Source organism: Semicossyphus pulcher, unplaced genomic scaffold (genome assembly GCF_022749685.1).
Source record: "Semicossyphus pulcher isolate SPU_LCO1_2020_fin unplaced genomic scaffold, fSemPul1.0.p SCAF_3, whole genome shotgun sequence".
Taxonomy (NCBI): Eukaryota; Metazoa; Chordata; class Actinopteri; order Labriformes; family Labridae; genus Semicossyphus; species Semicossyphus pulcher.
In genome coordinates, this window is record NW_027211704.1 from 19,018,801 (window position 1) to 19,133,979 (window position 115,179).

General features: G+C 42.6%; 4 protein-coding genes across 8 annotated transcripts; 1 reads left to right on the forward strand and 3 right to left on the reverse strand.

Annotated features, from left to right (window-relative positions):
* Positions 1–2,938: 2,938 nt before the first annotated feature.
* tfeb (transcription factor EB) lies at positions 2,939–13,800 on the reverse strand. The gene is made up of 9 exons (XM_069678345.1): positions 13,469–13,800; positions 11,982–12,080; positions 11,689–11,877; positions 10,905–10,994; positions 7,143–7,260; positions 6,937–6,987; positions 6,298–6,373; positions 6,035–6,182; positions 2,939–5,943 (listed from the first exon to the last, which is right to left on the reverse strand). Exons 1-9 carry the CDS (start codon positions 13,652–13,654, stop codon positions 5,386–5,388), a joined length of 1,515 nt encoding a protein of 504 aa, XP_069534446.1. The 5' UTR covers positions 13,655–13,800; the 3' UTR covers positions 2,939–5,385.
* A 29,052-nt stretch (positions 13,801–42,852) lies between these two features.
* tmem183a (transmembrane protein 183A) lies at positions 42,853–46,194 on the reverse strand. 2 transcript variants are annotated; one of them, XM_069679041.1, is made up of 8 exons: positions 46,007–46,194; positions 45,621–45,710; positions 45,371–45,541; positions 45,089–45,248; positions 44,573–44,753; positions 44,190–44,270; positions 43,949–44,101; positions 42,853–43,558 (listed from the first exon to the last, which is right to left on the reverse strand). In XM_069679041.1, exons 1-8 carry the CDS (start codon positions 46,068–46,070, stop codon positions 43,373–43,375), a joined length of 1,086 nt encoding a protein of 361 aa, XP_069535142.1. In that variant the 5' UTR covers positions 46,071–46,194; the 3' UTR covers positions 42,853–43,372. The 2 variants fall into 2 exon arrangements, with proteins under 2 accessions (XP_069535142.1, XP_069535141.1); XM_069679040.1 differs by having other exon boundaries at positions 43,949–44,104.
* A 3,574-nt stretch (positions 46,195–49,768) lies between these two features.
* Positions 49,769–109,103, forward strand: ppfia4 (PTPRF interacting protein alpha 4). Of its 4 annotated transcripts, none has more exons than XM_069679022.1 (31): positions 49,769–50,137; positions 50,331–50,628; positions 90,930–91,031; positions 91,170–91,334; positions 91,801–91,875; positions 92,329–92,400; positions 93,723–93,944; positions 94,758–94,892; positions 95,552–95,686; positions 95,844–95,927; positions 96,667–96,798; positions 96,946–97,008; positions 97,894–97,985; positions 98,282–98,408; positions 98,851–99,047; positions 99,613–99,841; positions 99,939–99,974; positions 100,069–100,190; positions 100,388–100,506; positions 100,609–100,690; positions 100,810–100,891; positions 101,086–101,286; positions 101,850–101,912; positions 102,279–102,305; positions 103,933–104,108; positions 104,330–104,427; positions 105,054–105,229; positions 106,632–106,700; positions 106,790–106,976; positions 107,138–107,235; positions 107,555–109,103. In XM_069679022.1, exons 2-30 carry the CDS (start codon positions 50,368–50,370, stop codon positions 107,194–107,196), a joined length of 3,588 nt encoding a protein of 1,195 aa, XP_069535123.1. In that variant the 5' UTR covers positions 49,769–50,137; positions 50,331–50,367; the 3' UTR covers positions 107,197–107,235; positions 107,555–109,103. The 4 variants fall into 4 exon arrangements, with proteins under 4 accessions (XP_069535123.1, XP_069535125.1, XP_069535124.1 ...); XM_069679024.1 differs by having other exon boundaries at positions 98,872–99,047; XM_069679023.1 differs by lacking the exon at positions 107,138–107,235.
* An 822-nt stretch (positions 109,104–109,925) lies between these two features.
* On the reverse strand, positions 109,926–112,347 carry myog (myogenin). Its single transcript, XM_069679026.1, has 3 exons — positions 111,652–112,347; positions 110,863–110,962; positions 109,926–110,768 (listed from the first exon to the last, which is right to left on the reverse strand). The coding sequence occupies exons 1-3, from the start codon at positions 112,183–112,185 to the stop codon at positions 110,650–110,652; spliced, it is 753 nt and encodes a 250-aa protein (XP_069535127.1). The 5' UTR covers positions 112,186–112,347; the 3' UTR covers positions 109,926–110,649.
* Positions 112,348–115,179: the final 2,832 nt, after the last annotated feature.

Sequence of the window (115,179 nt, forward strand, 5' to 3'; positions counted from 1 at the left end):
CAGCCAATTTGAGCTCCTTTTCTTTCAGGAGTATAGAGGCACGAGGGGTTGAAGGGGAGTCAGCGAAGAGTATTAAATATGTAGAGGAAGATGGACAATGGTGCGGCGGAATAAAGAGGGGCAGGGGAGGTGGGAATGAAGAGGGACAGGAGGTGTCGAGAGCCAGTTAGTTAGTGAGAGAATGTGAGGGAGGAAAGAAGGGAAGGAGCGCTCGCCTCGTCTGTTTGATGGTGTGCAGCTTTCAGTTTTAACCTTTACAGTTTGTGACGGCATTTAAAATATATAAATACCATTTTTAACACTTAAAAAACAAAAACAATCTTGTCAAAATAAAACGATTTCTGCGATATTTAAGGTGTCAGAGTTTCAGAGGTGTCTCAAAAACTTCACAAGAAACTTAAATCTGCAGTGCTGATGAGTTATGGAGCTAAAATCAATGTTGTGTCATCGTGCCATCTTCATTAGAGGCTTTTGATCGAGGGCCATCCTCTCCTGCAGGAGTACCTATGCCTGCAGAAGCCATAAAAAGTGTCTCCAATCTCCATCCGTGTGGTAAAAGCCGGTATTTTTGGTGTGACTTCCACTCCGCCTGTCAGGGAGGATGTTCTGCGAAGTGGCCCGGGATAGACGAGATCATAAAGCAGCCTGTGATTGACGGCATCTTAATGGAGGAGGACGGATCAATAAGTAATATCAGCAGGTTTTAATTCAAGGCAACACACATAAACCTTTAGCAACTTCACAATGTCACTCAGTGTTCATAAAAGTTTCCTGCACATCCCCTCGGACGAAAAGAGATAAATCCATCAAAAAGTCGTCTCAGTTTTATGGCCCACCCCTCCTCGCTCTCTTCCTTCCCTCCTTTCATCCCCCTCCTCATCTCCATTTTGATGTCTGTCTATTAGCAGAGGGTGAGGCCTTTCCTGCTCTCACATCCAGGGGCTAAATTAGCTCAATCAGCCCCCTTTCACCTCTCTTCCTTGGGCTTCAAGCTGAGTGACACACTGCTCCCCTGAGAGGGAGGGAGGAGTCACACACACACACATGCACACCGAGCCCAGCGGCCAGAAGAAGACTGCGGAGGGAGGGAGGGAGGGCAGGTAGAGAGAGAAGTTGTGGTTAGGAGGAGGAAGGGTGAAAATAGAGGATCCATCCTCAGCTCTGAATGGAGCTCCTTGTTCGCTGCCAGTTGAACAGAAAGAGAAACCTCTGTGATTATTTTACTTCTCCCTCTTCCTCACCCCTCTGGAGGTCTGAGTACAGCTCCAGGTGGAGCGCCAAACCCCTTTCAAGAGGCCCAACCATCAGAAAAAGAGGTGATGAGTGTTTCTCAGCGTGTCTCCCCTTAGTACACCCCCACCACTCAATGCCAGAGCTGAACTCCACGTCCAGGAGCCAACATCTCTTAAATTGCACATTCATGTTTGATTTGTCTCAACCCCTTCGCCCTCGCCTCTTCCTCTTACTAAACAGCCACCCAAGTATCCGTGGAAGTGCAAGGCAGGCACTTCTGCTGCAGTAATAGCAGTGCGTGTTTAAGTGTGTTGGGGAAGAGATGGGCGAAAAGGTGGCGATCGGAGTGAGCCATAAGATCTCGTCTTTGCAGCTCTACAGGGATTTATTAGACCGGGGAGTACATTAGCATCATAAAGAGCCGGGAGAATGGGCCTGTGGATGGGCTGCAGACACCACCACTACACTTTAACATGCTCTGCGGCATCACTCGGCGCGTGTGTGTGAATGTGGGCAGATGAGGGATAAGATTACCCCGATTTAAACTTAAGAAAGGCTGTTAAATGGTTTATGGATCATCCTGAAGCAGTCCCCGGCTAATATATCAGGGGATGATTGAAGGAGCTGCAGAGGAGGAAAGAGGCCAAAAAAAAAGGCAGGTGAATTTGAAAATCAAAGTGGCACCAATAAATTTCATTTGACAAAAACGTGCAATTTAAGGTTTGTTGTGGGAAAGCTTTGCTGGGAGATTATGAAAATGTTTTTAATTCACCAGGGAAAAAAGGCAAGCAGTATCTTAACAGTTGCTGCCCTCTGCAAATAAATAATCAACTTTTCTTGTCATTTGTGAACAAGCATAAGCAAGATTTGGTTCTTCAGCTACATTTAAAAGTGCTTCATGCACAGCAGCTCAGTCTTTGAGTGACGGTAATGTCAGAGAGTTGAAGACGACACTCGCACCGTTTCTGACAACGTAGATCTCTGCTGCCCCCTGGTGGGGGTATAAGGCGACAATATTGAGCAGGTTTGTCTTATTTATCTTCTGCTTACACGTGCAAAAAATACGAGACACAGCTTGACACAAACACGAACATAATATTGAAAACACTGAAAAAAATATTCACTTATATCCACTGTTTAACACTTGATAAATGTACAGTAAATAACTTTTTAACTACACTGCCAGACTCTCTTTTAGAATATAACCTTACTGTATTTCTTAATTCTTTCTTTCATTTTTTTAATATTTGGTTTTATTTAAGTTAATAAGGGCTAATTTTATTCTATTTTTATAGATACATGTGCATTTCTTTCCCACATTTAAATGTGTTCAAATGTTTTTTGAGACTGTTTTTGTTGTGAGATTACACCAACATGTTTTTAACCTGAAATTAAAAGCATCAACATGAGGCAGAAATGTTTTCAGGATTATAAAAATACTATTAATTATTATTCGTGCCAGAAATGTATTGTATATGTATGTATTGACTATGGTGATATGTGTCTTGACGTGAATGTTTACCCCTTTGGATGAGTGTGAAAACAGCCACCCAATTTTAAATTGTGCACAGTGCGGACCAGATTCCTGTCCCAAATCAAAGTGTCAGTTTGAAACCACCCCCACCTTATATAATAATGTAAGTACACACACACACACACACGTTTCTCAGGTGATGTCAGTAAAGAACCACTATAAGTCGGTGAATGGATTCTGGTAAAACATTTTATATTCTCAGTAAAATCAGAACCACTTTTCCCTGTAGTTTGCTCTGCAGAGCGCCCTCTAGTGGAAGAGTAGAGGAGGCCTGAGCAGCTCTTTGGAGTGTCGGCTGGGTGACGGTACAACAACAGTCAAACTGTGGCTGATGGGAAAAAAGGCACAACACTGGCAGACAGAAAGACAGACAGAAACAGACGCAGAGTCAGTGCTACAACCTTTGGCAACCACAACTCCTCGGCTCAGAGTTAACGTGAAGTCAGTCGTCCCGCAGTCTCCATCGCAACAAAGTCAGGGAGGGGAAAGCTGTTTGGTTCTGCCTCAGTCTAACCAGATCCGCCCATAGAGCTTACATTCATACAATTTGGATTCAATCAAATTAAAGAATCAACTTTCATATATGTCTGGCTCCAAATTAAAAACAAAGAGGAAAATAAAATCCTAATCATATAAAAATGGCATCAAAAATGTACATGATCTCTTCATCTCTCTACAGTCAGGTGAAATCTGGAAGTTCATAACTGGCTCCGCCCTCCTTTCCTAATACAACATCAGTGACTGAATAGTGTGCTGGCAGAAAATGGCTCTGAGAAGAAGAAAAGGGTCGTTTTGGAATAAAAATTGAAACAGAACTAAAACAACAAATACAATTAAAATACATTTAAGTGGCTTAGTGGCATATAACATCTGAAATAAATCTTATTCCACATTTCTTCCATGTACAAAGTCAAAACAATAATATAGTTTCCAGTGCTTTGGGAGATAAAATAAACAACAAACTATATAGTAAAGAAAAAAAAACACTTCTTTTAATCAAAAAAAATTACCAACGTTTTTTTTTTTCCAACCTTTATCGACACTGATGATAAGCTATGTCAATTCAAAGCCGAGCCCCGGGCGACCACAGCATGGACGCAACTGTGGTCCGCCTCAGCCCGCCCCAAACTCCACTGTGACGCCTGCAGCCAATGAGACCACACGTTCCCTTTACTGCAGGCGAACAGCAGACCTGAGATCATACGACTATCTCACGAGCTGATTTGAAAATAGCCTCAAGGCTGCACTGTATGTATGGTACTGTAGGTATGGGAGCAATATAATGCCTATTTGTGTACAAGGTGAGCGTTTAACGATGCCTGTTTGTGAACGGAGTGACGGTGGGAGCTAAGAGTGTGCTTTAATAGTGAAGATTAAACCCTGTCACCTTCACCTGGGCCTCTAGTTCAAGCCTAAGAAGTGAGTTAGTGATGGAAAGAGGAGCGTTTTAAGTTATAGTAGAGACTGATGCATTTACAGGCAGAAGTTGAAGTTGATATTTAAGTCTAAAACCCTGGTCGTGACCGCTGACCTATAAAAACATGCCTCTGAAGAGCAGCAGCTGCACAAATGAAAAGGCACATTGATAGGGGTTGTGAGCCGGGCACAATCCAGGTTAACATCTGGCTCTGCTTAAAAATGATCCTGCTTATGTATTCTGTTACAGTACCTGAGTATTTTGACACCTTTGTTTTCTCTACTCCCTCGCCACAGTCAGCGCACTTTACAGCGTCTTCTCCGGGTAAAGGTCATGACAGTATCCAGTGTTACAGATAAAGGAGCTACGCAGAGTGTTTGCGAGAAGACAACAGTTAGAGCTAGAAGCTGGGTAGGTGCAATAAACGAAAGCTGGATTATCCGTCCGTCCGGGGAGATTTGAAATGTTTCCTAAACGTGGACACCTTCAGAAAACACTTGAGCTTAGCAGGCGAACACAGATCTGTGTCAAACAGCGAGCGCTGGAGGCAAAAGCAAACTGTGGAATAACAGATGGAGCAACAGAACAATGAGACCGGACTGCATCCCCTTAAGATGAATTATGCATGCAGGACCATGAAGCTATTTCCATTTTACTCACTATCGTTCATTCAATCATTTATGGTTGCTAAAAGAGGCTGATGTAAGGAGAAAATAACTTGTCCTCTACCGAGTGAGACAATGCACTCAGTTTGTCCTTGTATCTGATAACTTCAATCTAATTAACTGCTGGTTTTGTCCCTTGTTCAATTATGATTCAGAGGCACCTTTATGGAAACGAGGCCAAGTGTGCTCTATAACTCCTGACCTGGCAGTGTGAGTTCAGCCCTTGTAAATGCTCAGTCTGTTGGGCAAAGTGTCAAGTTTGTCTCACATGCACTTGTGTGTGTGTGTGTGCGTGCAAACGTTTGTACTATACAGATGATTTTAAACTGTGTGGGTGCTGTGTACCTTCTTTTGCTCGAGATAATTGTACCACAAATGAGTGTCATCTGTGAATGTGTGTGTGCCGCGCGGATGATGTCATGTCTGTTGGCTGATTCCTTTCTCTTGTGCTGTGATGGTGTGCTGATGTACCGCCGCTTTGTATGCAACCTCTGTGAAACCTCTGCATGTGCTCCTGTATGTAAATGTGTGTGTGTCTACAGTATGTCGCCATCCTCTATGCTGAAGCTGGATCTGCGGCTGGAGTCGACCGACGCCTCGGGGGACATCGCAGAGAGCAGCGGGTCTCCTCCGATGGGGGACAGGGGCTCGTCCATCATCAGGAAGCCCAGCTCGCCTCTCCTCCCCTGGACGTCCAGCCCGCCCAGGTCGCCGAGCCCCGACATGCCGTCTGAGAAGCCGGGGATCCCGTCACACAAGTCCAGCGACTGGGCAAAGTCAAAGGGCTGGGAGCTGCCCACAGACGGGTACTGGATGGGTAACTGGGGCTGCAGGTGTTGGGGGAGCGGCGGCAGCTGCCTGGGCTGAGGCTGAGCCTGGCCCTGGTGGTGGAGGTGGGTCTGCGGGAGGAAGTGGTGGTGCTGCTGGGGCTGGTTCTGGGGTAAGTGCTGGGCCTGGTGGTGGGCCTGTGGGTGAGAGAGGTTCTCCTCGGGGCTGGTCTCTTGTTTTATATAAGGAGCCATCATGTCGGTCGGGTTCAGGCCGGAGGGGGAGTTGCTGGGCAGGCCGTGCATATGAGCCTGCATCTCCAACTCCTGCAGACACCGGCGGAGGGAGGAAAACTCCATCAGTCTCTATACATTTTCTGTGACTGTGCTACTCCGTATGTGTGTTTTGGTGTGTTACCTGGATGCGTAGAATTAGCTGCTTGTTAGCCATCTCCATCCTTTTGAAGTTGTTCTCCACCTCTCTTGTCCTCTGTACATCCTTCTGCATGCGTTTGATGTAGTCCACAGACGCCCTCAGTATAGTGCCTTTGTTCCAGCGCACGTCACTATGCACACAGTAGAGTACAAAAGCCATTTCACCCAGATAAGTAACAGGCAGTAAGTGTTTTCAGTCAAATGTATCACCCTTATCGATATTACAGTGTAGCAAAAGCAACTCACAGGTCAGTGGTTTTGGGGATCATGGTGCCCAGTTCTTTGATACGATCGTTGATGTTGAATCTCCTCCTCCGTTCAACTATGGAAGAGGAAAGAAGAGAGAAAGCGGAGATGAAACAGGAGACAAAAGAGAAGACATGATGAGGATACTGAAAGGCATGAGAAAGCCACAAAAGAGAACTTTTGTCAGTCACATTGTGACCTTTTGAACTATAAAAGTTGATTGCATGTGTGTAAGAAAGTGACACGGACAGGGTTTAAATCTCTATTATGGTGCATATAAGAAAAGATCATTGCATAGTGGATAAATAAAGTAAAGGATTGGAAGGGAAAATGTTTAGGCACACACATACTCTCTCTCTCTCTCTCTCTCTCACACACACACACACACACACACACACACACACACACACACACACCAAAAGTCACAGGCAATTACACGCAAGTGCCAGAACAGCAGGAATTACCAGGTTAACCATCCACCAAGAAGTTGCACTATGTCAGCTAAATCAGTGCAAGGTTGTATAAAACTGTTTTTGCAAGAGGCAGATTATGGTGTGTGTGTGTGTGTTAAGTTTTGGTGTGTGCACATGTTTTAGAGCTATGATAAGAAAAAGAAGACATGCTGCGAGAAAGACTCACTCAGGTTGTGGTTATCTTTCTTCTGTCTCTCCTTGGCCAGCGCACGGGCTTCTGCATCTCAGCAAAAACACAAAAGTGATTAACAAACATCTGAGACTGAGCCGTGTCTTAAGTAGAGACAGTCTTTAAGTGGAGTCGACAAATGGCAAAAGAGTTCAGGCGGTTTTCTAGCTGTTAAAATGTGGCAAGACTTGACTTTTGCGCACCTGTCAGCTCTCGTTTGATGGTCAGGTTGGCAGGACAGGAGTTGCTGGTCATAGCTACGGCTGGTCCCTTCATCCCAGGACCCGTGTACACATCCAGGTGACTGCTAGACAGGGGGAGCTGGGGAGGGAGCACACACACACACACACACACACACACAGTCAGAGACTCACATGGAGTTGACATTATACTTTAGTTAGTTATAGATCTTTGTGAGGAGTCTATTTAATGACAGTTTCTGAGCCGAAAGAAGACTTTGTTGCTCATGAACAGAGTAGTGGTGAATCAAACTTCTTAAAAGCGCTCAGGTGTTCACAAGCAGTGCTAGAAAGTAAAAACATCTTGCAAAGAAAATAATCAACACAAAAGCCTCAATGCCTCTTAAGAAGTCTGCAAAAAAGTTAATTCAAACTCCGGTCGCTCTGCTGTTAATCTATATCATTCCTCTCGGTTTCCTAGACGACTCATTTACAGCCTCCAACACCTTTATAAGTACCTTCATAAAGTCAGCGTTCATGTTTAGTGTGCTGTAAAGAACAGATAGCAGGAGATAATGCAATAATATAGCACCTAAGAAGCGCCTGCCAAACACACACAATGATTGACTATCATCTATCTTTATTATCGCTCTTTACAGCTTCAATCTCTCCTCCTCCTCCAGCTCCTGAACGCACCTTCGTGCAGCGCTCTCCTAACTTTTGCACTTTAAACGTTGCATAAGAGCCGTAATTTGGTTTTGTACGCGCTCCTAAAAACACTTGATTTCCTTTTAATTGTACCGTATAGTTTGAGTCCTACGTGCACTCTTTATGCCTCGTTACCGATCGTGTGGTGCTCCCCGAAGGGAGAGCAAATGTGGCGCTGCTAATGAGGCCTGACAGATAAAGAACTTCAAGGAAGAGATACCTTATCTGCTGGCTACCGTGTGAGCTGTGAGATCAAACGCGTAAATACACACACAGAGGCTTCCACACAGTCACGTCTGTATGTAAATGACGATCAGAAGATCTGAAGAAAACGGAGATGAAGTTTGAATCTTCACAAGCGAGGAGGAAATTATATTGTTGTGTTTTGGTTGACAAACAGCAGCCTTGGTTCAAATACTGATGCACTGTACTATATCAGCTGCATGTTCATTGCACGTTAAGTAGTTTAGATGCGGAAAATGTAACATTAAGGTGATCTTAATCTGGTTTAACAACATAATATGACTGGAAATAAGAAATATCAGATGACATTTGTCCACCAGTTGAAGCAAAATCACCTTTTTAACTGCTTTTAACTGTAAGAACACAATTCTGCATACTTTTTAGAGACAAACTCTGAATAAAAACACATCATAACGCCCCACCCTGATATGATTGCTTTCTGCACATGATAAAAAACCTCAAATTGTTGAGTTTCAAAGTAATCTAATTTCCTGCTCCTGCACCGACCTCCCATGTCCCGGCCAGGCAGCCAGCTCCAACAAGAGCCCATCTAACTCAATTGTACAAGCAGGCATGACCGGGACTCAGTGTAACCATCCATACGCAGACACTCACACACTGTTCACTTGTGCCTGGTATTCACTGGTGCTTTTACTAAACTTTGAGATTCCATGAATTCCACAGAGTTTGCCGCTTTAATCCCCATCAGGATTAGCAGGTGAATTTTACTCACTGCTCTGTCAGTTTGGGAATAAAGCTCCCAGTTTCCAACACAGCAAACTCCAACATACAGAGATAACTTTACACAGCAACAGTTATATGTTCTGAACATGCTGCACTATTGATCATATTGATCAGAGTTTCTCTCTCTGGCTCTATACACAGTGATCATCCTGAGGGTCGATCAGTCGCCTAATCTAATCAATCAGTGTGATGTTTACAAGTACACACACATAGAAACACACACGAGCCGACACACTGATGAAACAATCAACCACAGAGGACATAGTATCTAACAGCTCCAGGAGGCTGCCTGGGTTTCCCTCTCTGAGCCAGACAGACGACCACACAATGAGCTGCACCAGTCCAGACCGGCTAATAACATTAATACAACAGTTTAATGTGAATGCAAACATCATCTCAAACAAAAGTGCAATCATTTTGAATCAATTCCTCCAGAACAAATCAAATGCACAAACTAAATAATCTGTATTGCAAACCCTCACCCGCCCCGCCGCCCTGCTGAGGCTCACTCTATAATCAGGGACCTGAGGTCGGGAGTTAGAGCCGTCACTGCTTCTGTCAAAACTGTGCTTCACTCAGAGCGAAAGCTAACGGCTATAACGCTAACTAAAAGTCACACTTAACAGTCTGACAAACATCAGCGCTTCAGTGTCTTACCAGCTGAATCTGTTCTCCTTCAATTACTTCCACAATGGCATACGTCTTATTCATCTCCTTCATCTTCTACTCCTGCCCTCACTAGGCCAGCGCTCTTTCTTCTTCTTCGCTCTCTCGCTCTGAGGCACCAGCAGCGCACACAGCTCCTCTCTCTGCCACTGCTGCCCCTGTCCTGTGAGACTGACCTGGGCTGCACCGATCCCGTCTTTCTTCTACCTCCGCTCACCACCAAACAAGAGTGAACTTTCCCCTAACTGGACTTTCAGCCTGTTTTCCTCTTGGCCAAATTGCCCTCATCCCCCTCTCCCTCCTCCCTTCTTTTCCTCCCCCCTCTCTCCTTCTCCACCTCCCTCTCTCTCTCTCTCTCTCCAAATGCTTGTAAACAAGTTGAACTCTAACTGCTGGCAGTTTAATTGTTAATTTTCTGAGTTGGTTCCCTTGAACACAAAGCACGGCACAGTCCTCGTCTGATATGTCTTCACTACAGTTTCTAACTGCATCCAGCACGTTTGAGGATGGAATGTTTACTGTTTAAGTCAATTATGCACTTTTGCATGTGCACATGTGAGTTTGTGTCTGTGTGTTTTTATATATGGTTGCATAAAGACACAACCGAGATGGCACATTCAAGGAAAGATCGCAAAGTCTTTGTTGTTTAACAACTGAAAAATCACCATCACCAGACTACAAGACAGTAAGAAACAACATTAACGATAAATCAGAGCGAGGACAAAGACAGACAAAGACTGAGCGTATACAGGAACAGTGATTACAGGAACTACTGAAAAGCCATACTGATGACACAGCGTATCCAGCTCTGACTCATTCAGGCCACACTGGACCCAAAGAGAGCTACACATTCAGAGAATAAACCAGAGACATCTAGTGCTGTATTTTACAGGTGATGCATTCAAGGTGTACGACCCCTGTGGACCAACGCATTGCAATTTGTTTATACCTCATATGTTATACTATCATACAAACAGCGCCAAAGGGAGAAAAGTCTATTTTAATGAGTCACTTTGTCGATTGCGATTACTCGCAGATATCCTCACCTGTCTGTTTTGATGTAGGGTGCACAAGTCGGATCAAGATTTGAATTGCAACAGACATTTAACAACCATTAACCTCGCTTCTTTTGCCTTTTTTAGAGAATTAGGCATTATGTACAACAAAGTACATATGAGTACATGTGCAGTCAAAGCAATATACACTTAAAACATTTACAACCAGTATATGATACACTTCAGCCTTAGTTAAAGGAGGTGTATATTCAAATCTCCAGTAAAATGTTTGAAAGCTTTTGTAATAATCTATCCTAACACATGTAAGTGAAATGGAAGTCTGTTGGATGCACGTCCAGTCATATGAAAGACATCACGTATGAAGGAGTCCTTTAAGTCGCACCCTGGTTGTTGGGCTGGCTCCACTTACTGTGTTTGGCATCTGGATAGGGTCAATGTATGCCTGAATATCATCGTAATTGGACTGCATGCTGATGATGTCATCAATTACCTCATCCATCTGGGGGGGAAAAAACAGGGGAAGAGTGTTGCTTTCATGATTATGACGATCTTGTAGACATATTATGTTTAATTTAAACACTCTATGTAACACCGCACAGAGCAGACCGAACACCTGAAACCTGTTGGCATGTATGCCTGCAGGTGAAGTCGCCTGCAGGTGCATGTCTCACTTAAGAGAGAAGACTTTAAAAGATGACTTCTGAATTATAGAGGCTAACTCGTAAGACTATTTTCCTCTAAGAGAGATTAAAAGAGGAGGTGGAGGAGGAGAGTTGGTCAAAGTCTGCCAGGTTCAAAGGGCCTTACATTCTGCTGTCTCTTGTTAAGCTGTAATGACTCTTGCAAGGCCATAATGGAGCATTTAAATTCCAATGATAGCCGGTGTCTGTCATTGTCAGTTAGCTAACACATCCCCTTTAACTACTGTAAACACAACACATTAACAAGAAACACTTACAAACGCTGCTAACAAACAGCAATGAAATCATTACGATGCTTTTATAAAATGTGGAGATAATGTCACTTTGGAGGTCATATTCAATCCTCATAATTTTATACAGCAGAGTAATAAAGTCATATTTTAGGGATATTTGTCAAGCTGGTTCTTGCTAATTGTGCTTTATAACAGAAGCAGGAATTAATGTGTATATGTTTATGTTCGTGCAGCAGTCGGCCCATGCTTGTGCGCCTACCTCTTTCTCATGGCTGGAGCCGATGTTGAGCATGGCCATGGGGCTGTTGGGGGCGCTGTTTCCAGACATGAGCTGCTCTGTGCGCATGTGTGGGGAGTGCAGGGGTGGGGGGGCAGACGCTGAACCGCCTGTATGCCCCATGTTTGGGGGAGGAGAGGGCGGCACCAGCGCTGCTGCTGCGTGGACCGTCTACAGAGGGAGGTGATCGTGTTATGGATGGAGCACTGACACAGATAAACATACAGCAGTGCTTGTAACATACAGTTCAGAGTAAAAGCTTCCAGATTATGTACCTGTTTGGTGGCATAGGTGGTGGACAGGTATTCTTTCACCTGTTGCTTCAGAGACTGACGGATGTGGTAGTCTGTAGGATTCTCCAGGTGGGTCTGCACCTGTATCAGGGACAGACAGTAAAGCCATGAGTCATTCAGCACATTGATCCAATTCTTCTGCGATCCCACGCATTAAGTGCAGGATTTAAAGTGGTAATTTGTGCTGTTAGAAGACACAACGTGTGATATACATGTAGACACAGTGACTGCTGCTGTTTCTCCCAAACTGACTGACAGTTTTTTTAAGTAAAAGGACAAATAATAAACATAAACCCAGAATTTATATATTAAAAAACTGCAAACAAACTCAGTAGAGAGCAGGCCCGGTCCTCGTTACTACAGAGAAACTCCTGCACCACCACCACGCCCCCACTTCTGTCTGTTTTATAACTCATGACAGGATTATATCAAACATTTAAATAAATATATGTTTTTACAGCTCAATCCTAAAGCGGCATATACAGTTTGTCGATAGTAATTCTTGTCAGTTTGGATAAATACACATGATTGGTTGTCAGCTTTAAACGTGTCAGGCTCTCATGAGCCACAGGAAGAAATACTCAGTGAAAACTATTGGGCCTCGCTCTGTCAGCACAGATGAAGTACACAGAAACAGATCAGGAGGCTTGACAGGCTCAGTGAGACGGATGGACAGGCATTTCATCTTGTCTGCGGCATGAAAGGAAAACACACCGACAACTCTAAGCACTCCCACGCACACGTGCAAGCACACAGAGTAAACTGTGTATACAGCTAATTGCTCCACCTTCAGTTACCAGTGCAGACAAACATATTGTACGTATTTCACAGTTCAACATACCATAAAGCAACACAAACACGCACATAATGGAGTGTTGCACACACCATCAAAGATAAGGACACACAAGCATCTTAGGAATCAGGCAAAATGTCACTTCAGCTTTATCTGTCCCTGTCTGACTCGGACTATCTACATCGCTCCTGTCTGTCCTATCGCACAACATGTCAAAGCTCTTCTTATCTCCCCGTCTCCCTCCCCCCTCTGTCCTCTACCTGCTTGCTGCTCCACCACATTTTTCTCTCTCTGCTGTTTTTTTTGTTCTGCCGGAGTGGCACTGCTGCTGGGTGAGAGGCCACAATGCACAGAGACGTCCTGACCTCCTCCGCTGCATCCTGCTGTCCTATCTATCTGTCCTATCCAGCATTATGTAAGGGGAGAAATGGAAGTGCCACAGCCCCTTATCTTTCTGAAACCCCGACTAACAAACATCAACACCCACTGCTACAGTAACTACAGTTAAATGTATTAACATAGAGACACGTTTTTTAAGCATTTTTCAGGACATTTATCCAACAAAGTTGCCAGGATTTGCTGGTTGCAGCTTCTCATAAGAGAGAATTTACTGCTTTTTTGTTTTTTTATTTCTTTTCTTTTCTTTTTTTTTCTTATTTGGCGCAGTCCCACTGACCTTGAGGACCTCCACAGGGACCTGCATGCTTTGGTAATGCTGCGGGGTGCTGATGGCCGGGGTGGGTGCAGGTGGCCCCGCCATGCGGTGCTGCATGTACTGCAGAGCTGCATTCTGCTGCTGCTGTTGGTGCTGTAGCTGCTGCTGCCGCTCACGCTGCTCCTCTTGTTGCAACTGGTCTCGCATCAGCTGGGGACATGGACACAAAAACACAGAGCATCACAGGAATGTATATTAAAGCATTCCGACTGTGATGGTGACGCTGCTTTTAGCTTAATGCGTTTTTGAGAGTGGATACAAAGAGCTGGCAGCTTGCTAGCAGACCATAAGTGGTGACACACACACCTATTAAATAAGCCTGTAAGAGAAGTATGCAAAATAAATGTTTATAAATACCCAAAGGCCAAATAGCATGACCAAATATATCAGTTGAAAAGTGGTTGCTGCTCATGGATGCCCCTCCAGAATATCTTCCTCTTCAGTATCCACTCCATCACTCAACACCACAACCACAGCTTCCTATATAAAGCTAATAAAAGGCTTGCATGTGCTGCATATGAGACACTTTGAGGGAGTTGTACCTGCATCCGCAGCCCGATGCGTGAGGCCATTGCTGGGGGGCGAGGGGGCAGGGGAGGGCGAGCCGACGTTAATGCACCGCAGTCCAGCCCGAGAGGTATAGGAAGCTGTGGAGGACAAAATAAGGGAGAATAAAAGTCAGAGTTGGGCATGACAAAGAAGAGGGGAAAGAGAGAGAAAGATGGTAGGGATGAAACTAATTTCACGTACAGTTAGATGTGATTGCAACAAAAAGTTATCTTTATATATCAACAGCATTTAACAGCAGTGATGCTGTGTAAACACCACAACTTACACTCTCTTTGTAGTGAAGCCTGATTCATGTGTAATTGATAATGACAGCATTTGTGAAACAAGAAGAGACATGAGAGGAAAAGGGGAAGTTGTGACACACTTTTAGATATTTACTGAGCTGTGTCTGGTGGTTGGCTGCACTTTGTTATGCTTGTTGCACCAAGCTAGGCTAAATACATCCTGGGCCTACCATTGCCTGAAACAGATTCTTACGCCGGGTTAGACTGCAAACATGCATGTTTTCAAAACTGTTTACAAAATCTCAGAGCATTTTTTAACAGCCGCCTGTCAGCTCTGAGGCCGTGGAGCTGCTCACTGGTGCCACTCCACTTACAGGTATGCCTGAAACCTTTATCTTGATGCACCACTGGGCTCGCTGGATCAATCACTTGTCTCCCACTCACGTGCGCTCTTTGTTCCTACTGAAGCAACAGCCACCAGTCAACTTTCTACCAGTGGCTTAAAGACAGGTTGTCAGACTCCTAATGCTATTTATCAAGTGTGTGTGCCCCAGAGCATTCACTGCTACAGTGTCTCTTTCTGTCTGTACGAGGCCTCTGGAATCAGGCTGTTTAAAGGTTGGGCAGTCTTACTCATGTGATGTTCGTCTCGTACATAAACACATTAAAAACAGACCATATGGCTCTTTATGTCTGAACATCACGTAATGCTTTTGAACAAACACTATTTTTAATCAGCAAACTAAGCTTAGTTTCAATATTGTCTTCATGAAAAATTAAGCACATTATATATAATATATAGTGTAGATTGTATTCAGGCTTAGGGAGTAACAGAATACAATTAACGGTGTTACGTAATTATGATGTTAAAAAGGCAACTGTATATAAAATACACTTTAAATGAAGACGATATAATACCAAAGATGCTCTATAACATCTGGCGTCTTATTCCTAAACCATCCGTCTGACCGTCTGTGATAATACCATATACTGCGTGCACACGTTTCGACACACAAGTCTCACAACACTGCTCCTCAAAGTTGCCATCAACAGTCTATGGTTGCCATGGCCTGTGTTTAAAAAAACGCTTTCACTGGGTGGAAATGTCGCCATCATTTTGTTTTCAAAAGGAGAAAATGGGAGCAACATTGAAAGTTCTGACTTCCGGCTGTGAAAGTGCTGCCATTATCCAAGGAGTCCACATCTAATTTAAACAAACATCTACAGGTAAGACCATGCGCTAACGTTAGCTGCACAGAATTCCAGTTAAAAATGTTAGCTAACCTGTCGTCTTCTACTACTACCACTGAAAAATAGTTTGTGACTCTGGTGATGGCTGCGGCTGGGATGGTGAGGGTAAAAACACAAGCTCCAGACTGGAATAAGTTTAAGGCAGTTTACTTGAAGTTTGAGTGTGAAGTAGTGTGTATTACAGCTTTTAACAGGTAATTAGTAACTGTATCGGAATACATTTTTAAACTAACCCTCCAAACCCTGCTTGCATTTGAGTTATATGTACATTACAGCAACTGGAGGATCCTTTAATTGTTTAAGGATTTGTAAGTTAAAGGTATTATCTCAAAGATTTTCAGTTAAACAAATGTCTGTTAAGTCACTATCACCAATAAACAAATGTAAATATTATTGATTTAACAAGTACATTTGTTTTATCACTGACATAACAAAGACTAAGAAAAGTGCAATATCTTATTAGAAGCTGGGAGTAGCAATTTTGGTGTGTTTTGCTTTGACCTCTAACGCTATGCTAATGTCTAGCTAGCAACCATGCTAACATGTGCTTACTATAAAACTTATTTTTGCAGTTATAAGTTATAAAACAAAGTATTTGACAGAACACAACTTTAAACTGATAATCTCAAAGATTTTCTTGTAAATAAATGTCTGTTAAGACACAATCTTTCTTTCTATCGCTGAATAATTTAACACAATGGTGATTGAGCTAAGGCCCACTGATTTACTGACACTGATACTGCCTTTGCATTTGCAGTATAAAGCATTATTAGAGAATGGGTGTCTGGTGCGAAAAACTCGAGTTAGTGACGCGTTTTCCATCACCCAGCAGTGGTTGGTCTGCCAGAGAGGGTAGGCTGAGCTAAGCGGCTGCTTTTCCAGCAGTGCTTTCTGCAAGTGTTATGAGTAAACAGTAATTTACTGTGTCTGAACATACAAAGAAAAGGTCGATGACTACAGACAAAACTTCAAATATAAGTGAAAAAGAAACAAATTGGACGCTCAGATGAAGGCAAACTGTCTAAAAAGGAAAGCGACCGTCAGCGAGGAAAATCAAAAGTTACAACCGTAACAAAGGGAGCCAACTGTAGACGTCTTAAATTGGGAAGTTGCTCCCGCAATTACCGTTCATCTCCATAGGTGCCGCCAAAGAGAACAAAACTGAAATCTTCAAGATTGAATCTTTAAATTTTGAGAGGAGAAAAATAAAAAAGCATGAAAGACGATAACATTCCGATGGTACTACATGAGTGGCCATGATAACTCACCCTGACAGACATACAGGATGTAACTTTGGTCTAAATTAGCACACTTAGTATAATTGAATGTGCAAATTATTGGACTGGGCCCTGCTGTGTGTGCAGAGCACACCAAAAACACACTGAGACACTCTGTGCAGGTCTGACTTCATCCACTAAGTGCTGTCATATCTATCCTCGTGGTTAAGAAGGACCCGACCTTGTCCCTACAAAAAAAAAAAACAGGGTGTATTGAGAGGTACTTTCTCCATAATGGTGGAGAGGTCATGTGGTAGTCATGTGGTCTTGTTGTTCTTGGGGGATCATGTGAGCGGGGACGAAGATGGGGAACACCCATAAACCCTTTAAAAACACCTCCTGCTCCTTTCCATCACACGCACAGAGCAAAGAGGGGAGTCCCAGAGCTGATAGTTCCCCTTCTGTAATGACTTGTGTTTATCCTCTGTATGACTAAACTCGTCTGAAACCACAAAGGTGTGATGAAACGTATCAAGAGCCAGATTTCTTTGGTATCTGCTGATGTTTCTGTGTTTCAGCGACAGGGACATCAGGGTCTAAAACGACCAATCAGCCTCTGCCTCCTCCAGTCTGTCATCAGAAACACTGTCTGTATATGGTCCTAAAGAGAGAACGACAGAGAGAAAGACAGAGAGAGAGAGAAAAGCTCATTGTGCGTGAGGTACAATAAGAAGGGCAGCTCCTATTGAGGACTGAAGCCGCCTGTTGTCCGAAGTGTACATTTCAGCACCCGAGGGGGCACACACTGCCCGCTTTGTGCCCAATGGATGGCCCGCATGAAAAACACACACCCATGCAGAGAAACACATTCAAACACACACATGTACCAGAACGTGGACTCAAAAGAGGCTGAGTCCACACCAGCAGCTCCAAACTGACTCAAATACTCTCATATTCATTAGAAAGTGGTGAAGCAGAGACGAACCAATCACAGAGGACGCTGTTGTGTCACACCTGCTGCTAACATGCGGAGCTTCAGAGGCCGGCCCTCTAGCGTTGGCAGCAACAGTTCTCTCTTTCAAGGTGCTACACTGACAAACACTGACAAACAAACAAGTGGGCCCGCACACGTACACACACACAGTGGAGGAATGTTGCACTGTGTATTTATAGGTTGTGACAAATGGAGCGATTACATCTCCGAGCTCAATGGGAAAGGTAGGAATGCTAAAAAGGAACTGTGCTCTGTGCTTTGGTGGTTTAACAATAGACCCGTCTGCTGCATGACCGCAGAGCTCTTTGAAGAACATTTGAGATTCTATTGTATAACGAACCTTATCTTAACTTCCACCAAACAGCGCATACATAGCCAAATGTATTATGCCCCACAGTACAGCTGTAATTAATCAATTCCTGTAGCTTTACAAGCTAAACAGGAAGCCATTTAGCCTATGTACATAGATATTTTAGGTCCTGAACTATTACATTCTACCTTAAAATTCAATTCAATTTCAACACTTGTTGAGCCTGACCTGACCAAAACCGATACTATACCGATTGTAGAAGGGAAATTCTCCAAGTATCGATATGGCGGCGGTTATAGTGAGTGCTTAGGTTGAAATGAAAATAGACCTTTTGCATGTGTATAAATATAACCAGTGGTGGACAAAGTACACAACTTCATTACTTGAGTAAAAGTATAGATACTCCTGGTCAAATATTACTCCAATACAAGTGAAAGTTGCTCAGTCAAATTATTGCTTGAGTTAGTACTGGAGTACTTGCTTTAAAAAATACTTATTATTCAAACTACTTTAATTGTATTGTATTTTCACAATGCATGAGTGCAATCAGAATACATTGGTGTACATTGTTCTATGCGATGTTTATTTAGGAAACATTATTTACATTTTTAAACTCACATGCTGCAGATTTCCAGATTTGCAGCTCCAAAATAATAGGAACAATACCAGGAACAACCAAAAATACCTGATGACCAGGGAAAATGTCAGCCCGGCTTCACACTGGGAGAACATATTATGGCCATGGGGGCTCAGGTGGAGAATCATCATCCTCCTCTGCTGTATCCATCGTTCCCACCACTAAATTAACTGTCTGATCTGAGTGACATTTGCTCTGCGTTTGCTCTACGTTCAACTATGGAGACGCGCTGGTACGGCAACACCACTTAGACAAACCACATGCAGAACTACACGAACACAGTTTGTGTTCAAAAGTATTACAAAGTAGTGGAGTAAAAGTAACAAGTTTCCCCCCAAAATACTACTCAAGTGAAGTTACCGTCCACCCCAGAATATAACTATATTGGCACATATTTAAAACATGTACGGCGACATCTTTATATCCTTGATAGGCACACATTAGGCAACAGCATCGGCTGACTGTTAAATCTGTCAGGCTCTAATCACTTAGAGAACAAACTTATCCATTGCAACTACTTCATAACACAACACCATGGAGTTTGATGTTTGCAGGTGCTGGTACAGTTTGGCCCTCAGGTATAAATCCCCTATGTATGAGTTTAAAGGTTAAGAATTCATCAGACTAGGTTGAGAATGTATGCTAGTAACGATTACAGGAAATGTATTTGTCAATACTAATCTGACAGCCACCTAAAACCCCTCATCTCTGCAAAATGAAACTACTTCTGACACCAGATGTAGTGTTTACATACCACTTGCTAACGTTCCAGCGCATGTGAAGTGTGTATCATATAGCCTGCAGTGACTAAGTCATGATATATAATATACACATGCTGTAACACATGCACACACTGAGAGGATAGCACTTCCTGATATCATATGGTGACACACTGCTACCAGGCAGCATGATCTCCCACATGGGCCCTTCCATTGCCTGGCATCCACCGGGGTAAGCAGGCATCCGTGACGCAGTGAGAGCACACAGCGGCCATTGTGTGTCCAACGCTGTGATGTCACAGTCCCTTCACTTCAAATACTGACAGCCAGTGGGAGGATGCAGAGCGGAGGAAGCCCGGGTCAGGGGTCACCTCTGGATTGTGCCACAGTTTAGTCACGAACATGTATGCCAGCAGTAAGCACACAATACACAGAGGTGTGCAAAGTAAAGATTAAACATGCTTTGCACACAGTGGAGACACCTTTAGATTCCTATACTTATGTGTGCAGGGCAACACGTACACAATCACAGACAGAAACACACAAGTGCACACACTTGGGGGCAGTGTGGGGCACCTCTGCTCAGAGTCATGGTGTTAATTTGTGGAGTGCGTATTTTTAGAGTTGAGTGTGCAACGCCAAGAAAGGCCTTTTTCACAGCCAACACACAGCGGATGAGTGTCGGGTGTGTAAGCACACACAGATGCTGTCTCACAATAAAGCACGTGTGCAACCGCATGCGATGAAGCTACAGCTGCTAAACAATTTAAAAAACTATTTACATACATGAGGGGCTATGGAACAAGTTCAGATGCAGTAACAAAAATATATTTAACTTCTGTATTAGGATTATATCAGTTTTAAAGCACAGACAGTCATTTTTTATACTATGTTCCAGGTTAATATAAACTTAGTCCAACTTCCTGTGCAAACCATCAAAGTTCCAAATGTGACGCTGCCCTGTGCACTTTACCAGCCTTTCCATCAGTGCACAAAACCATGCACACACACACACACACACACACACGCCCTTTCCGCATTAAGCTATCTGTCTGCCTGCTCTAATGACTAAAATAACCCCCTTCGCTCTCTGTTCTCCTTTTGAGGAACACCCTGTTCCCCTGAGCTGTGCTGTGCTTTTTTGTTTTGTGTGTGTGTATCTGCATGCATATGCGAGCGTGTGTTATTAGGCAGGTGGGGTTAAGGGGGGGGGGGTAGGCATATAAAGGTTAAGTGTGCACATGTTGTTCTTCTCTAAGGCGTCTGTCTGACTTTGAGTAGACTCCTTCCTAGAATGCTAGCAGACCGACAGTATGGATGTTCCTACGTTCCGACGCTCACACTCAATGAGAACGTTTGGTAGGATTATGTGACAGGGCTGGCATGGCAAGCATGGGGTCCTTGCCCCCTTCCTCTTTGGTCTCACACACACACGCAAACAGCTGTATCCCTAAGCGACAGAACACAGTGACTATACCGCATGGACATGCAGACAGACAGGCTGGCAGATGGACAGTCGGATAGATCACTTTCAAACACTATGGATCGGTATTCTGTCCGTCAATTGCTGCTTTAGGGATTAAAACCTCTCTGTTGCCACCTCACATCTGTGCCAACTACATGAAGGAGATACTAAGAATTTGGTTACAGCATACAGAGGTTAACAAGGTGGATGTGGTCACTTTAGGATAATAAGGATTCGTATATCTGTTATACTAATATTCATAGAAGCGCATTAATGGACACATAAAGGCATATGACATGTTTAATTACCTGTTAGAGTAGAAAAAGAGTTCACAAGGAGGAATAGGCTCTGCTTATGCTGCTCACTACATGTCTGGATGCTGGAGCAAGCGGATAGAAATCTGCAGGAGGAGGTCATGGGGCAGAGAGGTGAAGGCAGGTGACGAAGGTGTGAAAGAAAAAGAGAGACAAACAAACAATGACACAGAAAAACAAAGACAAAAATGATGGTTATAAAACGTGAAAATGGACAGATGGAATGAATAGCTGTAACATGAAATATGGTAATGTGTCTAGTGTGTGGAACAACAGGGGAGGCAGTGGAGTGTTGAAGGGGGCGCAGCAGCAGGTGTGCAACACACACTGAAGAACTTGCAGAGAGACGCATTTCCACGTCGGAAGCAGAGAGAGCAGCAGACCGTGGTAAGACAAAAACACACTGAAGGATGTAAAGAGAGGTTGACAATCGTTCCGAGGCTTAATACTTTATTTCTGATTTACTTTTTCAGCTGGTTCTTGGCCCTTATGGTGTAAAGTTTGCGATACGTTTTGGCACTCTCCTATGTTGTTTCCAGCTGTTGCAACACCTCCATTTCTTTTAAATAAACACAAGTTCAAGCATGTTGTTGTGCACTCCAAAACACTGCACCCCCGTCCTTTAGTTACACATTTTATTTTATGCATGCTAACTGCTGTATGACACTGTGTCTTTAGTCTGTGTCATGGACTGCCCAATGTGTCTAAAAACTCCTTTGACATGAATTACCATAAACTAGTGTAACAGTTCTGCCTGGTAACCAACTTCCTGAAGGTCATCTGAATGAATGAATCACGACAGCTCATCAACATTGTGCGTGAATCACAATGCCTGACACCTTCTAAACACCGTCTATATATAGCTGACCAAGAAAGACCCCCTGTCCACAGTGAACCTGCCCGCTCGGCCCTGCTTTCCTCGGCTCCCTCTGCTTCGCAGATCAGAGAGAAGAGAAACCAGCGAGGGTCGACAACAATAGTTTATTATCAGCACAGACACACTTTCAGTCATTTCTAATCAAAGCATGACACAATGACATACAGGAAAGACAATAGACCAACATCATCAATTATTACCACAATGCATCACTTCCCCTTTCCTTCCATCAGTTTTCACAACTCCTAGTTTTGTCAGCGGTGAAGCAACTTCCTCTGCAGGAAACCCAGGGAAAGAACAAGAGCTGTTTATCATGCCAAAGTCTCCAGGCTGAGCCGTGCCTTAATATTTGTTTTGTAACGCTCTGCTATCAGCCACCAACTAAAATTCGACAACTCAAAGGTAACTCCCTGTCTAATCAAACTGGTTAGACACATGCAACACCATGTGGCACACACACACACACAATGTGAATTCACCGAAACACATGCTCATAGAGGTATTAAGATGACATTCAGTCAACCTGCTGTGGCCCAGGTGTAGTCAGTAACTTAGATCTCACGCCACTCCAACATCAGTTTACCAGTTTTATTGCTTCAACTGATGCATTCTGGCTGCTGTATTTCATGTATTAGGTTTCATTGTCTCCCCACCAGGCCGCCACACAATCAGTACCATCTCTCTGGCATTCTGCGTCCACTTAGCTGCACATAACAAACAATCACTACATTGCTTTACGATACAGCGATGGTGCTGAATGCTATTTCTGCTTCTGAAAGGTCACAATGCAATATTTAACAGTCGACTGTTGACAATAATGTAGCCAGGCTGCTTCTCTTGCTGCTTCTGCATCTATTTGAGTTATATAAAAAAGTGCATTTTACTAACACACAAACTTTGTTCGGATATTTATTCTTGAATTAACAGCAAATCGGAAAGATAGGAGCTCAGATTAAACATGTAGGATCCAAAACAAACGTATGAACTTACTAGCAACTCTCCAACTATCCCAAAGACAACATAGTGTATCCAAGAGAAATCCACTCGTCCACGTGTTGCACCCACTGACAGCCAGCGACAGACTGCTGTTTGCTTGCCGGGCCTGACAAACGAGTGCCTTCATATGCCGGTTCACTGGCTGCAATGCCACTCCTCCTCCTCCTCCACCGGCTGAGTTACAGTAGGCTGAGAGACAGTCACTATTAGTCACCTTCCTCCCTCTCTCTAAGTACCAGCTCAGCTTCCTATTCCTTCCTCCTCCTCCCACTCTCCTCCTCTTCCCCTAAATTAGCCTGAATGTCGCGGTCTGGTGCAACAACAACGAGCGCCCTGTGTCCTGTAAACTCATCTCCCTGTCTCTTTCGCTCTAATGTGGAGCTCCTCCCTCGGTCCGGCCTCCTTCCCAAAGCAGTGAACGGCATTTACATACAGCAACACCTACATGTGCGTGCAGAAACACAGAAACTTTAGAGGCAATTCCTTATTTTGCTGCGAGGTCATTGTGTTTTTTTCTGAGGCATGTGGCAGTGAATCAGCATTTTTACCTCTTTGAATGCACTCCCACACACTGTCGCCCTGCTAAAACACACATTTACAGGCTAAGATGGCCATAAGACTGCACAGATATATACTGTCATGGATAACCCGGTGTCCATTCAGTATTAGTTATCACACAGCTATTTGTAACTAGCCTGTTTGTTATCATTTACTCAGTCAGGGTCAAGTCGAGTCATGTTCGCAGCATTCTTAAGAGATGATTAATTGGGCGTACATTTTTTTCCAAGAAAAAAAACAGAATGCATTCAGAAAATTAAACACAGGTGAAGCAACCGCAAAGCTTTGAATCATAGCAGATAAAAAATAACAGGCGCAAATGGATCTTTATATTTCAGAGACATGACAGAGTCAATGCTAAAGAAAGCATACCAAAGAACAAGCACTTACATACTGCACATAAAACTACGGATTCATACCTTTGCACATCCACACAGTTTGTGTGTTTACATTCTTTAATGATAACTGCTGACAAGTGTTCAAACTCTATTTGGCGTCTAAAGTGAAGCTCGAGGGCTATTAGTTTACTTTTCAGCGGTTGGCTGATCGGTTCAAGCCATGTGACAGTCAAGTGAGCGCATATCAAAATAAAACTTCCCCTGAAAAACTGCTGTAAGATTTGTTTACAAGAAGTCAAGAGGAAGAGGAAGAGAGGGTGTTTTCCCCTCCTCTGTGCGTGTGCATTCATTTTATGTATACACAGATACGTGTTCAATCAAGTAGATACGCGCAAGCACATGGCACAGACAACAGACACATAGGGCAAAGTTAGGAGGGCATCATTAAAGGAGACTCCTATCGGTGAGATCATGGACAATAGCAGAATGTTTTTACTTCAAATCATGTGAAATGCTTGACATGGACAGGGCCGTAAAGGAAGGATGTTTAGGGCTCTGACTTCTGCTGTTTTTTAGCACAAACGTTGAACCAATCACTAAAGTAAAACCTTTAAGCCCAACTATAAAAACAAGAAAATAGAGTGATGAGCTTTAAAATCAATCAGCAAATCAACCTTTATGTGCATCAGGCTGTCAGATATACGTATGTCCACACAAACATACTGTAAAGGCCCTTTTTAGCTGTACTATATGGTTATAAAACTCCATCTCTGGCCTTTCTTCCAACCCTGTAAACAACCTGACTACTGGAACTCTTTTCTACGCCTTCCCTTATCCTGTATCCCTGAATGCAGAAACACAAACACTGGTATCAAAGTGCCACTAAGCTAGTTGTGCCTATCACAACAGAGGAGAACACTGGCCAGCATGGTTCAGCAGCGCCCGGCTGACAAGCAGCCCTTGTTTGTACACAAAGCATCCAACAGTGGGGCAGCTCCAGTTCTCATAGTGCGCGCAGTGTATTTACTGGGCTATTTTGGTCTAGGGGCAGGACCCCCCCAGGAGCACAGCCTATTGGATAGGAAAGCTGCGTTCCTGTCAAGTCTAGCCAATCATAAGGCTTATGTGTAGGAGGGGAAATCATTGACCAAGACAGCCTTGTACTCTTTTGACAATAGCCTATGGAGGAGGCAGGACCCAAACACAGACATGCAAACACACAAACACGCAACCCAAGACCCTCTTCTTCTTCTTGTCCGCCAGGCAAGTCTGCCGTCGTACACTCCCCCAGTCACTATGGCTTGCAAAGAGGCAGCAAACAAACACATAACACCATCATTGTAGCTCTTTTGGAGGTGTTGAACGTCTGTGTTGATATTTGTAAGTGTAGTCTGACCCAGCTATGCTAACCTCAGGCCATCTCTCTGTTAAGTAGGACAAACAACGCTGTCAATATTCCCAGCTAGTTAAAGCCGGGGTTGCATGCAATGGGCCGAAAATGTAACCAGTTAAACATGGAAAGAAATCTAACAAAGATGCCTTATTACAGACTTTTCAACTGATTATCCTGTACAGTACATTGTTAGGTATTTAGTATCTGTCTCATCAAATAATGTTCTACAAGTTTTGTTTGTTTGTTTTTGGTGTGGTTTTTTTCTCCCATTTTTTCAGTTTTTCAGCCTTTTTTATTTATTTAAATCTTTATTTTCATTAATATTTCACTATTGATGTCATTAGTATTCTTATTTTTTGTCATAGGAGGAGAGTTTAAGAATGGAGGGGGAAAAACATGTATGTATGTGCAGGTTTATGATTTTCTGTGATATTTAATTTAACCTCCATTTTTGAAAATGACAACATTTGATCAAAAAATAAAAGTTCTTCAAGTTTGAACAACCTTTGGCAACAAAACATTAAGCTCGCAAGCAAGCTTGAGCGAAGCAATGTCAGTGATATACTGGCTAACGAGGGGAACTCTGGGTAATCTACTGTGATTTGTGTACATTGCTAATTGGCTTGTGGCACACATCCAAATTATGTCTGTTGGATCAGACCATTCTAAAAAGGTAATTTTGTTAGTTTAATGCTGTACTGATTCTCTGTTCTTTTGTTTGTTTCTTTTAATTTTTTACGTTATTTTATTTTATTTATTTGTGTTTCTGTTGTAATTTTCATGTCATTTATAAAAACCAATAAACATATTGTTTAAAAAAAAAGCAGCCGGTCCATCAGAGGTTAAAACCATCTGCATTTTACAGTATCCACTTGTCAAAAACCTGTTTCAACTGAAATAATTTATGCGTGAAAAGAAAAAGAAAACTTCCTCATTCTACAGATTTGACATCGTTTGGCCTGAGGTGATCGTAAGTGTTCAACCTGCTGTTGTGGTTCAATGATACACATCATGTGCTGCCCCTGATGACAGTAACCACATCAAACACCATGGATCTTTGGATTGTATATCCAGAGTTGGGCAAGCTTTGCACAAATTACTGATAATTGGTAAACAAACAGTAAATACACTAAGGTGGAGAGTTGATGCATGATATGGGCAATTACATCATAGTAAGCTTCTAGATGTTTATTTCCAAATAGGGAAAAGCACCCTTTTCCTACATGGAGCAAATAAATCAACCGTTATTAACACTGAGTAAACAAATGCGGCGATCCATGAGTGTGTGTTGTGTGTGATAGACAGGGAGTAGTGCATTAAGCAGCCAACCAGCCGCACAGCATTTCTTCTTGCATGGGTGAGAGTCTCCATGCAGAGTGAGATGGAATGGAAAGCATTTGGGAGATGAGTTGTGAGATAAGACACACACACATGCACACACACAAAATTATATCACTTTAGCCGCGATGACGCCAGAACTTTCCACTCCCTGACACTCTCATTCCAACCGTCCCTCTTTGTCTCACTCCTTTTCTACTACTTTAATTCTTAACGACTAGAAAGGCTGAAAGCTAATTACCATTAGCATAAAGAGTGCGGCTGCCCCTGAGCCCTTTAGACTTCTCAGAGGAACAGAGAGAAAAACGACAGGGAGCGAAGAATAGGTTAGACAGGAAGGACGGAAACAATTGTAAACTCGAAAAGAGTTCAAGGAGGGGTCAAGAGGATGATTTCCAATAAGATAAGTCTACAAGAGAAACGTGTGTGTTTCAGATGAGCATCCATTTCTCGTCGTCCGACCAAATATGGGATGCAGACAAAGGAATGCCATCGCTCTATACACACAACCTTATACAGTATATCACTAAATTTCCCCTACAGATGATTCTGCCATGGACTTTGGCTAACACTAACAGAGAGGAGGAAGAGATTATCCAGTAAAAATGTCAATAAACTCGGGCAGAGTACAGCGCCGGGGCTGAAATTACTGTGCTTTTCAGCGTTACTAATCCCAGCTGATAAGAGGCCTTCTGAAACGAGAAGAGCGCCTGCTATCGATTGAAGTGTGAGCACCCGTTCAGATGTCAATTTGAGATTTAACTCCCGATATAATAAGGATTGAACTGACTGAGCAAGTTGACTACTGACGCATCTGTATATTGTAATATTATATATATAATATTCACCCACCGAGCAGCCTACACAGTCATGCCACTTCTTAGGAGAGAAGTGTGAGTAAGAACAACATGTATGACTAACCTGTTGATTTTGAAAGTGCAAAAGGTTAAATTTCTCCTTCTTCCTCTTTTAATTAAACTGGTGTTTTCCTATAATTATTGCTGTTAAATTAACATAACAAAATGATAGCGTACATAAAAATTGTGCTTTGATTATGGATCATTATTTTCCCCCCGTGCAGACCTCAAAAAGGAAATTGTAAAAAGGCTGAAATGGAAAAGAGTAGCTTAGTGTAGTGAAAGCACAATAAAATGCATTTCAAAATGTATCTGCCTAAGTATGAATGATCTATAAGATAAGGGTTTTGTGGAAGGATTCACGGATGTGTGGATACAGTAATGGAGGCAGACTTGATGTTGACAGGAGAGGCTGTTCTACAGAAACGCCTCGTCCTCTTACCTTCAGCAAACAGCTTCGGGTAAAATGGATGAAACTTCTGTGATGCAGGACGTGTTAAAGACCCCCTGCAGTGAAAATCAAGTGTTTAACCTTGTAAACATCTCCATGTGGTGTTCTTCATGTGCTACAAGACATATCAGGGACAACATAAGCAGTCATCTCCATGGCTGGGCCAGTGTGCTTTTAAACTGCAGTGTACCAACGACAGGCAGACTGGCAGGTTTATGACGTCGCAGAACTAAGGAGCCAATCCTGTTAAAGGACGGGGTGACGCTATGCATGTCATTATGTGCAACCTATGGCAATCACTTCGGCGATGCACGAGCCATCTTTTGACTGGAGCTGGTCTTCAAGGATCAGAGCTGTTAAGTATCATAACAGTGGAAAGAACATTGTATACTGTTGAATCATCAAGAGGAAGCATGTAGAGTAATGTGACCTAAACGGAGCCCTGTGTGAGCCCAGAGGAGCAACTAAAACATTGTCCATTTTTTACTGACAGATTTGAGGGACTAGCCGCCAAATTCAAGGCCGACAAAACATCCATGATGAGCATATTAGCACACTCATGTAATGAGTCATCAGTGACATCATCCTGATCAGAGCTGATTTTGAAACAAGATCAAAAGGAATCAAATTTAGTTCAAAGAAACAGCCTTTGTGTTGTTATTGTCAGCAGTCTAAAGCCACTGGCAATGTAAAGAATACCAGGAATTACAAAGTGCAAAACCTGTTTTCAGGAGCCCAGAGGGCATATTATTAAGTGAGCTGACTGCTGTGTTTGTATCAGAGTTTTTACTGAGTAGAAGAAATATTTTTTTGAAATGAAAGATTTTGTTTTAAGCCTCGAATTCTTTATTTTCTTAACCCAAATCAAACTATTTCAGAATATTTGACAACTCTTACCAGACACAATCGAACAAGTGAAACTGCAAGGGAAACAAGCAACGTTGGTTTAAATGATTCATATGTTTTGCTTGTTTTGACAAAAAAAGCTTTTAAGTTAAGATTTGGTTTAGTGAACTTTATTTAACTATACCATCAAAATGTTAGTGTGGGAACAGGAAGTTAGTTAATATTGTTTAATAGCAAAGTTGAGATGACTCAACATCTTTCTCAGGACGTATAAATATACCTCCTTGAAGCTGTAGTGGGCCTCTGAGAGGGCTACAACTACAGCCCCCCGCAGTTCACACTAACAAGGACGTTGTCCAACCATACACAACGGGGCAGCTGCAGTGTGCACTCAAACATGCAGCTGAGCCGCCATTCTCTCAGAGAAAAGAGAGACTGTGTAAGAGCATCACTACTGTCTGTCAGTCAAAAGAGGATATGAAACAGCGGAGGGGAGATCAGATGAGGAAGTGGAGTCACACATTCAGCACATGCCCTGAACCGCCCCACCCACGCTCACCTCTGATGGATCATGGGTCATGTTGTCACACAGCACACGCCAAGGTGTCATTCCTGTGGTCTGAAAAGTCCGGCCTTCAGTGACAAACTTATACGGTAATTAGGTTGGTCTTTTTGTTTGTCTTTGGTTTTGTTTAAGGGAAACCAGAACCACCGTAAAGACAGTTCCTCATGTGTGCTATCCTTGTCTAGTCACGAAACTAAAAGAAAAACTGTTCAGGTCATGGGATACCTGTCCATATGGCACACGGAGGACGCTGTGTTTACACACACATGCTCTTTCACACTAGAGTACATCTATTGAGCCCCGTCAGTGCGCCTGTGTGTGTGTGTGTGTGTGTGTGTGTGTGTGTGTGTGTGTGTGTGTGTGTGTGTGTGTGTGTGTTTGCACCACAGTCTATGTTTACCTGGAGAAAATTAACTCCATCCCAAGCGGATGTGAGTCCAATGAGGCTGAAAACATGACCCAGGCACACACTTTTCCGAACACACAGCATCCAGGATGCAAGGCCAGGGCTAATTTGCACACATTCACAGCGAGATGAGCAGTGTCACATATTCAAACACACAGCAGAATAAAAATTAAGGCTCCAGTACAGCCAGTTTAGTATTAGTAGAGTTAGTAGAGTCCAATACAGATACCAGTATTGATACCAATAGTAGTATTAATATCGGCCTGCACCAATCTGATACTATAACCAATTATCCCCCTGAATACTTCAAGTAAATTACCGTGTATAAATAACAAACAACAGTTTAATGTTAGAGAGTTAATGTTAGTCAAAGCTAGCATAATGTCAGTAATCAGTGTTTTTGTACCAATATTGTGGGGTTTTTTTATCATATACCCCTTTCCCACCTAAATTTAGCGCGTTGAAGCGGGTTCTTCAGACTTGGGTAGACCTGCTTATAAATGCCGATTGTCTCTGTTCCCATTGTCTGATGTCACAAACGCCCCCGAAACAGGATGAGTAAACGGTGAGGATGTTACGGTGGTTAGGTCTTTATTGTATCTATTACTCATTCAGTCTGTTTATCAAATTTGGAACCATGTTCGAGCGCTGCTTGGATGGAGACGGGTTGAATTTGTAGCTGAGATGACAAGGAGTCACAGACGTTACCAACGGAGCATGGCATCGCACCGGAGAAAGGTAGGAGATTAGCGTGCTGACACGGGTTTTGTGTTCCCATCAATGCGGATCGGAGCCGAGGCAATAATTACCCGGGTCTACTGCAGAGTCATTTTACCCGGGTCTGAATGCCGACTGTAGCCTTTCCCATTAAGCAAAAAAGGCGGGTGTTAGCAGGTGTTAGTGGGGTTTTTTTTTACCAGTGGGAAAGCAGCTATAGGTACTCAGTATCGGCAAATACTCAAGTCTAGGTATTGGAATTGGTATTACGAAGGAAAAAATGTTATCTGAACATCTCTAGTTATTAGGATCATATTTAGAACAGTAAGCCAAAATGGTCGCCTCTCCTTTGAGGCTTGAAACTGGACTCTGTTTTCCTTTATGGGTCAATTGAGCAGGCTGCAGAGAGTGGGATCAGTCTGTCAGGCGTCACCGCTGCTCTACATACTGGCAGGTGACCTCTGACCTTGCTGACAGTGACCTCACGGCTCAGTATGTTAACTAACCCCTGACCCCTCACGCTGAGTGCACTCTGTGACCCCGCTGACTCCTCTGTGTGCATCTGTCCCATTCTCAACACTGTACACACACTTGTTTTTGGCAATGAGGGAAAGCAAGTGCAGTGCAGGTGAAGGTCTAAACAGCTACGCAGACACCTTGCTTTTATTTTGGTCTTTTGAAGTGGTTGTTACATCCAGGTTCTGTCTTTTCAGTTACTGTCTGATTGTATAGGCAGCGGATAGCTACAGTAAGCATTTGTGATCTCTTCGACAGGATCAGAGGCATTCTCTGGAAAATTATACAAAAATGTTGCAGGCCACATGATAAAGTACAAGACAATAATTCAATTAAATAAGTTAATTGATATGTGGTAGCGCTGAATTAGTGTGACAGTTCCAGCTTAACTTCGTGCCAGTGCTGCTGCACAGTACATTCATCTTTTAGATCTTGTTTCAGACAACGGAAATGTTTTAATTCATTCACAGATTCTCAGAAAGGAGAAGGGAGAGAGAGAGAAAAAACGGAGACAGAGGTAGATAACATAACTCGCATGCTACAAATCTTCATCAGTATATAATATTTACACCGGGCAGCACATTCACTGAATGTTTGTGTGTTCACATCCAGACCAGCTGCTGAACCTGCCCTCATGCATGTGAATGCCCATCTGTGTGTGTCTGTTGTTCTCAGTAACCGTGAACAACAAAGATCATGAGGTTCTCCTGTCCTCCACAAGCATATTTCCAGTGTGGTTGGCTGACCTCAGCGATCTTCCCTAACTTCCCTAAAATCATTTTAGGTGAAGAAACTGCAGGTACAACAAAAAGACTTCACCTTCCATATTTATACCGACAAATAGTCATTAAAAAGATTAATGACTGCTGATGGTTAAAATATCGCTCCTAAAAATCTGCCCCCAACAATCTACGTCACATCATATTGTTTATTGAGACAGCTGACATCTAGATTTTCTATTTCTGGTAACTACCTTCATGAGCTGTCATCACAGTGTTTCGTAACACAGCGTGATCAATGCAGAATTAAGGGTAATGTCCAAAGGGAAATTAAAACTGAAAGTAAACTAGTCATGATAATTATTAGACCTATTGAGACCTTTTTCTCTGACCTATGACCTTTATTGTGTTCCTGTTGAATGGTATGGATGATCACAGAGACCAGGTGGAGAGAGGTCAGGGTTCCGAGCTAATGTTAAATACTTGGTTGAAGTACGGCACACTGGCTCTGTCATTCTGAGGGGAGACATGCAGGTCGGCCTACACACTTCAGACAGAAGCTGTGGAGAGGATAATGTTAGGCCTTAACTGGCGTAGGAGTTAAGAAGACAGTCTGGTGAGTCCACAAGGCCCTCAGAGAAAGCTGTATAGCTGAAAATCCACACTGATCGTGGTAAATAATCTGGCAAAAGTATTCACAGCAATACAATATGTAAAGGTCTCCAGGTGTACTCAATTATCCCACCTTGTGCAGTATAAAATATGCTACAGTCAAACAGGCTAAAACGTAGCACATTCTCAAATTACAGTTAATTCTCCGATGTTATTATTGAAATGAGACTGACATTGCATTACTGGATAGCATAAAGAATAACAAACTGTCCCCTCCACTCAACACGTACCCACACTAATAATAAACATGGTATGTAAATAAAGCCCACTCTGCAGAGGGGGCAAAGGGGGGCATAAATGGCCAGTGGTGCCTTCATTATTTCTGTGTCTGCACCATGCAGGACTTTAAAGCGAAGTAATTGAATAAGCAGCAGTGTATTATGGTCTGTACAGTTTTACAGTCACAGCTTATACATAGCAGCATACCCCGGGGCTGAGGTGTTGTTACTGATACTGGCCTGGCTGCTGCTGCTTATAAATGGCAAGAGGGACAGCTCTCAGCAGAGACTCACAGTAAAAGGGGAAGAATGGTGCATCATGGTCCAACTCAGTGGGTCCCAAAGTGATGCTAGTGTCCCACTATATTCTTATTATATAATTAACCATTCCTCGTTGTTGGAAAGATCCACGCACTCTGTAAAAAAATAACCTTGAAATGGCATCTCACATTGTTTTGGTTGTCATACTACAGTGTAGCATGTGCTAACGCAAATCTCAATATTTATACAAATACTTTAAAAGGTTTAAAGTAGTAAAATTATCAGTAAGCGAAATGCAAAATCTTTGTATATGGTGCACTGTGATTTGTGATGCTGGCAGCCTGTATGTGAAGTTACAAAACAAAGTAAAGCTGTAACCATGCGGTTAAACGTACAGTCTTCAATGCAAAAACAGTTTAACGATTTTGCAATGATTTAGCAACATTTTCTGAAAAGTACAAGTGAGAGAACACATAATAAGTTGTAGTCAATATGTTTTGAACTCAAAAACTCTTCCTCATTAAATGTTATCTTTCGTGAAAAAGATTATTCATGAAAAGCGAGACATACGCACTTGAAATTAGCCTTTGCAGTGTTTCAAAGGGTTGTAGTGTTGTAGCAGAAGCTAACTTTAAGTAGCAGTGGTGAAATATCACTTACCCGAGCTGAAGGTCAGACAGACGAAGTAACCAGGTTTAGGAAAAGTGGGTGCCCACTTCGCTCTTGCGCTCTGTGGATACCAAACCTGCCACAACCGCACTATGAGGAGAAAAAGTCGCGTGTAAAAAAAACACTTGGTGTTTAGTTTCTGTATATTTCCAGACAGTAATAGCGTGTGCAACCTCGCACTTCGGAGGCTAATTTGTTTTCGTTTGCACCGTCGAGATGTTGTCACAACTCTGAGCGTCTACGGTCACCTGTGCCACCACCAATGGCACAGCGCACGCGGGTTTGTGGGAAATGTAGTTTCCTCATATACTTGACAGAGTCTGCGGTATTTTAAGGCGATGACGTGATGCCTGTTGACTCCAAGGGAGTTTTAAGAGGTCCTCTAACTTTAGCCAGAATATTTCCAAGACCAACACGACTGTCGTTTTTACTGTCTGCAATCGAGACACTTCTCTCACTTAACGTCTATATTGTGGCTATATATGACCCATTTAGTTTAGTCCCATTTCACTTTCAGTGTGTATCAGTGTCAGGATGCGGCGGTGGGTAACACTATTTTATTATTTTATTAAATTTCGTCACAAAATCCTTATGGGATATTGCTCTTAAGAGATATCCTGGTGTTTTTAAGGCCATTGTTTAAGATTTCACTTATAACCTAAATTCCTCATATTGTTCAAAACCTCTGTTGTCCAGTTTTAAGTCAAGAGTCTCTTGTTTGTCATTTTCACTGGTCACTGTAATGTTTAACTCAACAAATACAGTTACAGCATTAAAAAATACAGTCATACGTTCAGAGCAATAAGTAAAATCCTGACTATAAGAGCCAAAACATCAAGAAAACTAAGTGTGGCATTGATGTTATATTGTCCTGCATGGGTAGTACCCAATGTGACCACAAGAGGGAAGAAAAATCATATGTAGTTTATGGTCGGTCCGGGTATCATCGTATAATCCGTTCTGTGGTCAGATAACCCAAAACGAAACTGCTGAAAACGGATTGTTTTAGACCAAAAACGAGAAAACGGAAAAAACGGAGCCGTTTTCTCGTTTTGTCACCCAAAATTAAAAAACCACAAAACCAATTCAAGGGAAACGGTCCAATTTGTTTTTTTGTCCATTTATTATTTTGATTTTTATCGCAATGAATGAAGGAATACAGTTGGGCTGTCACGTGACACGGAAGTGATAGTTAAAATGTCAAAATAAAAGCCCCTAAACAGCGCAAGCTGGCTGGCTGGCTGGCTGGCAGGCAGATAGATAGAAAGACAGACAGATTTGAGATGGTTTGGATCGATATTGTGCATATTTCAAACTACACATTACATTTTCCCTTGACAAATATTGATCACTACCTCAACTACTACTACTACTACCACCAATATTAATTCTAGTAGACTACTACAAATACTGATAATAATGATAATAGTTTTGTAATTACAATTTAACTTAAATCTACATTCTAATATATTTTCATTATTTTTTATATCAAAGAGTCCAGAACATCTTTTGCAAGTTAACACCAAATGAACATTTAAAGGAGGACTAGGTAGTTTAAAAAAAATCTAATGTCTTTCAGTCAAATGTGGGCTAAATTTCAAATCTCTACATCACAGATTTTGGTGTACTTATTTCCAGTTTATCAATTTTCTTTTCACAGTTGAAGATTTTCTGTAATTTTTTATTATTAAGTGATATAATTTTCGGTTGTGTTTAGTTAACACAGTCCAGCCAAATAGAGCATCTTCAAAGTCACCAGCAGAGGTCCCCATCCTCCACCCTGAAGGTTATGAGCAGCAACATGGTTTAGGATAATCATGACAACAGCAAAATAATGATAACAATTATACAACATATTACAACTGAACTTATAAGTACATTGCTCTATCCTTTCATTTGGCCCGAGTGACTAATTTTACGCCCAGGTATATATTCCAAATGTGTATAATAATAGGCAACAAACAGTAACGTGTCATTTTCAGCTGCCAAAGAATGATTGTGGTTTGTCTATGCCCAAAAATAACTAGATCTAAATGTATTGACATGATCATTTCCACCACACAACCATATAGAAATGAGAAAAAAACACTTAAAGTGTCATCTTCCTTGTTTCAGTGGACAAATGCACATGATAAATCTAAAGGAACATATTTCTCTTTACATTTTAGCAGAGGATCTAAATTTGCAGTGGGGTGTGAGAGATGTCACTGGCATGCTAGCTGTAATCAAGCCACTTCTTAAAAAGCCTTTGATTCAGGCACCTTAGCTAGCTATAGACCTGTATCTAACCTTCCTTTTAATTCAAAGATCCTTGAGGAAGCAGTCGCTAATCAGTTATGTGACTTTCTTCATAACAACAGTTTATTTGAGGACTTTCAGTCAGGATTTAGAGTCCACCATAGCACTGAGACAGCCCTTTTGCGAGTTTCAAATGATCTACTTACTGCTTCAGACAGACGACTTCTCTCTGTACTCGTCCTGTTAGATCTTAGTGCCGCTTTTGACACGATAGACCATCACATCCTGTTACAGAGACTAGAACATTTAATTGGTATTACAGGATCTGCATTAAGTTGGTTTAAATCTTATTTATCAGATCGATCTCAGTTCGTTCATGATGTGTCCTCTATGCACACCAAAGTTAGTCATGGAGTTCCACAAGGTTATGTGCTCGGACCGATTCTTTTTACCTTATATATGCTTCCTCTTGGTAATATCATGAGTAAACACTCCATTAATTTTCATTGTTACGCAGAGGATACTCAATTATACTTATCAATGAAGCCAGACGAAACCAATCAGCTATCTAAACTAGAAGCATGCCTTAAGGACATAAAGATCTGGATGACTAGATACTTTCTGCTACTTAATTCAGACAAAACTGAAGTTATTGTGCTCGGCCCCAAACACCTAAGAGATTCTTTCTCTAATGATATAGCTGCCCTAGGTGGCATCAGCCTGGCATCCAGCACTACTGTTAAAATCCTTCTTCTTACTTACAAAGCTCTTAATGGTCAGGCACCATCATATCTTAAAGAGCTCATAGGGCCATATGACCCCTCTAGAACATTGCGCTCCCAGGATGCAGGCCTGCTTGTGGTACCTAGAGTCTCTAAGAGTAGTGTTGGAGGTAGAGCCTTCAATTACCAGGCCCCCCTCCTCTGGAACAATCTACCAGTCAAGGTCCAGGAGGCAGACACCCTCTCTTCTTTTAAGAGTAGACTTATTGTTGTAGTAGACCTGTTGACTTCAACTGTTACAATTATGATTACTACAGCATTTATCATTACTCTGCTTCTCGTGCTAATTTCTTTTTTGCTAACCTTCACACTAGTGTACCACTATTATTGTCATTGTAACCATAAGTATGTGTTACCTGTTGTTGTAACAAGGACATGTGTTGTTGTTGTAACAAGGACATGTGTTGTTGTTGTAACAAGAACATATGTTGTTGTTGCTCTCTTTGCCTGTCTCTATCCTGCATCTCCTTCTATCCCATTTTCGGCCCATCCAGTCGAGGCAAACGGCTGTTCAACATGAGTCTGGTTCTGCTCGAGGTTTCTGCCTGTTAAAAGGAAGTTTTTCCTTGCCATTGTGCCGAATGTTGCTACTAAGTGCTACTCATAGTGATTCATGTTGGGCCTCCCTTAAAATAACATCACAAAGAGTCGGTCTAGACCTGGGGTCCGTTTCACAAAGAAGGTTCAACAAACTCTGAGTCTAACCCTGGACTCTGAGTTGATCTACTCTGAGATAGGAAACTCTGAGTTTTCGGTTCCAGAACAGCTGATCAGAGTTAGTTCAATCAACTCTGAGTAGGTTCACCCAGAGTTAAGTGCGTGCACGCTGACTGTAAAAAGCCAGCATTAATGGAGCCCCGACACCACGATTCACCATGGCAACGGTACACAAAAAGAGGTCCTCCTACGTCACACCAGCGGAGCTCGAAATCCTCATGCGGACGTTCAGCGAATACGAGCATGTTTTTAGAAAAATAAAGTAACACGGCTGCAGCTGCAAAAGAGAGAGAAGCGGCGTGGGAAGAAACTGCTGCTCGAGTAAATTTGCAAGTTTGAACTGGTCTATTTATTTAATACTTAATCACGACCGGAAGCTAAAATTTATATTAATTTAGGAGCAATCCAGCGGGAGAAAAACGTAAATGGAAGCACTTCAATCATATTTTCAATATTAAACAGATTAAATATCATTCAGTGGCTGTTTTAATGTGCATCAGCTTTATCCCTAACATGATGCTGACTTCACATACATTATAATTCATGTTGATTAAACTGAATGTGTTAGTTTAAAAAAAAAAAAATCCAATAACTAACGGCGTCTTATTTGAGCGCTCTCGGCAGTGGTGGTGGAAAATCTAAAAATGATGACTTTGACACAGATTTGTCTTTTGATTTTTTTTATCATAAACATAAAAGACTTTTGCAAAGCGGTCAGAGCAGCACAGAGACGCAACGTTTCTTCTTTTAATTCGGTAACCGCTCAAACACACGCGTGAGACGGGCTGAATGAATGAGGAAGTCGAATGAGGGTTTTATATTCTAGAGGGAGGAGACAGAGCGAAACTCTGAGTTTCCTGAAGAAAACCTGCTCACGACCAGGTTAGGTTCATAGAGTCTGTCAGTCTACAGTAACTGACCGAGAGCTTAAGTTACCTCTCTCTGTGAAACAGGCTAGAGTTACCCCTCTTTCTCTGGTTTGAGTTACCTCCCTTTGTGAAACGGAAAACTCAGAGTTTCCCTCATTTTAGGGCTAACAGACTCAGAGTTTTCAATAAACCTGCTTTGTGAAACGGACCCCTGCTCTTTTTGTTAAGTGTCTCGAGATAACTCTGGTTATGATTTGGCACTATACAAATAATATTTGATTTGATTGATTGATGCTTTGCAAATATGGTTTTCCTTTCTGCGTGTTGGAGGCCTCTTGGGGCAGCTCTTGTGCCACAGTGGGCAAAGGCAATACTGGGTCTAACAGGGTAAAGGCTCAACCTCTGTGATCTCCCATCATTGCACCTGCAGAGCCTCTCTGTCTGACACCTATGGTGCTATCAGGTAAAAAAAAACCCAAAAAACTTCTTTCAGGCAAAATAAACACAACTTTTCAGGTGGTTTGAGCAAGACCGGGCGATCCTAGTCGCATTTTAACTCTGTCAGATTTTGTTACAGTATTACACATTAGTTTTATTTTGTAGATGACAAAGACCATGCTTTATAAAGACGAATATCAGTTAGGAGTAATCTGATCACAATCTAGTGCTACTGAAACCACAATACAAACCACAGATCCAGACACCAAGATCCAAGTGGTCTCCTAAGGCAGAGGAGGCTCTGAGGGACTGCTTTTGGTCTACTGACTGGAGCGCCCTGCAAGAGCCACACGGTGAGAACATCGAGGGGGTCACACTGCATCACTGACTACCTGAACTTCTGTGTGGATGTTGTGGGTCCCATAAAAACTGTGTGCTGCCTCCATAACAACAAGCCCTGGATTACCAGCAATGTCAAGGACATCCTTAACAGGAAAAAGAGGGCATTCAAAGAGGGAGACTGGGAAGAGCTGAAGGCGTGCAGGGGGAGCTCAAGGTCCGACTGAGAGAAGCTGAGGAGGACTACAGAAAGAAAGTGGAACAGAAGCTGCAGGACAACAACATCGAGGGAGGTCTGGGATTAAAAAAAAACATCACAGGCTGCAAGAAGAAGGACAGCAACACAGCAGAGGGAGACTATTGCAGCCAGGAGCTGCCCACCCAGCCCTTAATTGTAAAGATAAATATTTTCCTGTAGATTTATAATGTGCATTTGTCCACTGAAACAAGGAAGATGACACTTCAAGTGTTATTTTCTCATTGCTATATGGTTGTGTGGTAAAGTATATTTGATTGCTGGAAATGATCATGTCAATACATTTAAATCTAGTTATTTTTGGGCATAGACAAACCACAATCATTTTTTGGCAGCTGAAAATGACACGTTACTGTTTGTTGCCTATTATTATACACATTTGGAATATATACCTGAAAATCGATAAACAGGAAATAAGTAAACCAAAATCTGTGATGTAGAGATTTGAAATTTAGCCCAAAATTTGTCTGAAAGAAATAAGATTTTCTTTTTTTAACTACCTAGTCGTCCTTTAAATGTTAATTTGGAGTTAAGACTTGCAAAAGATGTTCTGGACTCTTTGATATAAAAAAAATAATGAAATTATATAAGAATGTAGATTTAAGTTAAATTGTAATTACAAAACTATTATCATCTGTATTTTTAATAGTCTACTAGAATTAATATTGGTGAAGCAGTAGTTGTTGAGGCAGTGATCAATGTTTGTCAAGGGAATATGTAGTATGAAATATGCACAATATAAACAAATCCCTCTCAAATCCATCCATCCATCCATCCATCCATCCATCCATCTATCTATCTATCTAACAGCGAGCCAGCTAGCGCTGTTTAGGGGCTTTTATTTTGACATTTTAACGATTACTTCCGTGTCACGTGATATCCCAAATGTATTCCTTGATTCCCTGATAAAAATCAAAATAATAAATGGACAAAAAAACAAATTGGACCGTTTCCTTTTAATTGGTTTAGTCGTTTTTTCAATTTTGGATTCTGAGTGACAAAACGAGAAAACGGCTCCGTACTTCCGTTTTCTCGTTTTTGGTCGAAAAAAATAAAACGATAAAACGAGTCGTTTTCAGAAGTTTCGTTTTGGGTTATCTGATGACAGAACGGATTATACGATGATACCCGGACCGGGTCCACTCTAAAATGTGCAGTTTTATCACACAGCACAATGCCACAGATGTCTCAAATTTTGAGGGAGCGTGCAATTGGCATGATGACTGCAGGAATGTCCACCAGAGCTGTTGCCCGTGAATTGAATGTTCATTTCTCTACCATAAGCCGTCTCCAAAGGCGTTTCAGAGAATTTGGCAGTACATCCAACCGGCCTCACAACCGCAGACCACGTGTAACCACGCCAGCCCAGGACCTCCACATCCAGCATCTTCACCTCCAAGATCGTCTGAGACAAGCCACCCAGACAGCTGCTGCAACCATCGGTTTGCATAACCAAAGAATTTCTGCACAAACTGTCAGAAACCGTCTCAGGGAAGCTCATCTGCATGCTCGTCGTCCTCATCGGGGTCTCGACCTGACTGCAGTTCGTCGTCGTAACCGACTTCAGTGGGCAAATGCTCACATTCGATGGCGTCTGGCAGTTTGGAGAGGTGTTCTCTTCACGGATGAATCCCGGTTTTCACTGTACAGGGCAGATGGCAGACAGCGTGTAGGGCGTCATGTGGGTGAGCGGTTTGCTGATGTCAGCGTTGTGAATCGAGTGGCCCATGGTGGCGATGGGGTTATGGTATGGGCAGGCGTATGTTATGGACAACGAACACAGGTGCATTTTATTGATGGCATTTTGAATGCACAGAGATACCGTGACGAGATCCTGAGGCCCATTGTTGTGCCATTCGTCAACGACCATCACCTCATGTTGCAGCATGATAATGCACGGCCCCATGTTGCAAGGATCTGTACACAATTCCTGGAAGCTGAAAACATCCCAGTTCTTGCATGGCCAGCAAACTCACCGAACATGTCACCCATTGAGCATGTTTGGGATGATCTGGATCGGCGTATACGACAGCGTGTTCCAGTTCCTGCCAATATCCAGCAGCTTCGCACAGCCATTGAAGAGGAGTGGACCAACATCCCACAGGCCACAATCAACAACCTGATCAACTCTATGCGAAGGAGATGTGTTGCACTGCGTGAGGCAAATGGTGGTCACACCAGATCCTGACCCCCCCAATACAGTAAAACTGCACATTTTAGAGTGGCCTTTTATTGTGGCCAGCCTAAGGCACACCTGTGCAATAATCAAGCTGTCTAATCAGCATCTTGATATGCCACACCTGTGAGGTGGATGGATTATCTTGGCAAAGGAGAAGTGCTCACTAACACAGATTTAGACAAATTTGTGAACAATATTTGAGAGAAATAGGCCTTTTGTGTACATAGAAAAAGTCTTAGATCTTTGAGTTCAGCTCATGAAAAATGGGAGCAAAAACAACAAAAAGTGTTGCGTTTATATTTTTGTTCAGTGTATATCAAAGTTTCTTAACAGAGAACTGGAGGCCACTTGAATGGGCAGTTTGGGTTTTTATTTCAGTGCAGTAAATGTATTTCTTAATACATCTGTTGTCTGATAAAACAATCACGCTCCTCACTAGAACATCAAGCTGTCTTCTGTTATGGGGTAATATCAACTATCTTTTAATTTTTAAAACTGTATGGGATTGTTTTTTATTCACAATATACAGTATTAATAAGTGCAAATTGAAGAGCCAAGTTGAACAGTTTTGACTGTGTCTGATAGCTGGATAAATCGAAGTAAACTGTAGCTCTCTTCCTCCATTATAATAAAGCATGTGACTGGTTTGATTCTGCTCACATTCAACACTCAAAAGAAAGACCCTGTAATAACCGAGCCATTCTGAGATTTAACTGAGGCAGTAGTAGACGTGGCTCACATTGTCAGCAAAGAGACTTTCAAAATATTTTTAGCCAAGAAACACTCAAAAGAAAAGAAACACTGGCCGAAAATCAGCATTTGAGTGAAGTCTGAGGTAAATCATCTCTTTGGCCCCTCTAGTGTAGAGCTGTGCCATAATATTTACATGATACTACTCAAGGCTGCCTTCAATTTAATACACGAAGGAAAAATTGACTTTAAAGAAGTAATCTTTTGATGCAAAAACGTTCAAAATTCAAATAAATGCAAAACCAAGATATTTTAGAGTCACTTTTCAAGTGAAAATAGAATAACTCAAGGGAGGATGGTAAAAATATGCCACCCTGTCAATCCACGTTTTAAAAACTTCTCTAAGAATGTGTCACACGTAGCTTCAACATGCAACAATGTCGACAATGTAAAATTAATAACTAAAAAGTGGACTTCTGAATCTCATAATGCAGTTGGTAACTCTGGATGTGCATGTTCTCCTGGGCCGTGCCTGTAGGTCTGAGCAATATAGCATCAGTTTTTAAAACATTATGCACTTTCGTCTAAGAATCTCCCTTCTTCCAAAAACAATTTTAAGTTTAACTTTGGAATTACTATACTGTCCAAGTGAGGCTAAGTAAGAGACGACTACAAAAGCTGATGTAGTTTTATCCATAAAAATGTCTTAACACAATAACTTTTTCAGAGGATCTCCAGGTTTTCATTTTTTTTTAATTACCCATCCCTACTTGTCCATCTTTCAGAGAGAGAAAGGAACTGCCGAAGCAGCAGGGTGCTTAAAGAGTCAAGGGTTGGCAAATGTGACTATGTGGACTGAAATGGAGGATTTGTACACATTTACAACAAGCCTAGTTTCCTTTGGAATAAGGTTCATACCGGACAATTCTTCATGATTTACATCCACTGCCAAAGCAGGAAGAACTGTCTCAGAAATACTAAATGTAGGGTTTGAGGGAAGGGATGGTGGACACATTTGATTTTGACACTGGAAGGTGGGGTTTGCATCCCATCTCAGGCCAGTCAATGTTGCCGTTTATGTTTTTCTAAAATCTTACAAGGACATTCAAAATGTGAATGTGCAAAAAAGTTCCCATTGAACATAATAGGGTTCAGCAGAAGTATCCAATATATTATTTCTGTTTGATCAGTGGGATAAGAATACAGCAGGTTCTGGGTGCGACGATCTGCTGTAGAAGGTACTAAGGGGCAAACGACCACTACGTGTTGGGAGAGGAGGGGTACTGTGGGTGCCACCAGTCCATTAACTTCACACTCTGAACGGGATCCAACACCACCTGGGTCCCGCCCTGATCACCCCTCTTCTTCCCACGCCGAAGCGGCGAGTCCTGGAACACCAGGCGGACGCGGTGGTGGCGCATGTCTGTGCTAACGTTGATTGTGAACTGCAAGAAAGACAGAGACATAACAGGTCAGATCAAGAGAGGAGTAAGGATGCTTGGTGCAAAAGTTCATTTTTCACATATGTTCATGATCAAAGTGGTATTTTGATGACAAAGACCTACAAACTCCTAGCTTCTGTTTACACCTGGTATAAACATGCTTCCTGTTGTAGAACCAGAAAACCACTCAGGTTGGGTCTGTAAGCTATTTCTTATTAATTTACAACATAATTACTTTCATTAAAAATGGTCTTAGTATAGTATTTTAACATTTAAATGTTAATAGTCAAAATTAATCCTCTCTATGGATATAGGCTCACACAAGCAAATAGTTAAAATAAATTTACACCATATTATGTAGTCGCCAATACCAGTATAAAGAGAGTTACTAACCAGGGTGAGTGTCATGCCCATGACCACAGGGGTGAAGATGAAATTGAGGGTTGTGACCTGAAGTAAATAGCAGTCCGAGTCTGGGTTTGTATGGACATCCTCATATTGTCTGGGCATGCGCAAGGACATGGCACAACCATTCTTACTGTGTACCTGCTGGAGAGAAGATAACACAGAAATACACAAAAGTAAACATAACAGCAGCTGTATAAATGTAACATGTTTAAACAAGCCTATTTACCTGCTTTAGAAACTTGAAGTTGAACTCCCACAATGCCTCTGGCCGTGTCCCTGTTACCTTTCTGACCCAGAACAGCAAACACTGCAAAAGGAAAAAAATCAAGCATGTCAAATTGACCGTTGACAATAATTTTTACGTTCCTTCTAGGCATCAGGAAGCAAAAAAGACACAAATAAACGACCGATATGTTTCTAATCATGTGACATTGAGGGATTATTCTCCAAGTTCTCACTCCCATTACACAGGCCATGAAGAAATTTGGTTGGAAAAGAGTAGGACGCTAAATTACAAGCCACTTGCAAGACTAACAGGTGAAAGACATAAAGCACAAAACTGTGGCTCCACATCAGTCAGGTCACCTGACAATTGATCCGTCTGTTTACCTTGGAGTTGAGCAAGGCTGTGGGTGTGGACTCTGGCAGGGCAGGAATCTTTGACACACGCAAGTCGAACGGCTCATACAAATGGAAAAGTGAGCGAATCACACGGGCCCTCAAACAGCGCATCTTGTGGATAGAGTCAGGCTGGAGACGGAACGGTAGGTCAGCATCAATCCTGTAATGTCTGTGAAGCAGAGAGGGAAGGTTTGAGGAAATTAAATAATGTCTTAATTATACAAAAGGTCAGTTTGTACATATAGGAAATAAAAAATTATATGCCATAATTGTATTTTCCTATATAGAAATGGTCATGAGTTTAACAAGAAATCGTGAAATGACATAGTTTGGTGTCCATTCTAAGAATCAGCAAGTCACAGATTTGCAAACAGTCTTTGACAGGAGACATTGATATGCCAAAATATCATATATGTTTTCTGGTTCATTTCACACTGACATAGTTCTTGTAGAAAAAAGAAAAACCCCACTGTAACATTATATTCATCTCTGTTGGGACCTCACCTTCTGTATAGCCTGGTCCAAAAAGCAGCAGTGCAAGTGACTGTCCAGGCATTCTTGGAGATAAGAGCAAATGTGCACACGTCCTCAGGCCGAATATAGGAGGCGAGCACTAACCAAATATCCACTGGATAATCCTGCCCATTACTGCTCTCACTGCTTTCTGTGAAGACATCATACAAACAGTTCACACACTAGTAAGATTTCTGCAGTCCCAAAATTTTACGTCCCACATTGAAGACTCATTCCTCTACGTGCATACATTTAATAAATTACAAGTCATACCCTTTCTCCTCTTGTTTTTCTTCTTGTGGGCCACTTTTGTTTCACTTTCTTCATCTTCCTCCTGGTCTAGGTCATCACTGCTGTCCAAAGCGTCAGCGTTGACGCCCGCTGCAGACGAGAGGACCTCCTCTACGGCACCCTGAGATGCTTCCAGCCCGCAAAGTAATTTCACTAAAACACAGTATATCTTTCAGCAACCGGATCTCCTTTGCAAACAAGGCCAAGTGACAATGTCATCATCGCAAGTTACCTTCTTTTTCAACTGCATTTGCAACAGCCTTTTTCACCCTCCCCGATTTCACAACGGCTGGGTCGGCATCAGCATAATCAGCAACAGTCACTAAAATAAAATAGACATGTTTTATACTTGTGCTTTATAGAAATGCGATGTCTTTAAAACACAGCAGCTACAACTTCTTGTGCCTACTACTGACATACAGTATACAGGTGAGTCATACATACAGCACCTAACAAACTCTAAAGGTGAGCGAAACTATTTTTCACATTTACTATCATCAAATATACATTTGACCTAACAAGTTATATTAGACGACACTGAATGGCAAACAGTTTCCCGTCTATCCTTACAGTGGGCGGGCTAACGTTAGCCTGTTGGCTAATGTAAACGCAACAGACCTGATTCCGAACAAACGTCCCCGGCCCTAAACTTCAGCCGTTTTCGGTTCCCTTTCTTGGGCATGTCGACACCAATGATTTCTGGGCGCTTAACGGGCCTGTGAGTCCTGCCATGTCTCTATGGCAAGCGGAGGTAGAGAGAAAGAAAGAAAAATGAGAGAGAAATTGAAAAATGTTCCGCCAGGATCTTCAGCCATCATGGAATGACGTGACGAGGCAAGTAACGCGAGAGTATCCTTATTTGTATTCGCTCTCTGTTGCTTTACTGCCATCTACTGGTGATTGTGAACATTTCAATGATTTCTCATGACCGAAGGTGGACGAAAATATCTGACTCTTATTTTAAGTCAGTTAAGGCTTGCACCAAAATATTTACAAGTTAAGGCTTTCTTTTATCAACTGAAATATTATTATTTTTAATTAACTTGACAGTAACACACCCTTGATTACCCGGCCTATGTTCAAGAACACTTAAGCTTAGATGTTTTTGCATTTAGCATTAATTAACTGCTATCACTTAAACTGAATTATAGTCCTCAAAGTTTAAAAAATGGCTCCGAATGCAAGAGGAGGCATGAAAGAGCTCAGTCAAAGTGCAACAAAGAAATGGGGCTTTCCTACTACATGACATCATAAGAAGCTGTAGGTGAGGAGTCCAGTTAGACATAATTAATGGTAAAAAGACGTATTCCACATTTTCACAAAATGAGATGTTTGCCACTTGTTTCTTGTGCACCTCCATTTCTTACTCAACAGCAATGTAAGAAAGTGAACATACCAATACTTTGTCACCCTGCATTTAATTGGGTTGTTAATGGACACTATTAAAGCTTCCCTGGCATCACTGAGCCAGGCATTTTTAGATAATAACTATCAGTCAGAGAAGAAATACATGATCATATTATCAGACCCAAGAGTCACAATGCTGACAAGATCAACAGTGCTGTGCAGTGACCCATGCAAGTATTATATCATGTGCTGCAGGGCATCATGGAATTGCTGTTGATAACAATGTTGTCAGAGTCTTAAAAAGTCAGCTGCAGAGAGTTTAATCTACTTGGACAATTTTCTCTGAAACCAAAGCAAAATTAGGTTTTCCAGGAAACCTGCCGCAATTCAAAGAAGTCTAAAAAAAGTAGGTAATGCTTCAACCTTTGGCCATAATAAATGAGTCTCTGATAATAAAGCAGTCAGAGCAGTGATCGTCTTGTGTTCTGCAACCTCAGAGATGGATCAGAGGAGATTCCTGGAGAAATTGTCTCATTTCTGAAGACCACTTTTATGTTTTCTGTTCTTTTTACAATGTTACTATTTCATTTAGCCGACACTTTGGTCCAAAGCGACGTACATCTACAAGAAGCAACAAGCAACGATTCTTGTAACACCGAACATTGACTTTTACCTTCATTTGTACATGAACAAATTCAATTGCAACTTAGCAGTTTATACAATAATAAGTCTATAAACCTCAAAGACCTTGTTATTTTCTAATATAAATTATGATTATTTTTTCAACTTCAGAGAGCAACTCTATTTAATAACTGTTCTATAAATGCTCATCTTCAACATCAGAAATCTTTCAGTCATGCTACAAAATAGTCTTTATTATGAGATGTTCCATTCTGCGAAATGAGCAAAGGTTTTTGTGCTTTAAGTACATTTTGAAGCTAATACTTTTCTACTTTTACTTAATAATCAGCTGCTTCTTGTTGTTCCTAAGACGAGGCAGAAAACCAGGGGTGACCGCGCATTTTTAGCGGTGGCCCCCAAATTATGGAACGAGCCCCCCCCCCATTGTTAGAAGATAACAAGATGTTACTTAAGAGTTACTTTTATTCTTTGGCTTTTAACCCAGCATGAGAGTTTTTGTGGCATATTGTGTCATTTCTATTGTCTTATAACTGTATTTTAATGTGTTATATAAGTTTCTATGTTTTTTACAGTTTCTCCCTGTGTGTTGTTATTGTTTCTATGCATTTTACTGTTATTTATTTTTAATTTTATTGTGCAGCACTTTGGTAAACTTTGATGTTCTTTAAAATGTGCTGTATAATAATGACAATATCAGACACAGCCAATAGGTGGAGAAGAATAGCATTCTGTACTAACCTTATAGATGACGAAAGGGCAGATTTTTGACATAAGTATATCTGGATTTGCTTGTATTAGAAAGACAAATGTGATATCTATAGAAAGTTTTAAATGAATCAATAAAAATACCGCTAAATGTTGTCAAAATAAGTGATTGCATGAATGAATTATGTCAAATTTGATCTTTTTAAGGGTTTGATCAGAAAATAATAATTGGACAAGACTACTACTACGACTCGTTTCATTTTGTTTCCCAAGTACATACTTTCCTAATGTTTCCATGACAATTTCTATCACTTTGACATCAATTAATCTATCATCTTTAACTGACTTTAAGTAGGCTACGGATGCTCTCTTTTATCAAATTCCCACAAACTTTATATTATTAGCATTTACTTTATCTTTTAAAGCAAGCCAGCTCTGCCAGTGTGCTCTTTAGCCACCAGTTAAGACAGAGAATTAAATTCAGTCCGTTTGGGAGACAGTGGCTCCACCAGGCTTTATGAAAAAATCATGTCTGTCTTCAATGTGTCATAAAAAATTTAGGGGAGCGGCATTACTATTCTTTGCACAGCATGAATTGTTATTTTGCAAAGTAAGAATGACTCACCTTTAATTTACACAACTGCTTCCAACAACCAACAAAGTCTTATTATAGAGAAATAATATTAATGCTTCTTTTTTTGATGTTTACTTTTACCAGATTCAGCGTGACGGAGGCAGTTTTGATATACCAAGTCTTCTAACCGAATTAAAAGATACAATCATAATAAATTAATGTACGTTTTCAAGTCACATGTTCTTTTAAACATTTAGCAGATATTAATTACACTTTCAACTTGTATTTTGACATGGCAAAGAAGCACTTGTATCAGATTCAAAGACATGTTTCTGGTGAAGCAAGAGTACCTGTGTATAGTATATATAAAAGTATAAAGTATAAAAAAAATATGAAACTGTTTGAGGTTGAATGATTTTTTCCTAAATGGATTTTGATTGCTGTAAGTCTCCAGTCTTACATTGATGAAATACCACCATGGACTATGTTATTTTATTCATACAATTCGGTTATAAAAACATTACAATTATATCTGTGACTTCATTATTAATTATTTTTTAAAGTGTTTTTTTAATATAAAGTTTTTAAGAAGGTCACTCAATTTACAACACAGCCACAGAATAAGGAGGTGTCACTTTTCCCACCCTTTTCTATCCATTACAAATATTTATACACTCATAGTTCATGTCAGGTCCTGCAGGGGGCGCTGCACGCTCTCTGTACACACACTGCCTCTGTGGTTTGGTTAAACTGACGCCTCTGTAACGCGCATCATGTCTCAGGAGCTGTCAGGTCATAACGTGCACAGTGGTGCTGATGTAGAAAAGTTAATTACATTTTAACAATCCAGGGTCAAGCTTGCTGAAGAAACATGATACCAGAGTTTGGAGATGAAAAAAATGACATTAATTACCGTCCAGCTAATTTCAGTCCTCTGTGCTGCACGCGCATGTGGTGCAAAATGCTAACAGGCTGCACGCTGGGAAATGGTCCCTTATTTCCAGAGCTGTGTAACCTGGCGGTGACAACTGCAGATTCCCGTGTGTGTGTGTGTGTGTGTGTGTGTGCGTGTGTGTGTAAGTGTGACTGAGCGAGTGTGTGTGTGTGGGAGGAGGAGTGAGCGTCGCTTCGGTGGCGGTGTGTCTGTGTGTGTGGAGAGATGGAAGCGGAGAAGGCGGATGCAGATAAGACTCGCTCTCACCGTCCCCAAGACTAAGGACGCAGATTTAACGGATATTTTCCTGCTTTTTTTTAAAAATATATTGTCCTGCCCATGTACTATGATCCCCATCGTGCTCGCGGGCACCACCCCTCCAAACGCAGCCGTCTATCTCTGAGCTGTCAATCATATCACGCCGGGATTTCTACATGTGAGTGCATGGCGCGCCGGGCAGGGCGGATCTGCTCACGGGGTGAAGAAACGCCGGTTAATATGGATGAAAGGTCAATCATCATCTCATCGTTTCAATCTCTCTGATTAGGTAAGGCGATGGAAAGCGCGAGGATGCACGTTTGATGCACGAGACATGCAATGCTATGGCAATAAGGCGCGTTTCTACGGGTGCATATAGGCTGTGCGATGTTACGGGGCGTAAAATAGGCCCTCTTATCAGTCAATGTAAGTCTGTTTATCAGGCTTGTAACCTATATACTCCTAATTCTCAACCCAAACAGCGACACTGTGCTATAGCCAGACCACAGAGCGGGGAAGATGATGTGCGAAGTGATGCCGACCATCAGCGAAGGAGACTCGGCTGGACCTCCCAGAGGAGGCACCACCGGTGTCCCGAACGGCTCGGACCAGGAGGCCAACTTCGAGCAGCTGATGGTCAACATGCTGGACGAGAGGGACAAGCTGCTGGAGTCCCTCAGGGAGACTCAGGAGACCCTCATTCAGTCTCAGACCAAGCTGCAGGGGGCGCTGCACGAGAGGGACGTGCTCCAGCGGCAGATAAACGCCGCGCTGCCTCAGGTGAGAAGGAGGAGGAGGAGGAGGAGGAGGAGAAGTCGGCCTGTGGAGGGGAAGGGTCGGGCTGTGGTGGAGTGTGTGGGGTGAGATGGATGAGGTTTAGTTCGAGAGAATAGCAAAGGTTGAGTGCCGAATTTGTGGTAAGGTACATAAAGGTGTTGAATGGGAAAACTGTCAGTGTTGATCTTTACCTTTCATACTCAGGCTGGAATACCAACAAGGCATGGACCTAGCATATTTACTGTGCAGGCTTATGAACTGGCTTGTGCTAATGTGATCCTGTGGCCCTGTCTGTGCCAAAATCTTCCTCTTCGGACCTTCTTAATTCAGTATCGGGCCTATATTGTGCATATTTAGTTCATAATGTGTTATTAGTAATTAGTATCCCATGCAAATCTAGGTAAAGGCGGTGTTTGTTCATACAAAAGACATGTAGACCGCAAATGAGAGGACGAGCAGGGTTAAAAGGGTCTGGAGAAACTTCTTTAGCCCCAGGACCAACTCGCAGGTTGATTCGACTATGGTGGTACAGATATTGATCAAATTAAATGTCACTATTCTTTAGTGGCAGTGGGTTAAAACATGGCAAACAATTTAAGATCCTACAGCCAGACTTAGACCTGAAAACAGGGGCGATGCACAAAGTTCTGGGTCCTCTATATAGGCAATCTTTATGCGCCCCTCCCAGCATCCACAGCTATCCTGTCTAGTATCTTTGTGGGCCAACATATACTCAGATCCCTTTTCCTCCCCTGCATGAAAAAGCTAAAAGTGATTGATCTAATTTGAAAGTAGGGAATCATGAGAAGTATTTCTTCAATCAGCACATGTATATTTCCTTAGTATACACCTTCTAGGGGAACCCCTCTAACGCTCCTGCATGTGCCGGGATATCACCCTGAGAATAACTGCGATGATGATGGGGATACACACGCACATACCACTTCAAACGCTTATAATTGGCAGCGTGCCGAAAGGGAGGATCTAAATGTCTGGTGGGTAGAAAAGGTAGTGTGGTAGTAGGTTGAAAGGTGGAGAGTAGGAGGAGGCGGAGGATGGAAGGTTTTTTATTCACTAGACTGGAAGAATGTTTCGGTCTTGGCCAGACGTTGAGAGTCCTGCTGGTCAGAGAGGAGGGCCCGGCCCGCCTAGCGTTGTCTGGATTCAAACAGCCTTATCTCTGTATGTGTCGACCTGCCTGGTGTGTCACCGGGATATGTTTGACGTTTGTAGCTTATACGTGTGTGTATTTTCAAGAAAGAGAGCTGAATAAGGTGTGATGCAGTCATCGGGCATGACGACAATGAAGCCTCAGCAAGTAAAGCTGCGTTACCTCTGACCCTCTGGTCTAAATGCGTTGCATGATGTCACAGCACGGTGTGTGTGTGTGTGTGTGTATGTGAGAGCGAAGGAGAGAAGCATGCTGACGGTGACAGCCTCACTGCAGCCTCTTGTGAAAGAAACATGGCCGCTTGCTAGTGTACATGGCTCTGGGCTGCTTGCTTTCACACATGCATACATGTGTGCGTGTGTGTGTGTGTGTGTGTGTGTGTGTGTGTGTGTGAGTCAGAAAGAGAGCGAGGGGAGAGTGGGAAGAGGCTGTCATGCTCGTTTTCTAATCCTGCTTGGTTCAGCGTAATGTTTTATTCTAGCAATAATACAAGTATTAGTTATACAGTCGTAGACCTCGGGGACATTATGCAGACATTATGACTGGCGCGCACATGCATAAGCTGTCTCCTGCCCTCTTTCTCCCTCCGTCTCAAAACGCTGCACACACTCATGCACACACAGCAGTGGTCATCTCCACACCAGCCACAGAGCGGAGAAATGATGCAACGGTCAGTACAGTAGTGAAGCAATACGGAGAAATGAGAGTATCTCAGTTAGAACTGAGGAGAGTGTGGCCCTGATTGCAGAGAAATTGCAGAGTGCATCTTGCAATGGTGAGGGGGAAGTGTGGTAAAAACAACATACTGTATCTGATGCCTCAAGTTTGGGTGTGATGAATATATTAGAGCAATGTTGTAGCAGTTGGCGATGCTGCTGACCCCATTATTCTATATGTGTCAGCTGCAATTGTGACTGTAGTCGTTGTGTTTTTGCGTTGGGCTGCATACAATATTCGCTTTGTGCTCTTGCCTCCAGTCAGCAGCGTCTACATATGTTCTGTAGGCTATGTGAGATCTGTGCGAGCACTCTGCTCCTGAGGTGCAGACTGATGTATTAGTGTTGGCACAGCAGCCTGTTTTTGCCCAAATCCAACCTCTCCTCCCTCTACGATGCCGAGCAAACATCCCTCATCTCCACCTACTAGGTGTGCACACGTGTGTCAGTGTGTGTTGTTTTCTTATGTCTTCTGTAGGTTTTCTGACTCCATGGGACCGGCCTGACCCAGAACTGTCAGATCTATGTCTCTCCTCCAGAGATACACACTCTGACACACACACACAAACACACTGTGTGAGAGACTCAAAATGCAGTGCTCTCCAGTTTCGTCATTGTTAAAAATACATAAATACACATCACCTTGGCATCAGTGATCACATTTATGCCTGCCTCAGTGGCATCAAAAAGATGGGAGGATGTTGCCATTTGAGCACACACACACACACACACACACACACACACAGACACACACACATACACAGACTAGGATGGATATGTTCATTAGCTACAGAGAATAGAGTTTCAGATTAACATGTCAGCCCATTACAGAGCAAAATGCCTCTAATACAGCCCTCAGAGATGGGTTTGCCCAAAGACAAATTAGGTTTTAATCACACGCATAGATCCAAGCACGCATGCTTGCACCCACACGCATGCTTATGTTCACGCACACACACACACACACACACACATAATTCCTGCTCCTCTAAAAACTCTTCAGAAACTGCCTTAAAGAATTTGTTGTAAGGCGAGTGCGTACTTATGTGTTTGAAGACCGTGTCAAACTAAGCAGTTCAATTTTGATCTTCTCTCACTTTATTTTTGTGTCGCATATTTCTATTCAATCAACATATTTTACCTTCAAGTCTTGCACCAGGACTTGCACAAGGACAAGGTGTCATTGAAAGAGCTACTCCACCAATATCGTACTGTACGCATTATGCAAAGGATGATAAAAGATGGAGTCAAAATTAAATAAATAGTTAAATATTCTGTGAAATAAGCTAATGAGTTAGAGTAAGATTGGAAGAGCCGTACCAATTTCATGTCTGTGAGATAAGTAAAAGTTGGAGCCAGGAGGCAGTTAGCTTAGCTTAGCCTTCGGACAGGGTGGAGATAGGAAACAGCTAGCTTGGTTGTGTGTGTTTTGTTAAGACCATACTTGGAGTGTGGTTGTATGCTTGGAGTACAGAACTTCCGTTGTTTGTCCCAATATGTCAGTTGTTGTATGTATTAAACAAATTTGACACAATTTGTTAATTACTAAGCTAGCCGACGCTAGCTGTTTCCCCCTGCTTCCAGTCTGTGAGCTAAGCTTGGCTCACCACGTCATACTTCCATTCATGTCATTTACACACACATACATAACATAGGTGTTAATCTTCTTATCTAACTCTTGGCAAACATGATGAATTGGAAAGTCGTCCTTTGAGGGGAACTCCAACAATTTTTTCATTAAGATGGCTTTTACAAGGATTACTGCTGAAAATGAGACTAGCAAGAGACAGGTGACAGCATTTTTACCCAGGGCAGCAGGGCTTCACTCCCATCACTCCCATTTGAAACCGTATGTCAGCGTTGACTTATATCCCTTTCCCATCTAAATTTAGCACGTTGACGCAGGTTTTTTAGACCCAGGAAGACCTGCTTATAGATACTGATTGTCTCTGTTCCCATTGCCAGTCGAGTATACTCCTGTTGGTCTCTTTTCTGCTGCGTCACCATCTAGGTCTTTATTGTATCTATTACTCATTCAGTCTGTTTATTCAACTTGGTGTGACAAATTTGGAACGCTGTTCGAGTGCTGCTAGGACGGAGATGGGTTGAATTTGTAGCTGAGATGAGTCGCAGAATTTACCGACGGTGCATAGCATTGCGCCAGAAAGGGGGCAGAGATTAGCATGTCGACATGGGTTTTGTGTTTCCATCAATGCCGATCTGAGCCGAGGCGATAATTACCCGGGTCTACCGCAGAGTCATTTGACCCTGGTCTGAATGCTGATCGTAGCCTTTCCCATTAAGCAAAATAGGTGGGTGTTAGCAGGTTTTTTGACCAGTGGGAAAACGGCTTTCGTAACATGTTCATGGTCAAATGGTAAATGGACTGTACTTACATAGCGCTTTTCTAGTCTTCGAGACCACTCAAAGCTCACATTCACCCATTCACACACACATTCATACAATGATGGCAAAGGCTGCTACGCAAAGTGCCCAACTGTCAATCACTTATCACATTCATACCTGTTGGCTATGCCACCGGGAGCAATGTGGGGTTCAATGTCTTGCCCAAGGACACTTCGACATGTAGCCTGAGGGTCACTTACTTTATTAACGTCACTTATTTCAAACATGCAATAACTAATCTAACAAGTGTACTTATTTGAACTCTAACCACAGACTTTTTTCTAAAGTAGTAGTTCGTAAGTTGTTCGGTTGCCTACACCTAACCACATAGCAACTGTTTCACAACTTTAACGGCGAGTTGTACCTATTTTTCTTCTATGGACATTTGTGTACAGAAGAAGTGCTGCTGTGGTTCTTGTTAGAGGGTAGGAAGAAACATGTGGTTGCACGGGTTGGAGGGCCTCACAAACATGGAGAATTCTGAGAAAATAACCCAGAAATGTCATCCTGATTATCTCAGCTTGGTCTTGAGACTTCAAATTATTAAGAGGTAACTTATTTTAGGATGTTATGTAGGAAGGACGTTATACAAATGCAGGAAGAAGCACTGTTAAGATGCATAACAGGAAATGTAGAATCAACTGTCTTTGAAACTAGGCACTAAAACCAAAATATCTTCAAGTTTATGTTCATGTTAATGTTTGATTTTCCACACTGGCTTTATGGCTCTGTGACAGAACAATAAGCTTGTACGAACACTTGTTTAACGGATTCCATCGCAGACCTCCACTCAAATCCACCAAACATTTGTTATTTAATTTTTTTCCGTGAGGTCACACAACATCTAAAGCCTCTAAACCTACATTAGTGTGAGAGGTGTGTGCCTTCACGCTGTGATGTGAGTTCCATGCTGTGTTTGATGGTGTGTGTTGTGATGTTTGGACACCTGTTCCAGTCAGACACAACACGGGCTATTTTTTGCCAGCATACAAATACACAGAGAGAAAGACACACACACACACACACACACACACACACACACACTGTACACACCTCTCTGCCCTTCCAAAACAACAACTGCCTCTTGTTATGAATCCTAACCCCTGTTTCTACACACACACACACACACACAGGTGACCTTTTGTATGGTATGTTATTTCCTCGATGTACCGCTGACCCTGTTTTTTGACCTCTCATAGAAGTGATGTTTCTTACCCTTGTCAAACACACACATGGCTTGTAAACACACGTTCATTGAGCCCCTATGAAGTCGCATGTGTCACACATGCCTCTGTGTTTACATGTAAGAGCGTGCCTATCATCCTTCTTCCTGTCTGAGGTGTAAGTATGTCCAGGTCATAGATCTTCTCCAAAATCTAGACGTCAAACTGCTCTTCCTTATCTCTGATTTTTTTATTCTCTATCCGTCTCTCCCTAATTCTTTCACCCTCTCTACGTGTTTATCTAACTCATCAATAACCCAGTAGTCAATTATCTGGTCCCTCAGACAGTTCTCGTCCCCTCCGACTCCTGCAGCTGACCTTAGCCCACAGCACAACACAGACTGGTTATGGGAGGGAAGGTGACACAAATTGCTCACTGATTGAAGCTCTGCGATGCACCGGCGTCCATATGATGACAAAACCCTCAGGCACTTGTTATTAAATTACTTGGTCTATATTGGAAATTGATATGGTTGAGTTTGACATAATTAAGACAGAGAACTGGTATTTTTTGGTACCAGTACTTGATTGGTCAGTACCGAAAGTACCGATAAGCTCACGCTCATTTAACGTTAACATTCCGTCTATTTGATGTAATTGTCATTAAATCGTTTCATTCTAACGTAGCTGGCATCCCTACCCTAGTGATGAAACCGCCGGCGTCAGGCAATGGCGTTGTGTTGTTGTGGTCTCATGCTGGAGAAAGTCTAGTCGGTCTATATGGCGGACAGAGCAAAGCGTTTGATAGTTGAGGCTAACTTTACCAAATTTAACTCTGGTGCATCTTCATAAAATGTATGTAAAAAAAAGTAGTTGCGTCTTAAGGGTGTTACACCAGCAACCTCATGAAACACATACAAGTTGAACATTCTATAAATAAGAAGCAGTGCAGCGTGCTTTAGCAAAGCAGCTACTGCTAACACTGTTGCTAGCGTTACTGCTAGTACGTCCTCAGTGCAGCGTATGACTCCCGGTGGCTCCGATGGCTATGCTGAAAATGGGATGAGCCAGTCTAAAAATGTAGTTAAAACACTCAGCCTGTAGTTATTTAGTCACTGTTGTTAGCTAGCTTAAGTTAATCCTAACGATACCCATCCCTTGTAAGATATATTAATAATGATTGCAGTGATTCTGTTGAATAAGGAACAGAAGTTGTAGTGAAGTATATGTGGTGAAGGAAGTTAAACAATCACCAAGAGTCAATTTAACGCAGCAAATTATCCTTGAAACTGTTGTTCTCCTTAATGGGGCTACTCATTAGCCAGTACTTTTCATACGTCGTACTGAAACTGTCACATAGAAAACCTTGGTCAAATTCTTACCTATCTTTAATAGTCTTTCACCTGATAGCTGCAAACTGAGTTTTTGTATGCCTGCTTCTATAGGCATCATTACAGAACAACCTCCCTGCAGCTAAGAATCTTGTTTTTGCTGACACACAGTGGTGTGACCTCTCACCTTGCTGGCACAGTGTTGGTGTCATTACAGGTGCAGGTTGAAAGTGTTGCATTGGCACCAGTATAAATAAGCCAGCCCTATACTCATTCCTCAGTTCAAGCCTCCAGTGAGAAATGTTTACGTCATGAGCATCCCTTATAGACGTGACAATACAGGCCTAATAAAGCACAAAGAAACTTTCCATAGACCGTAATAACCTCTGTATTGCAAAGAATAAATATAAGGGCTTCTACACCCCCATTTCTATTATAAGGTGATGGTTTTTCGGCCAATGGAGTGCAGGGTATTTCACACTACTTGAACCAAAGCCAGCAGAAGTGAGCCTGGCAGGCTTGGTACTCAGCCACGTCAGTTACTGTAGCAGAGGTGTGTTTAGCTTACAGGTACAGTGTTAGAGGAGTGCTTGTCAAAGTTAATAGACCTTACACTGCAGAGGGAGGAAGAAGAGCTCCGAGGTCCCCCTGCACCGTGTTCAGAGGTGGCCTGAGCTTATCAGGACACACACACACACACACACACACACACTCACACAGTCAGCCAGGCAATCTTACTCACATCTGCACTCAACCACAAACAAACAATACTACGCGCACACACACACACACACACACACACACATACACAGCCTGCCCTGTGTTTTCCTAAATGTCAGCATGCGCTGTCTACATGTAGTCCTGTGTGTTTGCATGTGTGCGAGCTAGTATGCCAAAGGCTAGTGTTGCTTATGCATGCATGGCTGAGGCAGCTTTGTGCTACATGATTGGAGAATATTGAGGAGGGTGGGCGATGTCAGTGGAAAATGTTCCACATCTCATTGGTCTGTTGCTGGAGTCCAAATCTTATGCCACGTGTTATGTAAGAACCAAATATTGGAATTTGGGTTGAGGGAAAGTGGAGCATGAAGTGAGCAGCTGAATGTCACCAAGGCTCCCTGTAAGAAAGAGAGGGGGGGGGGCATTATACAGAGTCAACCAATGTTGTTCAAAGGATGTCCTATTATTATCCTTAACTACACCAAAGGCTTGTTTATATATGTTAGTTTTGGGATGTTTAAGGTCTTGTTTACAGACAGTGGAGGAGGAGGGGAGAGGGAGGCAACATAGGTCCCTGAGGCAATTCACACAATGAAATCGTGGTCAGTACTTAGCCTCGGCCAAGATGGGCTCTGACCAACACCAAACTAAATGTATCCAATTGGGTATTTATTCCATAGCCTTTTAAATCATCTCTTTCATGACGCTGGTTATCACCTTTGCAAGTCAACCCACGGTTTCTATATCTAGCAATGAGCGTGTTCACATAAAAGAAGCATTGTTTGCTTACTATGACTAATCACAAACACAGACAAGTGTAACGTCAGCAGAGGGGCTTACTTTACAAACTTAAAGCTAACTTTATTGTTTGACGAAAATGATGATGTTAACATTATCATAATCCAGGCTGAAAGCACAGCTGCAGTTTCCAAATGAAGGAAGGACAGCTGGCAGAATAATCACAGACCGTAGATGTTTAAATGAAGTCTTATAATATCACTGCCCCAACATAAAGGCACAATCACATCTGACTAAAATAGCATCTAGTATTCCATTAAATTAATCCATTTTTATTCTTATGGCATATTTGACCGTTTCAGACTGCCTGTCCTGCTTCATAGTACCGATGACAGGGCAGGTTTGAAAGCAGCTTAATATTTATCCAGATTATCGAAACCATTTTATTTGTAGTTAAAACTGTGATATAGTGCATCTGAACTGTCAGTAAGTTTCTCATTTGACAGGAAAACTCTGTAGGCCTCTAAATACAGCAAGCACAGTAGGTCAAATCTAACCATGCTGTGAGTATTCAAACTGTGATGGATGTTTACAAGAGACCGTTTCTCTGTTTTCTCTCTCGCTTACCGAGGGGTCTGACCAATTTCAGCTATTTACTTTGCAACTACATTATTTTATTACTCATTAAAGGCCTCAAATATGAAAATAAGAACCAGGTTTTAATGAAGTACCCCTTAATCTAATGCCTTTGCCTAAATAAACCAATCAGAGAGCTCCTTCCCATTAGCGTGGTCGAATCCATGATTTTGCGAGAGCGAAAGAGACAAACTCGAATGACCCCAGAAGAAGTGCGAAGTGAGACTCATTAACGACAACTACCTCCCAGAAGCTGACTGACATCACACCTCCCTCTCTCTCTGACTGTGTCTCTCCCTTATCCTCTCCTCCCCTCCTGCTGCATCATGACGGCTTTACATCATTCGGCAGTCTCTTTTCCTCCAATCCTCAGCAGTCCGGTCTTCATTCAAGCACACCCAAGAAGCTCAGACCGGGTTAGACTCGCTCTTGGCATGGCCTCGTGCACAGCTTTCGGGCCCCTGAGCACTAATAGATTATTAGTCCAAAGCTAGCTCCCCCACGCTGCCCTGCCACAGCACGTCTTCAGCGCTCAATCTCTCAGTAGCATCCATCCTTCGCTCCCTCCATCCCTCTGCCAGTACCATCTGGCTCTCAGCACCAGGCACATTTAGCTCAGCCGGGCGCCAATTTGTCCCCCTGGCTGCCTGGGAGAGAGAAGGAGAGTGAGAGAAGGAAGAGGACAAGTGGGGAAGAGAGACAGATATATAAAGTAAGATTCAGCAAAGAGAGACAGAACAGGATTAAGTCAGGAAAAAAGCAGAAGCAAGCGTACCTGACGGCCCCCAGCAGCGTGTGACATGCTCTGGTAATGGCCAGAACGAACAGTCACTGTGTGTACGTATGTGTGTGTGGGTTCCCTCTCCGCGGTAATAAGAGCAGAGTGTTTGGAGTTGCAGGACCACCAGAGGGGAAGGAGAGAGTAATGATGGAGGGAGGCGGGGAAGGACAGAATGAGAAAAAAGGAGGAGGAGGAGCAGGGGGACGTGAGATGAAGTTTTCCAGCCGGCAGGTAAGCCCACAGTGGCCCTGCCATGTCTAACAACTACACTATTGGAACTCTGTCAGTTCGCTTTCCCTGCAACTGCGCCCGAATACAAGATAAGGCAGCGGTGGGCGGGTGGGGGTTTAGATGTCAGACTGGGGATGGGTTTCGAGGTGCGGGAGGCAGAGTGCATGTTTTTTAGAAAACTGCGACTGTGTCAATGCCAAAAATTCAGAGTGTAAATTGACCATTTTCATATGCCGGCCATTTTCCTAAGTTATCATGCATAGGGTGGAAAGCTCAAATGCTGTTATAACGTCATACAGGTGTGTTTCAGGTGTGTTCCAATGCGCTTCCAATCGGGAGGAACATTGGGCCACATTGTAAGGTGAAACAGCATCTTTGATGAACCTTTATGTACTAGAAGAAATGTTCAACCACTTCCTAGCTAGTTTTACCGTTAATCTTATTAATTTAACACAATTGAACAGCAAATGTTAGCATTCAACCACCAGCTATTTTTACTGTCAGCTGAATGCTAACTGTTTGATAGTGTTATATGATACGATAAGAAATGTACTTTAGCTAATTATTACATTGGCGAGAAGTGGTTGAATACTAACATTAGCTGTTGTCTGATGCTAGCTAATGAGTCATCAAATATGTTGTTTTAGCAAAAATGTGGGCAAACAGCACCTCCAGATTTTCACTTTCTATTGTCTTTGCTGTTTCTTATTAATCTTAATCAATGAAATGATCATGCTTTGACAGATTTCCTACGTTTATATGACTTACAACCTGGAACACAGCAGTAGAACAGCATTCAGCTTTCCACCCAAGGCTTGTTACAAACCACAAAGAAGGAAGAACAACACAATACTTGCACACAACCCATCCCCCAAAAACATACTCAAACACACACACACACACACACACACACACACACACACACACAGTAGTAGGGGCAACATCTTTTAGACCCCAGTTTTTCCCAGCAAGAGACTTAAGCAGCAGCAGCACAGGCAGCGGCATCAGAAGCTAAGTCCCCGGCTGGACCCTTAAAGGGATTTACAGAACTTCAAAATGCTTCATCTGCTCCATGAAATACAGCTTGTCAGTGTCTCACAACATACACACACCCCCTGCTGCTCACTGTCAATAACACCCTCACACACACACACACACACACACGCACACACACACACACACAGATTTGAGAGAGCGTGGCGGTGCAAGTGGAATGCAGGATTTGAGAGAAGGACACAGTGCTAGGACAAGTGCTGCTGTATATGATTGACTCCTGTGAAGCATATATTTCTCTATGTGTATAAGCAATAGGGACACATCATACCCTTATGTTTTAATCTATTTATGTAAATTGTTTTTGTGAACTGGTTTCAGTACATGAATCATGAATGTGCATTTGTGAGTGACATTTCCCGATAATGGAAAAATGTTAATATCATTGATATTTTCTGGCCTCTATGGTAATTAAACAGCAAAGATGTGAGTGATAAGGACAGTATATCACAGCAGCAGTGTGGTCAACAGTATGCTTAGGATTCAAAATAGTCTCAAACCTCAGGCAAAACACTTGCTGCTGCTGCTAACTGCTCCACTAATCTAAGCTAGTAGCTAACTGTGGCTGCTAGCAGTTTGTTGCTTATCAGGTAGCTTATAATATGTTTATAGTCTCAAACTACTAGCAAAACATCAGCTTTAATTTAGAGCGATCTTTCTGGCTATCTTAATAATACTTACGACTGTATTCACTCTCCATATTTCTCCCCAATGACTATAAAGGGAAATGTCTATTCTAGCTTCTAACTGCTCCACCAATCTAAGCTAACTGTGTCTGTTAGCTGTTTCTTAGCAGGTAGCTTATAGAATGTTTATCTGAGGTCTTTACAAAAAAATGTCATTCTCCTGCAACTGAAAACAAGATTGAATGGAGGGTTAGAGACCTAACCAAAACAGTAGCTTTGCTAACAGTATTTTACTGAAACCAAACCTAGCTAAAATGCTATGGAGCTGGGGGGAACTGCAGACTCATGATACTTTTCTGTGGGCTTGTCAGCATTAGTAACACCTTATTATAACACACAGTTTGATTTAATATTATTATTATCAATATTATTATTAATCTAAGCCACTTATTTGAAGGTTAAAACAGGGGTCAATATAGGCTACCCAAAGTGCTGGGAACCAGGAAGTAGCTCTGCAATGCAACGGATACGGATTGCATATTTGGGAATACGGTACATTTTTTTAATATATAACAATGTAACCTCTTTTAAAATATGGAGCCAAGATGTAAAAACACATTATTCCCTCATGTTGTCCTCAGTTAGTTACTCCTGATAAACAGAAGCTGGGGGTGTAGATTTCTTGCGAATGAAAATGGTCCAAGTGATGAATTGCCCCGGCCCAGTCAGCACTTCCTGGTATTATAAGTGTCCAACCGGGCTGATACATCATGCACTTGCACAGCCACGCATGCCCCTGCAAACACACACACACACCCGACAGAACACTTGGACTTGGAAGTGTCCCTCGTAGAAAGATGTATGTGCTGATGATGTGAATGAGACGTTCTCAGCTCGGAGCACTATCATGGCTGGCTGGACTCCAGCATACACCGTGTTCTGAGAATAAGCTGTGATAAATACATGATGACATGCAGCAACTTTACATTTCACTACTGAATACATCTTGTCTGGTGCTTATTTAAACAGCATGAGTTCACTGAGTACATACTGGAGACACTAATAAGATATTTTTGGCGCGCTTGTATCCACAGAAAGCTCTCAGATCGTCTCGTCTCCTTATTAAACCACGACTCGTTTATTCAGCACCACCTACAGCACGCCTCAGTTCTCAGCTGCAGTCTGTTATTCATTTACTTCCAGCTCCATTCACAGACACGTGGGTTGGTGCAGACGCTCAAACGTGTACATACACACACACACACACACACACACACACACACACATACAAGCTCTCCCTGTTTCTTTGAATTTGCAGTGAAGTTGTTCCGCTTCTTTTCGTCATCTTTTTGTAATGAGTTTTTGTGCCGTCTTGTTTTCCGTTAGCGCAAGAACCTGTTGTCTAAAATTACTTTATGAACACACTTGTGTTGACTCAGTGAAGATCCAATATCCATATTAACATTACCGACAATGATCTGTTCTCTCGCTTCAAAGTCTCCCTCCCCTCTCTCCCTCCTTTCTTTTTTGTCTTTCTCAGTCTCGCTGACTCTCTATCTCCCGGCTGCCTCGCTCTCACTCTTATCAGCGCTGATGGCTTTAAGCGTGTGTGCTGAGAGGTCTATTAGTTAGCTATCGTTCTGTCAGATAATGCTTCATATCTCTCAGCTAGTTCACTGTACTCGCAGCGGCTCTGACGGCATGAGGTGCGAGCTGCTGGGAAATCAGATCGGGGTGCAAACTGACACATTCTGTATATTTCTGTATGCTTGTGGAAGCTGGTGATTGATGTTTCTTAGTGCTTGCTCGATGAGGCAAAGCTTGATGAATATAAAAATGTTGTTATATTAAGGGGGGGGGGGGGTTATATTTCAAGTGGAAGCGTGTGTGTGTTTATCCTTTAGCAGTTGCGTGTTTGCAGTGAATTGACCTAAATCAGCTCATTAAACTTGGAGGTCTGGTGAGTCTTCACATCTCCATCGTAGCCTGACAACATTTGATTGTGTTTATCCTTGCATGCTTATAAGTGCATGTTCGCGTGTGCAACTCAACTTTTAGAATTGCGCTCTTTCTTTGGTACCGAGGAAACATTTTGCTTTGTGATAATATGTTGAAATCCATGTAGTACATCTAATTACAACGCTAATAGCCTGCATTGCTTCCACATATTGCAGTCATATGAATAAGTGATACAAACACACACACACACACTCATTGTCATCTCCATGGCCAGCTCCGTCTGTCTGTGGATGATGAAGGTCAGTAAGCATTGTGGTGCCCCATTAGAATAATGGGGGCTGTGACGTGGCCTGCCCCAGCGCAAGGAGGACATCATTCACACTTAGCTGCTCTCCTCTCTCTCTCTCTCTCTGCTGCCGTCTGCCCCATACTGTCTCTTCTTGCCCTCAATTCCACACTCCAATAGGCCTTTCATTTACTTCTTCTGACTCTCACCCACTCCGCCTGTCTGGGAATTATTAGACCTAAAACACGTAAACAAAGACTTTGTGTCAGTGATATATGACGCCCCTGTTTTTTTTAACACTTTAAATTTGAAAGCCAAGCAATGCAATCATTATCCATACATAGCAATAGAGAATTAAATATATACTGTGAGTGTACTGAGAAATGTTCGTGACAATTTAATTGTAAATGGCCTGCAGAATATGCATAACTGTAATGAGGCACCTGCAGTAAACAGCATCCTGGCTGTTTGTTAGAACAATGCACATTACAATATTTAGATGCCTTTAATTCTGCTTTATAATTATTAGTTTATAAAGTGTTCCTTTATATTTAGAAAAAATTAGACGTGTATCGTGCTTCAAGGTCCAAGCATTGTTCCATTTTGTGTGGTGGATTCTCAGTTTGCTTTCCAAATGAGTTACTCAAGCTCCCGTTAGTGAAGTGTGAACATGGACGTGGTATAATTTCTTGAAAGTGAAAATGCTCTGAGCTTTTTGGAAAGCTCTCAGATCATAATGTGGCTCTCAGTTTGTACTATATTAAATGCAGGTGCACAGGAAACGGCAGCTACTTAGGTGTATGCATGAATAATGTTGTGATAGTAGCAATTAAGAGACAGATACGCAGGTTTGGTGTCGAGTACAGGTGTCTTATATAGGGCTGCCCCCTGAAAGAGTTGAATCTCTGTCTGTGACCCCTGAAATTCTTCAAGTTGAGTCGTCGTTTTTTGTTGTTTTTTTCTATGTGACATGCGCTGTTGGTTAACAGTTTTGTTTCTCATGCACTGTACCTGGCTCAAAAACGTCGCGATCTGTCCGTATTTCTGCGCACAGCTACTATAAAGTACACGTCTCCACATGCTGTGAATGACACGAGCAGGAGCTGAAATAGTTTATAATAACGTAGCGCGGGGAGGACACAGACGTTTAATAATGTGGATCTGTGTGTTAATCACAAGGCTCTTTCTGTCACTGTTAACAGAGGCTCCAGTTCTGCTGTGTAGTTCATGTATTTCACTGATAAACCACAGGGGCATTAGGCTTCATGATCAAACTAAGTTGTATAACACGTCATCACTTCAGTCTGCGATCACCCGCTCCCTCCCTCCCTCTGTGCTTATCCTCTCCCCCTGATTCTTTATTATATGAGGTTTTTTAAAGGCTAATGAAGGTGAATGAGGCTCCTTGTATATTCACCTAACAGCCTACGGCTCTAATATGTTTAATCAGAGTAGTGAAAAACTGAACGAATAGTCGAATCATCGTTTTGAACGGCCAGATATGATAATAGTGACTGACACCTCTTTGACAGATTTGTGGGGTATAGGTGGAATTGAAAAGTTTTGTATAATAAATCTGGCTGATTGTTCCTCAATACAGACACACAGAAGTTTCCTGCATAATTCAACAATAATTTCGGCCATAAGTTTTGTCCATCAGTGCAAATGTTTTCAGTTTTCAACTTGAGAAGAAGAAGAAATTTACATCTGTCAGTTTGATCTGGTAAAAGCTCAAAAAACTATATTACCCATGATCCTTAGCCATCACTACCACAGAGAAGAAGAAAGAAGGAGGGTCATTTCTGAACTGTAGCACATGTACAATGCTTCATTCTTGTATTTGGAGGTTGAATCCCAGTATCGTTAATTGATCCAACATTGACCCTTATTTTGAAAGTGAACAAATTCAAGCTTTTATCAGGTTTATACAAAGGATGGGATGTCTAGCTTTCACTATAATTTAAAGCCCTTTGATTGGGTATGTCGTAACCAATTTTCAATGTTAATAAACAGCTACTTTAACGTAGCTGCTCATCTTATTAAAGGGAGAGAGTTTAATGTCCATCCAGGCCTTAAAGGTGCACCAACTGCCTGTCAAATAACGCCACTGTGTTTGATACTGCATAGATCATTCCCTAAATGATCTGTCCAGCTCTGTTATAGATTGTCTTGTTTTAATGTTACTATTTTATTTGCGTAATCTTTCACAGGGAAGATTGAGATGTGTGTTAATGAGACGTGTATAATCTGTTTTAAAGTGTAAACGAGCTGATGTCAGTTTGATTCTTAATATTTCATGTATTTTTCTTGTGAGTCAGTTTCACATTGCCTAACAACACTGCATGCATAACCTTGGCTAAATTAATTTCTACACTCCTCTGTCCAGATGTGACAGCTGTGAGCTTACACCTTCTCTACATTTCACAGGGGAAAGATAAAGCTGAAATTAAATTCTTAATTGCAGCCACTGTGTACAATAGTGTGGCTTTAAATGCAGGAGTGGGCGTGCGTTATCCCCTCTGTAACGTTTGGTGAATGTTGCCAAGAGTCCCATTGAAAGCTGTTTTAATTTTGACACCATAAAAGCACGAGTCCTTGCAAAGAAGAGACAGACTGATTCAGAGAGGAAGTGCCGTGGTTGAGTTACGTAAAGGTCATACGAAGCTCCTCATCTCTCCTCCCCCCCATCCCCCCTTCACTTCCGCCGCCGTCCTCCGATATTCCTCTCCATCCTGTTCCTCTCCAGTTTCACTCGCTTCCCTGTGTCACCATGATCTGTTCATTTTTGCCGTCTCCTATCTGATCCCCCGTTTCCTCTCTCCTCCTCTCTGACAGTGGTGGCATGTCAGCATCTTATGTCGGCTACGTCTTCTCTCCTCTCGTGGAGGGAGGAGGGGGTGGGGACCCTGAAGGGAGCGTGCACCCAAACACACATACACACGCACAGATTTGTGCTTTAATTGGTCCAGATTGGCTGTGGACTTTCTGCCAGGGCGGTGTGTGCATTGTAGCATGTGCCCTGCACGCACACACACGCACTGGCACAGCAATCTCTTTTTAGTGAAACACTGCGATATGAATCTTTCCTTCATCCTTCTGTCTGCTGTTGTGTAACTCTATACTGTTTCCATGGTTGCCAAATGACACTAATTAGTCCTCCCTGCGTATAAACAAGTCAACATATTGAAGAGTGAGGATGAAGTGATAATTAGAGAATAAAGGAAGAGAATTACACAGTAACAGTGATACCACACTTACAGGAGACCTTTAAGACTGCTTCTATAATAGCTTCAATAATAATATCATAATGTGATAAGGCATGTATTTAACAGCAACTGTTTTGATCCATGACTTCGCTTTAATATTCCTGCTGTTTTAATAAGCTGTCCATCTTTACAGCCAGTTACAGACTGACAGTTAATGCAGCATGACTGCACTTGCTCTTGATTGGCAAACGTCCATAAACAGCTGCTTAAATCCTTCCACTCGGGCTGATTTAGAGCACTTGAACTGACACGCCCCGGGGACTGCCTGCACAGATCTGCAAGCGAGGGTTTATTCTGCATAAAATTAGTTATAAACAAAGTATTAAAAGTCTAATAATGTGCTTTTATTGCTGCTGCAAGATCATTTAAACTACACGTATTTTTATCATCTGTAGACTCACGTCTCCAGCCTTCTCTGTTGTAAATGACATTTCATACCTGCAGTGTGTCCCACATACACGAGCACACGCACATATGTTAACACGTAAACACAACACCCCTGTGGGAATACAGCACAGATCCAATTGGCGCTTGTTTAATGCTGACCCAACGGAATAAATGTCCATCCCCTCAGTGTTCCCCCTCACCCTGAGGGCACGACGCCAACGCGTCCCACAATCATACATGTACACACACACACACACACACACACGCTCTGTATATATACAGTATATTTATTGATATCCTGCAGTCCTCCTGCCTGTCCTCCATCCTACCCTACAATCCGCCTGGGAATCAGTCAGTCTGAGTATGGTTTGTGTATGTGTTTGTGTGTATGTGTGCTTGTGTGTGTGTTCACGTGCAGACTCAGGGTTTTCTCGCTCCTCCTCACCTCTCAAAGCCCTGCAAATTCAGTCTCCATGGAAACGAGGGGAGGGAGAGGGAGGGGATAGTGTTGACTTCCTGACACCTTGTGTCCCACGGGGCGCCAACTGTCAGCAACTCCGTATGTTGGTGTGTGTGTGTGCACATGTGTGCGTGTGTATGCAAACTGTGTGATTAATATGATCTATGAACTGAAAACTCATAAAAGATGTGAGTAGCTGCATGTGAGTGATAACATTTTAATTGCATGTTATCTCTTTACATGTTTGACCCTTAATTTGAAGGGTATTTGTTTCCTGCGTGTGTGTATCTATTGGCATGTGAAGCTTCAACCTTGATTGGTGCAACTCATCGGCTGCCAAAGCAGAGCGGCTCAGTGTGTTAGTGGGTCTGGCTGCAGGACTGAGTGGAGGAATCCCCCGTTCTGTTCAATGGGACGGAGGATGAAAGCAGTGATCGGCCAGGAGAGAACAAACAGGAAGTGTGGAAGCAGTTCTGGGTGTTCTGCGTGTTTTATTCTCTGTTTACTTTGTCCCATCACCTACGGCCGGGCAGATTAAAAATTAAAATCGCCATGTAATGCTCCCAAAAGTACAACAACAAATCACATCTAACCCTCAGTAAGAGCCTGCAGTCACTCTGCGGCAGCGTGTTGTGTCCTTTGTGTCGGCTCATTGTAAACAGAGGTACAAGAGTTGGCAAAACTATACAGTGGTTTAATTTTGATAATCGACCAACCTGGTACAGATAAAAAAAGACATGACAGAAATAAGAAATGAAGCTAAATGTAAATACTGCCAAATATAGCTGTCAAGAGGAAACAAGAGCAATCTGATCCATGAAACACAGCTCGTAATACAATATGGAGGACGCACGGCCAAGAAAAGAAAGCAATGAAAGCATTTGAAACAGATCCTATTTATATAGTATGGGGGCATTTTAGTCTTTAGATTGCAGAAAGCGTAAGTAGAAAGAGAGTGTGGGGTGACCGTCCTGCATGTTGTGATGCATGGCTCTCATCCTACATGTAACCAAGGCATCACCAGAACACCCAGTGAAGAGGATGCCCATAAATACTCTGTTATAGTCCAAAGTTATTATTCTTTAATTTAAGCAAACCCTACTAGATTTGCACATGGCTCCGGTTGTAACTCTTGATTTTCCTCGCTGACGGTCGCTTTCCTTTTTAGGTTGTTTGCCTTCATCTGAGCGTCGAGTTTGTTTCTTTTTCTTTGGATTTTCACTTATTTTTGAAGTTGTATCTGTAGTCGTCGATCTTTTCTGTGTTTGTTCAACCATTGTAGATTACTGTTTACTTGCAACACTTGCAGAGACCGGAAAAGCAGCCGCTTAGCTCGGCCTACCCTCTCTGGCAGACTAACCGCTGCTGGGTGATGGAAACGCGTCACTAACTGGGCGTCGCTTGGGATATTTTCCGCGAAAGTCGCACCAGACAACCAGTCTGTAATAATATTATATACTGCAAATGCAAAGGCTTTCATCAGAGTTACCCAATTCGGTGATAGATAGTGACTAAACAGACATTCATTTAAAGGAAAATCTTCCAGATTACTTTAAGATCCATCATCGACACCACTTATCTTGTTCAGGGTCGTGGGGGCTGGACCTATCCCAGCTGTCATTGGGTGAAGGGCGGGGTACACCCTGGACTGGTCGCCAGTCAATCACAGGGCTGTCACATAGAGACAGACAACCTTTTGCACTCACACCCGACAGGCAATTTGGAGTCACCAGTGAACCTAACAATGTGGAAGGAAGCCGGAGACCCCAGAGGGAACCCACGCATGCACAGGGAGAACATGCAAACTCTGCACAGAAGCCAACTTTGCCCAAACCGGAGTTTGAACCAGTGACCTTCTAACTGTGAGGCAACAGCGCTAACCACTGCACCACCATGCAGCCTACTTTAAGATCATTCTTTTTTGGAATATTCATATAAAAAATTGACTTGACAATTAACAAAATACAGGCAGTCGGCATTCATTTTTTTGTAATCGTGATGTTTTTAACACTCTCTCTGCCTCTCTCTCTCTCTCTCCAAATGAACTTCAGGGAAAAGAGGGCAGGGTTTATAGTTCAGAAAGCAAACACAATCCAACACAGGATCTAGGACAAATAAAGGAAACTGATATGTGAAGTAATGTGATGAATGAATGAATGACAGGAAGTAGAAAAAATGCATGAATGTTAGAAATAAAGGAAACTTATGCGACAGGGAAAATAAGGAAATATAGAAGTTTGAAGACGTCTGAGCTGCTGGATTCATTAAACAGCCGATGGCTCTGCATCCCTACCTACCACACCCCAGCGTTGCCATGGATATTAGACCTTGGCAGCACAGCTGTGTGTGTGTGTGTGTGTGTGTGTGTGTGTGTGTGTTAGAGGTGTGCCAGGATGACATCATACAGTAGCTTGCTGAAAAGGTCTACTGCAGGCACATGGCATCTACAATATTTATAGACCCCCAGAACAGATGAGCTCACTCAGTCACTCAGTGTGACTGGCTTCACTTCGCACACACACAAAGAAGGACACAAAGACACACACGAGAAGTGGCAGAGAAGTTACTCACGCAATCTGTGCCACACCCACTCGCATAAATATTTCCTCCTCTCTCCTCTGTTTCTCTGCCACCGGCCTTGAAGAGTGCACACATCACAATACAAGCACACATTATGACACTGCAGACACACAACTCTGACGCACATCAGGATTATTGTCCCTGTGAAAAAAGGAAAAACACACACACACACCTTGACAAGAAAAGCGTGTGTGAAAATGAGTTGCCACTGTATGAGTCATAAGAAGAGGGAATGGTACTTTGTGAGGGATTAAACACACACTTTACCCTCACACAAACACAATGTAGGCGCACACAGACACACACACACACACACACACACAATGATCTCATCCCCCAACATGTGCATATTACACACACAGGATTTAAATCCTCGTATCCCAAAATAAAAAAAATCATTTCTGCGTAGAGCAAATACTGTACAGCAGCATAACAGCAGAGGAGGATTGAGAGTGACCACAGTGTGTGTGTGTGTGTGTGTGTGTGTGTGTGTGTGTGTGTGTGTGTGTGTGAGCAAGTGAATAAATGTGTGAGTTTGACTTACAAGGCTGGAAAGCTCCAGTAAGAAGAAAAATCACATTTCATAAATAAATCATCCATGGCCTTGTGAGGGATGCGCACACACACACACAGACACACACACAAACCCACACGGCTGCAATTCTTCATACCATGGCCATCATAGTACGGACAAGATTAGAGGCGAATCATTTTTGAAGAGCTGTGTGCTGCCTGTGTGTGTGTGTGTGCGTGTGTGTGTGTGTGTGTGTTCATACATCCTAAGCTGATGACAGAGCCTTATTATATATATAGATTTTCAAAATAAAATATTCTATATCAAACATGTAGTAAAAACGTAGAAATGTGTGTGTTTGCGTGTGTCTTTGGCTTATGTCGGTTGTGTGTCACTTCATAACACTTACAGAAGGTACTCTTGTATCACTCGCCTATTGCTAAGCTAACATTGCTAAGCTCAGATCTTAATATGAAATCCAGCTGAATTGGTTTCTATATGTGGATCTAAATATACATCACACCCTGGAGAAAGTGACTCTTCAATGTGTGTGTGTGTGTGTTTTGTGAGGTATGAAAAGGAAAGTATTTTAGGAACCTGCGTGAGAGAAGGTCTTCCGTGCTTACATTCTCTGCGCTCCCCTCTCCGTCTCTCTCCCCTTTTCTCTCGTCCTTCCACCATCACACTCTGACACTCCCACAGGCTGAGATGGTGAATGAGCAGTTTTATGAGTTTCACTGGCTGGAAGACGGTTTCAAATACGGAGGAAGCCACAGCAGGATCGATGAGCGATAAGGTGCGCCGGGCAGATGGCTGGACAGGAATATATATATGGAGGGAAGAGGGATAATGCAGGTTATTTAGCGTTAAATAGTCAATTCCATTCTAATTAACCAGTAATTACGCCCAAATAAGGATGTGTGGGGGAAGAAAATATGTTTTAGAAGAATGCACTTTGTTGTGTTATAAAGTGCAGGATCTGTTCCATTTAATTCAGTTCTTATCTTCTGTACGGAAACTGTGACTACAACATTTTTAACGTTTTTATTTCGAGCTTCTAAAAAGGTGCCTAAACTTAATTTCCCAAAGATCTGCACTCTATTATTTAACTACATGTACAAGCTTACAGTCAAAGACCGTCTTCGGGGATAAAGCATCCTTAGCATCTGTGCATCTCTGACACAAGATCAAACTCAAGGGTATGATAGTCCCATGGGAGGTGTGGACTACAAAGATGGAGGACAAGTGGAACAAGAAAGGACAAGGGAATAGAAAGCACATGTTTAGTCTGTAAACAATGGGCCTCATTCACCAAAAAGCTTCCTAATTTTTGATTTAATTTGTTCATGAGATCTTCCTTAAAATTGCATAAGCGTCTTTTAAGAAGTAATGTGGCACACATTTCTAGTTGGACTCAAGGATGAACTGATTAGATTTGGAGGTCAAAGGTCAAGGTCACTCTTAATGCTAGAGAAAACTATTTGGGCACAACTTTGGAATTCATATCCTAATCATGACACAATTTTACACACGTCTAATGGGATAAAATGTTTAAGTGGTGATTTTTTTTGTTCAAGGTCAGGGGTCAACTTTACTGTGACATCCTGGTTGAAACACTTTTTCAGCCATCGTTTCTGTCCTATTCCTGCAAACACAACATCTCACGAATGCCGGTAAGGTGTGTCATCAAACCTGGCACAAACATCTACTTGGACTCAAAGATGAACTGATTTTATGTCAGTGTGCAAAGGTCAAGGTCACTGTGACCTCACGTCAGTACCTTTCTTGTGAGCTATCTCAGGAGTGCCCAGAGGGAATTATAAAACATCTGGTTTATTTCTATTTATTTTATCCTTTTAAGAAAAGGACACCATATTGATTAATGGACAGTCTCCCCTCGCTCTAACCCTGTGGTGCCTTTTTGTCCTGCCGGCATGAGAAAGACCTTCGGACAGCCTGCAGAGAAACAGAGAGAGAGGGATGTTCTTGTGTTGTGTCCCTTTTTCAAGTGAGTTTTGTGCAGCATTATTTATGCTGCTTTAAGGACTGATAGATTCTTTTACATATTTTCAGTTTCAAACATATTCCCTGTCTTGGCCACAGTTACACTTTGATGGATGGATTTAAAGTGCGACTTGACCATTTGGCCGAAGCGTACAATTTAAACCACAGTTAGCGGTGGACACTTTTTCCTCTTAGTAGTATAAACTTGTACAGTAGAAGGAGCCTTAAATTAATTTGTTGCTTATGCTAAAGAAAACTGGAAACCTTGTATTCCGTCCCTGCTGCATGTTTCTGCCTGTGTATTTTGGGCTGTAAAAAGGACAGAGGTTGTGGGAGAAGGACAGGACAGCAGTGTGACGCCTCACTTTCAGCACAGTGAGAGGTGCCTGTCGTGTCTCTGTCATTACAGTTGCAGTTACTGTAGACTTACTGTAGACACACACTCGCTCTTGCTCTCACAGTGGTGTAGAGTTACATCCTGCCACTGCAGTTTGCACTCTGTGAAGGGCAAGAGCAGCGTCCCCGACCTCGGCAAACACACACAAACACATAACACCTCGGCTGCTCATCACTCAGAGCCATTTTTAGCTCCAGGAAGGATTGAGAAGAGCAGAGATTATTGAAAATTATGCTGGATGTACCCTTGGAGCAGTTTATTTACTCTGAGTATGAAGATTAATATTAATGCAGCCGTGTTTGATTCATCTCCTGCTTTCCTCTAGAACCACGATACACTTTCATCTGCAAAGCAGAGCAGCTGGGACGGACCGAGTGTGTGTTTGTGTGGTCCCGGGAGGATATGTGTGTTAGTTTGTGTGTTTTTCAGTGAGCGAGTCGGTGTGTTTGTTTATAAGAGGGGTGTAATCAGAAAGACTTGACCAGAGCAGAACATGGTTCAGCATTGTTTTTATGTACACTTTATCTTTTATTCTGACTAAACAGAGCATGATTATCATATTTATATGTGGATTTAAGAGTAAAATAAAAGGCTAGTTAAAGCTGCGTGTAGATTTCAGATATAACAAACCGTTACTGTTGTTCTGTGGCAGTAACGGGCCTCCCTCTGGGCCGCCCAGGAGCTTAAGGAGGACACAGTGAAGGAAAGATGGAGGGAGGTAAGCTGAGTGATGAGGACAGCAGGAGAGGGAGACAGAGCTGACACAGGTCCTTTAGACGGGGGCCAGGAGGGAGGAAGTGACAGAGGAAGAACAAATGAGGAGAACAGGAGGAGCAGGAGAATGAGGTGATGAGGAAGGAGGCGTGACCTAGAAGGACAGATACTGTACATCTACGCAGAGTGATGATTGTGTCTGATGTCTGGACAGCAAAGGTAACAGCACTGTGTGAATGTAAAGAGACGTTAGCTTTGTACCTGTCAGTTTTACAGGTTCACCTTTTTTCTTCTTCTTCTCTAAGTTTTTTTCTGTCCTGTAACAATATTTCTGACTTTTTGCACCTGAATTTCGCCTTTCAGGCTGCAAACAGGATGCCCTTCCTGTCTTGTTGGTGAGGTTTGTTGGGGCTGGAAACGGCCTGACAGGAGGTTCTACAGACCAGCTCAGAAATGTCCTGCCCTCCAAAAAGATTAGTCTCAAGAGGATATTGTTGGCCTTTGCCTTTTTCGAAAGGACAGTGAAAAGGGTCAGAAATGAGGTAAGGTGGGTGCTGGTTTAGCTCAACACTGAAATTGGGGGCCCATGTACTGAGGCTCCAGTCCTCAGTGCAGCGGCCCTGGATTCAACTCCCACCCCCGGCTCTTTGCCAAGGGTCATCCCCCATTCTCTCTTAACCTGTTTCCAACACTTTCCACTGTCCTGTCTCTGATTAAAGGCATAAAAGGCCAAAAAATAATCTAGAAAAAAAGAAAGAAATGAGGGAAGAGAGAGTAGGGATGACATGCAGTAAAGGGCCGTGGAGCAGACTCCAGCCTGGGGCCGCTGTGTCGAGGGCTGTGCCTCTATACTTTAACCACTGAGCTAAACCAGCGCCCCCTCGAATACAATTGTAACTGATTGTGATAATCAGATTTTTCCTCTAACCGTAAGATTTACAATTTGAATGATATACCTAACTATTGAATGTATTGCCATTAAACCAGGTCCCCCTCAGGAGGAATTGTAATTACTTTGGCACTCCTCCGTCCATTTATAGCATCATTATCTGGTTAAAGTTGTGTTCTGTCCAGTACTTTGTTTTATAACTTAAAGTGATAATCCTATGGCCCACTGATGAAAGCCTTTGCATTTGCAGTATATAGTATTATTACAGACTGGGTGTCTGGTGCGACCTTGGCAAAAACAAAATCACAAGCGGCGCCCAGTTATCAGTAATCTACTATGGCTGAACAAACAAAGAAAAGATTGATGACTACAAATACAACTTCAAAAATAAGTGAAAATCCAAAGACAAAGAAACAAATCTGACGCTCAGATGAAGGCAAACAGTCTAAAGAGGAAAGCGACCGTCAGCGAGGAAAATCAAGAGTTACAACCGGAGCGACTGGTTATCTGGGATGTATGCGCCTGCAATGGCCTTTTATTGCCTTTTTTTATTAGGTGCCGCCAAAGAGAACGAACTGAGAACTTTGAGATTATCAGTTTAACACTTTAGCACAGTAAAGATAAAGCTAGCATAAAATTAATATATTAGCATGGTCGCTAGCCAGACATTAGCATAGGGTTAGAGGTCAAAGCACAACACTTCAGCCAAAATTGCAGCACCCAGCTTCTTATATGAGAAGATCTTGCGCTTTTCTTCATCTTTGTTATGTCAATGCTAAAAAAACAACTGAATATAAGAATTTATCACATTTATTTGCCAATTTAAATGTGACCGTGTATTTTGTTCTCCTATTGAAAGATGTAATAACAGCAATTAAGGCAAAAACACAGCAAAAGAGAGTCCTTGAGATAGATTAAGGCTTTATTTTATTTTATGTACATGTGGTTATTTTTTCCTTTCTCTTTTTTTGTGGTAGTTATTATAATTCACTTTGACTCATGGAGGAAACGACTATTATTTTTTCCTTTAAAAGTTGTTTGTACTTCAGCTTCAACGTGTAGCCATTTCTCACTTCAGTGCACTTTATACATTGCGTGTGTTTTTGTGACTTTAGCCTCGGTTGTGTGCTGAATGTGACAGTGGAGATGGTGGGATGGGGGGGTGCCCTCTGCTCCATGTTACGTTATGATGTAAAATGGCTGCTCTCCGTCGAGGGAAGGTTCAGCTGAGATTAGCAACGCTTGAGAAAAATAGGGAAGAGAGAGGAAGAGCAAAAGGAGGAGGGAGAGAAAGGATGAGAGAGCTAGCATAGAGTGTGAAAGGTGTCATCAAGTGTAGTTAGGCTGCAGCGAGAGGAGGCAGACTGAGGAGAGGAAAGTGTGAGCGAGGCTGTCAGATGAAAAAAAAAAAAAATAGTCAGAGGTCTTCCACTTCTGTGAATTCTGCTGCAGAAAAAAGCGCTGCTTCGAGTGTGTCAAGTTTTTTGTGTTTGTGTCAGTACTACTGATGTGCATGTGTGCTTTGGTGTCTCTGATGGTAAAACTCTGGCTTCCACTGATGTCACAGATGAGAAGTTATCACCGCACATTCCTACCAGCTTCATTTGTGTTCTCCTGCTGCTTCCTCGTCTTAATCACTGACCTAAATGTGTGTAAGTGACTCACTAGAACTTATTTTAGGTTCCTCTCTTTCTTTGGACACCACCAACTCTAAAAATGGCGCACTAGCCTCCTTACATGCACATTATTCCTGTTTGAAGATAACTCGGGTTGGTTCTGCTTATTGTAATACCTCCTACTGCCAGTAGGGGTCTCTGTCTCACCATTTACCCAGATGGCAGCAGTGACTAGTGTGTGTTAGAAACACAGTTAAGTCTGCCCTGAGCAGTAGAAACGGTGGAAGCCACCACAAACTAAAGGGTGTTTTAATGTTGCAGGAACTTTCCTGTCTCAATGATGTGTCTCTCTCTGTCTCTGCTGTGAACCCTGTTTCCTTGACAACCAGGTGACAGCATGCAGACCTATATACAGGAGCCATTTTATTTTCTTTCACTACATTCATGCTTTGCCACTCCCAGCGGTTAATGGTGCATTTTAGTATGCATGTTACTGACTGAACGATGAGGAGAATCTGTGAATGGGGGAGCCATGTAAGGGAGAATAGAGGGATTAGAATTAATGAATGACAAACAGGAAAGAATAAAGCATGAAATTGACAACCATTCAAATCAGTTGTAACTCATTAGAAATGTTCATGTCTTAATAATAGCGACACTCTGCTATAAAGCACTTTTTGCTCACCTAGCTCAGGTGTATCATAGCAGAATAATTTATCGACGAATTATGTTGATACAAAGTAACTCCAGTTCTAAGTTGAGCTTACTAAACTTCAGAGAAAAAAGAGACGATACTGACACAGACATGCAGCTAAAGGAAGATATAAAACAAACTAATTCGAACAAGAGCTGGATAATAATATGTACGTTTCAGTGCATTTACAAACCACAATGTGAGTGTGTTGTATCAACAAACGTAGAGACTTACTGAAATTGTCCATGAGATGCAGGCAAGCACATAAGGTGTAAGAACACAAGGAATAATCCACACTGGAAACAAGGTTAGAAGACAAAACGAACAGGCACAGAGACAGGGAAAGACATTAAAGACACTGGGAAGGAGAGGGTAATCAGGCACAGGTGGGACTAATTAAGGACCAGGTGAAAGCAATCAGGGTGGGGCTTACAATCACTCAAGTGGAAAAACACAGAAAGCCAGGAAGTAGAGTCGCATAGTCACGAGAGAAGGGTGAATGTCAAAATAAAACAGGAAATGAAAAGTGAATACATGACAGTTGTATTTACAGAGACAGGTACCACATAATAACATAAGACAACCCTGATTTTACAGATAAGTGGTGCCGTCTACTGTTGTGAACGTATATAATAACAGTAATAATAATAATGCATTTTATTTGTATAGCGCTTTTCAAAATACTCAAAGGCACTTTAGATAAATTTTCACAACAAAAGATACACAATAAGAGGAAACCACAAAAATAAAACAATGAAATAAAATCAGCATCAGAGGTTAAAAGCAGTTCTAAAAGGTGGGTCTTGATCAGTGATTTGAATGAGGTCAGGTCGTTACAGTCTCGGATGTGTTGGGGTAGAGAGCTCCAGAGGGAGGGGGCAGCTATGGAGAAGGCTCTGTCGCCCCAGGTTGGGTGCTTGGTTCTGAAGGGTGGAGAGAGGAGCTTTGCATCAGAGGAGCGGAGGCTGCGGGAGGGAGTGTGGCGGTGGTGCAGGTCTGTGAGGTATGAAGGGGGCCTGGTTATGGAGGGCTTTGAACTGGATGCGTTGTGGAGCAGGGAGCCAGTGGAGGTTCAGGAGGACAGGGGTGATGTGTTCACGGGAGCGGGAGTGAGTGAGGAGGCGGGCAGCAGAGTTCTGGACGTGGCCTTTGAAAGCCTAAAGTCTAGACCCCGAATATAAGACGACCCCCCACTCAGATGTATGTCAAGTGAGAAAAATCCAGTCTTATATTCGAACCAATACGGTAGGTCAGCACGGATGAATATCTAGACCTTTGGTAATATAATTAAAATCTAAAAAGCTGCAAACACACGTTAGAAGCACAACACTAATAACAGTGCAAACAAACAATAAAATCATGATAGTAGCAGTCAAAGACACTCCAGTTGCAAAGACTGATATTCTATAGTTTGGGGATTTAAACAAGAATGATCAAAAGTAAAGCAGCAGTGATTGACAGGTCCTGACTGCGGACTGTAATATGTGAAAAGCTTCAAAAAGCCTGCATCCCACAAATCCCATAATGCACAAAGACTTTGCAGGTTTTTCATTAATGATTGTACTTTCCAAGATCACAAGCCCAGATTACTCCAGTGACATCACAAGCCGTATTTTCACAGACTTCACAAAGCTCCACGAGCAACGCAGAAAACATCGTACAACTCTTTTTGAAATGTGTCATATATATAATTAATTAATTATGTAGCATATATATCACGCTTAGTGCTACATTTTCTTATTTCTAATGTCAGGTGTGCTTTAAGTCTGTGGTGGAGCTCAGGTGTGTCACAGCACCCAAAAAAGGTAAAGAATAAAGAGTCAAATGACATCCATTGTAGTGCAGACAACACCAACAATGCGATGATGAATTATACTTGATATTCTTGGCTGTATGAAAGCGCTGGTTTCAGACTCCAGTCAAGTGCATGCACTGTGAAATCCTGCTGAGAGAGGAGGGACGAACCAGGCTGCCATTTATAAATAGAAAGAATCAGCACGCACAATGTCACGCTGCAGGAAAATGGGTCTCTTGGAATAGTGTTGAGTAAGCAGTGACTGGAGTTCTTATTAGGAGGAAATAGAGCGTTTAATTTCATGCTAATTCTTGGCATTAGTTCCAAATGTGACTTAAAGACTCCCGCTGAGAGCCTTTTCAACTTTAATGTACCTGTGTATGTGTGTGTGTGTGTGTGTGTGTGTGTGAGAGAGTTTGTGTGTGTGTGAGTAGAGAACAGGTGGCCTTAGCCCCCGGCAGTCCCTGTCTCAACCCTGCCTCTTCCTACCTCCATCAGCTGATCACTACTGTCTCCTCCTCCTCCCTCCTTCCTCCATCGTTTCTGTCTGGTTCTCTCTTTCCCTCTTTTTCCATCATCCCTCATTACCTTCTCTTCCCCTTTTCCCCGTTTATCCCTCTCTCTACCCTCTCTCTCTTTCTCTCTCTCTCTCTCCTCACCCCCTCCTCATCCTCGCTGTCTCTCGTCCCGGCTGTAGTTAGAACAGGCTGACTAGCAGAGTGCTGTTTGTCCCAGCGGAGGGCAGAGGGAGCAGCACAGGAATCTCATCGAAAAAAGGCAGCCCTTCCTCCTCCTATTTCTGTCTCTCTTTTTTTATGGGGGGTCTGTCTGAGGGATCTGATATGTATAGCCTTCACCATGAACCCAACAGTGAAGATCCACCTTCAGAATGGGACCCACTTTAACACCTACATGTACCAGGTAGGGACTCAGCAGCCGTAGCACTCCCTCTCTTTCTGTATCTCTCTCTCTCTCTGTGTGTCCTTGCCTGAGTATTGATTTCAGCGCTGATGGCTCTTTTCTCGCACTGAGATATGGCCTCCTCCCCTCCTCCCCTCCTCCCCCTCCTCCTCCTTCTCCTCCTCCTTCCGTTACGCCGCCAAACCTCAATCAAACTGCAAAGAATGATTAATGCTTCCTCGTGATGCAAATTGCATGTCGGTTTAGAAATGTGGCCACACCTCCTCCACTATGGTCGGGTTGCATGTTTCCCACCTCCATTAGTCCAAGAAAATCACCTGTCATGCACTGATTGGGGAGTCTCTGTGACTGCTGCGCGCACGCGTCTCGCCGTATGCTCGCGCGAGAGACAGCATCTACTGCTGCACAACAAAAACTCTGTGTGTTTGTGCTTTCATCCGAGCAGAGGAAGTATTCCACTCCTCTCTCTCCTCCTTCCTCCCCTCTTCTCCTTCCTCCCCTCTTCTCCTTCCTCCCCTCCTCTTCTTCCCCTTCTTCTTCATCCCTCTCTCGGTGCTGCAGGTTTTGTTTCGCTTTAATGAAGAAAACTAGGAGACATGAATGGATGCTATTCTGAGCTCAGGCCTTCAGTGGGGAGGGGAGAGAGTTGGAAATCTTGCAAAGGGTTTGACACCTTGAAGGGTTTGCTGAACCTGAAGGGAAGGATGTTTTATAGAACAGACACAGTTAAAAACTTTATGGCTAATAATCAGAGTATTAAATACTTTTATTTTGCACATTTTCACAGTGTTTGGTTAGTGTCTGGAGTTGCATTTACGCCTAGTGTATCTGCTGTTGCCTTGTTTCCAGGAGTGGCTCCAGACCTGGCTCAGCATCAGACACATTTGGCAGCATCTCTAATGTGCTTTACTGATTTCCTCATGACTCTAAATTATTATGCAGAAGCCTAATTTCACTAAATCCGTCTCAGGTATTATTATTTTTTCACTTTGGAAACATGCATGTTCCTGCACCTGATGAAATGCTCATGCAAAGTTTGCACGCTTTACTTTCCAGGTCAAAGTTATGATCTCGAAGATCTCAGTTTCATTCTGTTTGGCGGCACTTTATGGGGATAAGGTGCCGATATCCAGACAGTGTCGAATGTGTGACGTCCACGGTTTGCTTCGGTTGTAACTCTTGATTTTCCTCGCTGACTGTCGCTTTCCTTTTTAGACTGTTTGCCTTCATCTGAGCGTCAAATTTGTTTCTTTTTCTTCGGATTTTCACTTATTGTTGAAGTTGTATCTGTAGTCATCGATCTTTTCTTTGTTTGTTCAGCCATAGTAGATTACTGTTTACTTGCAACACTTGCAGAGACCGGAAAAGCAGCCGCTTAGCTCCGCCTACCCTCTCTGGCAGACCAACCACTGCTGGCTGATGGAAAACGCGTCACTAACTGGGTGCCGCTTGTGATTTTTTCCTTGAATGTCACCACAGACACCCGGTCTGTAATAATACTATATACTGCTAATTTTGTGCTGTTCACATTGTGTTACCTCATTCGGCAATAGATAGTGACTTAACAGACATTTATTTAAATGAAAATCTTCCAGATTATCACTTTAAAGTGTTACAGATAACTCACTGCCTACCTAGGACCAACACCCAGGCAAATGTAGCATTGGAGGTGTGTGTGTGTGCGTGTCCCAGTTCTTACGTATATGTGCGTGTTGACTAAGATTGTCAGAGGAAGGTCGAGTCCTCCTCTCCCTGCTGTTCACCTCCTCTCTCCCTCCATCCCTCTCTTCCTCTGCAGTGGTGAAGAGTTACACAGCGCTGATATCCGAGTCTCCCCGGGGACTCACTCGTTCTCCGGTCCCAGACTCTGCATTCATCTTCAGCGTGGCACTCCTAAGTGAATTACAGCGATTTACATCAGAGTTAATTTAGTGTCTTTTGGAGCCAGTGGAGTGAAAGGAGCTCAGTCATTATATACGGACCGTGATGAGGTGTCTCCTCCTTCTCTGGCTCTCCGAATCAGAGATCATTTTTGTGGGTTTACTGCCGATTCCCATCTTAAACTAAGTAACTGTCTTTTTCTGTGTCATGAAAACCAGGAAAATCAAAACGTACTTAATATTTTTACAGACTGAACTGCAGGCAGAACCAACCATCTCCACTTACGTATTCAGGGAATGTCCTAAAAAGCATCTAATCAAGTTTTCCTCGGCTTTCACACTCAATCGAATATCTCTGACCACAGCGGTCCAAATGTACGAACACCCCCTAAAAGCACCAAAGTGCATTGACAGGTGCATTTGTACAGGATGTTTCTGTGCCTGTGAGTATCCTCAGGTTATTGAAATGAAGTGTGAATAAGTTGATGGCCATGTTATAGTCTCTTTATTTTCTTGCTTAGTCACATACTTTCAGCGGATGCTCGCAGAGACGACGCCTCGCCTCAGTGTTCCCTACATCGATTTATAATCGCTTTGGCTTCAGTCTGCTGTCTTGTTACTCTACCCACACATAGCAGAAGTTGTAGAGGCTATTTGTTGCTCAGTGCACTCACTTTTTTAAAATGTATTATCTACTATATCTGTAATCTTTGATACATCCTTGGAGTTGCTGTAACCTCACCTTGCCTGTTCTAAAACTACTCCTGTTAGTCACTTCCTATTTCTCCCTGAATGACCTTCAGCTACCTGCAGAGAACACAGGTGAACCTGTACCTTTCTGCTGAGAGTTCAACTGTGAGAGAGGGAAGAGAGCAGTTGTGAAAGCAAGAGGGAGAAACTTTCTCTCAAGGAGAAAAGTAGATGTATTTAAAACACAACAGATTGCATGATTGCATTGCAAAACAGTTAAAATCGGGTAAACAACGATAAGTCAGCTTACTGTGCTCTTTGTTTTCACAGTGTGTGTCCCGCTGTTAGCCTTCAGAGCCCCGAGGCTGCAAGAGCAAACTTCGGGTGGGACACTGCGAGTCATGCAGTAAGAAGATGAAGTTATATTATTACACGAAGGAGTTGTCATGCAGTTTTATGTCACAGTGATGCTCTGATGAGACTCTTTTCCGTTCTAGGTATATCTGTCAGGGTTGAAAGATAGTCAGGGTATCACACTCACAGTATAGTCTTTAAAAGTGCTGCTCCTTATGCAGTCTGAAAGAGAAATTAGTTTAGTTTTACATAGGAAGTTATTTTAAGCTTAATTTAATCAATCATTTAATTTAGATCAGATCTCTTTTGCAAGTGAAACCTGAGTAAGGTTGAAGACGTAGAATAGTGATAAGACATATTGCCTACACTAATCCGGGGAGTTACTAGGAGTAGACAAGCAGCCATTACAGCGATGGCGTTTCCTACAGCATCCGCATGTTTGAGTGAAAAATTTTCTACTTTTATGTACACTTTCTGTGTAACTTTAGCTTTGACAACCATGTGAAGGACATCGGAAGAACCTGTGGAGTTAAGCAGTCCGCAACAGTCGTGACAAGGCCTAGACGCCTAGGCGCTCTACATAGATTCACGGGCCGCGCAGAGGACTAAGATATTCTTTAGAAGTGGATCAAGAATATTATAATTATTATATTTCAGTCAGATAAACTTGTTATAGTTTGTAATGTTTATTGCAGCAGCAGAACACAGCTTGTGTTTGGCGTCTAGGCTCCGACCTCATCACTCCTCGCAGATTTATTTTACGTGCAGCAATTGAGGAGTGATGAGATAATATCTTAAACCCCCTATTCGGAGCCTGCAGGTGGATGCTGGGGTGGTGGTGGGGCTGAAAGTAAGAGCCCAGTACTGGTGCAGGGCAGCTTTGGCAGTGACAGAGCAGAGGGAGAGACCGGAAATCTTGCAGCTTAAATAGGCCGCCGATTGGGAGGAAGTTTCTTCCCATCCAGTTGAGGAAGATGGCTGTTCAACATGAGTCTGGTTCTGCTCGAGGTTTCTGCCTGTTAAAAAAGAAGTTATTCCTTGCCAATGTGCCGAATGTTGCTAAGTGCTGCTCATGGTGATTCATGTTGGGTCTCTCTCTAAATAACAAAGAGTACGGTCCAGCTCTTTTTGTAAAGTGTCTCGAGGTAACTGGTTATGATTTGGCGCTATATGATTGATTGATTGTCAGGTGACTGTGGAAGTGACATATCAGTTATTAAATCAGTGCAGCTCAAGTTGTCTGCCTGAACTAGCTCGCAGGCATCGCCCCATTTTTATAATTGATCAATTGTTATTACAGTAATTGTGTCCCTCTCTGAGTGACCTGTGGATGGCACTTTGTTATTCATCGCCATTATTAAAACGTTCCTCTACTAGCTAGTTAGCATAAACAAGTAAGTAAGTGCATGTAACATTACAGAGCAGTTGCATTAGCAACCAAAAAGAAAATACGTGCTTAATGAATATCTATTTAAAAAAAAATACCCAAAAGATTCAGTGCAGCTCAGGGGCAGATCCAGAGGGGTGGCCTGGGCCCCCCTCGAAATCTGATTGGTCACCACAAGTGCCACCCTAAAATCCTAAACTATACTTGGCTATTTGCCTTGTCAGAGGCGGGACTTGTGTTGAAATCAACTATTTGGGCTGTGTTGCAACAGGCTGCTTCAATGCTTCAAGCTTAGAAGGAAGGGTTAATTAAATGCTATTCATTTGTGTGTTTGTGTGTGTGTGTGTGTGTGTGTGTGTGTGTGTGTGTCATACTTCATGCCACCCATGCATAAGTCAGTGCCCCAGTTGGGCCACCCCGGTCAAAGAAGTCTGGATCCGCCCCTGATGCAGCTGTTAATGATTAAGGGTTAGGGTCTTCTTCTCTGCATTTTGTCTCTCTTTGACTATCCAGTAAAGGTAAACACACCTGGAAACAGGTCAGACATCAGACATCTCCACAAAGCCTACAAAGTCTTTACAAAGTAAAAGAATGAAGGCCGTCTTTATACGTTCAAGACTTAACAAGTCCTGGGATCAGGTCTGATCACCAGCAGGTTTAGCAGCTTGAGGATACATATAGAGACGTTTAGACAATGTTCAGTTCTTTCCACTGTTGCGTGTTACATTGGAGCTTTTGAAAGGACCTTGAATAGTGTTGGCTGATGACTAACGGGGCTGTTTGTGATGATCAGGTCCTCAAACTCTGATGATCCGACACACAATAAGAAACAGGAAGTCACTGACAGACGTTAAACATGCTCATTGTAACGTGTGTCAAACAAGCGCTCATTCCCGTTTTCAAGTTCATAATTAATTTCCCATCTTTGTAGTGGAGTGTGTGTATTCTAAATGCGCTAATTCATAGTACTGTTTGGATACACTGAAGAATTACAACAAGGGGGTGAAAAATATCCAACATTAAAGCTTGTGTTTATTAAAAATCCCCCAAATCCCTTTGCTTCTAATGATATATCACAACCCCTTAGTCTGCTGCTGATAACGCTAAGCTGTTCATGTGGGTGATAGTGACTGAGGGGCAGACAGAGCTCAGGTGTGTGGTGTGGGTTCGCTCTCCAAAGTCCTGACCTCTCTCTCTCTCTCTCACACACACACACACACACACACAAGTGTAGAAGGACAAGCACACTCACAGTAAACCTTATATATATTTTTTGGGTTGCACATGTGTGTGTGTGTGTCTTCTTTTTTTTTTTATCCGACAGCACTCCAATCTCTACACTCACACACACAGAAATTTTCCCATCCTCTAATCCCAAACTGCTTAAGGAAGCGAAGGGGAGAAATCCCTTTACAATGTCTGGGCTCAGCAGTGTTTGGTAACCGCTCGCTATCTCACGTTGTGGATGGAGGCAGAGGAACGCCGCTCCTCCAGACGCCCAGAACCTTCTCTCCGCTCGCTGTGATATGCTCTCTGACAGATGTCGAGGCTGTGTTGTCAAGAGCTGCGCCTGTATCTGACTGTTGTGTGAAGTTGAATAAACATCCCGGGATTTTTTTTCAGAGCCTCATATGGTTTTGGGGGGTAGGATTGCATAGTGCACATAGTGATACTGCGTGTGTGTGTGTGTGTGTGTGGGGAGAGAGGAGAACAAAAGCAGAAGCTGCCGGGGGAAAGGCATTACACAGACCTTCATGACAAATTAAACAGAAAAGTTTTTTAGTCAAGACAGTGATGTGTTATATTTTATATATAACGCTTGTCTGTTGTGTTATATAATGCTCCTAACAGAGCTCGTGCATTCATGCCTCCGTCTATTCTTAGTTATCTGTCAGTGCATGTTCCTCACATTTGTTGTTGCCGTTTGGAGGCAGGTAGAGGGGAGACGCGGAGGGATGAAGGGATGAGGTGGCCTGTTGAGCCTTTTTGCCATGATTGAAAGAGACAGTGAGCTCTAACATCTGTTGGTGGATTTGGGCTGAGCTCCTGTCTATGTGTGCGCCCCTGTGGAATAAAGGAAAGCAAAATGAACAAGCTGACCCATTTTCTCCCCTTTCCTCCCAATGCTCCTTTCCTCTGCACTCCCGCCCCGAACAGAAAGCCACATCATTTTGTGTGAGTTTGTGTGTGTATGTGTTTAAGTTCCTGTTTGTTTGTGTCAGAACTCAATTTAGATTAATACCATCTGCTATATTCAGCTACTAAGTTGTGTGTGTGTTGATCCAACAGATGTTTTTATATCCCATCTCCAGAAAAGTAAAAAAGCACAGCCAAGTTAACAGGACAAAGCACACGATTAGGGCACAAATGCAATTGCTCCTCTGATTGGGGGCTATATTCTGCTTGAGACACAGAGGCCTCTAGTTGCAAACATGACAAAACTAGAAAGGTGGGGCTTGGAATTGATGGATCACTGAACGAGACAACCAGGCCCAGGTGTTGGGGGGGTACTGAGATTAAAGTATCTCTTTAAAAAGGCACAGCTCACTTAAAAGTAGGGATGTACACATCACCTTTAAAGTTTAAGTTTTTTCATCACTTACTGTCAGTTTTGCCCTGATTGTCACCTTTATTTAGTATCTGGCCTCCATCCATCCATCCATTCATTATCTATACCGCTTATCCTGTTCAGGGTGGCGGGCGGCTGGAGCCAATCCCAGCTGTCACTTGGCTAGAGGCGGGGTACACACATAGAGGCAGACAACCTTTCAGGCTCACATTCACAGCAACGGGTAATTTAGGGAGAATGGGGAGAACATGCAAACTCACACAGAAAGGCCGTTAAGTCCAAACCGGGATTCGAAGTAGGAACCTTCTAGCTGTGAGGCAACAGCGCTAGCCACTGCACCACCTGGCAGCCCCCATAGTATCTGACCTATCTACAACAAAAAAACATTTTGTTGTAGGGATTCTTAATTATATTTAAGAGTTTATTTTCTGTAAAATATTAAAATATGCTCATCCTACGCTTTATTTAGTTTTTATGACCCTACCTCAGTCCCCCATGATGCAGAGGACCAACCAGCTAGCTAGCAGATATGAGTCGTCACTGTGTTTATGTTTGAAAGTCCTGACATTCAGTGCTATTGGCTACTGTAAATGCCAATCAATGTCTGGGTCCCTCTGTGCTTCCTGTTTTTGAAGGGAACACATAATTATGCAAAATCAAACTTTAGTATTCAGTATCTGCCCCCTTTAAGTTTAATTCCTTTATTGACCTACATTTGCTTTATTAATTTTCTTAGTTAGAAGTACCACCGCATTGAAAATATAACTTGTCCAATCCCACCTGCTCTGGGCACACCTGTCTTCTTGATGGGCCTAAGCAGCTGTCAGGTATAGTGACAGCTGCATTGCTGTACTCGCATTTTCAGTGAGGATTGGCACATAATGAAGCACCATGTTTGCTCCTGTTCAAGGGAACTTTCCTGATTTTAACTTTAAAGTAGCTCTTTTTTAGTCATACCAAATGTTTTGTCATCACTGAGAAATGTGAGACCAGAGTGCTGTGTCATGGCTGCAGGGTGGACCAGGACTTTAAAAACTGTATGTGTGTATGTGTATGTGTGTGTGTGTGTGTGTGTGTGTGTGTGTGTGTGTGTGTGTCAAGTTTAAGACAAGCGAGAGAGCATAAGCCTCTGGGTATTGGTTTGGACTAAAGCCACGCTTACAGGAAATGCCAACAAAGCACCCAGAGACGATAAAACAACATGCACACACACTCAAACAGACTTACTTACTCACACACACACACACACACACACACACACACACACAGAGTAAACAAACAGCCACCAAATCTCTGCTCCAGCGTGATCAAACCGCAGAAAATATTAAAAACTCAACTCTGCTGTGTGAGTCATGGCTGGTTCTCTGCCGTACCCTCTAACAGCAGCGCTTGGATTAAGTTTGAGGCTGGAAGACCTGAAAAACACTCACACAGAAAAACTGACTGTAAAGAGAGCAGCAACATAGATCTTTAAATATAACAAGAAGGACAAATGCAGGGACTTATGTCTCTTTTGTCCCCTTTGTCATTATGTCTTCACAGACCTATGACCGCTGTCACAGGACTAGTTCACCCCAATGTGAAAAATTGCCAGGTAAAAAAAAGCCATTAAAGTTTATATACTGTTAAAAGCAAACACGCAGCAGAATAGTGCTGCAGTTCAGCCTCTGCGTTCACCTAAACTATTAAAGTTAATGGAGCGGTCTCTTTACAGCTGCAAAAGAGCATAAAATATCCATCACATTTGCAATATGTGGTTGTCTGTGTAGCTGTGAAAGGCAGTACTGCTATCTCGAAGACACATTCAGCAGTGCAAACAGAACATAGTTGTACTGAAAAATCATTTTTATGTACCATGTTTTTTAGCATAAAGGAAAAGAGAAACGTTTAGACGAGAAGATTGACTCCACTCTCATGTCTGTACACCAAATATGAAGCATTACTAGCATAAAAACCGAAAACAGAGCATTAGCTTGAAAACAGTTAGCCTGACTCTGTTCAAAGCTAAAGATAAGCACCTGCTAGCTTCTCTAAAGCTCACTAGTTAAATAAATATATATATAACATGATACTTGATAGGCTTTTGAAATATTGTTAGGATTTTTCCAACGGAGACAGGCTAGCTTGTTTCCAGTCTGTATGCTAGGCTTTGCCAGTTAGCTGCTAGCTGTAGCTTCTTACTTCTAGCACAGACGTGAGCACCATATCAAACTTCCTATCTTCCTCTGGACAAGAAAGTTAATAAGGGTGTTTCCTTAAAAGTCAAACTACTCTTTTAAGTGATGTTTGAACTTACATGAGAAATTGTAATGTGGTAAACTTAACCTATTAATGTTAGGGAGAATGTATGCTCAATCAGCTTAAAGCTATTTCAGTGTATTCCTCCTAGTCAAACTGCTTTATGTTATCTTGTTATATCATCAAAACGTCGCCGTCGCTATGTCGCTTGTACAAATGATCAATCGACCGAATGCCAAACATTGCTTTAAGCATGCAATTTCCAGCAGACTAAGTGGATCCCAACCAACCAGAAACCACTGTGGTCCAATTTCAAGTCACTCATTGGTCGAGTTTTTTCAAATGTGACCATAAAAGCTGCAAGTGCTTAAAAGCTTCAGTGAAGTGCTCAGGCATCTGTCAGCACTGAGGAGTGTGAAGAATGAACATCAATAAAACAAATTGCTCTCAAGTGAAATACACTTTTCTCACACAGCTAAGAATTCATTTTGATTAATCAATGATCTATTCTCAGCGTAATAATGAAAAGCCCTTCAATCATCATGGGAACTGGGATGTCAGAAACTGTAAGATGATACTGTTTGCACTCCATCATATTCGCTTTTTGATATTATGGTAAGATTTGTGCAACATAGTAATTACAACAGTTTAGAGTGTGTGCTTTCTTCCCAAATGTTTTGGCTCCTTAAAATGAGTCTCTGAGGTGGGCCGAGAGACACAGCCGAGGTTGTGTTTTTATGTAGATCAGATAGCTCAGTGTCATTCCGGTCACTTCCACCCGCTCAGACTGCCTCTTATCGCAGGTGCACAGAAAATATTTCCCAGACAGCGTCCCCCGAACACCAAGTTTTCTTTTTAAGAGAAGCCAGTCTGAAGTGACCTTTATTTACGGCTGTTAAACTTCACCTGCTGAAAGAAATATTCTTCCTACAGCTACTAGCAATATCTCATCCTGTGCTGCTCCGCTCCAGGAGAGCTCTTGTGACACCAGAATTGCATAAAAAATGGTCAGCCACGCCTACATGTGTGAGATTGCAGCTGAAAATCTGCTGAGAATAACATAGGTGGAGCCCATTATGTTGACTGGTGGTAGAGTATTAACCTCTGTATGGGCTTTGTTTGTGTTGTGTAGGAGTTTGCCACCCTGACGAAGGAGCTCAACATATGCCGGGAGCAGCTGCTGGAGAAAGAGGAGGAAATATCGGAGCTGAAAGCTGAAAGGAACAACACCAGGGTATGTGCGTGTGCGTGTGCGTGTGTGTGTGTGCGTGGTGATGCTGATGAAAACAAACAATGTTCCTTAGCTGGAAATTAGTATTCTCTTTGGTCGTGCATGCCATCATGTGTGTGTGTGTGTGTGTGCGCGCTGTAGCTGCTGTTGGAGCACCTGGAGTGTCTGGTGTCTCGTCACGAACGCAGTTTGAGGATGACAGTGGTGAAGAGACAGGCACCTCCGCCATCTGGAGTCTCCAGCGAGGTGGAGGTCCTCAAAGCCCTGAAGTCGCTGTTTGAACACCACAAGGCTCTGGATGAAAAGGTGGGCACACATTAACACACACACGTCGGTTCTAACAAATAAATGCAGAAGAAACAAATGATTCAGGACAGAGTTTATCCATCAACACGCGCCAATTTGTTAATCCTTGTTTGTAATTAATTATGATCAATTTAGTTTTGATTGTTGTTTTCTAATTTTTAAGCTGTTAATGAAATTACCACTTCCTGACTTTCAGAGTAAAAGCACTGCACTAAAGACAAATTATTTCTGCTGAAAGGCTTTTATTGTGAAACAGGAAGTCTTGCATCAACAGCAGACAGTTACAAAGGCAAACTAGGCAGAAAATGGAAGAAAATGAAAAAAGAAGGAGAAATTCCTAATAAAATATTGTAATATATATGAATATATGTCTATAAAATGTATTTCCAGATTAAAGTGTGTTTCTGAATTTTATATTTGAATCTGGACTTTGTCTTGATGTGTGTGTTCTCGCCGCCTTTGTCAGGTACGTGAGAGGCTTCGGGTGGCTCTTGAGAGGGTGTCCACCCTGGAGGGACAACTATCCACTACCACACAAGAGGTGAGGTGTGTGAAAGTGTGTGTGATCTACAGTATTTGTGTCTAATGGTAAGTTATACATCTGTTTGGTTCCCTTGAAGACATCGGTCCGATCTGATATTTGCTACAAGTGTCAAGCTAGGTTCTAGGGTCTGTTTTCTCCGCCCTTTGTTCTTACAGACACACACGCCTCCTATAATCAGATATTGATATATGAAGAAATCTTTTTAAAGGATAGAACTATGCTGAATCTTCACAGCAGCCCCCCTCCTTCTTCTATTCTGAGAATAACTCGTATTTTTAGTTTTGTAAAATATGGTCAAGCATGTTGTCTGAATCACGCTGGCAGCCTTAAGTGCCACACTTCCCCGTATGGAGGCCGAGTTTAGTTCTTGGATCCAATGTGGAGGGGGAAAAGGATATTAAATGTGTGAGTTGTTCATTGTTTTTTCTTCCCTTTTAATCTATATTGCAGTTGAACATGGTGCGACAAAGGAAGGACGGTGACTCACTGGAGCGAACAGATGGATCCAAACCTACATGGAAGGTCTTCCTGGCTGTGTGATTGTTTTTCTGCTCTGTGCTTTATCTTACGTCTGTCCACAGTATTTGTCTGTCTGGCTATTGTTCGCTGTCTTTGTATCATTTTTTTCTTCATCATACATTTGCACACACACACACACGATAGGTCAATGGAGTTAAACATGGAGGCCGAATCCGGCTCTGATAATTCTGACAGTGTCATTAAAACTCCTACTCTCTGTCCTGCATAGTTTAAGGCCGGCTCTGAACAAGCCCACATTATGTAACTGTGTCTGGGTCCGTCCACAGGGAGTTAAAAAACCTCCCCTCGGTTATACAGCGGAGACTGTTTGTATCTGGATGAAAATCGCCTTCCTCTGCGTGGGCCGACAGCCGAGGAGGAGCAGAACAAGATGCACTTACTTTGGCTTTATTTCTTCAGCTAGCACAAGAAATAGAGCAAAAAATAGAGCAAAAAAAATCAATCCAGAGCAGAGTTTTACTGAAGGCGTTATTAAACTGAAAGAATCATAAACTGTTAGGGAGAGGGGACTGTATCAAAGACGGACACAGAGAGTGACAGAGGAAAAAAGAGGAGTGAATGCTACAGTAGGAGTATTAGGAGAACGAGTGTGAACTCACTATGTTAGGAAATTTGTCCTGCTGACAGTTACAGCTTCCTGATCTTGCATTCATTAGGAGGTATTTTTATTCAGTACGACATTAAATGATCATAGCCACATGTGTCTTTTCAGCAGGATCCTAAACTAAGACTATCCTAAGGCCATGTAATACCCCATGATTGCTACACACTGTCAGTCAGTTGCAGCTGTACCATGCTGAGTCTCTGGGAGTAAATCAAATATGTTTATGTGGCTAAACTATTGTGCACATTTGCACACATCACCAGGTGTGTTTTATCACTAGATTCAGACAATTTAGCACTATTTCCTGCAGTGTGTTTCTGTGCATATTTATGTTTCTGTAGGGTTTTCATGAGCAGGAAAAATGGGAACATGAGCGAGCAGAGGGAGGGGGTCCTACTAACCTTGGCTGCCCACTGTGTTGCCTGTCTGAATATGTGTCCCTGAAGATTTGTTTAATTAAAGCCGTGGAATAAACTGCACTTTGAGCTGTGAAGAGAAGAGAAACAACATCAAAACAACAACATGGCAGCCTAACCTCACTCAACCCTCCCCTCTTATGCAAAACACTTTTTTATCTGGGTCATCAAACTTTATTAGTTCTACAACAACTCTCATATTTGTATGTTTGCTTCAGTCATGGAATACATTTTATGTGAGAATGTGCATATGTATCCACTCATTTTGTGTGTCCTCCTTACAGAGACTTCCAAACGGCTCTATAGACGCCCATGATGACGGCAGCCGGGTGTCTGAGCTTCAGGACCTGCTGGATCGGACCAACAAGGAGCTGGCGCAGAGCCGCGAGCACTCCGCCACCCTCAACGCCCGTATGGCCGAGCTCGAAGCCGAGCTCACGAATGCACGCCGAGAACTGAGCCGCAGCGAGGAGCTGTCAATCAAACAACAGAGGGAACAGAGAGAGGTGAGAGTAAAAGGAAGTGCGCGTTTGTTCTGGGAGGAGGCACAGAGAACAGTGGGATGCAAAATCCTGCAGCTTCTCGGTAAAAAGCAAATACATTTTAGCATGCTGCTGCTTGGTGAAAAAACAATACATAACTATATCATAATTTTAATAAAAACACCATTGTTTCCTATGCCACTGATAGTTCTCATTGTTAAAAAGACAGTGTGCATGATAGCAGCAGGGGCGTGTCCAGGGGGTGGCCTGGGGTTGCATGGGCCCCCTGAAATCTGATTCGCCAACCCATAATCCTAAACTGTGATTTGCTTTCTGCCCAGTCAATCAAACCAAATTATCAGGCAGTGATGTAACACATTTTCATTTGTTGGTACTTAATCATGTGACTTTTGGAGATTAATCTTCTTTTTGAATCTTTAAATAATTAATCATTGAATGTATAGGTCTTGCCTATCTGTTGTGCTATTTATTTTTTATATTTAAAAGCCGAAACAAAGGGAAAGACAACTGTATGATACCTTGATGTTAGTAGTGAATGTAGGTTTGATTCTCAGAGAGTGCCTCAGGTGTCCAACTCCAGTCAAAAAAAGTCTTGACAAGCCTTGGATAGCAGATAGCTAAGACTGGCAAAACATGCACAGTATTGTGTCGCATTCTTATGTTTTACACTACTTGGGACATACTTGATTATTTTAAAGAAAAAAAAAGATTCTTGTAACTCAGTCAGACAGAGATAGTAAAGAAGTAAATTTAGCTTCACTGTGCACATCATTCTCTCATGGTTAACCTGCCGTTCTCGTGTCTCTGCACCCTCAGAGAGAGGACATGGAGGAGAGGATAACAACGTTAGAGAAGCGCTACCTGGCTGCTCAGCGGGAGACCACACACATCCACGACCTCAACGACAAACTGGAGAACGAACTGGCCACCAAGGACTCACTGCACAGACAGGTAACACACAAACACAACAATGTTACGTTACACTAAAATCAATTGCGTAGATACCCCAATGTGATTTAAGCAGCGTCTGCAAAACAGCAGAACAGGGAGCAGCTCTGTCGCAAATCAGTTTATGAAGCCTGACATGAAGACTATTTTTATGTTTATCAGTGCGCTGTTTTATTCTGCTATGTTCAGGCATCTTTGGATGTGTTACCACGCTTAAGTGTTGTCACCAACAAAAAATGGCACATTTATCTTGATGCAAGGTGACACATATCTAATGTTCTCTCCCTCCTCTCTTGCTACATTTTAATATTTCATGCCTCAACTGTGTCATCCATAATAAAGCTGAGAGATTGATACATCAATAGAGTTTTTAAACAGTATGACAAAGTAATGTATTGAAGAATATTATGGTGAATGAGTGAGTGAGCAACAAAAACATCCTCTTCAAAAGGTTCATGTGTAGTTCGGGGTGAACATGAGTTCAGCTCCAGACCGGGAATACCGGCAACGCCATTTGTGCCCGAGTGTCGTGTCCTCGCTAGTCGCTGGTTGCAAAACAGTGACTAGACCTCCCTTGAGATCACGCTAATGTCACTCTTTTTCCTCTGCGTGCGTGCGTGCGTGCGTGCGTGCGTGCGTGTGTGTGTGTGTGTGTGTGTCAGAGCGAGGAGAAGGTGCGCCAGCTGCAGGAGATGCTGGAGATGGCAGAGCAGAGGCTGGCTCAGACCATGAGGAAGGCTGAGACTCTGCCAGAGGTGGAAGCTGAACTGGCTCAGAGAGTGGCAGCACTTTCCAAGGTAACATCCACACACACCAATACACAAGTGAAGAAAACAAATGACACGGATTCAATAAAAGGAGACACAAAAAAAGGAGCTAATAGATATATAAATGCAGTAAAAGTGATTAAAACAAGAAGCAGTTGTACTTATATGTAAGTGTCTCCCCCTGCAGGCTGAGGAGCGCCATGGCAACGTGGAGGAGCGTCTCAGACAGCTGGAGTCACAACTGGAGGAGAAGAACCAAGAGCTAGGCAGGGTGTGTGTACCTCTGTGCATGTGTGTTTGTGTGAGTGCAAGAGCCCTGCAGGGTTCCTCTGACCTCTCACTATGATGTGTGTGTGTGCGTGTGTGTGCGTGTGTGTGGTCTGATGCTTCACATTAGCTGGATGCCTTGACTCTTGGCTCTATGCTCTCTCATGCATTCACGTGCAGACACAAACACACATATGAAGAGCTCTCCATTTTCCCGGTGCATTGTTGCATGAATCTGAACCAAATCCACAAATCTTTCTGCAACACATCCCCCCTCCCCCCCGTCTATGAGACTGATTGGCTGCTATCTTTAGACTCTGAATAATTCACGCAAGACTAATTTCTCGCTCTCTCTGTTCCATCGCATGACTATATATAGTAAAAGGCGCTCTCTGAGGATGCAGATTTGTGTTTGTGTGTGTCCGTGTTAATTTACTTTCATGTAATTACTGTACAATACATATTAAGCACAGTACTCCCCATGTAAGAGAAGGTGTTTAACCCTTTTTCATTAGCACATAAATGAGTGTAATTAAGTCTCTCTAGCTGTGAGATCCATTGTTGGCCAAGGAGACCTATATCTGGCAGCTGGTGATCTGGGGCTAAATACACACTTCATCCTTTAATCCATGCAGAGATGCTTGATTAGCTGCATAAATACACCCAAATGGAGTCTGTCTCAAAGAGAAAATTTGATGATCTCACTCCCCTCGTCTCGTGTTTTCTCTTTCTTTGCTCTTCAGGCTCGTCAGAGAGAGAAAATGAACGAGGAGCACAACAAGCGTTTGTCTGACACGGTGGATCGTCTGCTCACTGAGTCCAATGAAAGACTGCAGCTCCATTTGAAAGAGCGCATGGCTGCCCTGGAGGACAAGGCAAGGCCCATGCACACACATTCATCTGAGCAGCAGCTCATATTGTCGTTGTTATTGCCTCACGGAACAAATGAACATACAGTTTAGCACATGTTGTTCTTGAATCACAGATTTGTTTTGACACGGTTTCATGGTTTTTCTGTGTAGAACTCCCTCATTCAGGACCTCGAGAACTGCCAGAAACAGCTTGAAGAATTCCACCACACCAGGGTCAGTGAGGCTTCAATGAATCACCTAACTACTGAAAACTACCACTACTCCTTGCCTTCTTATTTGCCCCTTATGAGTAGTGAACTTAACTTTTAAAATTCAACAAAAACCTATACATAAATACAGTTTTTCTTGTACTTGGATTATCTGAATTTTTTGCTACTTCATATTTTAGCTAGCTTCATACTTAAAAGAAAAAATTGCAGCTAGCTTAAGTTGCCTTGTAGTATACAAATTAAGTTGCTTAAATTAGCTTTATTTAACAGAAAATTTGAATTGTGCCTTAATGGGACATTTTGAGAATTGAGTAAACTTATTTACCCAAAGTAAGAAAAAAAGACCACTGGGCCTCTTATCTTTGTATGCTAATCATTTAGCTATAGTCAGCAGTTGGTTAACTCTGCTAGCATAAAGACTGGGAAAGAGGTAAGCTAGCCTGTCTCTGTCAGAGGTAACAAAGTTTGCCAGTCATTACCTCTCAAGCTCAAACTAACATGTTATTATGTCTGTACAGTGAAAAGCTAATGTTTTTTAGGGGTCTATGTGCTAGACAATGGGTTTAGTAATCTGGACTTTGGACAGAGCAAGGCTGACTGTTTCCCCTGTATCCATTCTTGCTAAGCAAAGCTACCTAGCTTGAGACAGACTAGCTTAATTTTAACATGAAACTTGAGAATGGTGCTCTAATGTGTGTATTTCCCAAGATGTTAAACCAAAACTAGCACAAAAAAATACACTTGCCTTTGACGCTCCAAGTGAATTTTACTAATACTTCAGTACTTTTACTGAACTAAACTTTTGATATTTTTTATATCACAGTTACTGCTTCTTTTCCACAAGTAATACATGTAAATACAGTTCCCATAATGCCCCTCTCTCCCTCAGGAACGGCTGATTGGAGAGATCGAGAAGTTGAGAAATGAGATCGACCATTTGAAACGCCGCAGTGGGGCTTTTGGAGATGGATCTCACCCTCGGTACACAAAAACAATACAGACAGGTGACAAATTAAAGGGGAAAACTGAATCGATTAGAGGTCTCTACCTGGATGACAAAACCTCCATCCCCAGGGCAAAAGGGGTCACTTTATAGATTGATGACACTGAAAATGATGTAAATCATGCTGTGGTCTGTTCTGGCGCAGACACTTCATGTTGGGTTTTCCTGTAATTTGTCACTTGTGTGTACACACATACCTTACCTCATATAACTACCTTCTTACAATGTATTTTATGAATAACTGATGGTGGCCGTTGTGTGTAAATAATCTCAGGTCTCACCTGGGTAGCGCCAGCGACCTTCGCTTCTCTGTGGTCGAGGGCCAGGACGGCCACTACAGCACAACTGTGATCAGGAGGGCACAGAAGGGCAGACTGTCGCTACGAGACGACCCGAACAAGGTGCTAATAATGTTTTTATCAGGCCAAAACACAGTCCCTCACATACACACACACACACACTCAGCAAGAAGGCTGACTTAAAGATCACAAGATCATGTGTCAAATATCTTTCTAACCACATACAGCAAGTTCATGTGTGCTTTACTAATAAGTGTCAGTGCTGGGCTGATGTTTGATGATCTTCATGCCTAACTTCATTCTCTACTAACCTCTCTGTCTCTCTGTCTCTCTCTCTCTCTTTCTCTCTTTCACCTGCTGCCATGGACATGCTGTCTGATGTAAGTTCCCTGTTCATCCATGTCTTCTCATAACTGGCCACACACTTTCACAAGTGTCATAATTTGTTTTTTTACATGTATGCGTTTACAAAATCTGATCTGTTTTATTGATCTTGTGGACTGTCTCTAATTGTGTTAAATATCATGTTTGTTAATGTGTCCAGGTGTGCGCGGTGTTCGAACAGGACTACCCATCTCTTCGTGGGAGCGTCAGCCACCTCCTGGGCAGCGACATCGAGGCAGAGTCAGACTTGGATGATGACGTTAGCTCCGCCCTTCTTTCCCCCAGCGGCCAATCAGACGCTCAGACTCTCGCTCTCATGCTGCAGGAGCAGCTCGACGCTATCAATGAAGAGATAAGGTGCACTTTAGATTACAGCACATGGCAGTTGTATGATCCCCACGGGGAAATTGGGTCAGTGCAGCAGCAGCAGCAAGAAACAGGATACAGATAAGAGGAGAACAAAGTATTAAAGATAATGCACCAAGTAATTACAAGAAAAGGGGCATTTTAAGAGATACTGCAGCAAATACAGGTGCTGCTACTGCTTTTTAATGCAATGCATGAAGGCCTGTGGCCAGACACGATGCACCGGGACTGATAGTGGTGTTAGATAGAGGGATGATAACATGTAGATAAGACTCACCACTCTTCAGTACGGTTTCCCTCTGGAAAAGGATGCTGTTTATAGGAGTGAGCAAGGTCCCCATATGACACGTCAGAATATGCTTCTACATAAGAGATGCAACAAAGATTATTATGCTGCAGAGGGGCCAGAATCCCTCAAAGTAATAAAACACTGTCTGTACTAGAAAAAGCATTTTTGATCATCTCATATCAGCTTTACATTACTTCATGGTGTATATATATATATGCATATTTAGATAGATGTATATTAGATATATATGTGCGTGTGTGTGTTCAGGATGATCCAGGTGGAGAGAGAGTCAGCAGACCTCCGCTCAGATGAGATCGAGTCTCGAGTGAACAGTGGCAGCATGGACGGACTCAACGTGACGCTTCGACCCCGAGCCCTGCCCACCTCCGCCACCGCCCAGTCCCTGGCATCATCCTCCTCCCCGCCCACCAGTGGCCACTCCACACCAAAACACCACTCACGCAACACCAGCCACCACCTAGGCATCATGACTCTGGTCAGACGGCTCACACGTACACACATAAACAAGCGGTGTGTTTAATTTGAATTTTTTTTAAAAACTGTACCTGAAACTTTGTGTTTTTGTCTTATAGCCGAGCGACTTGAGGAAACACCGCAGGAAAGTAGCAGTAAGTCTGCAAATAAAAACTAAAACTTGACGGCTTTTTTTGTCAGACTTTGGCTTTTACTGTTTGAGCTGAGCTGCTTTTGTGACTCTTCTAGTCTCCGGTGGAGGTGGACAAAGCTACCATCAAGTGTGAGACGTCGCCTCCCTCGTCCCCTCGCAGTTTACGGCTTGAAACCAATTTCGCCCAGTTCACAGGCAGCCTAGAGGATGGCCGAGGGTAAACACACACACCAACGCTCAGTATTTGTATCATCATCAGATTTGTTGTACCCCAAATTCGGGATCTTAATATTCAATCCTTCTGCAGTAGACACACAAAAACAAATACTTCTCTTGCTTATTCATATTTGACAATAATATAACATACTATAGGTTTTATTGCAACGCAATTTTCTCTCTATTAACTTTTTGCAGCAAGCAGAAGAAAGGCATCAAGTCATCTATCGGCCGACTGTTTGGGAAGAAGGAGAAGGGTCGAATGGAGCAGGCTGTCAGTACAGGAAGGGAGGTACAGGCTCTACCAGCCTTAACAGGTACACTGCAAACTACACACCATTTCCCACACCGATATATTCTGTATGAGACTGTGTGTGGTTCACCGAGATATAACTTAACATTAATATGCTTTATTTCAGACTTTGAGATGGGTATCGGTGACACGATGACTCTGGGAAAACTGGGCACCCAGGCTGAGAGGGACCGCAGGATGAAGAAAAAGTAAAAGCATCCTTTCTTTCTTGGACATTGTGTGTGTTTTTTCTCTCGTTGTAAGGTATTTCTCTGGTAATTTTCACTTCCCTCTGTCTTTATTTCTGCGTTTTCAATTCTCTGCTCAGACATGAGCTTTTGGAGGAGGCCAGAAAAAGAGGCCTGCCGTTTGCTCAGTGGGACGGCCCTACTGTTGTCTCCTGGCTGGAGGTACCTTATCTACTTATGTATCTAAAACCCATAAATGTTCTCAAAACCTCCCTTTATCTTTCTGCACCTAGAATACAGAATATCAGTATACAGTGATATTAAACACAAAACAGCTTTACAGGCTGTTCCGCACTCCCTTCCCCTTCTATCTGACCTTTTATGGTGACGATGAATGTTTGGATATCTCTCACCAGCTGTGGGTGGGAATGCCGGCGTGGTATGTGGCAGCCTGCCGTGCCAACGTGAAGAGTGGAGCCATCATGTCAGCTCTGTCAGACACAGAGATCCAGCGGGAGATTGGCATCAGCAACCCTCTGCACCGCCTCAAACTCCGCCTGGCCATCCAGGAGATGGTCTCCCTCACCAGCCCGTCTGCACCTCTTACCTCCAGAACGGTAAAATACAACAACAAAAACACCTCTATGACGACCATTTCTTCGTGCATGTAAATGTACATACAAATAAATACATAAATGAGCTCATGAACCTACAAAAATAGAATCCAGGTTTGTGTATATGAACACATTAACCCACACAAAACCTCCTCCACAATTGGGTTTAACCTTCACTCTGCACCCTGGGGTGTTGACTCCTCACTCTTATTTGATTTTTTTTTTTTTAACTCCTGTTCAGATCTCAGCGGAGGCTTGGTTTCTCCCTTCGACTGAGGTTGACTTGTCCTTTTCTGCTGCCATAAATTGCATGGGGTTCTGTGGGAAAACGACACACAAATAGAGCCAGATATAGCCATGAGCTACCTGCGTGAAATACACTCCCTCCCTTGGCATCACTCAACACAATGTTTGTCTGTGTGTGTCTGTCTGTGTCTGTGTGCGTGCGTGCGTGGGGGGGATGCTATGTGTGAAAATATACACGAGTGTATTCTTGGGTGTGTTTTTGTGTGTGCCGTTGTGTGTGTGTGTGCGCGTGTTTGGGTGTGTTTTCGTCCTCTGAGCAGTCCTCCGGAAATGTGTGGGTGACTCATGAAGAGATGGAGAACCTGGCTTCCTCCACTAAAGCGGTCAGTACCATCTGGGTGCTCCCCTCCCCAACAACACTCTCTCACACTCACACTGTCCCCACCGTGACACACATATGTCAAGACCCCGTTATAAACTCACTACATCACACACTAACGCATATGTGTGCTCGCGCTGCTGTTTGTTTGTGTGTGCGTGTCAGAAGCAGCCGATGTAACCTTTTGTCTTGTGGTCTGTGTCTCTGTAAGAGTTGATGATATAAATGTTGGTGATGTCTGTATATTGATGGTTACCTGCAGAGTTGGAAGAGCTTTATATATGTGTGTGTCCGAATAGCAACATATGAGTCTTTAGTCATCCCTCGTCTCGCTAACCTTGTATACTGTCTCTACCATGCTGCCACTCAGGAGAATGAGGAGGGCAGCTGGGCACAGGTGAGGTCGCTGATCTGCTAACATCTGTCTGCATACACTTTAAAACTGTGCACACACTCACTAACACAACACAAACATGTCATTGAACAAGAAAGGGCAGCTAATTCACCTACAACAGTGTCAAATTCTGCACCAATTCTGTCAAAAGGAAACTGTGAAAAGAAGGAGGGATACAATATCCTGCAGAAACCTTCACAAACCCATATTAATATCTATAAATGTATGGCTAGATGGCACAGAGGGCGAGGTGGAATATAGGTATTTTTTTGTAATTCATTCAACTCGCCCTTTAATCAATGTTAAAGCATTGTAATGTCTTTATTTTATATAGTTCTGGTCCATCCAAACAAGTGTTGCTACACCATTAAAGCCCCTTTTTCCAACACAGACTTATTGGCATTCTAGCTTTTGTGAGCGTTGTTGCATCTGCCAAGGTCTAATCAAGGATTAGATTGAAAACACCTGTGGGGCTGTACAAGGTCCTTAAAGTTGTGAGGTATTTCAGTCTGATTGTCATATTCTTCAATAAAACCAATTTGTCTTTGTAAGGGTCTGGGTTTTAACAAAAAGATAGAGGACCCAGAAGCAGACTACAATTAAACGAAAAGGCAAACTCAAAAGGCAAAACACAGTCTTAATTCCAACAAAAAGGAAAATCAAAAGGCAGAGCAAAAGGCTTACTGTGGGATCCAGGTAACCGTAATAATCCATTGGAAAAGGTCCAACCAATAATCCAACACAGAAAGAAAACACTAGGAGAGTCCACAAAATAGGTCTTGACCAAACAGGGGAAAACACAGAAGACTTGATGGATCACAAATAGTTTCAGGACGAAAGACAATGGAAAACTAGCAAAGCAACAGGGGAAGACAAAGAAGATATACACTGAGGGGAACCAGGGACAGGTGAGGCTATCAAACACAGGTGAAAATAATAAGGGGCGGGCCCACAATCACAAAGGCGGGAAAAAAAACCAAAGGAAGGAAGTAAAGCAACACAAGAAACAAAGTGGCAACAGTGACAAAATAAAACAGGAAGTGAAGACTCTGAACAAATGATACATAATAATACTAACTAAACTACCAAATATATAACAAAACAAGGATCATACATGACAATCTTTAAATACAAAAAAAATTAAAGTACCAGGAACATTTTTTACCGTTTCAGACAGACAAATTAACAAAACAGATAACTTTCCTCCATGTTTTTTAAGGCAAAGATTTGGATTGGTCTTAGCCTGTTAAGCACGGGTATACCTTATAATATTAATGATGCCTCAGTTCCATTTAGTGTCCCAGTAAGATACGTACGTAAATTGCAATCATTTTAAAGGTTCTGAGTAACACCAGTTTTCTGGCTGATGCAAAATGTTAAGAAGTCTGTGGTGATAAAAGCCGGGTACTTTACTGCTGATAATACAATCAAATCCAAACACATGTTTTGATTAATGTACATGCAAGAGATTAAATTTAGTTATAAAAATGAGAGAATTTTGATTAACATTAGTGTAGATTTTGGCTTCAAAGCATACTGTTATTTTCACATACAATACTCCCACATGCAGGAAAGTCCCTCTGTTTTACTGTAGCAAAAATGAGTAACAAAATGTCTTCCTCATTTTTAGACTTTGGCGTATGGTGACATGAATCATGAGTGGATAGGGAACGAGTGGCTGCCCAGCCTCGGTCTGCCTCAGTACCGCTCCTACTTCATGGAGTGTCTGGTGGACGCACGCATGTTGGACCACCTGACCAAGAAGGACCTAAGAAGCCACCTCAAGATGGTGGACAGCTTCCATAGGTCTGTAGCATTCGCGATTAGCTTAGCTGCTATTTGATTAGCCTCCTTTTCCTTCTGTTTACTGCATACATTAGCTATGGAGATGAGAAGCTAATGACGCCTTTGTGCTTGTGCTTTACAATTTATGTGTGAGCTTGTTTGCTCCTTCGTGTGTGTGTGTGTGTTTGTGTGTGCGTGCGTATCTTTCTATGTGTATGCGTGGGTGTGTGTCTGTGTACCAGGGCTAGTCTGCAGTACGGGATTATGTGCTTGAAGAGACTCAATTATGACAGGAAAGACCTGGAGCGCCGGAGAGAGGACAGCCAGCACGACATGAAAGGTACACTTCACACACAACCTGATACACACACAGTGATAAAAAAGCATGCACACACATATACACACCTTGTTCAAAAGCATACACACACCCACATTCTCATCAGGCCAGAGTACCACCTAGTGGTTTTGCCTGATATTGTCAGTTTGGCCTGAGCATTGAAACAGCTGCACCTCAGACTGTCCAGGAGCCAACTGAGGCAGGCCTACAGTCTTCTGATCCAAAGCCCCACATACCAAGACTTGTCCACACACACACACACGCACACACACTTAGATCTAGCAAGCCCTCTCGCCCTTTTGACCTTGAGTTCTGCACATGAACTTGACTCAGCTGTCTTGTCAAATCACAATCCTGTCCCTGTTTACACACACACACACACGAACACACACCGCCTGTTCCAACTTGGAAAGCTGGCTGACAGCTGCATTTTAAATGAACAAAGGGCGTGTGCCAGTGAGTTGACACTATGTGGACATGCATGTTATCTCTTTATCTCTTTTCTATTCTTTTCTTGCTCCCTTACTCAAAATCAGGTTGCTCTTACTTGCTGGTCGTATTTAGTGCTGACGCTCTTTGTAACATTGTGTTTCAGTTCCATGAATCTGAGTCACTCTCTCTTACTGTAGATGTGTTGGTGTGGACCAACGAGCAGGTGATCCACTGGGTCCTGTCCATTGGTTTGAGGGAGTATAGCGGCAACTTGTTGGAAAGCGGCATCCACGGAGCCCTCATCTCTCTGGACGAGACCTTCGACTACAGCAGCCTAGCTCTCATCCTACAGATCCCTATGCAGAACACACAGGTAGTTAGAGATAAACTAAACAGTTTACACACAGCATGCGTTTACCATATTCTCACAGAAGCCATATTACACTGTTGTCACGCTCAGGGTGGGAAACTCAAAGCCTGTGATGATGTTGTACAGCTGTATTTCAGATTTAAGTATATCAGGTAGGGAATCTAATAAATGTAACCAGCTCACTACATCTCGATTGATTAGCAACTGATAGACAATGAATTGTGAAATCTGGACATCTTGCAATACGAGCTAAAAACAAGCTACCAGCTAAAACAACACAATTCATAACTCAGGTACAAAGAGTTATGTCATAACACGTTGCATTCGTTAGCATCCAACCGATTCCTTTCTAATATTACTATTAGCTAGCTAGCATAACCGTTAAGTAGCTAACATTACTGTAAACAAGCTAACATTGCCATTAGCTAAGAATCAGAAAGTAATTAAGAATAAAAGAATTGTCTGAATGCTAACAAAAAGCCATTTTTATAGTGTTATGTGATACAATAGGAAAGTCGTAAATAATCCAGCTAACGATAATGTTAGCTAGGAAGTCATTGAAAGATAACGCTAGCTGCCAGATGGTAGCTAATGGGTTATCATTTATGTTGTCCTAAATTAAATATGCCCCAACGTCCAGCTGGATGTTCACCATTCATTGTCTTTTTAGTTGCTGATAATTTAAGAAGCAGTGAAACAATTACAATTCGTCAGATTCCCTTTACGACTTGTAAACATGGAATACAGCAGTTCAACACCGGAAGCATTCCAGCTTAGTCAGCTCTGCTCTCAATTGGTCTTACCTGTTTAAATAAAGATTATCTATCTATCTATCTGGCAGCCATTTGAAAGACACTTGAAAGACATCAGATTTTCAGGGGTAGTTTGGCAAGTCTTCATAAAATAAACCCTACATTTGTACTATTAAGATCTTATTTTGAATAATAATAGCCTACACATTCAGGACTGTAGCCTCATGGAAGGCTTTCTGCAAACAGGCGATCCTCTAACAGTCTTCATATTTTAACTCATCTGTGGTTTGGGTGCAGACAGCGTTGCCGTCTACTGCCAGCTACATGGTGCCAACATTTGATTCAGCTTCAGATTCTGAACCAGTTGTCTTTGATTAAAAAAAGGCTGTGTTGTTCTCACTCAGAATCCACTTGAAGGAATTTCCTGGCCACAGGCTTCAGTACAGATTACTTGCCCACAGTCTAATATTCCCAGGTGAACAAAAACATGGCGGTTACTTGTGTTTATCAAAGGAATTATTTTTAATTTTTCAGGTATAACAAGAGCTTTAATTGACATTTTGCCATCAGCACCTGATCATTTATTATCCTGGTTGGTTAAACAACAGCTTAACTGTGGCTCAGAGACGGAGATTGTGTGTGCTGTTTTTCAGGCACGGCAGGTTCTGGAGAGGGAGTTTAACAACCTGTTAGCCTTGGGGACGGACCGACGACTAGAGGAGGTGACTTGTCGAGCTGCTGCTTTGATCACATTTGATATTGTTGAAAGGGGGCCTATTGTCTGACCTGGCTTTCCTCCCTGTCCCTGTAGAGTGGGGATGACAAGTCTTTTCGACGCTCTCCATCATGGCGCAAGAGGTTTCGGGCTCGTGAGGGAGGGGCGGGGCTCGGCATGATGGCGGGGTCCATGGAAACACTGCCTGCAGGCTTCCGCATGCCCTCCATGTCCATGCCGCCTTCTGTGAATTTAATGTCCAAGAAACAGCTCCAGCCTGAAGGTGTGTTGCATTACTAACCAAACTGCTCTACCTCAGCTTATGTATATTTCTGTGTGTGTTTCTATGTGCTTCTTCTCTCGGCTTGTCCTGACTGACTAACTGCATGCTGTGTCCTCTCTGTCCTGCTGTGCCCAAACCTCTCTCTGCCACGTCCTCTCAAGCTCCTCCCCCGGCGCCCCCGAGACTCGACCCCTCGGCCGTGCGGACCTATTCATGCTAACTTCTCTCTGCTTACTAACAGGAGCGCTAATGCTAACAGGTAAGCTAACAAAACACTTGCTGAAACTGCTGAACTTACAGGTCAGTGTGCTTTTAACCAGCATTGCCAAGCTGTGTGGCATGAGGCAAGAATGTGGCACTAACTAAACAGAACCTGGCTAGTGTTTCTGTTATACATTTATGTCGATGATTTTAGCCTGTTAGCTAGCCATACAGCTAGCTAGCATAGGAGCTAGGAGCTAGTAAGTCAATATTATGCTTTATGTTTACAAAAGGTTTTCATGCAACTTTAAAGAATCAGTTTCAATAAGTAACACAACAACAACCTTATTGATTATCCCCTCTTGTCTCTCTTCCAGTGCATTCTCATTACCTATACGGACATATGCTTGCGGCCTTTTGAGAGTGATATGCCAAATCTGGAGAGGGAGTCCTGGGTGCCACTGGGTGGGGGTGGTCTTCACCCCTTCGCTGCCCAGCCTTACCTCCCACCTTTCACCTCTCACCTCTCCTTCGGACACGTGCAATACAGAGGCCAACTCTGACCTTTGAACTCTTGAGAGTGCTCATTGGCTGCGCTCGCTGCTGTAAAGGAGACTCATCCCTGTCTCTCCCAGTTTACCCCAGTGCTCCCAGTAGCCTTGTTGTTGTGGTGTTGTGCTCCTGCTCCCCCTGGTCTCAGCTGTGGGTTCTCGTCCTGGTTCTAATCTTTCAAAAATGGCCAAGTCCAAACCAATATGCCTGCATCATCGCCTCCTAGGACACACACAAATTGGTTAGAGTAATAAGGGTTAGAGAGGGAGGTCAAAGGTCGTTGATTTGGACTTGGGAATGATGAATACTTGTATAAATGGCAGATCCCACTGCACATTGCCCCTCTACCGGTTATGCAAGGTATTACTCATTAATCGTCTCTGTACATAAAATGGATGACTTATGTTTTTTATAGAAATATTATATATATATATATTGGAAATATATATGGAAAATAATATAATACCATTGCTGTATGAAACCCAATGCCCTGTATTCGATAGTGACTGTTCTCTCTCTCTTTCTCTTTCTTTCTCTTTCTCTCCGTGTCGGACCTTTGTGTGTCTTTTGCCGTATGCCGTAAGTGTGTGAATCGTTAGTGGGAGGGTCTCACTAAAGAGGGGGTGTGTTTCTACAAGGACTCTTCACAGGTTCATGGGTCCAATTTCAGACTTCTCTCTTTGCCTCTTCTCCTCTTCTTTCCTTTTCCCCTCATCCTCATCCTCTTTTGACACTATGTAGCTGTTACCTCTCCTTTCTTCGCCTCTCTCGCCTTCAGTATGACACTATGTAGCCTAGAATAGAGAGAATCCTTTAATATGAAGAGTGACTGTGTGTGTATGTGTGTGTATTCGCCAAGAAAAGTGGAGTGTGAAAGGCCGACCCCAGCCGTGTGACCATGACTTTTCTCTGTGGATGGGTAGTGTGAACACTGTAGCTCCTCTCTGTTGATTCCTTTCTTTCTCTCAAATCAAACTGTAAACTGCTGCTCAACATCAGCCAATGATACACACTTAAAACTGCTCAGAGTGACGGACTCGACTAATCCTGCTCCGCCACCTCCCTTTCTGTTGCCAGTGAGCAGTCAGTCCTCTTGGCTGACCAACTCCTCATCCAATCAGAACACAGCAAAGAACCAGTGAAGTGCTGGATGGGTGTACAATCTTTTTTTGTTTTGTTTTGTTTTGTTTATTTTACAGTTTTTCCAAGGTGTCTAAAAGGTGTAACGTGCTATGTGGCAGCTATGAGTACTGTGTCTTTATTCCAGGTGTGAAACAATGCTGACAAATCAAGATTTTATTATTTGGCTATTTAAAAAAGTGAACTGTATTTATGACACTATATAGACATAAGTAAAGCTGTTTTTTAAAGATTTGGATCTTGTGTTCCTTTTGAGGTTATCGCTGTCAATGGATCGCCAATCTCAGAACCCATCGGCTATCGTCTGGCGTTGGAGAAGGCGTAGGGAGCAATTATTCAGAGGGACATCAAAGGATATCTGGGCCAAGACTTTTTACATCCGACAAATTGAGAAGCAAAAATGGAATTGGAGTGAAGAGACTAACATTCACATGCAGATATTTGTTTAAAGAGTTGATATGGGAGCTAAATTAAAGCCATACGATAGCTGATGGGTTTCAGGATTTCATTACAACCATCCATTATCTACACCGCTTATCCTGTTCAGGGTCGCGGGGGGGCTGGAGCCAATCCCAGCTGTCATTGGAAGAGAGGCGGGGTACACACTGGACTGATTGCCAGTCAATTACAGGGCTGACTTTCACGCTCACATTCACACCTCCTGGCAATTTGCAATGAATTAACCTAACGAGCATGTCTTTGGACTGTGGGAGGAAGCCGGAGTATCCAGAGGGAACCCACGCACGCACAGGGAGAACATGCAAACTCTACACAGAAAGACCCTCTTCATCCGGGCCTTTCTAACCACTGCACCACCATGCAAACCCATTACAACCAATGTGTTTCAATTATTTTGCACTCTACACGGACTGCATACATCATGTCTGCTGAAACACGATTGGACGGTACCACTTGGACTACAAAATGAAAACAGGACACTTGCCTCCAAAAACAATCTTGTCCCTCGCCTCCAGATTCTTCATTCGTTTACAGATATCTGTTCATATAGATTAAAGTGTTGGTAGTTAGGGGGCATTGACACACGATGTATTGAAAATGGTCTTTATTGCAAGAATTGGACAGGAAATTTAACCTTTTGGAACATCTACAAATACACAACAATCTTAGTTATAAAAGTCAAAAATAAGTTAGCAAAAAATAAAAAATAAAATGGCAAAACCACTCTGTAGAAAAAGGGAACGTATTTACATCACTAGCATTCATAACCAGTTTAGATTAAGCAGATCTTGGTCAAAACTGCCATGGTACATATTGGCCCCACAAATAAACTCATGTTTTCTTAAGCATTAAAACACACACAAAAAGAATGAAAGATCAGGGAAAGGTTTGGAAAAGAGGAAAACTTAAATTAAGTAAAGAGAAAGCCAGGCCTTAACGTTCCTCTGTGGCTCCATCAGACTGGAGGACAGACCAACAGAGGTCCTCTCTAGTAACTAGGTGTTAGGTTCATGCAGTAACGTCCTTGAATCTCTTGTTAGACTGAGCTCCTGGGGCTGTGACGGACAGGTCTGGACCGCGGGATAAGGCAGGGAATAAAGGGAATAAGGCCTCATTGTGATCAGGAGCGAGTAGACCCAGCAGAGCTACAGTTTAAATAAATCCTTACTTTTAAATTTTAGCATAAGACACTCAGATCATCAGAGCTGAAAAATAAATAAAACTGGAATTTAGGACCGTTCTTCAGCCAGCTTTTGCCAATTGTCATTTTCCTATTTGTCTTTGGCTGTCTCTGCACCCATGGGTCCGCTGTGTGGAGGGTCTATTTGGGAATGTCCATTGGAAAAGCCACAGCTCCGTCTGCTGCAGAGATGCTGTCCACGATGGAGGTCAGGGCCCGCATGTTCCCGTGCTCTGGGGAGTCAGCAGCGCTCAGGAGATCTGCAATAAGACCCAGGAGGACATTCAGCATCAGAGCGAGGCTGCGCTGGTGTGTTTGTGCTTTCTAAGAAGACTGTGTGTGCAGTGTACTCACCCTCGCTGCTGTAGCTCTGTGTGCACTGCTCGGGAGTGCTGCTCCACTCTGGGCTGCTGCAGCAGGTGCTGCCCGAACTGGGCTCACTTGATGACGACACCTGTTACCATGGAGAAGCACACAAGTTGCTGTCAGTCACTCGGTGTTATGACACGGCACACCCCGCCCCACACAGACTGCACACACACACACACACACACACACACACACACACACACACACACACACTACAGTCTAGTGTAAAACTACACACACATACAACCACAACCAGCGATGCAACATGTGACCACTCAGAGGGAAATGTGTAAGAACTTCACAAGAGAAATAGAACCGAACTGAACTCAATTTTGACACCTGTCTCATCTGTCTTATAATGGTCTTTCACTTTAAACTTTAAATACACAAAGGCTTTACATATTCTGAAAAATTACAACTGGAAACTCAATTATAATCCTACAAAACTCTTAAAACAATCACAGGAAATGTACGTTTTCCCCTAAGCCTTAATGCACTGACAGACACACCATTCTGTCTTTCCAATTGGAACCTCAGATTTGCAGCAGGTTTTAGGGTGAATGAGTTAAAAAGAATCAAAATCAGGAAGAACATTTTAACTTCCACTTTTTCCAATTGTTTAATCTGTCTTTTTCTCTTTCTTTACTTCACATCATCCTTTTCTGTCCTACCTCTGTCTCTCGAACAAGTGCGATACCTCTTTTCCCTGTCTGGCCCTTCTGCGTGACTCTACTCTCTATGTTAAATATGACTTTCTGTTTCCAGCCTACTCACTCTGGGCTGGGCCTGGCTGGGTCTGTAGTGCAGTCCCTGCTGTCCCGTCTCCGTGTCCTGCTGGTTGAGTGAAGACACCAGAGCTTGCAGCCGTTCGATATACTGGATGGCGCTCCTCAAGATCTCCACCTTGGGCAGCCTCTGGTTTGGGTTCATCAAGGTGCTCCTCTTCAGAGCATCAAAGGCCTCGTTCACCTTCTTCAGGCGCCTCTTCTCCCTAAGAGTGGCCGCTCGCCGGCGGTCCATGGTCACCGTCTTCCTTTTACACAGCTTACAGGCCCAGGGCAGGCACTGACCCGGGCAGTGGGGCTCGGAGTGAGGCGACATGCTGGATGGAGAAGGTTTGTCCTCCGTTCCTGTCATCCCGACTCCAACACCCCCAGACAGACTCCCACACAGGCCCATCATGGAGTTCCTGTCCTGGTAGGCGCCTTGGTCGTACGCCCCAGGAAGGCGTGAGGGGAAGTAGCTGTCTCCACCCTCGTAGAAGCGCTGGTCAGGGAAGAAGTAAGGGTTGGTCTCGAAAAGCTCCATGCTGGACAACTCTGTGGTCAGAAATGGGACAAAAACTCCTGCCTCCGGTGGAACTGCGCTACTGTATGAGGTCTTCGGTCCTGTGCCTGGAGCGTGTGTGTCTGAGTGTACGTGTGTGCGCCTGTCCTCGTCCACAGCTTAAGTTTGTGATGAGTGGAAGACGTGTGGAGAACAACTGGTGTGGAGCAACTGTAGGCTGGCATTTAAACCCCTCTGCCTGCTGCAGGATCACAGGGTTAAATTTAGCACGAGCCCCCAGAAACCTGACACGACGTTTAGCTGTTGCTGCACATCTACACTTCACATCTTTGTTGGGCCCTGCTCTCTAGGGGCTTTAAGGGCCCGTTTTGTGTGTGTGTGTGTGTGTGTGTGTGTGCCCTTGTGCAGGTCCATGCGCTTAGGAGGCCAGGATATGATCAAGTTGCTGTGGAAATGGGAGAGATAACCTCGGATCAAAGATGTCCGTCTTAATGAGCTAATCCCAGACCCGCGTCTCCCTCCATGACACCGTACATGAATTCCCCTGCCATGGGGGTGATGGAGGGGGGGACGGGCAGAAGGGACAGTCTGGAGACAGCTGTCACTTCTACTAGGAGCCAATGATATGCAATGACAAGAAGTTGTTTGACTCCGAGTGCTATGTGATGGAAATGAGGCCGGAGATTGTTGTTTACTCAAAACTAGGTCACAGATAAACACTCGTACTCTGTTGGGACTGAATAATCAGAATGATAAACTGGGTTGATGCTATTACATAAAAGCTTAGGTGACATAAAACCTTATGCCATTGTCGGGTCTTCTAAGATGATTGCACAATGTGATGCAAGTGACCTTCTGAGCAATACTGGACTCTGACAGGCCTGTGCAGGAATGGACAGACAGAGTGAGCAACAGGAAGTCGAGAACAAAGTTGACATTGGCTCCCGAAATCAACGGACAATAACGAGATGCCCACGTAGAGGTTCGGCCTTCGTTGTCCTGACCTCTTCCAGTCAGTCGTAGCGTTAGCCTGACCGCCGGGTGTTAATCCTTCCAGGACGTGTTTCAACTCATAGCTCACCAGTTAATTTGGCCTGGCTTCCGTTAGCATGGACGAACAGCCAAAATACACAACTCAGTCATTGGAGAAGTGGCCTGGAATGACTGGCATAGTGTGGGATGCGTAACAGCCCAGTGTATCCTGCATCACTTCAATAAGTGATACAGTGATGAAGCTGTTTTGTGGACACACTCCATAATACGTACAGGGACATACAGGTGTGGCAATTCAAGTCAGGCCTGGTACATTTGTCACATGTTCTCATCTCTGAATATCTTTGCAACAACAACAAGTTTCTTACAGTTAAAGTGAAAATAAAATGTAAAAATAGCCTTTAAAGTTTCACCATAACAACACAACAAAGGTTCATAGTGAGTGTTCAAAAATTCTCATGAAAAAAGATGGGAGTGTGTTTTTTTCATTTTGCCTCACTCAACTGGTGGAGCTGCGAAAAAGAAGTAATATATTATTAGATGAGTCTTAAAAGTAGCATTACATTAATTAAAATCTTAGTTAAATCATTAAAATGGAATGCAAGGAATCATAAAACTAACCTCAACTGAGTGGACGAAATGAATATAAACCTGATTTAGTTTAGTTTTTCTCTTCCATTTATTTTTCACTAGCTCATTTCCAACATGTAAAATATTCTTTATTAGTTTTACAACTTTGAACTTATACCCTTAGTCGTATCGCTTTGTGTCGTATTGAGTCGTATTGTTTAATGTCGTATCATTTTGTGTCGTATCGAGTTGTAGTTTTGTATCGTATCGTGCCATATGTGTAGTATTGCATCGTTTAGTATCGTATTGTTTTGTATCGTATTGTATCGTTTTGTTTCGTAACGTTTTGTAACATATTGTAACGTTTTGTATCATATTGTTTTGTATCGTATCGTATTGTATCCTTTAGTATCCTATCATATCGTTTTGTATTGTATCGTATCGTTTTGTTTCGTAACGTTTTGTATCGTATTGTATCGTTTTGTTTTGTAACGTTTTGTATCGTATCGTATCGTTTTGTTTCGTTTTGTTTCGTCATGTTTTGTATCATATCGTATTGTTTTGTATCATATTGCTTTGTATCGTATCGTATCGTTTTGTATTACATCGTATCGTATCGTATCGTATCGTATAGTTTTGTATCGTATCGTTTTGTATCATATTGTTTTGTATCGTATCGTATCGCATCGTATCGTTTTGTATCGTATCGTTTTGTATCATATTGTTTTGTATCGTATCGTATCGCATCGTATCGTTTTGTATCGTGTCGTTTTGTATCGTGTCGTTTTGTATCATATTGTTTTGTATTGTATCGTATCGCATGGTAACGTATCATGTCATATCGCATCGTACTGTATCATACCAGACAAAGCAAAATGTTTAGAAAAAACATGAATAAGGTGTCATGGTGGACATTTAATTAGAAAACCACTGCTGTGATTAATAACACTAATTATGAGTGCATATGGCTATTTGAATGCGTCAGTTCCAGGGTCCTTCTATAGTACATGCTGGTTTGTTTAATGGGAAAGTTTCCAGGCACTTCTAAATGGAACAGGGCTGTAATCAGTTTAATTAATTACACCTGTGCCTTTCTGGTTATTACAGGTTCAAATGTCTACTGTGAGAAAAGCCTCATGGAGAGCTCTCATATCTTAATGAGACTCTAATTAGTGCTTTTAAGAACAGGTGTGCTGTAAGCCTATTTGCACTCACAGATAAAAAATACTCCCTGCAAGATGAATACACAGCATTTTATCTGCTACAGGTGCCTTGATAGAGTGATTAACCTGTTGGCTATTTGCAGTAAAAAGTCCCTGTACTATCTGTCCATACTTATATCACTTATAATTCCCCATTTTATAGTATTAACCATGACGTTAACGCTGCATTGACTCTAGAATTATGGGTTGTTTGAAGTGAGATGAGTGCTACTCAATATATTAAATGACT

Excerpts from the sequence above, each read along its gene's own strand:
- tfeb (XM_069678345.1), bottom strand. The coding sequence starts at position 13,654 with ATGCGAGACCAGTTGCAACAAGAGGAGCAGCGTGAGCGGCAGCAGCAG. Across the intron at positions 7,261-10,904 it reads CTATCCAGATGCCAAACACA|CTCCCCCTGTCTAGCAGTCA; the intron begins GTAAGTGGAGCC and ends CTCCCTCCCCAG. Across the intron at positions 6,374-6,936 it reads GAAAGATAACCACAACCTGA|TTGAACGGAGGAGGAGATTC; the intron begins GTGAGTCTTTCT and ends CCTCTTCCATAG.
- ppfia4 (XM_069679022.1), top strand. The coding sequence starts at position 50,368 with ATGATGTGCGAAGTGATGCCGACCATCAGCGAAGGAGACTCGGCTGGA. Across the intron at positions 93,945-94,757 it reads AACAGAGGGAACAGAGAGAG|AGAGAGGACATGGAGGAGAG; the intron begins GTGAGAGTAAAA and ends CTGCACCCTCAG. Across the intron at positions 100,191-100,387 it reads AGCCTAGAGGATGGCCGAGG|CAAGCAGAAGAAAGGCATCA; the intron begins GTAAACACACAC and ends AACTTTTTGCAG.
- myog (XM_069679026.1), bottom strand. The coding sequence starts at position 112,185 with ATGGAGCTTTTCGAGACCAACCCTTACTTCTTCCCTGACCAGCGCTTC. Across the intron at positions 110,963-111,651 it reads CCAGCCAGGCCCAGCCCAGA|GTGTCGTCATCAAGTGAGCC; the intron begins GTGAGTAGGCTG and ends CCATGGTAACAG. Across the intron at positions 110,769-110,862 it reads ACAGAGCTACAGCAGCGAGG|ATCTCCTGAGCGCTGCTGAC; the intron begins GTGAGTACACTG and ends GTCTTATTGCAG.
- tmem183a (XM_069679040.1), bottom strand. The coding sequence starts at position 46,070 with ATGCCCAAGAAAGGGAACCGAAAACGGCTGAAGTTTAGGGCCGGGGAC. Across the intron at positions 45,542-45,620 it reads AAATGCAGTTGAAAAAGAAG|TGAAATTACTTTGCGGGCTG; the intron begins GTAACTTGCGAT and ends ACTGTGTTTTAG. Across the intron at positions 44,754-45,088 it reads TGGACCAGGCTATACAGAAG|ACATTACAGGATTGATGCTG; the intron begins GTGAGGTCCCAA and ends TCTGCTTCACAG.